At 42.4% G+C, this 121,030-nt stretch overlaps 1 protein-coding gene across 1 annotated transcript; it reads left to right on the plus strand.

The window, feature by feature from the left end:
- Nucleotides 1–8,700: 8,700 nt before the first annotated feature.
- On the plus strand, nucleotides 8,701–110,984 carry GRM2 (glutamate metabotropic receptor 2). Its single transcript, XM_061617915.1, has 6 exons — nucleotides 8,701–8,752; nucleotides 47,923–48,649; nucleotides 87,801–88,638; nucleotides 91,635–92,701; nucleotides 107,127–107,301; nucleotides 110,400–110,984. The coding sequence occupies exons 2-6, from the start codon at nucleotides 48,179–48,181 to the stop codon at nucleotides 110,471–110,473; spliced, it is 2,625 nt and encodes an 874-aa protein (XP_061473899.1). The 5' UTR covers nucleotides 8,701–8,752; nucleotides 47,923–48,178; the 3' UTR covers nucleotides 110,474–110,984.
- The last annotated feature ends 10,046 nt before the right edge of the window (nucleotides 110,985–121,030 follow it).

Below are 121,030 nucleotides of genomic sequence, written 5' to 3' on the forward strand. Positions count from 1 at the left end.
GTTGACTTTATTAAGCTGTAGTTACAAGGAGGGATCCAACAGCTGTTGGGCTTACTGTGGCGAGATAATGTGCTGAAGTGGGGGGATAATTACTGGGATTTTAACACCCTGAAGCTCTATCTCTAGTAGCTTTGTCATCTTAATACTGTTAAAGCATCACAGAGACGAAGCAATCCTGAAGTAAAGCCCTCTTTGCTGCGGCTGTTTGTTACTGTGGAATCCTTCTGACAGGCTGCTAAGAGTTTACCAAGCTTTTGGAGAAGCGGTTGGTGAATATTGGACCTGGGCTGTGAATCAGAGGCTGCTTAGGAAGAGCGGACCATATCTGCTTGGATATTTGTTACAGTTTAGGCTCAAGAGCCAATTATGACCCCCAGAATGATCTGGGGCTGCAGAGCAGTGGTCACCTTTGTACCTTGCTTGTGGGATTCCTGGATGGATCTGACTGGACACTGTTGAAAGTAGTGCTGGACTAAAGGGACCTTTGGTCCCAGAGCTTGGAAAAGTTACTTTTTTGAACTGCAACTCCCATCAGCCGCAGCACGGCCACTGGATTGGGCTGATGGGAGTTATAGTTCAAAAAAGGTAACTTTTCCAAGCTCTGGGTCTGACCTAGTAAAACTCTTTTTTGTTTTTGGTGTTACATTATGTTGGGATAGCCAGCCAGTTATTAAACTGACAGTAGCACACATACAAGGTGGTATTCAGCATAGCCATTATGGGAGCGGAGCAACTTCTGTTTGTGCAATAGAATTTTCCCTTCCTCTCCTTCCTCTCCTTCCCCTCCACCTCACTCCCCCTTGTGCCCCAACCCTCTCAAGCAGATGCGCAGGGGCATATTGTCTGGGGAAGGTACAACGTTCAGATGAGATGTGCACATTCCCCAAGGCCTGCTAGAGATTATGCATAATGGCTAGAAAATGTACAAAATTCAGTTGCCTGATACACATTCCCCAGGTTTGATGAAGAAATGTGCATGATTTCCTCTTCGTGGACAAATTATGTGCACATTTTCCTTGAGCCTGACCAGTGTGGACAATGGCCACTTGTTATTCACATTAACTGCTCACATCTCCCTGGCAGGTCTGTATACAAGCTGTCCAAGGGAAAAGAGGGGATCTGGAGGCTAAGCTGTAGTTAAGAGGCAAGTGCACAGCCAATTTGTAGCTAAATATCATGCAGGCTCCACATGCTATAGTACAAAATATGCATTATAAAAGATACATTACAAAATATAGGACTTTAGGTTAGCTAGGAAAAGGCAATTCAAGGTCACATAATTTGGTCACGTAAAGGAAGAAAACCCAGGTTTTAGAAATAGGTTGCTGAAAAATGTCAATTAGAATTTTCATAACTGTTCAATTTTTTCTGCACTTTATGGTTGTAGAAAACCATTGGGTTGTATCCTACTAAGTTATACTCACAATTGACCCATTGAAATGAATGGGCCTAAATTAGTTGTGTCCATTATTTTAAATGGGTCTACTTTGAATAGAACTGACATTGGATACAATCTGCTGGAAGTAAAACATAGAAATATTGGATTTGGGGGTGTTTCATAAGCAGTTGCAAACCTGAAACTGAGAGCTGGGATTCTGGTAAGGTTTCTGCTGTTAAGAAGCAAAGTACAACTTAGAAGAAGCAGCAGGGATCATGTAGCTGATCACTCTTTTTGTACAGGGCCTCTTCTTTCACATATGACCTTTTCAAGACAGACATATTGTTATGGGTTTGGGGGTTGAGATAGATGATTTCTATGAGTCTCCTTTAAGGTTGCCAGGTTCATGGCATGAGACTGATCCTGTATCTTTAAGAGAAGAGAAAGTCAGCCAAGTGCAGGTGTTCTTGCAACACTGTAATGGGAAAAACCACAAGGTGGAATTCTCCCTTCCCTCTGCACAACTTTTAAAGATACAGAAGACTGCTTGGAGGCTGGGCCTGGCAACCAGGAGGTCTTCTGTATCTTTAAAAGTTGTGGGGGGGGGAGAATTCCACCTTGTGGTTTTTCTCATTACAATGTTGCAAGAACACCTGCACTTGGCTGACTTTCTCTTCTCCTAAAGATACAGGATCAGTCTCAGGCCATGAACCTGACAACACTAGTCTCCTTCCAGCCTCTGATTTGGAACCCTGCCCCTGGAGGTGGGCTCTGCAGCTGGGAAACATGCGCCACTGGTCAGATGAGTCAATGGATCTATCAAGTGTCCATTAATTGGTGAATGGGCCAGGGAGATCATATTGTTATTGAAACTGTTCAGGGGCACACCCCCTCGCAGCCTCCTGAGGCCAAAAGAGAGGCTTGGGTTTTTAGTTTAGTTGGAGGAAAGGTTGGGAACTGAAGACACGCAGAGAGGCTGGCTCCCTGCACCATGGCTTTAGGATGCCTCTTATAAGCCTGATGTAAAAGCAAGATCTATTGGACTGCTGATGCCTTGAACCCCTCCATCTTAAGCTTAGGTTGGAATGTGTGTAAATAATAACCACATTTCCAGAAGACACCACTCTCCGCTGGCCTTCTTTCCAAGGAAACCAAACCCTGGATAAGTGTAGGAACCCCTGGAGATTTCTGACCGCTTGGAGACTGGGGTGGCACACAACAATATACTTGCAAGCCAACATATCATGCGACACACTTCAGGTAGCCAGCATTGAGTGTTGTTGAGTAACTCAGTGGCAAACCCCAATTTGGTACTCCGCAAAGTGTGAAATGGCTAATGTCTCCCATATGAACATCATTATGCAAAGCAGAGGATGTCTAGCAGAGTTGCTGGATAGTCAGAGTTCCAAATACACCCAATACAGCCACTTTTCTATTTTAAGATGTAGTATTATGGGCAGGGGTGTAATCATCCAGGGTCTTGGAAGTTCTTAGACCCCATACTTTTTTGGGAGCAGGATCCCAATGTCTCCAGCATCCTACAGGCGAATCAGCATGGACGGGGAGAGTGTTAGCCACTGAGAAGAGTCTTCTAACATGATCCCTTGTCTTTTCCTGCTGATTTGAGCCAATCAGAGTGAAAGGAGATGAGTCAGCCACTGAGAAGAATCTTCTCAGTAACTAACACTTCCCCCTTCCATGCATATTGGCCCTAGGGAAGTCTGTTGTCGTGGGAAAAGGCATTAACAAAGATCTCATTCTCAACCCAGCAGCAAAAAAGTGAGGAAGGGCATGGCTGTGACTATCATGAAGGGACCCAGCACTCCTGAATTTGCCACTAGACTATTGATTATGGGTATTAGAGTTTGCATTTTTATTTGTGGAAAACCTGGAAATAACGATCAAGAGAAATACTTGGTTATCTACACCCTCCTCAGACTGAGCACTGTTGTTGTTGTTTGTCATTAGCAGGGGCTTCTGGAATTTACTATGAGACACATAGCTAATAGCACCCCCTTAAGAAAGCAGCTCTTTGGGAAAATGTTCGCTACTGTTGATGCAAACATGGAGATTAGTGGATGTAATTAGTGTTCCTTCACACAGTTCATTCTGCAGGTCGGATGAGCCAAGAAGTGTTTGTCAACAGCCAGGGAGCTGCCTGTTTGCAAGTTGTATGCATTTATAATTCATACACGAAGCATAAGACGGTCTGTGCAAACTGTGAGCAGAGTGAGGATGGGTTGTGAAGCAGGGCAGGTGTTTCCCATGGAGAGGGCATATAAACAAGCAGCACAACAAATGTGGAAGTGTGAATCTTCAAGAAGGCAGATGCTCCAGTCCCATCTGAACAAGGGACCTCTCTCAGAAGCTTTCAATGAAGTTGGTATTCCAGACATACTTGTTTGTGGGTACACACACGTGAAACAAGTTATCACCGATTTGTCAATAGCTTGACATTTAAATATTGCATTTGGCCTATGTGGAATTCAACTAGGAGGAAGGGCGGGATATAAATCAAATAATAAATAAATAATAAATAAATAAATAAGACAGGCCAAAGGTCAGAAGGACCGAAAGGGATGTGTTTTTTTGTGAGATTGTGAAGCTAATGCTGTGCTAAATGTTTGCATTTGAGCATTTTCAGTGAGAAAGTAGCACTTTCAGGGAGGCAGAAATGTGCCTCTGCCCTTGCCACCCACCTCCAATGGACAAACACATACACCTTTTTTGTTGTCTAGTTAACAATGGCGTTGGCACATTTTTAAAATGTGTTTTCCTTCCTTGTTAAAGGGGTCAAATAGCCCATGTGATGATGTCGTGATGCCACGAAACTGACAGTCAGATATAGCTACATGACATCACAAAGTTAATTCGGAGTGCTTTCTGCCCTCAGTGTCAATGCATGAATGTTTGTATGCAGTTTGTATCTCCCACCTGGCCCCGCTCACTCAAAAAAAAAAAAAAAATCACTGCAAAGGCTGATGACAGTTTTTGCAAAAAATAAATAAATGCCCCACTGTTTCAGCTCAGCCCTGAATGACTCAATCTTGTCTAGTAGAGCCCCGAGTTCTGAACTGCTGCATCAGAGCACAGTGGGCTAATACAGTGTGAAGAAGTACATACAGTATTTAGCAAGAAGGAGAGAAAGACAGAGAATGAGGGAAGAGGCACACACTGCAAGAGAGTCTTGATGAATAATGCATTGGGCAAATTTAGCTTTTTTCCCGGCTCCGGGAATCCCCATGAGCAAATCAGCACTTCGTTGCATTTATTCATTACTGAGAATTATTCAATGCATTTGTAACCCAAAATCTTTCTCCAGCTGTGAATGCTGGATGGCAATTGTTCTCTGCCAGGGATTGCAAGGGAATTTCACCTCTGCTTAGAAAGGACTCGCCAAAGAGGTAATAGGTAACTGCTATGAGACCTAGAGGGTGGAATGATTCCTGTGCCTTGTTCATGCCTATCTGCCTTTGGTGATTTTTCTTTGAACTACTTTGAAGAGATGTACATTTCTTCTTTCACCTACCACATAGTAGTAAATCCAGTTGCAAAGGTAGTAGGCACAGAGCTGGAGTGCAGACATGTGGCTAGTTTCTTATTTATTAATTATTTGATTTATATCCCACCCTTCCTCCCAGCAGGAGGCTAGGGCTGCATCCATTTTGTTCCTGCACAGAGTAACAGCAACAGCACTCTGCCAAGGGCATCTAGAAAATGCCAGTGCTAGCCACAACTTTGCAAGCACAACTCATTCCAGCACACACACACAAATAAATGTGTTTCCCCCCCTGATGTTGGAAGCCCTGTACTTATAAACAGCAGTTCAGTGTCACTGATTAAATGCTTCCTTCACACATATTCCTGTACACACTTTGATAGCATTATCTTTTTATATTAAATATCCTGTGTGTAATGTGGTTGTGCAGTTGTCATGGGTACCTATTGGATAGTACCTGGAACATCTCTCATGACAAGAAACATACACACACCAGTCAGGCCTATACAAATCTGAGTATTATGTTCAAAGGTCTGTTTTGTGTATATTATTATTTTTTATACTTTCCATACTCAGCACTTCCATGCTATTCCACAGGAGTCATCATCTAGCCATTTGAAAGAAAAGTGGTAAATATAAAAAAAGATTGCTCTCAGTGGCCATTGCCATTTACTAAACATTCTCGTATCATTTTTATTTGAAGGGTATGTCCAATCCCCTCTCCAGCACTAACACACTTCCTGCCTGCCTGCCTTCCTGCCTGCCTTCCTGCTGCCTTCCTCCTTCCTGCCTTCTTTCTTTCTTTCTTTCTTTCTTTCTTTCTTTCTTTCTTTCTTTCTTTCTTTCTTTCTCTAACAAACCAAAGAGGAAATGGATTTTGATCCCAAGGCAAAACTGTTCCTTCTCCTGCAGCCAGGCTCTCCTCCATTACTTCCATCCTCCCCTCATGCTACTGATGCATGATCAGGATATATTACATGCCCTAATGAAATACAGATAGAAGATCTTTCTGATTATTGCTACCCAAATTATACCATCCTCAGGATAGCTCCAGCCTTGTATTAGCAGTAGATAATTGTGGCCAATTCCTGCTGGCAGCCTTCCAGAGAGCATTTAACACTAACTGCTGGATGTAAGGAATCAGCTTCAGGCCCTTTGAGGAGAAACAAAACCACTAAGGGCTTATCCAAACGGAGCGGGATAATCCACGGTTTCCATATTCGGTTTGTCATCTGATAGTCCTCACTTTGCCTTTTAGTTCGCTCTTTCCCAATTAAAAAAAACCACTTTTTTGCACCTGCACACGCAGCGGTAAGACCCCTACATTCTTTTTGCTTTTTCCAAGCTCCGCCTCTAAAACCTCCCACTATCAACCAATTGGTCAGCAAAAAAATTATGTATGCTCCTCTCCCCCTTTGCAACGAAGCACAATATGGCTGTAAAGGAGTTCTTGCCTCGGAAGGCAAGGCTGCTGGTCGGTTTCACGCCTGCCTTGTTTGTATTTGCGATATTATGCTTAAATGAATGTATGCTTTTCTGCCTTTATTGATATTTAAGGAGATACACACTCTGGCAGTTGCACTTATTTCTCCAAAAAAGCAAGAAACATGTCACACACACCCTTCTCCCTTTCCTTCCAACGAGAATGAAATTGACAAAGCTTTCTGGAGCAGGCTTGAAACCGACCACAAGCCCTTTTCTAAGTTTGTATTTGCGATATTACACTTAAACCAATGTGTGCTTTTCTGATTTGAAGCAAAACCCCCAGCAAGTACAATGAAATTGACAAAGCTTTCCAGAGGCAGGCTGAAACCGACCACCCCTGCTTTCTCTCCTGCTGTGCATTGCAGATCTCACCCAGAGCGGCCACCCAGTTTGCAGGCTGGCAAAAAATAAAATGCATCTGCGCAGTAGTTGCAGACCCCCCCCAAACACCCCACCATTGCGATGATTGGTTCAATTTTCCCGGGCTTATTCTCGCACATGCGCAAAAGTGCAGATACGTGATTGGCTGGAATGAGGAGAAGGGGCAAGGGGAAACGCCCAAGAACCGCCCATCAGCTATAAAGTCTGCGGTATTGCATCCTAACTCCTGAAGGCACAACGGATGATTCCCGATTTTAAACAGCAAATCGCATTTTTGCCGGTATTGCAAGGAGCGGATTTAACCCGCGAAAATGTGTAACAGCCCGAGATGTCATTTGGACGACCGAAAAATAATGAACACACATAGCGGACGTGTCACACATTTTGTAGTCATCTGGATGAGCCCTAAGTGATGGTGACTATCACCTTTCACCTCTTCCCCTCATCTATTTCTCTTCCAGTGAGTGACATTCTGTAATTTTGCTTTTCCCTTCGCATGTTCCTTGCAGCTTCCGTTGCATCCCTGATGTCTCGGTTACAGCATCCTGATGACGTTTTCTGCAGAGAGGATAGACATTTTACTAAATTAACAAAAAGAAAATGACTTTGCTCAGAGAAACGTGATCATCCTTGAAATTTGATTGGCAGCTAGCTTCTTCATGCAGCCTCTTACTTGCTCCAGTATATGGACAGGTCTGTAGGCCTTTTAACCATCCTTTTTCAAAAAAAAGAAAGAGAAACTGTATGAATAAATGCTGAACATATATCTATTACATTACATTTATATCCAAGGAGCTCAAGGTGGCATACCTGGTCCACCCCCTCCCCATTTGATTGTCTTCACAACCTTGTGAGATAGGTTAGGCAGAGAGTTGGTGACTGGCCCAAGGTCACCCAATGAACTTCATGACTAAGTGGGGTTTGAACCCTGATCTCCCAGGTCAGAGTCCAACACTCTAACCACTACACCACACTGGCTCTTTAATAGTGAAACTGTATTATAATCAATCATATGAACATAGGAAGCTCCCTTACACTGAATCAGACTGTGGTCCATCTGGCTCAATATTGTTTACACTGACTGGCAGTGGCTGTCAAGGGTTTCAGACAGGGTGTTTCTCTCAGCCCTACGTGGAGTTGCCGGGGATTAAACCTGGGATCTTCTGTATGCATAGCAGATGATCTACCACTAAGCTACAGCTATTTTTGCTGAATTTCTGTATTTTTCTTATTGTTGGAAGTTGCTTTGGGTTGCTGTGCAAGGAAAGAGACTAATAAATTATTACTATTACTATTACTAAGGGATCATTTGCTGTCTAAAGCAAAACATGATTACAGTGTAGTTAAAATAGTTCAGGGAGCAGTAATGTTCAATTTCATGTATGTGATTGAATCTTACCACCTTTGGATGAATGGTGTCAACACATTCGTAGGCTAAAAGGCATGAAAAAGGCATAATCATTATAGTGAGTATTTATATAGTGCTTTGGGGAAATCTTCAGATCAGTTGTGGTTTTGTAATTATTATTTACCCCACTCCAGCCAAAAAGGCTCCCAGAGGAGCTTACATACCTTGCTTGTGGATTTATAATCCAAAATACATGGTAGAAAAGGAAAAGGGGATGGGGAGGGAAGAGGAAAAAAGGAAACTCAGGCACCAACTCTTAATACTAAATAGCAGCTCTTATAATGACCAACTGGAATGGAAACAGTCCAAGGTGCACAGGAGCCAAAATCAGCTGGTTTCTCAGTTCAATAAAGAGAGAAAAGCCAGGAGGTGGGTGGTATTCTGATACAGACCACTTAGACACCTCTTACTTCATTTCAGACACACACACAAACATCCCTGAGTCTCTGGAGAACAAGCACTGCACAGCTCCACAATGTCCCTTTTATTGGGAAAATGTTGATCTGGCAACCCTATGCAACATGCTGTCGGAAGACAAGGAAAAGAAGCGTAGTTCTGCGTTATATACAACAACAAAACAGTGTAAACTAGGCCAAGAGCTGTAAGTTAACAAAAGCTTTTCACCATAAGATTGTGACAGTCAGAGAAGCACACTGGGAAGCTGTAATTGGGTAGCTTTGCCACAGAGAAGAAAGGTCAGAGTACCTTTGTACAGGAGTTTTTGTCTCCTTGTCTCCTATCCACTTCTTTATACATTAGTATGTTTCATAGGTAACAATAGAAGTCACAGAAATTCAGTAAAATTCAGAGGCTGAGGTCAGCTAGTCCTGTGACCTGGAAGTTAAGATTAGATCATTCTAATAATTTAAAGCCCCAAAGCCTGCAAAGGGGACTGTGTGATTGCTTTAATTACCTGTCTGATTCATCTACTGTAGTGTCACTGGCTGCCATTAAACCTAGTTGGAGAGTCTCCTACTAGGCAATCTGCCCTTCTTTACTCACTCTCATCAGCAACAGAACTGTATGCATTATTTTCTTTTCTGTTAAGATTAATGATACCAAGGCCATTCATGCAACCCTACCTCCACTCTTGGTTATGTTATTTAACATCATGAATTATGTTTAAATCCCACCTTTCCTCCAAAAAAGCTGAAGATCATAAGAAGAGCCCTGCTGGATCAGGCCAGTGGTCCATGTAGTCTGTCACCCTGTTCTCACAGTGGCCAAGATGCTCATGGGAAGCCCACAAGCAGAACCAGAGCACCAGAGCACTGTCCTCACTTGTGATTCCCAGCAACTGGGATCCAGAGGCATATTGTCTCTGACAGTGGAGGGGAAACATAGCCATACATGGTTCTACTCCCTCCCATGTTATCCTTTACAACAACCCTGTGAGGTAGATTAGGCTGACTGAGAATGACCAACCCAAAGCCGCCCAGTGAGTTTCATGGCTGAGTGTGGATTTGAACACTGGTCTCCCTGGTGGTAGGCCAACATTCAAACCACTGCACCACTCTGGCTGTCTCTGCTGTCTGTGACTCAGCCTTTAAAGAGGCGATGCTCAGGTCCTTGCTCTCATTGCTTCAGATGCTATTCCCAGTGTAAGTGTGGCAAGGAAGGGCTCTTCCTCTTTTTATTGGGCCTAGTAGTTCATGCATCACTTGATTACCCAAGACTTGATGAATATAGGCATGGGCTCTTTTGAAAAGCACTGTGCTTTAGGTTAGAGTCCACTGTCTGTCCAGCCCAGTGCTAAGGAGAGGGTGACACTATTGTCTTTTGTGTAATAAAACTAAACCTCTACCAAGACTTTTCAGGGGCTAGAACTCCCTTTCCTGTCTTCCGGTTGGACGCTGATCAGTCCTGCACATTATTTCTTGGCTCTGGGGTCAATCACTGAACCCATTGCAAATGTCTTCCCTTTCTCTAGTACCTGTCTCCATGGTTGGCAATAGGCTTTTGTCAATATCGTTTCAAGATAGCAGATCCTCTGTTGTTATCTCTGAGCAGGAAATACTGGGAGTTGGAAGGCAATAGGAGAGGCCAACTAGATTTCCCTGAAGTGTGCCTTAGAACAGGGGTGGGAAACCTCGGGCCTAGGGGCCAGATCTGGCCTTCCAGGCCTTTCTGTCTGGCCGTCAGGACTCTTCCTAGGGGTGGTGAACCTTTGGCACTTCAGATGTTGCTGAACTACAGTTCCCATCATCCCCAGCAAGCATGGCCCATGGGCAGGGATGATGGGAGTTGTGGTTCAGCAACATCTGGAATGCCAAAGGTTCACCACCCTATTCCCTTCCCAGGCCACATCCCTCATTATCCCTGCTTTGCATCCTCCTCCAATGCTTTTGCCTAGCTAGAATATGTCTGTGATCTCTACTAATGCCTCTTGCTTGCATGGGTGGAAGACAAGAGTAGGGTTACTAGACCTCTGTTTTTCAGCCAGAGACTCTGGTTTTTGGGGGGTCCTCTCCTGGTCTCCAGGTGACTCACCTTAATCTCCGGACTTTCAGCTTTCATTTTTAAAAAATTAAGTTTCTAGGTGGTCTGGTTCCAGACATATACACCAAAACATCAACTCCCCCCCCCGCAACTTATTAGTTGCTCTAAATTCTGCTCTAATCCCTGCCGTTTCAGTTTTTAGCCAATATGACATCAGGGTTGTGATTGACAAGGAATTATAGAGCCAAAAATGTAGAGTCAATTTGAATTGTCTGCCTTCAAGTCAATTCCGACTTATGGCGACCCTATGAACAGCGTTTTCATGGTAAGTGACATTGGCATCACTAGGGTTGGTGTCACCTGGTGCGGTAACTCATGGTGTCACCCCCATGGACCTCCTCCCGTACCAGACCATACAGAATCCTTAGTAATGTTTTTTGTACTAATGTTACTCATAAATCGTAATTCCCGTATATCACTGAATGTAATGGCAATAGTAGTGACATAAACAACTAGCAAAATTAAAATTACATCTTTAAATTACAATATCATACGCACACCCTAAATGTATTTACATTTATACATAGTTTCATGTGGTTAAAGTGAAAATTCGGTAAGAAAACAATAGAATTCGAAGTGACTGACCAAACACAGTGCAGAAACACAAAACTAAGCATGCACAAAGACTACAATAACACATAAGGGTAGAATATTAACGTGCAAATTAATGTATACATTGGGTCTGAATGGTTCTAATTGTAGCCATAATTTTACTATCATGCAGTGAAGAGTGACTAGCCATTAAGGTCTGCATCCTGCATCAGCAACCAGTCCACAATGCCACCATATCTCTACAATGATGGAACAGCATTAAATTTTGTGACACTGTGGTAGCTGCTAGCAAATCAACTACTATACTCCATCCCAAGTATTTCTCTGCAGATGCACTCAGTCCTCAGATAAGACCATCAGCATTTTTTGAAATATTGTTATTTGCTCTTAATGGAGACAATTCAATTCCAATAAAGTATGAATTACAGATTCCTGTTTCTAGAAGCAGAACTTCCAATATCATTTTTATATAACTTATCAAGAGTTGACGTGCATTATAACCTGTATCCATGGCATTTCCATGAAAAATAATGGCTACTCTGGGCTAGAAAAATTATTTGTAGGTGTAGGTGGAGTTGGGATTCAAAGAGCTATTTAGGCATGCACCAGGAATTTGTACTAACCCAGTGCAAGTTTTGACTCTCTCCTTTAAATAGCCAACTCTGTTGCCATATCATTAAATGCTTTTGAAACTCTTGCTTAGTGTGCCATTCAGCCTGAAGGCTGCTAATTCAGGAATATAAGCATAAAGCCTTTTTGGGCTCACAGACCTAGCTTTATGGTTCAATGAACAGGTGCCCAAGATTTTCTCAAATGTATTGATCCTTATTATCAGGGAATGCTCCTTAGCCATAGCACTATGAAGAATAGGAGTGCTCCATATTTTAGCGTGGCAACTGAACAGCGCAGAGTAAAACACATTTATCTGGAACTAATGCTGCAATCCCATACATGTTTACTTGAAGTAAGTCTTTTTCATCACAGTGGGACTAACTTCCAAGTACACGTGCAAAGAATTGCACTGCAAGTCTCCTTAATTTCCGTAAGACTTCCTTTTGAGTACGTGGATAGAATATAATTTTAGTTGATTTTAAAGAGCAGACCACCATGCCATATTACAAACTCGTTTTTGAAGCTCCTCTTGTGAAGCTTCTGTGAAAGAAAAACAAGCCCAGAGTCTTTTGGGACAAACAGGTGGCTGACTCACTTCCTTTCACTCTGATTGGCTCCAATCAGCAGGAAAAAATAAAGCACGTTAGAAGACTCTTCTCAGTGGCTAACACACTCCCCTTTCATGCTGATTGGCTTATAGCATGCTGGAGATATAAGGACTCTGCTGGGACCCTGCTCCTAAAAAGTAAAGGGTTTAAGACCCCCCCAAGCCCCCAGATGACTACACCCCTGGTCCTGCCCAGATATCATTTATGAGCACGCTCAAAGAATAATAAGGCTGTTGGAATGCACAGGATAATGTTGGTTGCACTGGAAACATGGTAACTCTGTTGCTTCAGTGCGTTTCTAATCAGTGAGGTGCCTGCTCTGGTTTGCAGATTGTCAGTGCTAGGAAACCCAATTTGGCAGTAAATCCATGTTACATTGTGGGTGGGTGGGGTCTTGAGGGTGAAGTGAACAAAATAACAAAGCTTCAAGAAATTGTTTATTAGGACAGAGAGAATGATCCAGGAAGCTGCCATAAATTACAGCATGAACAGCCCATAATTTATGTTTGAGGCTTGGCATCTGCACACTTGGACACAGCAGATTATGCCTGAGTCCCACCATTCAGTTTTCAACCATGACCAGACTGAGGACTCTGGGAAGCCCACAAGCAGCAGGCCACGAAGGCTACAGGCCTCCCCTGTCATTTATCACCCAGTCTGTGAATCTATCTGGACATGGGGCAGTCACTATCTCTCAGGCTAACGTACCTCACAGGGTTGTTGTGAAGGTAAAATGCAAGGGACAAATCATGTATACTGTCTTCAGTTCCTTGGAGGAAAGGTGGGACATAAATGTAGTATTTAAAATGAAAATCATAATAAATTATGAGAGAGGGAGAAACATTTCTCTCTCCACTTTTTGTAAACCATTTACAAGTTAATAATGCTCTCTCGTGTCCCTTGATCCTATTTAATTGTCTTTTTTTGTAAACTTAAAAAAAATCCCCACTTTAGCTTTTCCTTAGGAGATGGTGTTGTTTGGTTGCCTTTCCCCTCCTATACTTGGTTGGGGTACATTTTGCATGTATTAAGTGAAATTCCAAAGTTTGGTCTGGTATAGTCAAAGTCCAAGAACAAGGAATTCATGATACAAATCTATGCAGCAAGCAATGCTCAACTTTTTATTATTTTTAAATTTCATTTGAGGACTTGTGTGTTTTTCAAAGAAAGAAAAATAACATTTTATTAAACAAGGTTTCAGAAATTTATTTTTATAATGCTGCAGAGGAGCGCTTCCTTAATGCTTTTTTTGGTGGTGGATGGGGGAAGGACACATTGCGAGATTTTGTTGCAAGCTTGATTTGTCCACAGCTATTCTTCCCCCCTTCCCGTGATTTCCTACCTGGTACTCCTGGGAAGCCTCTTCCAGAGGAATCACCTCATGGCCTTTGTGCTCCTTAAATCCACACAGATGGGCGCTTCATCGTCCTTGCAGAAGAGTTTCAGAGGCTCCTGGTGCTTCTCACATACTCTTCCCTTTCCTTCTATCTCCTCTTGAAGACCAAGTTTCTTATTGGCTATAAGCAATTCTAAAACATTTGCCAGTGGGCGATTCGGGATGAGGTTCCTGTGCTGAGCTGTTTCCCTGCACTGAGGGCAAGAAGCCTCTGCCTCGGATTTCTCCTAGCACTGGCTCAGGCAGGCTCGGCAGAAATTGTGCCCGCACTCCGGGATGATCACTGGATCCCGGAAATACTCCAGGCAGATGGGACAAGTGGCTTCCTCGCAGAGATCCTGGACGGCACCCCCAGCTGCAGCCATACCTGCCTCACCAGGAAGAGAGTGCGTGTTAGTTCCATTTTCTCTCTTTCCCGCCAAAAGATGGGCGTTTCCTTTCAAGGAATTTCAGAGGAGGCGACTCATGATCAAGGTTGCCTTGGGATGTGGAATTAGCTGCAACAAAGAGCCTGGCGGTGCCTGGGGGGGCGGCTTGTGGTGTCACCCCTGTCTCGGGGTGTCACCCGGTGCGGCCCGCACCTGCCACACCGCGCTAGTGACGCCCCTGGTAAGCGATATTCAGAGGGGATTTACCATTGCCTCTTTCTGAGGCTGAGAGGCAGTGACTGGCTCAAGGCTCAGAAATGTGCTTTTCCCTGCTTTTCAGAACATCTCAAAGATTGAATAAGTAAGCTTTCAGTCTTTTTCTCTCTTGTGTTTAGGAGTCAGACAGGTTTAAATTTTGAAGAGGGCAGCGTTTTGCAAACTTCCCAAATTGAAGCTTTAATCCAGTACTTGCTTTTCCAGAGCAAACATACCCAGAGTAAACCCCATTGAATTCAATAGGACTTCCTTTTGAGTGGACATGGTTAGGATTGTGCTGTAAATTGATGGGACTTTTGACTGAACATAGGAAAGAATTTTGTTTGTTTTGTTTGAATTTTGTTTGAATTTTTGTTGTTGTAAATCTTTCTCTCCCCCTCCAATCTAGGGTTGCCAGGTTCAAGACCTCCAAGAGGTTTTTTGTATCTTTAAAAGTTGTGCAGGGGGGAGAATTCCACCTTGTGGTTTTTCCCATTACAGGGTTGCAAGAACACCTGCACTTGGCTGATTTTCTCTTCTCCTAAAGATACAGGATCAGTCTCAGGCCTTGAACCTGGCAACCCTACTCCAATCCTATTTTTCAGCAATTAGGCAGGACTTACATAGGTATTGTAATGTGAGTAGGAACTCAAGTGAATTAGATATAGTTGTACGGGGGAATCAGTTGGGAGAGGGACCGGTAGGAAAATGAAAGCAGAGTTCTTGGTTATGCTGCAACAGACTGTTAAGTAAAGTTTGTTCCTTCTAACGAGTATTTGTGATTTATTTCAACTCTTGCAAATATTACATGGTGTCAGAAGACTATCTAAAAACATAAGGCAGTGAGAAATGAACCAGTTCAAGCCTCCAGGAAAGTTGGTGTTTGAAGGAAATGCAGCAGAGAATTGGAGAAGATGGAAGCAAGGGTTTGAATTGTACTGCATTGCAAGTGGAGCAGATAAGAAAGATGAGAGACTCCAGTCAGCACTATTTCTGCATGTGGCAGGTGAAGAAGCAAGAGAGGTATTTAATATTTTCCAGTTTGATGATGATGCAGATAAATATAAAATTCAAGTTTTGATGAATAAATTTGAAGCTTATTGTGTGCCCAGAAGAAATGTTACTTATGAAAGGCACAGGTTCTTCACTAGAATACAGAGTGAAGGAGAAAGGATAGACCAATATGTGACTGAGTTGAAGCTTTTGGCTCAGACCTGTGAATTTGGGGAGCTGTGTGATTCTCTTATTAAGGATCACATAGTGTGTGGCATTCAGACAGACAGATTGAGAGCCACGTTACTGAGAGAGAGTGATTTAATCCTTGAGTGTGCAGTGAATATATGCAGGGCAGAAGAAGTGGCTGCAAAACAGATGAAAGATTTTGGGGCAACAAAAAAACAAATGGATGCCTTACAGGGCAAAAGTACCTTTGAAAAGCCAAAAGTAAGCCAACCTCAGAGCAAATGGAGCTTTGGCACTACTATCAGCCCCCAAGAAAAGGAAATGCCACAGAGGCCTGTAAAAGCAGCAAAGGCCTGCTACAAGTGTGGTATCAGTCATCATGACATAAATACTTGTCCTGCAAATGGGAAGGAATGCAGAAGATGTGGCAAACTTAATCATTTTGCTAAAATGTGTAAAACTAGAGATAGAAAACTTCAACGCAGAAAAATGTTCTCAGTAGCAGATACAGCTAAAAATGCTCATGATTTCTTCATTGGCACATTGAATTCTACAGCTCTGGAAGATGAATGGTGTGTGGATCTTCTCATAAATGATCACAAGTATGTGACCTTTAAGATTGACACAGGAGCACAGGTTAATGCAATATCTTTAAAAACATACAAAGCCTTGCAAGCTGAACCCCTTCAGCATTCAAATACTAGATTAATAACCTACTCTGGAGAAAGACTACATGTGTCTGGTAGATGTAACCTGGATTGTAAATATAAAGATCAAAGAGCTGAGATGGAATTTCACATAGTAGACTTTGATGCACAAGCTGTACTCGGTCTCCGGGCTGTGACTAATTTAAATTTGGTGCAAAGAGTTAATTTAATTAAAAGAGCTCCAGTAGATCAATGGGATGTTGCAGTTGAATACAAAGATGTATTTGAAGGCTTAGGTTGCTTACCAGAGAAATATGCCATCAAAATCAACCCACAGGTTCCACCTGTAATTCATGCACCTTGGAAGGTTCCAGTGGCACTAAGGGATAAAGTCCAAACGGAACTGACTCGTATGGAGCAATTAAAAGTCATAGTTAAGGTAGAAGAACCTACAGAGTACGTGAATTCAATTGTGGTTGTAGACAAGCCTGGCCGGGACCAGATAAGAATATGTTTAGATCCAAGAGATACGAACAAAGCAATTTTAAGAGAACATTTTCAATTGCCTACTGTAGAAGAAATTACCAGTAAGCAAAAAGAAGCAGAATTGTTTACGGTTCTTGATGCCAGTAGTGGATTCTGGCAAATTCAGCTAGATGACAACCGTTCCAGGCTATGCACATTTAATACACCTTTTGGCAGGTACCAATTTACAAGAATGCCATTTGGTATCTCTTCAGCTCCTGAGATCTATCAGAGGATGATCCAACAGACATTTGAGGGTATTGATGGGGTCACATGCTACATAGATGATATCCTGGTTTGAGGGAAGACCAAACAGGAACATGATGAGAGACTGAAGAGAGTTCTGGACAGGTGCCGAGAGAGGAATCTGAAACTGAACAAAGTGAAATGCAAATTTGTCATGACTGAAATAAAATATCTAGGACACATCTTAACCAATGAAGGACTAAAACCTAGTTCATCTAAAATAGAGGTCATCACTGATATGCCCAGTCCAAGTAACAAAGCTGATCTTCAAAGATTTCTAGGAATGGTGACTTACCTACCAAAGTTTATCCTAAATTTGTCAACAGTAACAACCCCTTTAAGACAGCTGTTGGCCCAAGATGTTGAATTTTGCAGGATGTCAGTTCATGAAACAGCATTCACACAGTTGAAAGAACTATTAACAAAAGCTCCTGTTTTGAAATATTATAATGTGGAAGAACCTGTAACTCTGTCAGTGGATGCTAGTTCTACAGGCTTAGGTGCTATACTGTTGCAAAGAGGTGCACCTGTTGCATATGCTTCTAAAGCAATGACTGCGGCCCAACAGAACTATGCTCAAATAGAAAAGGAAATGTTAGCAATAGTGTTTGGATGCACAAGATTCCATCAATTTCTCTATGACAAAAAGGTGACTGTGGAAGCAGACCACAAACCATTGGAGGTAATTTTCAGAAAATCTTTGCATACTGCACTTCCAAGAATTCAAAGATGGCAGTTAACACTGCAGAAATATCAATTACAAGTGCACTATAGACCAGGCAAAGAATTAATAATTGCTGATACCCTGTCCAGGGCATATCTTGAACAGGGTGAAGGAATAAGTTCTGAAGAAGCCAAGGTTGCTGTTAACCTCATGTTATCTTATTTACCAATCTCCGAATCAAAACTGAAAGAATTTCAGGTGGCTACTGAAAATGATAGCATTTGGCAAATCCTGAAAAATGCCATTTTGCAGGGGTGGCCAGATAGAAGAGTAGGTTCCAGAGTGTATACGTGTTTATTGGAATTACAGAGATGAATTAAGTGTTCATGATGGACTCATTTATAAAAGTGACAGAATCGTAGTACCACAAGATTTGAGGAAAGAGATATTGAATATTATACATGAGAGTCATCTGGGTGTTGAATTATGTAAAAAGTGGGCATGAGAAGCTGTATATTGGCCAGGTATGTGTGCCCAAATTGAAGAATTGGTACTGTCATGTACCACATGACACATCTTCAGAAATAAAAACCAAAAAGAACCAATGTTACCTCATGAAATTCCAAGAAGACCTTGGCAGAAGCTAGCAATGGACTTGTTTGAATTTGGAAGGAAGGACTATCTACTTTTGGTTGATTATTATTCAAAATATGTGGAAATATGTTTGCTTGAAGACACTACAAGTAGATCAGTAATTTTACACTGCAAATCTATATTTGCAAGACATGGTATACCTGAAGAATTGTCAGTGATAATGGCCCTCACTTTTGCTCTAGAGACTTTAAAATGTTTGCCAAAGATTGGGACTTTGTCCACATCCAGTCCACTATTTCCTCAATCAAATGGAATGGCAGAAAGAGCGATCCAAACAGTAAAGAGGATTCTTAAGAAATCTAGTCTGAATAACACAGATCCTTATCTTAGTTTATTGGATTGCAGAAATACGCATACAGTAGATACAGCCTCACCTGCACAACTTTTAATGGGGAGACGTTTAAGAACCAGGTTGCCTACCTCAGCACCATTGTTACTACCTCAGCAGGTAAAAGGTGACGTACAGACACATCTGAAGAAAACAGAAGCTTTACTTTGACAAAGGTTCAAAGCCTTTACCACTTTTGCAGGTTGGTGATTCTGTTAATGTTCAGCAAGATGGAGTGTGGAAACCAGCGAGAATGACTGGACAAAACATGACTCCGAGATCATATTTGGTTCAGACTGATGATTTAGCTGTCTACAGATGGAACAGAAGAGATCTTCAAAGCACTCCAAGTTGTGAACCAAAAATGGATGAGACTACTGAGACTGCAACTGCACCTCCATCAGAGGTAGACCTATCAGAGTCTCAAGACAACAAAAGTGGAACAGCTGTAGCACAAAGTGCCAGTGATATACCAGAAAAGATTTTGGACTCTGAGTTACCTGTTACTACATCAAGAGGCAGAGTGATCAGAAAACCAATTCGATATAGACAGTAGTTTTTATCATTTTCTTTTTTTTAAAAAAGGGAGATGTAATGTGAGTAGGAACTCAAGTGAATTAGATATAGTTAGATGGGGGAATCAGTTGGGAGAGGGACCGGTAGGAAAACAAAAGCAGAGCTCTTGGTTATGCTGCAACAGACTGTTAAGTAAAGTTTGTTCCTTGTAACGAGTATTTGTGATTCATTTCAACTCTTGCAAATATTACAGGTATCACTGTTTTTATTATGTAGGAAACGAATACTGATTTTATTTTTGAGGTAGGGTTGCAGTCTGGAAACCAAGGCAGCTCACAATAAGAAATAAACCCCTTTAAAATCCAGTAACCATAAAAACAAGTATAAACAGTTGCAAAACAGCTGAAGGTGGCATGATTCTGAATTTTGGGTTGCGTGAAGTTGCTTATCATTTGAGGTTGCAGTTCTGTCCCTGTTTGAGTAAGCCCCACTGAATATATTGGGACTTACTTCTGAATAAATAAACATAGGATTGCACTATAAATATATTTACAGGTTGTGTAAATAAATATATTTCATAGTCATGCTTATACAAATATTTCTTCATTTTTCATATTTTTGGTTAGGAATCCTGACTGGTTGTGAGTTGCTTAGTTTTCTGCCTTACTCGTAGGAATCTTGTTGTGGTTGGTATGGTATTGTATTTAAGAAATCATCACTGTCTTTTGTTCTTTTTCTATTTGCATTTCATTTACCCTTGTCCTCACTCCCTTTCATCCATAGAAGCAACAACAGTGGTTCCATGCGATCCGCTCAACCTTCTTAAACCCACTGATGATTCACCTTGTTGTTTGTTTCTTGTCCAATACTGGTAAAAGAGAATTCACATACTGGGCAGCATGGCTGCAATTGTTGTTGTTCCCAAGCTGTTGGCTATGAAGGTAGATCAAATCAAGTGTGCTTTCTCTCTGTCAGTTACATTCACTTGAACTGGGTTGGCTGATAAAGTGAGTTTATAGCAGCCCACAGGTGAGACAGAAAAAGGTAGAGAATCTTCTTACTCATTACTCAGACCTCTTTCTGAAGTGAAGGGTCAAATCTGTAAAGAAATTTGGATGTTAAAAGGTAGGGTCAGGGCATTCCAGGCATGGGGTTGCCAACCCTACTTGGATATGGATATCTTTGCAGGGGATCCCTAGTCAAGCTTTACCAACAACACAATCCAAACCATATCTACTGAGAAGTAAGTCCTATTGAGTGCTATTGGGCTTAGTCCCTTAGTAAGTGTGTTTAGAATTGCAGCCTTCAGGGGCATCCATCTTTACTCCTGAGTGCTCCCATCTAACATCTCCACAACACTAGGCTCCTTTCTTCCTACAATGGCCTTCTGGTGACTGGCCTGACCTGGCCTGAGGGCACTTGAACCCTTTTTGCAAGAAGTGAATTGACTAGATTAAATGTTCCCTACCCAGGCTCCATCTTTTAGCTAAGATTTCTATCTTACTTTCCAATCAGATAAATGTTTTTGTATGTGCCAAGCAACTGTGGTTGATGCTTAATGTATCATGCTTAATGATGTCACTTGGACCCACCCCGTGACGTCACTTGGACCCGCCCCATGACATCACTTGGGCACACTCTCAAAATCTCAGGGTTTGGGATGCTTCTGACCTGGCAACCCTAGACAAGAGGGGTGTGCAAGTTGTGCAGAGGACAGCGTACTGTACAAAGATAAAATTTACATTCAGTTCCCCACCCACTTTTGCCTGTAGCCCAGCCCACACTATGGCCTGTGCGTGCGCGCGTGCACTCTCTCTTGCTCTCACTGTTTTTGAAGGTTGCCCAGAAGAGAATGCTGCCTTCAGATTGAAAAAGGCTCCTTGCCCCTTTCTAAGAGGGAAATAAATTTCCTTGAGGATTCGAGGTTCTTACGACTCAAGCAGTCAGTCGTGTTTCTAGCCAGATGCCCAAATGACTGGAAAACAGATGTTTTTGCTTCCATTCCCTTCTAGAATAGATTGTGAGCCACTTTGTAGCATTGGATTGTAGGAACTGCTGCATTAAAGACTGCTCTGTCCTAGCTAGGGCATGATCCTCTAGGAAGTTTTCCTATGTAAGTTCCATTGTAATGAATGGGAGCAATGTAAAAGTTGTTCAAATAGGGTTTGTGAAGCCTTCCTTTAGTCTCCTTATAACAGAGGAAGGCCATTCTACTTATGAGGTCCAGAAGAAATAGAAGGTTGATTCTAGCAAAGCAGACCTTATGTTAATTATTCAGGGGCCAGCACCAGTCAAATCTGAAAAAGGTAAATTCAACCTTGCTCAGATACTATATTTTTGTGTGTGATTGTTCAAAAGGACAGAGTGGAATCTCTCCTCTTTTCACCCCCCTTCCCTGCAGCTGTCTATCTTTACTGCTTATGTTAATGAGGACTAGAAACCCTACATGTGACGATGTGCATTTGAAAATACTCATTGTGTTTATTCTCTAGCTAGAAAGAAAAACACAGTTTTTAAAAGGGAAATCTTTTGTTGTTAAACGAACAACAAAACATTTCCTTTGTTTGGAAAAGACAATTAATGTCTATGGAGACTTTACTGCAAAAAAGAAAAGAAAAGAAACAGAGCACTGTATCTTGAAAAAGACTCTGATTCCCCAGCCCCCATATTCATTTGTACAGAGAGAGCGTGCTGTATGTATAATTTGATATCATTTAATTTGGGAGAAAATTGTGTTTAAAATTTTGAAAGGGAATCAGTACATAATCTGGGGCCCCATGGGAAAGAAATGGCAAGGAACAAAACTATGCCTGATTGGCTATGAAAATAAAAACTGTTAAAAATAAATCACAAGAGATCTCCCTCCTACTTTTGTTATTCTGAAATAATTATGTTTGGAAAAAAGGGATTAATTAATTGGGTTGAATGCATAACTTGCCTAATGTAAAGAGCTCACAGTGATTTACTTGGCATTTGTCATTCTGCATTTGTATTCTGCCCAGAAATTGCATTGTTTGCGGGCTGTTTCACACATAATAATCGTAAAGGGAACAACAAAAAATGTAATGTGTGAATATGGAAAACGTGTTTACACAGGCACATTTGCTAAAGAGCCAGAACTGGCTATGGCTCCCTGTTGAATATATATTTAGTTGAGAATCTGGATTTGTTGCTGTGTAACATGGGAAATTACCCCAGGCTCTTTTCTCTATGGTGCTTTTAGCAGACGGTGCTACACTTCATAGGAGTCCCTGTGACGTCCCCACCCACCTATCCCTGCCTTCCTGCAGCAGATGAGGGGGCTGTCTGCCTCTGCACACAATAAACTCTACCCTTTACACATGTACAGAGGCAATTCAACACTTCCTGACCTTTGTGTGCAATAATATTTTCACTCACAGCCTGGGCACTCCACAGTATCCTATCCTTATCCCTGGGTGATCCTGGATACCCCAAACCCACTGTGGATATAGTTATTGCTAGGCTGCATGTGAGGCAAACCTTTCCTTCAAGTATGGTATAATGCTGCCGCCAGTTTCAGAATAAAACACCTTTATAGTATTTGCCAAGAGACATTGTAGAATGTAATAGATCTAGTACCATTTGTTTATTCACCACCTTCCTGACTGATATTTATTTATGATATCAAGTAACCAAGCACAGGCGTGTGTATAGAATAAAAAAAATACTTTATTTTTAGATAATTTTAAACCTTACAGATAGAGATAAGCTCTGACACAATACACTATACTACACTATCTAACTAAATCTTAATCCTACTCTTATCATAATGCTGGGAAAAACAGAAGGGAATAGAAAAAGAGGAAGGCCAAACAAGAGATGGATTGATTCCATAAAGGAAGCCACAGACCTGAACTTACAAGATCTGAACAGGGTGGTTCATGACAGATGCTCTTGGAGGTCACTGATTCATAGGGTCACCATAAGTCGTAATCAACTTGAAGACACATAACTTCAACATCCCTTACCAACCTCCGCTCTCTACCCTAATTCCTAATCTATCTAACCATCCAAGCCCCAGAATAAAACCAACTAACTCTCTGACAAAACCTCCAGTAATTTTAAATACAAACCCTCACTCATCGCCTCTATCCAACCAGAGAACCCAAAACCCAGAGACATTCACGCCAAACACTCACTCTGCAAAATTCCATTTTACGCCTCCCCTCTCTACTTACCAAATATGGACATATATTAACAAATAAACATCAGCAGAACCTGGATAACATATTTACATAGTCTTGGATTTGTTGCTGTGTAATATGTATTTATTTATTAAATTTATATTCCACCCTGCTTTTCAATAGGAGCCCAGGGCGGCAAAACCCCCTACTAAAAATACTCTAAAACATAAATGCAGACTTTAAAATATATTCAACAAAACATCTTTTAAAACATCTTTTTTTTAAAAAAAAAGCTTTACAAACATTTTAAAAAGCAATTCCAACACAGATGCAGACTGGGATAAGGTCTCTACATAAAAGGCTTTTGAAAGAGGAAGGTATTCAGTAGTCACCGAAAAGATAACAGAGATGGCGCCCGTCTAATATTTAAGGGGAGGGAATTCCACAGGGTAGGTGTCGCTACACTAAAGGTCCATTTCCTATATTGTGCAGAACGAACCTCCTGATAAGATGGTATCTGCAGGGGGCCCTCACCTGCATAGTGCAGTGATCGACTGGGTATATAAGGGATAAGACGGGCTTTCAGGTATTCTGATCCCAAGCTGTATAAGGCTTTGTATACCAAAACTAGAACCTTGAACTTAGCCCGATAGCTAATGTGTACCCAGTGCAATTCTTTGAGCAGCAGGATGACATCTTGGTGATACCCTGCCCCAGTGAGCAGTTGTGCCACTGCATTTTGCACCAGCTGCAGCCTCCAGACCAATCTCAAGGACATAGAACACATTACAGTAATCCAGCCTGGAGGTTACCAGTGCATGGATAACAGTGGTCAGGCTATCCCGGTCCAGAAAAGGCCACAGCTACCTTACCAGTGGAAGCTGGTAAAGTTACTCCTAGCCACTGAGGTCACCTGGGCCATTAGTGACAAAGATGGATCGAGGAGTACCATCAGACTATGAACCTGCTCTTTCAGAGTGAGTATGACCCCATCCAAAGCAGGCAACTGACCAATTACCTGAATCCAGGAACCACCAACCCACAGCGCCTCCATCTTGCTAGGATTCAGACTCAGTTTATTGGCCCTCATCCAGCCCACCACTGAGTCCAGGCACCAGTCCAGGGCTTGTACCGCCTCTCCCAATACAGATGTTACAGAGAAATAGAGCTGGGTATCACACCTCGCCCCAAATCTCCTGATGACTGCTCCCAAGGGCTTCATATAGATGTTAAACAGGATTGGGGACAAGATAGTACCCTGCGGCACCCCACAGCACAACTGCCAGGGGCCCAAAAGACAATTGCCCGATGCTGTTCTCTGAAAACGATCTTGGAGATAGGATCAGAACCACTGTAAAACAGTGCCTCCAATACCTATCTCACCAAATCAGCCCAAAAGGATACCATGGTTAATGGTATCAAAAGCTGTTGAGAGATGAAGTAAGAATAGCAGGGTTGCACTCCCCCATCCTTCTCCGAATAAAGGTCATCTATCAGAGTGACCAAGGCTGATGCAGTCCCATAACCAGGCCTGAACCCAAAATGGAATGGGTTAAGATAATCTATTTCATCTAATATGGGAAATTACCCCCCCCCCGGGCTCCTCTCTCTGTGGTGCTTTTAGCAAATGGTGCCACAGTTCATAGGAGTCCCCACCATGTGAGTGATGTTTTATGTGGCAACAAAATAGCTACCCAGATCCTTCCTTAACATTTGGCTTAACAACTGTTTTTACAAGGGACGCATTCTAAGTGCAAGCCAGTATGGTGTAGTGGTTGGAGTGTTGGATTAGGATTTCCAGGTTCAAATCCCCACTCAAACATGATGAAGCTCACTTGGTGACTTTGAGCCAGTCACTCCCTCAGCCTAACCTGTCTCACAGTGTTGTTGTAAGTGTAAAATAGCAGCAGGAGAACAATGTGTAGCACCTAGAGCTCCTTAGAGGAAAAAGGAAATATAAATGTAATAAATAAACACATACATAAATTCCTCTCCTACATTTGTCCACTTTCTTCTCCATCACTGACTGACAGTGTAATTTTGTACTTGTCTACTCAGAAATAATTCTCATTGAGTTTAGTGGGGCTTATTCCTAGGTAAATGGGTACAGGAATGCCACCTGAAGCACCCTTGTTCATATATGGAATTTGAATTCTCCATCTTCCCTTGAAGCCCACACTTAGTTTCACTTATATTCACAGAAGGAACCTCATCTGTCACAATTCAGATGGAACAGCAAGTCTCTCTATATAACACAAATGAAATTCATATGACTGCTCCTACATTCACTCTATATTCCATCTTAATCTAGCAACCCATTCATCTAATCTCAAAAGACTCCCTGTTCACATGGCACAAAAATATTAGAAAAGAAGTCAACAAAGAATGGGAGAATTAGCCTTCACTGAGGATGAGTTTGCACAGTTGATTTCTTTTCTGTAGTGGGATAGCTGGTTTGGGGAACAGGTATATGTTTAAAACATGAGTAGTTTCATATTTTTTCTTCTGCCTTGAATGCTATCTTGAATACTGTGGTGTAATGCTTGTAATGTTTATAAATTGTCACTAGGTGGCTCTATGCTGTTGTTTTCAGTAAAAGCATTGGTTCTGAAAGGGAGATCTCCCTTGAAAATTTCCTCTCACGCTTTCATTCTTTATCACAGAGTGGAAGAAAGCATTATTGGTCTGTGGTAGTAGTTTACTTTCTTTATACTGACATACAATCACTTAGAAAACCAAAACAGCTTTCTTATGTGTGAGAGAATTTAGGAAAGAAAGAACAGAAGGCATTTTCACTCCCATGGGCTCTAATAATAAACAATCAAAATGATACATGGAATACCAAGAAGGGAACTAAGTCCACAAGGTTCTTTAATCATGTTTAGAGTAGACTAATGTCTTTCTACTAAACACTAAGCATAAGGTAGTGAACACTGATGTATTTTGCCAATGCTGATGTAAGTTCATTGCTGCCTATGGTGTTTTTATGCATTCATTTGCTGTTGGTTTTCTAAACTGCTTGCACACAATAGAATTACGGAAGAGGATGTATTTCCCCCCATGTTGTACGTGTATGTGTGGGGTGGAATGATTCATTTCTTTGTCTGAGGGCCATGTCATACAGTAAATGGAAGACACAAATGCTGGCCTTAAGTGGGTTGGTTCTATAGGTCTGGAACAGGTGCACAGAGTGGTTTTTGCATGTAGTACAGCTTGTGTTCTAAAAAGGAGGACATTAGGAAGGGAACACATCCATTCTGTATCATTGCCACCTTTCAGCTGAAATTCAATTTTGAACCAGCGACAAACATATTTCACACACGTAGGGTTGCACTAGTGTAGTTGGTGCTGGGGTGGTCAAAGAAAAGGGCATAAAAACATAAGAGCCTACTGGATCAGGCCATCAGCCCATCAAGGCCAGCATCCTGTTCTCACAGTGGCCAACCAGGTGCCTATGGGAAGCCAACAAACACGGCCTGAATGCAACAGGGGTCTCCCCACTTGTGACAGTTAAGAGTACCGTATGTTAATATAAGCCACTGTGAGTTGTGCCTTCACCCTGTTCCTACCATACCTGGTCTCCGCTTGCATTTCAGCTATATGAAGTCTCTGTAGAAGGCTTATGCGTAGCAACACTAACACACACACACACCACAAGTATGACATCATGTACAAGCATCTTTGGGGTTATAGCTATGCGGCAGAGTACATACGTTGCATGCATTCGGTTCTTGGTTGAATCCCTGACATTTGCAGGTAGAATAACCTCAGGCACCAATGGGGCTGGGAACAAGCCCCTGGCTGAGACTGCTGCCGGTCAGGGTAAGCACGTGGCTAGATGGATGATGGCATAGAAGCACGTGGCTAGATGGCATGACTCATTTCCCTCTGTTCTTGTGTAGCATGCCTTGCTGCTTGGTCAATGGGTACTTCGTCTTCTGTCTACAGAACAGCCTACCAAGAGAGGCATTTTTTTTCTCAGCACCTGAGGCATTTCTGTGAAACATTAAGATTTAGTCTTTAAGCTTTGCCGGCAGGCCTGGTGGTGATGCCACTCCACATTTTCATGTGTTTTCAGATCTGTTCCAAGTAGAAGCTGCTGAGCCTGGATTCCATTCCAAGTTGGAGGAAGTATACTTTGTTCATTGACCTGCATCACCCAAGAGCTACTACGTGGTGCCTTGGTGTGAAATTGTCTAGAAGACACAGTAAGAAAAGAGACGCTGCAGCTGCAGCAGCAAGCATATGCACCCCCTGCTTTAAGTGTCTCTTCCCGTTTAGCCTCCTTTACATTTCTCCCTTTAGGCCTGGCTGCTTCTTTGTTCGTATTTCTGCCAAAGGGTCAGGCAAACTGATGCTGATCGTTATTATAATCATTCCACTGCTATAAACAGAACTACTTTCCTCTTAATGGTGATTTAATTATAGAATTAAACAATTATTATATCACTTTCTTCTACTGATCCCATTAGCAACGAAGAGACAAAACACTTCAGTCTCATCGGCAGTAAGAAACGCACAAGCCTACGGATCTTGTTCAGGCAAAGCCATGAGAATACATCCGCCCCGCCCTCTCAACCCACAAAGGCACAGAAGTCTGAAGACGCAGCCTTCCCACATACAGATGTAGTGCATCAGTGGGTCTATCCACACCCATACAAATCCATGTCTGCATAAAAACAACTTGGAATCCATATGCTGCACACTTTGTAAGCAATTAATCCACTGTGGGATTAATTATGAAGCACATATTACATTAATTACAAACTAAGTACAAAAATGAGCCAAACCGCATAATTTCATTTCATTCTTTTTTTTTTTACCTGAGAACACAGAAAGGGATATGAGCATAGAAAAAGATACAATCCCATAAAATATTCTTAATGAAAATCTCCAGTATTATCTTTGCCTTGACTACAATACTAGCATCACAAAGAAAAGCCTCAACATTGCTCCCACAACTGGATCATCATCATCATTGCATAGGGCTAAATCCACTGCTGCATATGCATGTACAGAACAAACTTCTGCTCATGCAATGGGATTTCACCTTCATCTTTCCCTGAAACCCCACCCCCTCAAAATCTGCTCCGGAGGATTGGGGGGGGGCTGGAGCAGAATAGAATAGTTTATTATTACAGTCAAAGACCCAAATGTGAAAACAAACAAACATAAAGAAGATTATAGCAGAATAGAGGGAATTGACATATAATACAAAACAAAACAGAATTCATAATACAAACTTTAGGGGGAAGCACGTATTGATTGGGCGGCAAATACAAATTTGGCTACTTGTATAGTGATGTCTTTATCAGAACCTGAGAGGAGCAAAACAATTGTTTCATCGGGGGGAGAATTTTAAAATTTCTGGTCCATCAGAATGGGTTTAAGGAATTTAATCCGGATTTGTGAATAAAGCGGGCAGTCCAAAATGGAATGGCAGAGGGTTTCAATCTGTTCATATCCACAAGGGCATAAACGATGTTCATAGGGGACTCGTCGAAATCTCCCTTCCATTATCGCTGAATTTAAAACATTGAATCTGGCTTTTGTAAAAGCTAAACGTAATTTGGGGAAAGTAAGAAAATATAGATAGGGGACGAGTTTACCAGATTCAAAAGATAAATTTAGAGACAATGGGGAACATATTTTTGAAGCGTTGGAAATTGAATTTTGATAATCAATATCTATGAGCCGAGAACGAATCTGTGAAAGTGCATCATTAGGGGACTGAGTGGCCAGGTGGTCTTTGGAAAGGCCAATCTTCAGCAGTTTGTTTTCTATATTTATGAGCCAAGAAGAGGGATAGAAATCATTCCAGAATAAAGCTAGAAGGCCTTGGGGAGGATTAAATGAAATTTTCGCCCAGAAGTTAAGAGTCATGATCCATGCTCGGCAGTCCAAAGAGGTCAGCCCACACTCGAGTCTTAAGGCCGCTGAGGGGACACATCGAGGCACAGCTAAAAGGCAGCGAAGGAAAATGGAAAGTGTGGTTTCAACAGAGGAACCTAGAGAATGGATCCAAATGGGGGCGCCGTATAAAAGTTGGGGGATAATCTTATACGAGAATAGCTTAATAAGGGCTGGGACAAAGCGGCCACCTTTATGGTGAAAGAAACGAAGTAAATTATTTATGGAGTACCTTGCTTTCATTACTGCCGCTCGTATGTGGGTAGACCAACTCAGGGAGGCATGGAAAATTATGCCTAAATATCTATAGTGGGCAACTTGTGCAATTTGGTGTCCATTTATAGACCAAACAGGAAGAGATTTGCTATTGGAAAAGACTAAAAGTTTAGTCTTTTCAAAATTAATGACTAGTTGGTTGTCATTACAATAGGACATAAACGCCTTTATCATGCGAGTAAGGCCAATCTTCGTGAAAGACAGAAGCACAGCGTCGTCTGCATATAATAGTAATGGACAGCATGCAGAGGCAATTTTGGGAATATGGAAGTCGTTGGAAAAACACTGTTCTGCCAGGTCGTTTAAGTATAAATTAAAAAGGAGAGGAGCTAAAATGCAGCCTTGTCTCACCCCTGTAAACATATGTATGGGGTTTGACAGGCCACCATCTTTGCCACAGCAGACTCAGAGGGAAGTATTTTGATGTAATTTGTAAATCAAGAAAAGAAGTCTTTTATCAATAGTGGTTTTTATTAATTTAAGCCAAAGTTTATCATGTGGTATGGAGTCAAATGCGGCCTTTAAGTCTATAAAGAGGCCTGGAGCATATTTCATAGGGGGGCGCAGAAGGGGCTACAAGGAGAGGAAAGGCAACAGAAGTCCCATTGAGTGAGCAAACATCTGCTTGTGTAGTGTCAGATGCAACCCACAGAATCTGTTATGTTATAGAGATTTTCGAATGCGAAAGAGAAAAGGTTTCCCAAATTAGGAGTGTCACTTCTTATGCTGAGTTATTGTTGTCGTTATCGTTATGTGCCTTCAAGCCGATTATGACTTATGGCGACCCTATGAATCAGCAACCTCCAGTAGCATCTGTCATGAACCACCCTGTTCAGATCTTGTATGTTCAGGTCTGTGGCTTCCTTTCTGGAATCAATCCATCTCGTTTGGCCTTCCTCTTTTTCTACTCCCTTCTGTTTTTCCCAGCTTTATTGTCTTTTCTAGTGAATCCTGTCTTCTCATTATGTGTCCAAAGTATGATAACCTCAGTTTCATCATTTTAGCTTCTAATGACAGTTCTGGTTTAATTTGTTCAAACACCCAGTTATTACCCCTCTTTTTAACTAGAGGTATTGTCTTTTTGCATTCTTCCCTGATAATGTCTCTGACTTCACTCCATAGTTCTTCTGGTTCTCTGTCAACAAAGTTTAAAGCCTGTTCTTTATTTGATCTTTATATTCTTCTGGGATGTTATTTAAATTGTATTTTGGCATTATGAGTGCTTTGTTCTTCTTCTTTAGCTTTACTCTGATTTTCGATATTATCTGTTCATGATCTGTACTGCAGTCTGCTCCTGGTCTTGTTTTTGCAGAAAATATGGAACTTCTCCATCTTCTACTACCAATTATATAATCAATTTGATTCCTATATTGACCATTTGGTGATGTCCATGTGTACAGCCTTCTTTTCAGTTGCTCAAAAATGTGTTTGCAAGAAACAAATTATTGGCTTCACAGAATTCAATAAGTCTTTCTCCTGCTTCATTTCTGTCTCCTAAGCCCCATTTCCCAACAATTCCTAGTTCTTCTCTGTTCCCTACTTTTGCATTCCAGTCCCCCATGATTATCAGCTCATCTTGTTTTGGTGTGTGATCAATTTCTTCCTGTACTTTTGCGTAAAATCTCTCCAAGTCCTCTTTTTCTGTGTTTGCCGTTAGAGCATAGACTTGGATGATGGTTATGTTAATAGGTTTCCCGTTTAATCTCACTGATATCACTCGCTCAGACCTTGCATTGTAGCTCCTAATTGCTTTTGCTACATCACTTCTCACTGTTAAAGCAACCCCATTTCTTCTTAATTTCTCATTTCCTGCATAAAATATTTTGTAGTTGCCTGATTGAAAATGTCCCATTCTTGTCCATTTTAATTCACTCATGCCAAGTATTGTAATGTTGATACGTTCCATTTTTTGGTTGACAATTTCTAACTTTCCCTGGTTCATGCTTCTCACATTCCATGTTCCTACTGTGTGCATCGTACAACTCCGGACTCTCCTTTTGCATCTGTGTGCATCAGCCTCTGGGCTTCCATTCGGCTTTGAATTTCTAAATAGTCTGGTTCCCGAGATATACACCAAAACAAAAAATCTCAGCTGTTAAATCTGTGTAACAGATCTGTTATAGCAGCTAACTCTAACCCCGCCTTTTCAAGATTGTAGCCAATAAGTGAAGCCAGGGTTGTGATTTGTTGATCTCACTGCAACTCCAGAAAGTGGTGGTTTTTTCCCGGTTTATCTGAAAATCTTATAAATTTGGTAAATGTATAGCTTTCAGTTTTTCTCTCTCTTGTGTGTAAGAGTCAAACCCTGGGCTGTTGAAGAGGACAGTGCTTTGAAAACCTTCCCAATATGAAAGCTTTAATCCAATACTTGCTTTTCTGGGAGTAAAGCAATGCTAATCCCACGTACCTGGAGTAAACCCCATTGAATTCAGTAGGACTTCCTTTTGAGTAGACATGGCTAGGATTATGCTGTAAATTAATGGGACTTTTAAGTGAACATAGCAAAGAATTCTGTTTGTGTTGTAAATCTTTCTCTCTCCCTCCAATCCTATTTTAAAGCAATTAGGCAGGGCTTACTTAGGTATCACAGTTTTTATTATGTAGGAAATGAATACTGATTTTTTAAAAAAATGTTCTGCAATGACCAACTGGTTTGACAAGGCAGCTCACAATAAGAAATAAATCCCTTTAAAATCCAATAACCATAAAACAAGTATAAACAGTTGCAAAACAGCTTAAAGTGGCATGATTCTGAATTTTGGGTTGGGTGAATGAAGTTTATTTATTTATTATTTGATTTATACAGTATCCCGCCCTTCCTCGCAGTAGGGGCCCAGGGCAAAAAACAAAAGCACTAAAAACACTTTAAGACATCATAAAAACAGACTTTAAAAAGAAAAGGTTTAAAAACATATTAAAAATCAATTCCAACACAGACGCAGACTGGAATAAGGTCTCAACTTAAAAGGTTTGTTAAAAGAACAATTCCTTATCAGTTCTCTGGACTCTTCCCTGTTTGAGTAAGCCCCATTGAATACATTGGGACTTGCTTCTGAGTAAACAAACATAGAATTGCACTATAAATATTTTGACAGGTTGTGTAAATAATAAACATATTTGATAGTCATGCTTATATAAATATTTCTTCATACTATGTCCCAATAAGTATTTGATTTCACACTATGGTTGTAGATTATTTTGTCCTCTACATATAAATGTGCCCTTCTTCCATGGGTTGTTCGTGGTTCTCTGTTGTTTTCATCCTGAGGGGCAGATAGGCTGAGAGATGGTGAGTAGCCCATGATCATCCACTACACTTTATAGCTCATTTCCTTTTTGAAAAATTAATGAAAACAATTTACATGCAGGCAAAATTTATTAAGTAGATCGACTCAATACATTTAAAGCACATCGACCTCACATTTAACTTGGGCATGACTTCCCCTAAAGAATCCTGGGAAATGTAGTTTCCCCCTCACAGTTATAGTTCCCACCACCCTTAACAAACTACAGTTCCCATGATTCTGTGGTGGGATTCATGTGTTTCAAACGTGAGTTGAATGTGCTTTAAATAAATGGTGTGGACCTTCCCTACGTATGCTGTGATTCATTAGTGAATTGAAAAGAATAATTTTAAAAGATACTCTTTTAAACAGTGCTGTAGCTCACTAGTAGGGCACATTCAAAGGTCCAAAATTCAATATCTGGTAGAGACTATTGCCTGGAATCTTGGACAGCCAATGCTAGTCCATGTCATTGGTACTGAGCTAGATGGTACCAAATAGGCTGAGTCGGTATAAGGCAGATTCTTTTGTGCCTAAAAAATGAAAGAGACCCAAGGGTCACAGTGACTCCAAAATTTATTTCTGTATTTTATTTACAACATTTATATACTGCTTTATTGTAAAAAAACCTCAAACCAGTTTATAGAAGGAATTAAAACAAAATTATTGGAAAAACCGTTAAAGACAGGTATTTAAAAACACTTAAATAGTAAAACCAACAATGAGTTAACAACAGATAAAAACATAATAGGTTCTACATGCCTGGGTAGGCTTGCCTAAACAAAAATGTTTTTAGCAGGTGCCAAAATGGGTACAATGAAGGTGCCTGCCTAATGTAAATAGGCAAGGGGTTCCAAAGTATACGTGCTGCCACGTGAAAGGATTGATTTCTTACCAGAACAAGTACTATGTGGCACCCGTAACATGGAAAGCACACCTTGAACTTGGCCTTGTAGCAAATCGGCAACCAGTGCAGATTTCAGAGCAGAGATATTATGTACTGAAAGGGTCTTACTCATGTCAGCAATCATGCCATAGCATTCTGCACTAACTGCAGCCCCTGAGTCAGATTGTGCTTCATGGGGATTTGTGTGACCTTGGTTGACTGGCTGCCAGAATATTTTTTAGTTTTGGTTATGAACCCTGATTGGTTGTGGGATCCTAAGTTTTCTGCCTTACAAGAATCTTGTGGTTGGTATGGTACTGCATTTAGGAATCATCGCTGTCTTTTGTTTTTGTTCTTCGATTTGCATTTCATTCTGACCTTACTCCCTTACATCAATAGAAGCAACAACAGCGATTCCATGTGGTCAGCTCAACCCCCTTAAACCCACTGATGATGCACCTTGTTATTTGCATGATGGTTTTTTTCTTGCCCAATAGTGGTAAAAGAGAATTCACATACTGGAAAGTGTGGCTTCAATTGCTGTTGTTCCCAATCTACTTCCTGTGAAGATAGATCAAGCCATGTGTGTTTTCTCTCTGTCAGTTATTACTCACTGGATTTGGGTTGGCTGTCAAAGTGAGTTTATAGCAGCCCACAGACTTGGTAGGAAGCAGTAGAGAATCTTCTTAACTCTTACTCATTTCTCAAACCTTTCTCTGCAGTGAAGGGTCAACTCTGTAAAGAAGTTTGGAGCATCCATGTTAAAAGGCAGGCAGGGCATTCCAGACAGGGGGTTGCCAACCCTGCTTTGATATGGATATCGTTGCAGAGGATCCCTAGTCAAGCTTTACCACAGCACATTCCTAACAATATCTACTCAGAAGTAAGTCCTGTTGAGTTCTGTGGGGCTTAGTAAGTGTGTTTAGAATTGCAGCCTTCAGGGGCATCCATCTTTACTCCTGAGTGCTCCCATCTAATATCTCCACAACACTAGGCCTTCTTCCTACAACAGTCTTCTGGTGACTGGTCTGGCCTGAGGGCACTTAAATCCTTCTTGCCAGAAGCAAGTAGGCTAGATTAAATATTCCTTACCCAGGCTCTCTAAGCAAGTGAGAAGGAATGATCCCATCACTGTATCTGGACCTGGAAACACCCTCATTTAGCTAAGATTTCTATCTTAATTTCCAATCAGAATTTTTTTGGTTTGAGTGGTATGCTGCAAGCAACTGTGGTTGATGCTTAATGTATAATGCTTAATGACATCACTAGGGCTCGCCCCATGACATCACTAGGGCTCACCCCCATGACATCACTAGAGCCCGCTCCTGAAATCTCAGGGTTTGGGATGCTTCTGACCTGGCAACCCTAGCGGGAGCCAATCTGTCCATGAGGCCTTGGTGAGGCAGTCAACAAGTGAAGGATGCCATGTGTCAAGGGCCTGATAGACTTATTGTGACATTCGTAACCAAGCAGAGTAGGAAAAACTGTGGACATACCAATAAAGAGGGCAGAGAAGAGGATGCATATAATTCTTCTCTTCCTATTTCTACCACTAGTTCTTTTATACATATATTTCTTTTTATTTATTTCAATAGCATTTAATTCAATTCAATAACATATAGGAAATAAGGAAATAAAGGAGAAAAATGCAATTAAATTGAAATTAAATATGTACACACATAAAGATAGAAATTTAGGTTGTTGCATTCACAATCCCTAGGAAGAATATTCATTATTGATATTGGATGGTGCTTACATGTCCTTTGTAAACATTTGTTTATTTGTAAGTATCAGGTTGTTGTCTTATGATACTCTCCCTTGAAGCTGAAGCGTTTCTAAGAATTCCAAATAGTGAAATATTTCATTGGAGACATTTGAACATTGTTTTCATCATTTATTTATATATAAAATAATTTTTTACCAGGCAGTTGAAAACTAATCATTTTTTGCTTGTCCTCTACTATGCCTTACTTTTTGAGTTAATTTTTCAGCAATAGCTATAGACCAGATTTGGCTGGGCCATAAATACTTGTTCCTTACTTCTCTTCTTTGCTGAGTGTTTCAATGTGCAGTTGGTTCCCCACATTACATTTCTGGTTCACTGGAATGTTTCCACAAAACACATTTTGTAGGACACTTTAGAAATGTTTCTAGTGTTTAATAGGCAGTAGACTCTGATAGGTCAGGCCTGCCTGGATGGCTCAAGCAACACTGTTTATAGCAGGGATGAGGAACCTCTGCCCCTCTATATGTTGTTGGATCACAGCTCCCATTCTCCTTCTCCAATAGTCATGCTGGCTGGAGCTGATGGGAATTGGAGTCCAACAACATCTGCAGGGCCACTCATCCCTTATCCCTGGCTTAGACTGAGGCATGCTGAAGTAGTGGTCTTGTGCACTCCAAACTATCCCTATTTATCAGGGACCATCTTTGTTTTCTGGTACCTGTCCCTGGTAAAACACTGCTCCTATTTTGCCATTCAAGGAAGTGCTGGGGAAATCTTTAAAAGCCAACTGTTTGTATGCACACATGTGCTAGCAATCTTCAGGTTTCACACACATCCCATGTCTCTAGGCAATGGCTGCAAGCAGTAGTGGTCGGTAGGGTGGCCAAGGCAGGGTGATGTTGGGCCCCTGGCTTCCAGATGGAAAGTGTCACTGCTGCTTACTGAGGGGGGGAGGCACAGGGAGCACAGTGCGGTGCGGGCGCAACGGTGGTGCAGCAGCAGGAGCATTGGATTGGCACTGCCGCTGCTCCCACACCAAGCTATGATTCCTGCACCCTTCTCTCTCAGTATGAGGCAGCAGCTCTTGCCTTCCAGAAGCATAGTGCACAACACTGCAATGCCTCCATTGCCCACCAGCTGCCTTGGGTTTGCACCCACACCCCTTTCTCCTTCTCCAGCACAGCAACAAAGAGAAGTTTGGCAGCTTCTGCTTTCATTTTTTTTAATTAACAGCAGCTTGGGTTATTTTGTAGTAAGCCAACTTCAAACCATGAGTTATGAAGCTGGTTTGTTTGGACAAACCATCATAGTTTAGGGTTCTGATGTAATGGTACACTGTGGTTAAGTGAAATCGGAAGCAAAAGCTTCTGCTCTCCTTGAGGGCGTGCCAGAGGAAGAGAGAGGAGAGCACATGAGCCCAAGGCTCGCCTAGGCTCGTTTCCATCATGACAGATAACTCTGATGTCCAAACATAGCCATTAAATATCTGAGGGAGGGCAGATGTTTCTTTAATGTATATGAAATGCATATTTGTAAATGCATGTGCGCACGCACACACACAATGTTTCTGCACTGCTTCCTTCTCCTCCCCCAAGTTCAGGAAAGTGGAAGCACTGTGGAACTTTATAGAATGACCATCGCTCAGTGGCAGAGGACATGCTTTGCATACAGGTTCAATTCCTGGCATCTTCAGAAAGTGAAAGACCTCTGTCTGAAGTCTGGAAAAGCTGCTGCCAGTGAGTGTGAACACTACTGAGATGGGTCAATGATCTGACTCCGTATAAGGCAGCTTCTTCCGTTTGTCAGGCCCCTTAGAGGTCCTCAACATGGTCTACAATATTCCTCTCCTCTGCTTCCTACTCTTGGGCACACCCTGGTCTCCGAGCAGTGAGAGACTCCAGGAGTTTCAGCACCTACCCAGGGTTCGGTTTCCTGGGAATATAGGTCATTGGAGACTGTGGCGTCTTTAGGACACAGTATTTTATTTCTGCACATATACAGCCTGAACGTAAGATAGAAAGGCTCACTGAATTAACACTCCAATGACCTTGCCTGCCCATGAGGTTTCCGGGGTGGGGTGGGGGCAAAGCCATAGCCTTGGATTCAGCATAGAAAGCAAGTCATGCCTCTGTGTCTTCCCAGCTACAGAAGAGATTAGACAAGGCTAGTCCCTGGCCAGTTTTTCTCCCACCCCTAAGAAGAAGTGATATCCAGCCAGGTGAGGGGGGAAAGGTCCACCCCCGCCTTCAGGAATCATCCAAACAAGCCACCCAATCCTAAAACAATACAAATGGGTCCATCTTCAAGGTTAAGAAGCCATTGACCTTAGTAAAGTAAAAGGATGAATTGTTCTCTGTTATTATTATGTTTGTTTGTGCTAAAAGTTTAAGAACAGATATATCCCCATACCTGCAGAAACCATTTCCAATCCTTCTGTTTTAATATCTGAGGTGAAATTTATGGTTTGGTGTTGAATTCAGATGAAATTGACATTTTTCAGTGGAAACATATATAGCATGCCTGGCTCCTCAACATATACTTGGTAAGGAATTTGGTCCTCCAAGTCCAACCCATTTCAGTTTGACATGCCTGGCTTAAGAAGTGTTCCTTCCAAGGCGCAAGGAACCTTTCCTTTGCTATGCACACAAATCAGGCAAGGAGATGCACAAGTAGATGGTGACTTATGTAGTAGGTTGGACTGTGTTATTTTTACACAGTGCAATTTTACTTTCCAGTAGCTGGAAACTGCAATTGTGGAAACATTAACACTGATTTGGTTCAAGGTGGGAATTGTTCCACAAGGCTTGTAACATATAAATTGACATTTTTAATTGCAGGCTATCAGCTGGTGCTTTGAGAAGACGGTGACAGCAGTTATTTAAATTTCTCAGCGCACACCTGGTATGCTATAGTTAAACAGGTGCTTTGGTGCTTTTTAGCTTAAAGTCTAAGGATAAATGTTTTGTGTTTGCACTTTCAAAAATGTTCATTGCATTTAAAGTTTAGTACAGGGACACAAAGGGCAGCTGTGGGTTTGCTTGATTGTGCTTTTAACTACTATAGGTCTGAAACAATTATGTATCATAGAATTCCCTAAAAACATATTTTCCTTATTTAATTTTTGGTAAGAAAAAAAATGCCCATGTGCCATTTGGGCTCTTAGATTTTGATGGTATAGTCTCATGGCTCAATCTGAGGTAGGACTCAGCCTTGGGCCCTTGTTTTCAGTGCTATGGTGCAAGCTCTGGCACATGGGAAGCAATCATGGGCTTGGCTCCATCTAGGTCATTGCACAAGAAGAATGACTTCCACTCATACAGTGGAACTTTCCCCTCCCCCTCCCCCATGCCTCCTTCACTGCCTTCAAATCTGCTCCATGGGGTTGAGGGGAAATCCAGGACAGGTTGGTGGGGATGGAGGGGTTAGTGTTAGGGATGTACAGGGAGAGGAGGGGGGTATGTTCCGTTGCACCAGTGGAAGTTGTTCTGCTTGTGTAATGACTGAGTTGAATACAACCCACTAAGAAAAGCACGCCTAAGGATGTGCAGAATTGCTCATGAGTGAGTGAGCATTGCCTGCCCTCACACATTGAGTGTGAGCCCATTAGTGATGGCTGCTCACTTAGACGGCTGTAAGAAAAATCCAGAAATTTTCATGGAGTACTGGTTTAGCAAAAGCTATTAGGCATGGCAACTAAATGGAATCTTTATATACAGAGTCAGAATACCTGTGGACATCATATATTGGGGATAAATAACTGGCAAAGGCAAACTATCACCTTCATCACCATCTTGTTAGTTCCAACTTATTGGCAACCGAATGGACTAGACGGCCTCTGCCCTGACCCAGCAAGGCAGTGTTGCTCAGAGGTCTGACTAGGACTGGGGAGTCCCAGGCTTGAATCCTCCTGACCCACCCATTAAGTTCACTGAGTGATCACAGGCCAGTTGCTATCTCTCACCCTAACCTACTTCACAGAGTTGTTGTGTAGCTGGTGGGGAGAACCACGTTTGCTGCTTTGAGCTCATTGGAGGAAAGGCAGAATCTGAATGTAATACAGAAGTTATTATTTGTCATGAGAGGGTTAGGACTGCTTCAGCACCTCTCACCTTACAAATTAGCGCTCCTGTACTACTTGCTGACATAGGAAGCCTTTCAAAAGAGGCCGGCAGTGGTAGGATTAATTGTCTGAATGTGGTTTTGGTGGTGGCACTTTTTGTCCTGCAGCCATGTCCAGGCAGACCAAAGGGAGAGGTCAGGGCCTTTATTCCCCTTTACCCTATATAATAATAATAATAAAATTTTATTTTTAGGTCGCCTATCTGGCTGAGTGAACAGCCACTCTAGGCGGCGTACATAATTAATTTTAAAATACAGTTATAAAATACACATATAAATACAATTATAACATATTCAGTTTACCCCCATCTGTACACTATAAAACTAAAATTAACTAGGGGTTCTATATGCCCGCTGAAATAGCCATGTTTTTAGTCCTTTATGGAAACCTACCAAGGAAGGGACATGGCGTAGATCGTATGGCAGAGAGTTCCAGAGGGTGGGGGCCACAACCGAGAATGCCCTCTCTCTGGTCCGCACCAGTCTAGCTGTTTTCACTGGTGGGACCGAGAGAAGGTCTTGGGAAGCTGATCTCGTCAGGCGGCATACTTGGTGATGCTGGAGGCACTCCTTTAGATACACTGGACCGAAACTGTGTAGGGCTTTAAAGGTTAGTACCAACACCTTGAATTGGGTTCGGTAAACAACTGGTAACCAGTGTAGATCTTCAAGTACCAGGGTGATGTGATCCCGCCGGCGGCTATTCGTAATCAACCGTGCCACCGTGTTCTGTACCAGCTGTAATTTCCGGACCGTCTTCAAGGGTAGCCCCACGTAGAGCGCATTACAGTAGTCTAAGCGAGAGGAGACCAGTGCATGCACTACCCGCGGGGCAGATGAGCCGGAAGATAGGGTCGCAACCTCTGTATCAGATGCAATTGATACCAAGCTGCCCGGCTCACTGCTGATACCTGAGCCTCCATGGACAGCTGGGAGTCAAGAATGACCCCGAGGCTGCGAACCTGGTCCTTCAGGGGCAAACTAACCCCATTCAGCACCAGGTCAATATCTTCTCCTGGGACAACTGCTCTCTCCCTTTAAATGCAGTTGGTGCAACCTGGCACAGTACAATGGCACCTGTTGAATTTCTGCCTGTCAGGCAGCTGTTAAAGACATAGACTCTGTGTCAGGAAAAAAGGTTGCTATCGTAGGTACCTTTGCAGTGTGACTGCTGGAAGGGCTTGTGGGCTTCCCAGACGCAACTGGTTAGCCACTGCAGGAAACATGGCAAGGGACTAGATGGGGTTTTGGTCTGATCCAGCAGGACTCTTCTTATGCGGAACACAAACAAAAATCAAGCCATGGTGAAAATAAGTTGCTGATCCATCACCTTCAGCCACTGTCAACCAATTCTACCAAAAACAAAAGTCACTTCAACTGCTTTGGCTGCTCAAGCTGCAATGAGGGGGAGTTTGGTGCCTTGATTTCCCTGCCTCTTCTGGCCCAATGAAGTACAGTGGGCTGGTTCAAGCATGTCACACTTTCTCTAGCAAGAAAGAGAATGGTCAGGGTAAGAAATATTGGGGTGGATACTTCTGATCTATTGCATCTCTTCTGATGCAATGCAGGCAGGTGAGGCAAGCAAGCACCCACTCTGCTGTCCAGATGTCTACTTCTCTCACATAGCTAAATTAGCAGCATTTTAAATGGGCTCCTATTGGGAGGAAGGGTGGGAGATATATATATATATATAAACAAAGTCTTACAAAGAGGAACCCAGTACTAGAAGCAGAATGGGCACATCATCCAGGCTGGAAAACAGCAGGTTAGTTAGGTCAGCCCTAGAACTTGTTGGGACTGAGCAGGCTCAGCTAACAGTACATGTGAAGTAATAATGAGGAGAGTGCCTCTGAACATCAGCAAAGTGTATTTCAGTCATCGATGAGTAAACACAGTCTACGCCCCCGCCCCCACATGCACACACAGGATTAGGGAATACATCATCTATCTTGTTTACAGGCTGGGTTTTTTTTTACATATTTGGTTTTTTCGGAAGGATAATTACTGGGAAATCTGCAAGTAAATATGCAACAAGAGAATCCCCAATTTGACTGTGGCTCAATAATCTAGGCTTTATATGTTAAGAAAGAAATGTCAACAACAACACTACAAACATCAAGAATCCACTGAACAAGAAACCAAAAAATAAATTAAAACACACTCACCTCAAACTTTGCACGATTGTCTCCACCATCTCTCTTAAGCCCATAATGATTCCCATAATTATATGTTATCATAAGTCTTTGATTGCATGAAACAGTTAAATGGCCATAAGTCTTTAATGGTAATAAACAAATAAATTGTCATAGGCAGATCAATTTTCACAAGTAGGGTCCTAATGGCCCTTTTTATACACAGTTATATATACACAGAGAGAGCTGGATGTGGCCTGTACAATTTATCACAACCCTTGCATAGCCTCGCTAGGGAGCCAAGAGGGTATTTAGCAGTAATTGTTTATCCAGTCGAATTAGGGAGGCCTAGATCATGCTTTGATGATCATTTTGCTAAACAATGACTATTTTTCAAAAGAGCTTTCTACCAGCTCTGATCCACAATTTTTGAACATGTTATTATCTGTTTAAAAATAATTGTTGGGGTGACAGCGTTGTACAACTAATTGTAGCTGAATTGGCTTTTGAATATCTGAGAGTCTGATTGACTAATGATTACAGCAAGAATGAAAACATACAGAAACATTCCACGCTATTTACAACTCATGCAGTGAGCTGTAAGGTTGAAACCAAACCTCCTTAACAACAGGAAGGAAAATATTTGAAATTCTTCTTTGGTCCTGAAATGTCTTCAGATTGAACTTTATTGTTAAATTCATCCCCACAGAAGCCAGGGACAAGTTCTTGCCCCCTGTGAGTTTCTGCTATAAATGTTTAATTGACTGCAATTATGATAAACACATTTGTGCTGCAAGAGAAAAAGTGTTAATACTTTTGAAGTGCTATAAGTGGGCTGATAGCAGTGACTGATCTTGTGCAGCCTTATAAACTAATTCCTGATGAAGACTATTGGACTTCCAAGCATATTATTTGATGCTGGCTTGCAGCTATAACATGAGTTGATTATCACTGTTACATAGGCAACAATTAAACATGAAGCATCTGTAAATCTGTACATTTGGGTTGTCAGCAGACAACTCTTCAAGTTTCAGCAGTGGATAGGCAGAGGCAAAAACATTCAGTCTGTGGGGGATTCATAGCCAGCTTCCAAGGCCTGCTCTTAGATGTATTGAAGATTAAGGGGAAATTCTGAAGATATACCACCTAAGGGCTATAGAATTTGGGGGAAGCCATTCTATGCTGGCAGAATGTAAGGTACACCACTGCCACAAAAATTACACATGTGGTGAAACACACCAGACATGCTGGTAGAACTTCCAGACACACTGAATGATAGGGAGGGAAGGATCTGTCAATTTCCATTTCCATTTCTCAGTTTTCCAAACTTAAGTTCCTTTCACATTTCTGCATCAGTTTGCAATTTTGTTAAGTCCTCATTAAAAGTTGCCAGTATTCTTGTGGACATTTCTTCTAATATATTTTATTTATTTATTTATTGCACTTGTATACCGCCCCATAGCCGAAGCTCTTTGGGCGGTTTACAGCAATCAAAAACCTTAAAACAAATATACAATTTAAAACACATATTTTAAAAACAATTTAAAACACAATTTTAAAATTTAAAACAATATAAAAACAATTTAAAACACATGCTAAAATGCCTGGGAGAAGAGGAAAGTCTTGACCTGGCGCCGAAAAGATAACAGTGTTGGCGCCATGCGCACCTCGTCACAAACATCATTCCATAATTTGGGGACCACCACTGAGAAGGACCTCTCCCTTGTTGCCACCCTCCGAGCTTCCCTTGGAGTAGGCACCCGGAGGAGGGCCTTTGATCTTGAACGTAGTATACGGGTGGGTTCGTATCGGGAGAGGTGTTCCATCAGTTATTGTGGTCCCAAGCCGTGTAAGGCTTTATAGGTCAAAACCAGCACCTTGAATTGAGCTCGGAAACATAAAGGCAGCCAATGCAAGCAGGCCAGAATTAGTTTTATATGTTCGGACCATCTGGCCCCTGTTACCAGTCTGGCTGCTGCATTTTGCACAAGCTGCAGTTTCTGAACCGTCTTCAAAGGCAGCCCCACATAGAGTGCATTGCAGTAATCTAATTTGGAGGTTACCAGAGCATGGACAACTGAAGCCAGGTTATCCCTGTCCTCAAGCGACAGAGATGATTCTAGGAGAACCCCTAAGCTACGAACCTGCTCCTTCAGGGGGAGTGCAACCCCATCCAGAACAGGTTGGACATCCACCATCTAGATATACAGTACACACTTTTGCAAACAATTTCCCATAAATAATGTATTTTTGTATGTTATTGTCACTAATATATGTGTTTTTATGCACACTCTCCCCTAATATCTGCATGTTTGTACACAAATGTTGGGTGGAGAACTGCATTGCAAAATTTGGAGATGTGTGAATTCTTGTCTTGGTCAGGTCTGGTGAAGGAGCCCATGGGGTCTCATAAATAATCACAATAAATAATATGTGCCCCTTCCTGCTGGTGGGGCTCAAACTCCCATCTCCTGTTTTCCAACCTTGTGCCCAATGGAGTGAGCCACTGGAGGTCAGTACTCTCAGTGTATGTGTGTGCCTGCCCTTGTCCACATCTTAGACCAGGTATGGGGACCTTTGGTCCTTCAGATGTTGCTGAACTACAGCTCCCATCGTCCCTGGCCATTGTCCACACACCCTGGGGCTGATGGGAGTTCAGCAACATCTGGAGAGCCCAAGGTTCCCTATATCTATCCTAGCCCCTCCCTTTGGCTGCATGTCAAATGAGCTGTTTCCTCCTTGGGTAGGTCTTGAACCTTCGCAAACACGATTGGTGGGGACACAAGATAGGGCCTTCTCGGTGGCTGCCCCCAGGTTCTGGAACTCTCTTCCTAGGGAAGCACGAATGGCCCCTTCCTTGCTATCCTTCCGTCGGCAGGCAAAGACTTTTTTATTCCGACAGGCTTTTGGACTAGAAGATGTTTAAGATAGGACCTCATAAGGTCTGTTGTATTGTTCTGTGGTCCTATTCTTAATGTTTTAAATTGTTTTAGTATCTTAAGTGTATGTTTCATGATTTTAATGTTATGAATAGTTTAATTCTATTTTAATTGTATATTTTTGTATGTTTTTTACCTATGTGTAGTTTTTATTTGTAAGCTGCCCTGAGTTCCAGTTTTGGAAAAAGGGCGGGGTAAAAATAAAGACTCATTCATTCATTGAACACTTGTCCCGAGAAGACAATGTATACTCTCTGTAGGCACCCTGCCCAAGGAGCAATGTCAGTGCTGCACTGTGTGTATCTGTGAATTCCTCCCCTTTGTCTGTGTTGTGCTAATAAAAGAGTGATTGGGAGGAACATTTGAACCTGCCTGGAGGAATGCCTGGAGACTGGCAGTAGTGGGGTCATTTCTAGCTGTGCTACTGGGGCTGATCAACTGTGGTGTTGATGTGTGTTCTGTGTCTGATGAAGCAAGGGGCGTATTGGAGGCATGTTCCCATCGTTGTGAGTTCATTGCTGCCTTCTTGGGTGGTGATCATATAGGTGACATTGTTGGGACAGTCTCTGTTGGGTGGGTTGTGGTGGTGTTTCCAGGGATGCTGGGGATCTGCTTGTGTTTTTTATGCCTTATTTAATTTACTGGCTGTGTGTTTTTCCCATCCTGAGTTGAGCATGCATTGATTATGGCAGATATCCTACCGGTGTAGCAGCTGGATATCTCAAGTCTGGGTGTAATATGAGCATCGGATTGCTTTGCCCAATGCCATAAAAATGTATTTTAACAGCATTTGTTGTGATTACTTTTACACCTCTTCTTAACCAGAGTTATGGGCATGCTGATGGATAATCACATGTAATCTGAAATGCTGGGGGCAACTTTCCCTGCCACCTTTATGGCACCTTTTTCATCGTTTTTCTCTCTCTCCTTCTTACACCACTCTTAACACAAGCATCAGAGCACCAAAAGGTAAACCAAAACCAAGCATAGCTTTATTATGATTCACTGGGCAGGATGATGTTTATCCTGTCAGCATTTACAGCACAGGCTACTCTTCTGGGTAGTGATGGGAGAGAAATTCAGTTTGGTTCTCATTTTAATTCCATTTTAGTTCAATTTAGTTCACTATCTAATTCACAACATGCAAACCAAAATACAGATATCCTTTGAAATGCACACTTAGAATTTTGTGATTCAGTTTTCTACGTACAAAAATGTTACATTATGGAAAAGTGTACATAGAAATCCACATATTAGGAAAAGTAACAGATCAAAACACGTTAGGGGAAATTGCTTGGAAAATGGCATTAAAAATGGGCATATCAGGAGAAATATGCACTAAAATGCTGTCAAATTTTTGTGGGGACTTTTTAAAAAAAATATCAGAAACTGATTAAGAATGGTGAGAAACTGAACGCTGAACCAGGAAAAATGAGAAACTGAGAGAAACCAAAATTCACAGATCCCATCTATCCATCCTTACGTTTGGGCATCTCATAGTTATAGCTTCAGTTTATTCCTTGCTGTTTCTGTCTAGGCGTTTGTCTCTTTGAAATATTCTGTGATCTGATCCTCAAAGCCAGATTTCCCACTGTGCTGGGGAAGAAACGTGAAAGAAAGAGAAGAACAGAGGCCATAGGAAAGGAGCTACACTTTTTGTGTTTCAAATCCTGGCTAGTGTGTCCTTCCTGTCAGTCTGCCCTCATCTGTAGGATGTGGTGTGAATTTAACAGGCTTTTAAAAAACATAAAAATAGAAACCCTTGTTCCCTCCAGCAGCAGGATCATGCACAGCAACAGGCAGGCTTATTTGCAGCGGGCAAGCGAGATAAATTCCATCCAGCATGGCTTGGACTTCAAACCCCGAGAGATACTATGAGGCACTAAGGCCCAATAAGCTTGGCAACTTTGACACAGCTAACAGCACAAAGTGCAAGACAGGAGATGGACAGATTAAAAGGCAGACTGACTTTTCACTGTGGGGATTCTAAGTTTTGAGCACACGCCATTGGCCTTAGATGTTTGGCAGTGGGCACCCTAGGTGGAAAGTTAAAATGACATCTTCCCTCACAGCCTCTCTTCATGCACACATTTCAACCATCTGCTCATAAAGAGTGTAACATAATTCAAGAGGGCTGGTGGGATGGTTTGTCGATCGCTTATGCCTTCCTTTGTCGCCAGCAAAGTGGATTTGTTACTTGCAGATTTTGCAGAGGAAACAGTACCCACTGAACAGTGTCGCCCTAGGAAGGCACCTACAGTTACTAAATGGTAAATCTGGCCCTGCACACATGTACGCACCCAGCCTATCTATCTCCTGGTTACTATGGTAACAAGGCATCCTGGGAAGTTCCACACCAGAAGTTTCCTCGTTTTACATGGGGGTGCAGGGAAGAGATCAACAGTCTTAGCATATGGAACAGTACAAGCTGTGTTACTCATTCTATGGATTTCTGAAATAATGGACATTCTAAAGCAAAAGTATACTCTGCAGAGTTGCAGACTTTAAAAAAGCAAGACATGCTTTACAATAAGAGGCTAGGATTGTCACCTGGACAATTTCCCCCCTGACCTCTTTGTTTAATATTATAATCAGTGGGAGAAAATGGGCAATTTTTCAGTTGCCGGCAAATGCGGGTCAGCTAATTTCTCTCTCTACCCCCCACCCTGCCTCTCTAGGAAAGATGGGAGACCTCCAAGCAACAGTTGCCAAACCTATGTTAAGTCATCACAAAATAAAATAGTTTCTCTTTTTTATAAAGCAAATGTATATTATGTTGATTTATTCTATTTAATTCTTTAAAAAATAACTCTTACAAGATGTCAAGAAATAATACATACTTAAATACTTTAAAGGCCATTCACCTGCAGTCCTTCCCTCTCTTTGGCTTTGTAAATCTTGAGAAATTGTAAATAATGAATGAATGAAGGGACATATGGTGACCATTTTTTACTAGTAGCTAGCCTGTGAGGACAATGAATAAAAACCAGACATTCATGGCCTAGAATCCTAGTTGTGACAGAGGAACATATTCCCCAAGGCTATCCTGTGCTCGCTGGAAAAGCTGATGTTAGTCCACCCTAAGCAAATACCATTTTCTTAGTAGGGATGGGAGCTACATTGAGTATGAGCTGTGACGCGATTAGTCAAGGGATTCCCCAGTATAACATATACTATTTATAGTATCCAGTAGTATCATATTTGTAGTGCCATAAAGCTAAAGATCCAGAAAAAAAGGATTTATCCTCCAGGCCTTTCATGTTCTAATTATCTCCTCTCCTCTCTTTCTCTGTCTCCCACAGGTGTTGTGTATTTCTTTCTCCAAAGGGGCTGATAAAAGTACAACTCCCACCAAGGATTGTTTCTCTTTGGACTCACCTAAGGCTGAAGATTCCTCAGGGGAGGGGGTAGAACTGAACACTGCTGTTGAACCAGAGGTGAACTATCTGTCTCTAGCACAACTGCTCACAGCAAATGGTAGGCCATCCAACACCTTCACTCTGACCTGGGCCTCCTGGTGGCTTGGAGAGGCTTTTACTGCCTTCTTAAGGCGGCACAATGGCATCCTCTGCCACCCTATGGATTCTGTTGGTCTATCCTGTCACATGTCACTCCAACAGTCAGAATCCCGGACACAATGTTGCAGCCAAGAAGGAGATAAGCTTGGAAGGTGATCTGGTTATTGGGGGCCTGTTCCCAGTTCATGAGAAAGGTGGCCCTGCAGAAGAGTGTGGCAAGATCAATGAACATCGTGGCATCCAGCGCCTTGAGGCCATGCTGTTTGCCCTAGATGAGATCAACAAGAACCAGCGTATTCTGCCAGGCATCATCCTGGGGACCCACATCCTAGACACCTGTTCCAAGGACACTTATGCCCTAGAGCAATCACTGGATTTCGTCCGTGCCTCCCTCACCAGAGTGGATGGCTCTGAGCACATCTGCCCTGATGGGTCCTATGCCATCCATGATGATGTACCTACAGCTATCACAGGAGTTATTGGAGGCTCCTACAGTGACGTCTCCATTCAGGTACCATTAACAAAAAGGAGAGAGCTGGTGGGAATGCAGAGTGTGGTGCTTGGAATCATGGGACGTTATATCTGGGGGCTTGTAATAGGATATTAGGGATAAAAATGGAGTGCGAAGTAGGGATGAGAGAGAAATTTGATTTGTTAATTAGGTAGGTTCATTTAAAGGTAAACCTATCTAATCCACACTTTACGAAACAATATGTGAACTGAAACACAGTCATTCTTAAAACTTGCTCCTCTCTGAGTTTTTCAGTATAGCTCTCCAGTCAAGTAATAAATAAATAAATAATAACAATAACAATAATAATAATGTGCGATGCTAGTGTAAAGTATGCATATATTTGTGAAAATGACATACAAAAAAGTTTTGTTTGGGAAAATCGCTTGAATAATATGTATATTAGGCAAAACTGCATACAAGAATGTGTATGTTAGGGGAAATTAGCACTAAGATGCTAACAATTTTTGTGAGTTTTTTTTTAATGCAAATTGATGTGGAAACTTTGAGAACTGGGAGGAGTTCCCTGGAAAGAGGGATTGATTATTAACCACCCTGGGAATTGTAGCTCTGTGAGGAGAATACGGATCTCCTAACAACTCTCAGCACCCTTACCAAGCTACAGCTCCCAGCATTCTTTGGGAGAAGCCATGACAGTTAAATTGGTATAACAGTGCTTGAAATGTATGGTGCAGATGTGGCCATAGTTATGTGAGTGAGCCTTTGCATACCTAAGATTTGTGGGTGTTTCTAAATGTCCTCAGTTTGTTTTATTGTGATGCTTCCTGAGGTGCAGTGAAAATGATAATCACAGCCTGACTCACGTACCTGTACAAGGAGCAGAAAGGCCTTTTTATAGCCCACCCTGACCACCACCTCTGCCTTCAGGTTCATCCCTCTTGACAAAAGCTGGGTCTGATTTTAGGCTTGCTAACACAGGGACCGTATCCCAGAGCATTCATATGACAGAGTAATTAGCTGCTGCTCCTGAGAAGCCCAAAGGATGTATTAATGCTATAATTAATGCAAATTAATATATCATTATCACGTACAGAGCCCATTGCAGAGGAGAGAGAGAGTTGAGCATTGCTAACTATCTCCTTTGCAGAGAGGACAAGCCTATTGCCAGGGCTTTGCTATTGTATCTCTCTGGCCCACTTTCCCAAATGCAGAGCATGATGGAAGGAAGAGGTGCCTCTTCATGCCAGGCCTATAGCCTTCCAAGGGAAATTCATGTAATCAGCAGAGTTGCTGTTGAGGAGGGCCTTGCCATGGCAATGCCAGTGCAAATTAGTTTTGCCTTCTGTCTCCATTTGGTCCCCTTCTGCTCCCATATCCCACAGCTCCTGATGTTGAGCTCTGCTGCTTCATGCTATGCTTGCCTCAGTCTCAGATTTGACCCTAATTCCTGTGGGTAAGAAGACCACAGGATCCCTCTGAAGTAGGGTTGCCAGGTTCATGGCCTGAGACTGATCCTGTATCTTTAGGAGAAGAGAAAGTCAGCCAAGTGCAGGTGTTCTTGCAACACTGTAATGGGAAAAACCACAAGGTGGAATTCTCCCTTCCCCCTGCACAACTTTTAAAGATACAGAAGACCTCTTGGTTGCCAGGCCCAGCCCCCTAAAGATACAGGATCAGTCTCAGGCCATGAACCTGGCAACCCTGCTCTGAAGACACCTGAGACCGTGACCATCTGTCACTTAATTTCCGGAGGTTTCTGCAGATATGCCAGGCTAAACACCTCCTCCTCTCCCCCAAGTCTAATGCCACTAGAATGCACTGCTGGAGCTGTGCTTTTGGTAGATGGCACTCAAGCACAAGAAACACTTGAAGGGTCTCTATTTTACAGGCCAACAGGAGTGCTTGGCATCTCCCAGGGCCCCAGAACCTTAGCTCTGCTGAAGTATCCTTTAATTGTTTTTCTGTCCTGGCACTCCAAGCAGTGCCAGGTAGCTAGACCCAACTAGCCATTTAATTTCCTACAATGCCCCCTATCTAACATTATTGTTGTTGTTGTTGTTGTTACTGAACTTATTAATCACTTGTTACACATGCAAAAGCTTCCAGGTGACTAACCACATTTTAAGGACATATATATATATATATGTAAATATAATGTTTAAGCCATGACTGTTAAAGTGGTATAATATATATATATATATATATATATATATATATATATATATATATATATATATATATATATCAGCAGCACAATTTATAGCATAACAAATCATCATAGTCCATCAAAAACCTGAGAAGGTAAATTTTTGCCTGGGACTGAAAATATGCCAGTGAAGGCGCCAGATGGATCTCAATAGGAAGAACATTCCATGAGCGGGGAGCCACAACATCACTCCTGGGCTCACTGTCAGAAGAGGAAGCCCACTGGAGGACATTTTGACCACTAAAACCTGGAGCCTGTCCTGATATCTAGAGGAGGTGGCAGGTGAATCCAAAGCAAGTTCCTCCTCCCCCCTTTTTTTTATGGTTTTTCACTGGCTTTCCACCATATAACTGCCCCATGAGTCAAAGGAGGAGATTCTATGACTTGATAGCTGTTCTGGTTGCCTTGCTGGGCTATGCAGTTGCATTGAGTTCTGCAATTGCTAAGCTATGAGATGTCAACAGCACCTGCACAGTGTCCTTCCATCTCTCTGTTTCCAAGGTCAAAGTATCATATGACTTCTCTCTCTTCTTGCTACTTAGGTGTGGCAACAGTGCAAGATGAAAATGCAGACTAAAGCTCCATTTGCACTATATATTTAAAGCAGTATTAAACCACTTTAACAGTCATGGTTTCCCCCCAAAATCCTGGGAGCTGTAGTTTGTGAAGGGCCTAAGAGTTGTTAGGAGAGCCCTATTCGCTTTACAGAGCTATAGTTTCCAGAAAAGAGGGGTAGATTGTTGAACCACTCTTGAGAACTGGACCTCTGTGAGGGGAATAAGGGTCTCCTAGCAACTCTCAGCACCTTAACAAACTACAGTTCCCAGGATTATTTGGGAGAAGCCATGACTGTTTAAAGTGGTATAATACTGTTTTAAGTATGTAGAGCAGAGGGGGCCTCAGACATGCTTCTTTGTTGTCTTCATGTGACTCAAATCTCCAGGCTACCCAGTAATTTTTTTACTTTCTATCATTCCTCCCCAATACAGACTCTTTGCTCCGCTCTGAATGTAGACTGCTGACACTCTGACCCCTCCCCCCCTTTTTTCCTTTCAAAAGTTTTAAATGAAGTCTCTTTGAATCAGTAATGAAGTGGCAAATTCAGAAGTGCAGGGTCCCTTCATGATAGTCACAGCCACACACCCCTCCCCCCTTTTTGCTGCTGGCTTGAGAATGAGATCCTTGTTAATGCCTTCCCTCACAACAACAGATGTCCGTTGGAGCCAATCAGCATGAAAGGGAGACTGTTAGCTACTGAAAAGAGTTTTCTCTGTGACTGAGTCACCTCCTTTCACTCTGATTGACTCCAATCAGCAGGAAAGGACACAGAAGCAAGTTTGAAGATTCTTCTCAGTGGCTAACATACTCCCCTTCATGCTGATTGGCTCATAGGGCACTGGAGACATAAGGACCCTGCTGGGACCCTGCTTCCAAAAAAATTAAGGGTCTAAGACCCCCTAAGACCCTGGATGACTACACACCTGCTTTGAACCAGTCATTTGCCAAATTGGGGAAAATGACAGAAACCACACAGCCCTTTTTTTAGGGGGTGGGTTTTACAGGGTAGGGAGGAGAAAGTCTGAGATAAGTGAAATAAGAAAGATTTGTGGGTGGGAAACAAAGAAGAGGGGTGGATAAGCCGTGGGAAGAAGGTAATGTGGGGCAAAAGGGGAGTGAATGGAGTAAGCTTAAAACAAATGGAACAGGAGCAGCAAATAAAAAGGAAAGAATGGAAGACAGAGGAGGCAGAGCAGAGAAGCAGAGAGTGGCAATGGAGCTGAGGATCAGCAGTTAGATCTGATTAAGGGGGGCAGGAAGGAAATAAAAGGGGTCATCTCCCTCCCCCTGCTTCTGATGGCCGTGGGTAGTCAAAGAAAGCCGGGCACAAACATACAGAAAGCTAAATATCTAGGCAGGCATTTTATAAAGTAATCATTAGCTAAATTGACAGCCCCAAAGGTGGGTAAATAACAAACGGGGCAAGGAGTGATATAAACTGAGTGGGGGAAGAGATAATGAGGCAGCTTATTAAAAAGATAAGCAGATAATTTGGCTACAGTGGTGGTCCTCTCTGTCGAGTTCTGCAGCGGTGATGATAACACAAAGGCATATTATTAATAATTCTGGGCTGTTCTCCCTGGCTGCTGTCCCCTGTGCTTTGTGTCCCCTCCAGGCTGGCAGAAACCGGAGTGCTCTGTGTGTCTTTGACTTTTCTCCCATGAAGTCCCCTGGGATTGGCACAGAAAGCTACAGATTTGATCCAGCCAAGACACTGTGTGTGTCTAACACAAGCAGTGGATTAACACCTTCCCTGCTTCCCTCCATCCCTCTCTGCTTCCCAATAATGGTTTGGAAAAGGATGTTTGAAAAGAGAAGGCTGACTGGCAACAGTGATGTGCAGATGTGTAGTTGGCCATACTTACACACACGCTCTTTTGCCTGCCTCATGTCATGATGGTGCTAATTAAACTGACCCCCAGCCTGTTCTTCAAGCAAGCAGCCATTCCTCCTTTCACATTGTCACAATGATCAAAGGAAAGATCACCAATGCAGCATAAGGATCACAGTTCAGGGTCAAGAAGGACAAGTGGTCAGCTTCATAGTAGAATGTTGCATCTGTGGCATGGCTTCTGTATGATTCCTCCCTATACAGCAGGAATTAGAAACCTGTAGCCTTCCAGATGTTGTTGGCCTTCAACTTCCATCAGCCGTGGCAGCCAGTATGAGCAATGGCCATGGATGATGGGAGCTGTGGTCCAACAACATCTGGAGGGTCACAGGTTCCCCATCCCTGCTGTAGAGGAGGGATGCTAGCTCTGGCGAGGGACCATTGCTCAGTTGTTGAGCACATGTTTTCATGCAGAAGACCCCAAGTTCAGTTCCCAGCATGTGATATGAGAGCTTAAAAATTCAGTTACAGACTGTGTAAACACACTAGTCACCAGATCAAAGTGTTTCCATTAACCACACCTGGAGGCGGAGGGGGAAGAGGTTGATCTGCCAATCGGTTGCAAAATCTCTTTGAAGCAGAAATTTTTATTTAAAAAAGACACTCAAGCTTCTCTTGCCAGGTTTTATAGTAAAAAGGGACAGGGTTTGACTAGCATTGTTAACTGCGTTTTCAGAATAGAGAGGTGGAGATGCAGTGGAACCGGTAGAACAGTGAGTATGTTTCTACTCCCAGACTTACAATGAGGAAACTGATAAAATTGTCTGACCTAGTATAAGTCAGCTTATGTTCCCAGAGGCTTGCATGCGAAAATATTTTGTCAGAATGGTTCATCCATGTAGCATTCTGAGTGATAAATTTTCAAGACTGAGCTACCTTTGGTAGGACAACTGAAGTGATGAAGTGATGAGAAATCGGTATCTGCAGCTGACCTTTTCTTCACTGGGAAGGACATGGCAAAATCATCTTTGTTGGATATGTTCCATATCTAAAATGTGTGATTGTTTTAGTTTATGTCCAGAATCTTGTTTTTTCTCATCCTTCTTAAGGAATCTTTATCTTGGCATTGGGGTCTTTGGTGAAAAAGCTGAGATATGGCTTTACCACACACCCAGAGGAGAAAAATACTGATCTGATGAGCCTACATCTAACAGCCTCAAGATGGCTATATATATGAATCAGTCCTTTGTGATGCTCAAGTCTCAGTTAAATTAGAGCAACCTTAATTGCTCAGAAATGGGAATAAACAGTTGCATTGGTACTGGTTTCTCCTTGTAGTTGCTGATTTTGCCCACCAGTTTGAGCTCTGGCCTTGATTTCCCCTTGTTAATTGAGGGCTAAGTTAGAGCAGGAGTTGGCAACCTGTGTCCTGACAGATGCTCTTAGACTCCAGTTCCCATCAGCCCCAGCCCTCATGGCCAATCACCAGAGATAATGGGAGCTGAAATCTAGCCACATCTGAAGGGTCACAGATTCTCCACCCTTGAGTTGGATAAAAGATATTGTTATGCATTCTCTACTTCCCCAAACAGTGAGAGGTTCCACTGGCAGTGCTATCAGAGTTGGGGGTTCTTTTGTATGAGAGATCACTATAGACTTTGGGCATTTTTGTAATATTTGGTTTCTTTACAAATTTACAAGTAGAACATAAGTGGAGGCAGGCTGCGTACATGCTTCTGCCAAGCGGCAGATCTATTATCTCACATCAGATCTTTAGAAGGAAGCACCCTGCATCTAATACGTTTCCAGCCTTTAGCTTGCAGCTCACTCTGTATCCCTGTCTCTTTTGTCTGTCTGTATCTCCCTGTCTCAAAGTGCTGTTTGCTCTCTCTCTCTCTCTCTCTCTCTCTCTCTCTCTCTCCAAACATTGATGACCTTTCTATTTCAAGTAGGGTTGCCAAGGTGTCCGGTTTTTGCCTGGAGACTCCGGATTATTGGGGTCCTCTCTGGGTCTCCTGGTGAGTCACCTTAATCTCCAGACTCTCAGCTTTCATTTTTTAACAGAATTAAGTTTCTAAGTGTTCTGGTTCATCAGATATGCACCATAACGTCAGCCACCGCCTCCCACAACTTCTGTGAAATGATCTCTTAGCTGGCTGCTCTAACCATACCCTTTCAGGTTTGTAGCCAACATGTGAAGTCAGGATTGTGATTGACAAGGGATTTCTTGGCCTCCAGGCAGTACCTAGACCCCATTGCAAAGGTAGAAACTGTTGGTTTTCCCCTTGTTTATCTGAAAACCTCATAAATTGAGTAAGTATATAGCTTTCAGCAGTACCAAAAGTTGTTTTTTCTCTTGTGTGCAGGAGTCAAGTTTAACTTTTCCTGGGCTGTTGAAGAGGGCACTGTTTTGAAAACCTTCCCAATATGAAGTTTTAATACAATACTTTTCTGGGAGTAAAGCTGCAATGCTAATACCATGTACCTGGAGTAAACCCCATTGAATTCAATAGGACTTCCTTTTGAGTAGACATGGTTAGGATTGTGGTGTAAATTAATGGGACTTTTGAGTGAACATAGCAAAGAATTGTGTTTGTGTTGTAAATCTTTCTATTTCCCTCCAATCCTATTTTTAAAGCAATTAGGCAGGGCTTACATTGGTATCACTTAGGGTTGCCAGGTTCAGGGCCTGAGACTGATCCTGTATCTTTAGGAGAAAGGAAAGTCAGTCAAGTGCAGGTGTTTTTGCAACACTGTAATGGCAAAAACCACAAGGTGGAATTCTCCCTCCCCCCTGCACAACTTTTAAAGATACAGAATACCCCTTGGAGGCTGGGCCTGGCAACCAAGGTCTTCTGTATCTTTAAAAGTTGTGCAGGGGGAAGGGAGAATTCCACCTTGTGGTTTTTCCCATTACAGAGTTGCAAGAACACCTGCACTTGGCTGATTTTCTCTTCTCCTAAAGATACAGGATCAGTCTCAGGCCCTGAATCTGGCAACCCTAGTATCACTGCTTTTTATTATGTAGGAAACTAATACTGATTTTATTTTATTTTTTAAATGTTCTGCAATGACCAACTGGTTTTGACAATCAACTATGGAATGGGGTGTATGTATTTTTACATCTCCAGCGTTTGTGCATATGGAGTATTCCCAACAACCCTGTGAGGTAGGGTTGGTGACTGGAAACTAAGGCAGTTCACAAGAAATAAATCCCTGTAAAATCCAATAACCATAAAAACAAGTATAAACAGTTGCAAAACAGCTTAAAGTGGCATGATTCTGAATTTTGGTTTGGGTAAATGAAGTTCCTTATCACTTGAGGCTGCAGTTCTATGCACGCTTCCCTGTTTGAGTAAGCCCCATTGAATACATTGGGACTTCTGAGTAAACAAACATAGGATTGCACTACAAATATCTTTACAGGTTGTGTAAATAATAAGCGTCTTTGACAGTCATGCTTATATAAATATTTTTTCATACTATGTCCCGATAAATATCTGGTTTCACACTTTGGTTGTACAGTATTACTTCCTCTACAGTTTAAATGTGCCTTTCTTCCTTGGGGTGGTCATGGTTCCTCTCTGTTGTTTTCATCCTGAGGGGCAGATTAGGCTGAGAGATGGTGAGTAGCCCATGGTCACCCAGTAAACTTTATAGCTCATATCCATTTTAAAAAATTAATTAAAATGATTTACATGCAGGCAAAATTTATGAAGTAGATCCACACAATACATTTAAAGCACATCCACCTCACATTTAAAGTATATGACTTCCCCTAAAGAATCCTGGAAAATGTAGTTTCCCCCTCACAGTTATTGTTCCCACCACCTTAACAAACTACAGTTCCCATGATTCTGTGGTAGGATTCATGTGCTTCAAATGGGTGTTGAATGTGCTTTAAATGAATGGTGTGGATATGCCCTAGGTATGCTGTGGTTCATTAGTGAATTGAAAAGAACAATTTTAAAAGATACTTTTTTTAAATAGGGGAAAGGCTGTAGCTCAGTGGCAGGGCATATGCTTTGCATGCAAAGGTCCAAAATTCAATTTCCAGGAAAAACCTATTGACTGGAATCTTGGAGAGCCAATGCTAGTCCAAGTGATCAATACTGAGCTAGATGGTATCAAATGGCTTGAGTCTCGTCCAAAATTTATTTCTGTATTTTATTTACAACATTTATATACTGCTTTATTGTAAAAAATCTCAAAGCCGTTTCCAGAAGGAATTGAAACAATAAAATCATTGGCAAAAACAGTTAAAGACAGGCATTTGAAAACATTCAAAATAATAAAACCAACAGTGAGTTAAAAACATTAAAAACACAATAGCTTCTACCTGCCTGGGTAAAATCTGTTTTTAGCAGGTGCCAAATGAGAACAATGAAGGTGTCTGCCTAATTTCAATAGGCAAGGAGTTCCAAAGTGTAAGTGCTGCCACACTAAAGGTATGATTTCTTACAAGAGCAGAACAAGTACTATGTGGCACCTGTAACATAGAAAGCACACCTTGAACTTGGCTTTGTAGCAAATTGGCAACCAGTGCAGATTTCAGAGCAGTTATTATGTGCTGATAGGATCTCACACATGTCAGCAATCGTGCCGCTGCATTCTGCACTAACTGCAGCCCTCGAGTCAGATTGTGCTTCATGGGGATTTCTGTGACCTTGGCTGACTAGCTTCTAGGATTTTTTTAGTTTTGGTTTTTGATTAGGAATCCTGACTGGTTGTGGGATGCTGAGTTTCCTGCCTTTCTCATAGGAATTTCATTGTGGTTGGTACGGTATTGCATATGGCAGGGGTGGTGAACCTTTGGCACTCCAGATGTTGCTGAACCACAACTCCCATTATCCCTGCCCATGGGCCATGCTTGCTGGGGATGATGGGAATTGTAGTTCAACAACATCTGGAATGCCAAAGGTTCGGCACCCCGGCATATGGTATAGGAAATCATCACTGTCTTTTCTTTTTCTTTTTCTATTTGCATTTCACTTACCTTTAACCTCATTCCCTTTCATCCATAGAAGCAACAACAGTGGTTCCATGCGCTCAGCTCAACTCCCTTAAACCCACTGATGATGCACCTTGTTGGTTGCATGATGGTTTGTTTCTTGCCCAATAGTATACTGGGAAGTGTGGCTTCAATTGCTGTTCCCAAGCTACTGCCTGTGAAGGTAGACCAAACCATGTGTGTTTTCTCTCTGTCAATTATTACTCACTGGAATTGGGTTGGCTGTCAAAATGAATTTATAGCAGCCCACAGGGTAGACAGAAAAGGGTAGAGAATCTTTTTACTCTTACTCATTTCTGAAACCTCTTTCTGAAGTGAAGGGTCAAATCCATAAAGAAGTTCAGAGCAGCCATGTTAAAAGGTAGGGGCAGGGCATTCCAGGCAGAGTGTTGCCAACCCTGCTTGAATATGGATATCTTTGCAGAGGATCCCTAGTTAAGCTTTACCAACAGCACAAACCAAACCATATCTACTCAGAAGTAAGTCCTATGGGGCTTAGTAAGTGTGTTTAGAATTGCAACCTTCAGGGGCACCCATCTTTACTCCTGAGTGCTCCCATCTAACATCTCCACAATACTAGGCTCCTTTCTTCCTACAGTAGCCTTCTGGTGACTAGCTTGGCCTGAGGGCACTTAAATCCTTCTTGTCAGAAGCAAGTAGGTTAGATTAAATGTTCCCTACCCAGGCTCCATCTTGTAGCTAAGATTTCTATCTTAATTTCCAATCAGAGAACTGTTTTCGTTTGAATTGTTTGCTCCAAGCATCTGTGGTTGATGCTTAATGTATCATGCTTAATGACATCACTAGGGCCTGCCCCTGTGACATCACTAAGGCTCACCCCATGACATCACTCTGGCCTGCCCAATGACATCACTACGGCCCACCCCATGGCATCACTATGACCTGCCCCTGTGATGTCACTAGGGCCCGCCCCTGTGATGTCACTAGGGCCCACCCCTGAAATCTCAGGGTTTGGGATGCTTCTGACCTGGCAACCCTAATTTCCAAGTATTGTAGAGACTCTGCAAAACTATGTAACTATTAACCATCTAACAATCAGCTCCCATAATGAGACAATTCCTGCCAATCCTGGCCTATTCAGGAAAATCAACATTCTTTCTGTCAGATCCTAGACTGCGATCAGGCTTTGTTTTAGTCAAATCCATGATGATAGTCCACCCACAATAAGCAGGCACCAGTCTTATATAACTGTATTATAAAACGTGTTTATTTTAACCACTGTTGTGTGTCTTTGGGAACAGTCTTTTCTCCTTGCTCCACAGAGACTCTTTACTCAACAATAATCTCGATGTTCAAATCTATGCCGTCATGAACCAGGCTATTGAGAGAACAGGCATTGGAATCCTTCCGAAATCTGTAGTGCCTCCAGCTATTTTGAATGATCTGGGCCGCTGTTAGATACTTCCTGTACCGTGTTTTCATAAGCCACATCCTAAACATTGACTGCAAGAGGACAATAGCCTTCTCAGACCAAATGTACATTGCCAGTGCCTGTATCCTTTTCTCGTCCTGTGCCCGGATGCGGACAGTGCGCCACCACCTCTGGATCACCAATGCATAGATGGTGGCTTGTAGCAGAGTACGGCGGACTAGCATTCCACGCCACCATTTCTGGATGGTGACAGCAGCCTGAAAATAGGAAACAATGAAACAGATGTCACTACAATATAAGCAGAAGCGGGGGGGATTTCCCTGTTAAATTTTTTAAAAAACAGTAATGTGTCAGACATTCTCTTTCAGTGGTTTATATCAGCCAAACAAGACACAAGAATGAAAAAACACAAAATAGACATTAAGAATGGGTTTGTTCTAGCCTTTCGCCATCTGAGTTTAGCGACTAGGCGACATCCTTATAGTTGTGAAAATTTGTGAAAGCAGGAATGGTGGCAGTGCAGGAAAAGTGTTCCCAAGCAAGTCTTGCCAATGTTCCTGAGAGTGGCTCATTCTGAGGATGGATTCATTCTGGAACAAAAAGCCATTCCAGGAATTTCCCTGATGCCATCCTATAGCTGTTCCAGACAACCTGTTTTTTGAGCATTTGTCCTGATTTGCTTGCCAAAGTCTTACATGGATTATGTAGAGCATTCATTTGTTTACAAGGTGGTTATATGACAATAAACCTTCATCTTGATTTGTTTGATAGGGTGTTTATATGTCTTCCGGTTAGTGATTCGTTCATTCCATACTTTTTGATACATTTCCCCATTGCTTTCCAAACCACAAAAAGCCTGGTTCTTTTTTTAAAGAGGATTTGATATGCTAGTAGACAACAGTGCTCTTTAATCCATTTTGATTGTGCAAACTTAAAGTTCAGGCATGTGCTTGAATCTCTTCCAGAAAATAGAGACAATCTGGAAGCACCCTAAGACAAGGAGGAAGTTGCTCACTAAATTTGCTACATCCATACAGGAGAAACATAATCACATCAGTTTTCATATATTGTTATTTGTGTGTATGAAACTGTAAAACCGAGGGTGATAGATAGACAGACAGACAGATAGCAGAATAGAATTGACTTAGATCAATTTAAAATTCCCTATATGAAAAGTATGCACCTTAGCTTCAGTTTCTGTACTTGGAGCATCCAAAAGTGGGGGTGAGTCTGGTGAGTCTGGTGATGGTGGCGGCTTTCGGCGGACCTTATCCTGAAAAGATGACCAAAATAAAAGTAAGTATAGGGAAAGGCCAAAGCAATCAGAAAGACTCTGCTGAGAATTATAGTGCCCCCGGCACAAGAGCATTCAAGTTCTCAGCAACTATGAAGGCTTTTGCTGCCCTCCTGTTTATGTAATTTTGCATTTGTTGGGTGCAAAAGACCAGTGCAAAAGGCTAATGAGCAAAGGGCAGTGAAGCAACTGACTACACCACACCTTGCTTTTATTATACTCAGTGCTTACTTCCTGGAAAGAGAGATGCAGTTCAGGCCTGCCTAGAAGCCACCCCATCACTTATTTCCTCCTATTTCCAGATGTGTGTGGGTTCCAGTTGTATATGGCTGTGGTTACGTAACAGTGAGTGATTTCCGCCCATGCTCAGAAATCCTCATTTTATTATTACTTTATGTGCTGCGAACTGAACTCTGGCATTCAGCATTGATTCTGGGAGTGGACTCTTGAGAGCTCTTCACTCAAATTAAGCAATAGTGGGTATACGCAGAAAAGCCAACAAGATCAACACAGAGGAAGGGTCATTTCTTATTTCCATATCATCTGATACAGAGGTGATGGCAGCAACAGATAAAGCAGGGGTGGGGAACCTATGGCCAGATGTTATTGGACTACAACATTATCTCTGACAATTCATTGGCCTTGCTGATTGGGGCTCATGGGAGTTGTAGTTGAACAACATCTGGAGGGCCACATGTTCACCATTACTAAAATAAAGGGTGTCTAGGCTGATACACATAGCTCTGTCCTTCTACACCAGCGATTCCCAACGTGGGTGGTAGCGCCCCCCTGGGGGGCATTACAGCCTTTCAGGAGGGCGTCACTACAAACTTTAGGGGGTGTTTGGGTTCATTAGGGGGGCGTTGACATTTGGCGGTCTGAAGTTGAAGCATTTAAGTAGAAAGGGTAGAAAGAAAGGCGGAAGCACAGCATCATTCTTTGCCCCACACTAACCTACCACAGCTAAAGTACTGAAACATAAGGAGGATGTAGCCAAGCCAAGCCAGGTTTACTTAACTGTACCTGAAGTCACATGTATGCTACGTCAGAGTAAAGCGGGTTATTTTGCCAGTAACATCAATGGTGGCTATAGATATGTTTGGGGGAATGGAGGCAAGGGTTGCCTGCAGGAGTTCTTGAGCTGTAGGGGAAAGGCCCCACGATCTGCTTATATCCCCAGAGACAAAAGAAGGGAAACTGTAGGCTCGGTCTCAGCAGAGATTTCATGCTGAGATTTCTTTGGGCAGGGTGGAAAAAATGAGGGGGTTCTATTATTACCTTACAGTGTTGATTTTGCCCTGTTCTTTGAGGTGGGTTTCTCTCCTACGTTCTGATTCGCCCTAATTTAAATATCCTCATACCTTCACCCCTTCTATGATGATTTAATGAGAAGCCAGGATAAGAAGGCATTTCAAAGCTGAGAAAGCTGTGTTCTTTTGGAGGGTCGAGGTGAGGAGAAGTATCTGCTTTGCAGCTGTTCTCAAAATGTCTCGCCTTCTCAAGACATGTAAGCTGGAGGCTAGAACTACAGAGCTGTGAACTCATCGACATATGAGGGGGTCTGAGTCAGATGGCAAGACCCTGCAGGAGCGGCATGCGCCTTTGCAGTAGGAAGTTTTTGCGGTATGCAGTCTCTTGCCGCTGCAGACGCTTGCAAATCTTGCAACTCGCGCACCTCCCTCTGCCTTCCTCCCAGGCTTGGTAGCACTAAGTCTAAGAAGTCATTACTGTATCTGATTGACAAGGCGTTATTTGCCCAGGCTGTTGTAATTCTGTCTGCGTCATTGTGCCCTGTTTGTGGCAGTGAAGAGACACGGCGCTTGCTTTGCTTGTGTTAGCAGGTCTTTCCTTGCCCCCGCGTGGATTTTTCTTCCCGGTAAAGGCCTTATATGTGTTCAGGTGTCTCTAGGTCAGCGATTCCCAATGCTGAATAGCGGCCAGTGTCATAAGTGTGGACTTAATTAGTGTAATCTAAGTGCAATAAAAAGGCATGATAAAAACGATCAGTAATAATAACTGAAAATATCTTTTATGCATTACTCATATTTTAAGGGAAGAATAGGAAGCATTGGCATATACTTAATCTGAGGGAGGCGTTGGGCACAAAAAGATTTGGCAAAGGGGCGTTGGATCAAAAAAGGTTGGGTAACGCTGTTCTACACCATGCTGTCACTCGCCCCGCAGCCTCAACCACCGCTTTCCTGAGGCAGCCACCTTGCTTTGCCAAATGCTGGCCCTGAAGAACATCCTACTTTTGGAGCAACTGATGCTTCTAGCAGTGCTCGAAAGCTAAGTTGGACCTTTTGGTGTTAGTTATGTATGAATGATACATATCTAAATCTTTTACATTTTTTTCAAAAAACTGATATGAAGTGATATACTTTTAAAGGAACAACTTGCCTCTGCAATGCTCCTTGTATTCCCAATAGTCATGTAAACATAAATGGCCAATGTGAGTGGGGGAAGGAGGTGAAGCTGGATATAAGGAGGGGAGTTTAACCCTTTCACCCTGTTGTGGTTCCAATTGGAGTGAGTGAGTGAGTGAGTGAGTGAGTGAGTGAGTGTGTGTGTGTGTGTGAGAGAGAGAGAGAGAGAGAGTAAATATTGTTTGATGGACAACAGTATTGCAAAATTTTGATAAGCATGAATTTTGAAGGAAATTGTTTTGGAAAGTGTGAATTTGATAGATTAGCTTTAAATGGGAACAGAATCAAGGTTCTCCCCCATCCCTATCTGTTAGTAAGATTAATACATGATACTTAGGGCTCATCTACACAGTGGTTTACTATGGGTTCCGTGCTACTCGCATCTCCTTTTAATTGCATGGTTCACATGAAATTACTGGCAAATAAAAGCTTTCACAGTTTCCCCCCTGTAAATCCATACTAACCCAATCCTCTGATAATACGAAAAGGAAAGAAAAAAAGCCTTCACTCTGTATCTCTACAAGCGTCTTGGAGACGCTTTGCTCTGATGCTTTTAGGAGGGTGTGTCTATTGTTCCCCTCTCCATGCCCACTATCTCCTCCCCCCTTCTTTCATTTCCTATAGGCTGACAAGCAACTTACAGCTGCTCTCTATTCTGCTGGCCTTTTTTATGTTGCTGCAAATGGTGCCTTATTTTCTTTTCACCCTAACTTGTGCACAAAAGCATAACACTGCTCAAACAAAGATTTGTATTTTTATTTATTTATTTATTTATTATTTTATTTATATCCCGCCCTTCCTCCCCGCAGGAGCCCAGGGCAGCAAACAAAAGCACTAAAAACACTATAAAACATCTTAAAAACAGCATATATTAAAACAAAACGTCTTTAAAAACATATTTAAAAAAAGGTTTAAAAACATATTTTAAAAAAGGTTTAAAAACATTTTTTTTAAAAAAAAGGTTTAAAGAGATATTAAAAAGCAATTCCAGTACAGATAAGGTCTCAACTTTAAAAGCTTGTTGAAAGAGGAAGGTCTTCCATAGCCACCGAAAAGATAAAAGAGATTGCAACTTTCTAATATTTAAGGGGAAGGAATTCCAAAGGATAGGTACCACCACAATAAAGGTCTGTTTCCTATGTTGTGCAGAACAGACCTCCTGATAAGATGGTATCTGCAGGAGGCCCTGTGATTGACAGAGTATATAAGGGATAAGATGGTCTTTCACGTATCCTGGTCCCAAGCTATATAGGGCTTTGTGTACCAAAACTAGAACCTTGAACTTGGCTTGGTAGCTAATGGGCAGACAGTGCAATTCTTTCAGCAGTGGGGTGACATGTTGGTGATACCCTGCCTCCGTGAGCAGTCTTGCTGCTGCATTTTGCACCAGCTGCAACTTCCAGACCAATCTCAAGGGCAGCTCCACATGGACACCATTACAATAATCCAGCCTGGAGGTTACCAGTGCATGGACAACAGTGGTCAGGCCATCTCGGTCCAGAAATGGCCACAGCTGTCTCACCAGCCAAAGCTGGTAAAAGGCACTCCTAGCCACTGAGGTAACTTGGGCCTCTAGTGACAAAGATGGATCCAGGAGCACCTCCAGAGTACGGACCTGTTCTTTCAGAGTGAGTATGACTCCATCCAAAGCAGGCAACTGACCAATTATTTGAACTCAGGAACCACCAACCCACAGTACCTCTGTCTTGCTAGGATTCAGACTCAGTTTATTGGCCCTCATCCAGTCCAGGGTTTGCACCACCTCTCCCAATTCAGATGTTACAGAGAAATAGAGCTGGGCATCATCAGCATACTGCTGACACCTTGCCGACAAGATAATCTGTTTCATCCAAGAGTACTTGCAATTGCTGTGCCACAACCCTCTCAATCACTTTCCCTAAGAAGGGGGTATTTGCGACCGGTCGGTAATTGTCGCAAACCAATGGGTCCAGAGTGGGCTTTTTCAGGAGCGGTCAGATCACTGCCTCTTTCAGGGCAGCTGGAACCACTCCCGCCCTCAGTGATGCATTGACCACACCCTGGATCCACTTGGTCACACCCCCTCGGCAAGCTTTAATAAGCCAAGAAGGGCAAGGGTTGAGAGGACACATTGCTGGCCACACTATCGCAAGCACCTTGTCTACATCATCAGGCCGCATCAACTGAAACCGTTCCCAAGCAGTTGCAGCAGACGTTGCACTGGACACCTCACTGGGGACTACAATAGATGTGGATGGGGCATCAAGATTGCTATTTCAGCTGTATTGTACCAGTGAAAATACAAATAATCGCACTTCCGGGTTGTTGTTTTTTAAATGAAACCTATTGCAGCTGGTAGAACAAACAGAGCATGCTTAGTTGCCAAGTAACCAGAGGGAGTGGAAATGTTAAATTAGAGGGTATGGTCATTAGGAAACTGCATGATTGATCCTTCTCCCCAGTGTGAACAGAAAACATTGTGTTTGCAGCTGGCATTGAGCCCTTACTGTGAATGGTGCAAATAGAAAATGGAGGTAAAAACATAATCTTTAGTACAAAGTAATGTCCCCATATGGATAAGCCCTAAATATGTGGATTTCACTTACGCGAAGTTTATTCAAGGCAGCAAGCATTTCTTTCAGAGAAAAAACATGTCTTAAAGGGAGAATAAGTTCCTCTTCTAGCAGCTGAAGATCTCTTAGAATCAGAGCATTGAGCTGAGTTGTGAACGCTGATGTCATAATGAACAGGCTGACATTTCTGCTCTGATTCTCACTGACGCTGAACTTGTTAAGAGTATGTCAAGTTATGATTTGGTGTTGCTAACCAGCTGGACTAAAGAAGGATCACTTCTGTGTGTGCAAGCACCATGGAAACAGGAGGAGGTTTTTCTGCTGACGCCAGTTTTTAAAATTTGCAATAAAGGCAGAGCTTAGACAAGGGATGTCCACACAAGCAAGCAAATACATTTGCCAACAGATGGCACGTCAACCATCCCTTTTGTCTATATGGCTATGGCACACATGGCTTAAAGTTGATTTCTCTTTCACATCCACAGCCAAAGTCTTTTGCGATTTACATCATCATTCCCTTGATTTCTGATGTTCAGATGCAGTAGCACTGTTAAGAGTTGGACTTCTGGGCCAGGGCCAGCTCCAGCAATATGCAAGGTGGGGCACACGCCAAGGGCCCAGATGCTCAGAGGGGGCCATCACTGACCCCAACTCAAGTCAGTCAATCCAGTTTATAAATGTTGCTGTAATCTATATACATATAATAAAAATGTAAGAATCACACTGAGCAGTTTGCAGTGTTGCAGACAGGCAGCACTGCAAATTGCAGTGTGAACACTTCTTCTCCCACTTGCCTGCACACTGCTCACTCCTCCTGCGGCCTGATGACGTAGACAAGGTGCTTGCGATAGTGTGGCCAGCAATGTGTCCTCTTGACCCTTGCCCTTCTTGGCTTATTAAAGCTTCCCGAGGGGGTCTGATCGAGTGGATCCAGGGTGTGGTCAACGCATCATTGCGAGAGGGAGTAGTTCCAGCCATCTTGAAAGAGGCGGTGATTCGACCACTCCTGAAAAAGCCCACCTTCTTAGTGAAGGTGATTGAGAGGGTTGTGGCACAGCAACTGCAAGTGCTCTTGGATGAAACAGATTATCTTGACCCATCCCAGTCTGGGTTCAGGCCTGGTTATGGGACTGAATCGGCCTTGGTAGCCCTGATGGATGACCTTTATTGGGAGAAGGACAGGGGGAGTGTGTCCCTGTTGTTCTTACTTGATCTCTCAGCAGCTTTTGATACCATTGACCATGGTATCCTTCTGGGCCGACTTGGTGAGATGGGTATTGGAGGCACTGTTTTACAGTGGTTCCAATCCTATCTCCAGGGTTGTTTTCAGAGAATAGCATTGGGTGATTGTCTTTCGGCCCCCTGGCAGCTGTGCTGTGGGGTGCCGCAGGGTACCATCTTGTCCCCCATGCTGTTTAACATCTGTATGAAGCCCTTGGGAGCAGTCATCGGGAGCTTTGGGGTGAGGTGTCAGCAGTATGCTGATGATACCCAGCTCTATTTCGCTGTAACATCTGAATCGGGAGAGGCCGTGCAAGCCCTAGACCGCTGCCTGGACTCAGTGGTAGGCTGGTTGAGGGCCAGTAAACTGAGTCTGAATCCTAGCAAGATGGAGGTGCTGTGGGTTGGTGGTTCCCGAGTTCGGATAATTGGCCAGTTGCTTGCTTTGGATGGGGTCATACTCCCTCTGAAAGAGCAGGTCTGTAGCCTGGGGGTGCTCCTGGGTCCATCTTTGTCTCTAGAGACCCAGGTGACTTCAGTGGCTAGGAGTGCCTTTTACCAGCTTTGGCTGGTGAGACAGCTGTGGCCGTTTCTGGACCGGGATAGCCTGACCACTGTTGTCCATGCACTGGTAACCTCTAGGCTGGATTATTGTAATGCGCTCTATGTGGGGCTGCGCTTGAGGTTGGTCCAGAAGCTGCAGCTGGTGCAAAATGCCGTGGCGAGACTGCTCACCAACATGTCACCCCACTGCTGAAAGAATTGCACTGGCTGCCCATTTGCTACCAGGCCAAGTTCAAGGTTCTAGTTTTGGCATACAAAGCCCTATACAAGCTCAGGACCAGGATACTTGAAAGACTGTCTTACCCCTTATATACCCAGTCTATCACTGCACTCTGTAGGTGAGGGCCTCCTGCAGATACCATCTTATCAGAAGGTTCGTTCTGCACAATATAGGAGACGGACCTTTAGTGTGGCGGCACCTACCCTGTGGAATTCCCTCCCTTTGAATATTAGGCAGGCGCCATCTCTGCTATCTTTTCAGTGCATTTTGAAGACTTTCTTCTTTCAACAGGTCTTTTAAGTTGAGGCCTATCCCAGTCTGCATCTGTGTCAGAATTGTTTAATATGTTTTTTTGAATAATGTTTTTAACCCCTTTTTAAGGTTTTTTTTTTTAAAATGTTTTTAATGCTGTTTTGTTTTAATGTATTTTAAGATTTGTTTTTATGATGTTTAAAGTTTTTTAGTGCTTTGTTTGCCGCCCTGGTCTCCTGCTGGGAGGAAGGGCGGGATACAAATTAATTAATTAAATAATAATAATAATAGTTTTGTTGGGGGCATTTTCCTTCTTTTTAGTAGGGGTGGGGGAACCTTTTTCAGCACGAGGACAAGTATCCCCCTTCTGGGGGCTGCATGCCAGTGGTCGGAAGGGCCAAAGGCAGACGCTCATCTGTCCATCCATCCCATTCACATTCATCTATACTGTACCCACACACACACCTCCCTCTACACGCATGTGTGTGCGCACACACACACACACATCATTCATACAAAATGTAGCAAGCTGTCCTTGGAGGAAAAGATCACTCTCTTCCTCTATGGCTGGCTTGTTTTGCTTCCATGCCGCACACTGAGCAAGGAGAGCCCCACAATCCTCTGTGGGAAGCTTGTCAGTGGGATGCTCAGCAGCCATACCACCACTTCCCCAGGGATCAGCTGTTTCCTGCCAATTGGCTGAGTGGGGGGGATGTGGGGGAAGCTTGAAAGTTCACCTGCACCGCAGTCTACCCCCCACCCCACCCCTGTGCTGCTCATCTAATCTGCAGGAAATAGTTGAGTGGTGGGGGGCAGAGTAGGGGCTGTGGGGGGAGTGGGCAAGGCCTGGGAGAAGAGTCCGGTGGGCCAGATGGGGAGGACTCATGGGCTGGACATTCCCTACCCATGCTATAAATGCCCACTTGCCATCAACATCCAGTAAGCCCCAAGACCTCACTGGTGATTACTGGGCCATGAAAAAAAACTTTCAATTTTAAACTTATTTATTTCTGTCTACCTGAAGGTGTCCCTTGGAATCACTCAGTGCAGAAACCACTCTCTTACTTTTGAGTGGCTTTGTTTCACTTATAGACTGGTAGATGCTCAAGGACCTATTAGAATTTGGAGGGAATGATTATAGCTTAATGCAATATGGAAATGGATTTACCTGATCTGTGCTTTCTCCTGGGCAATAGCTCTAATGACAGGTTGATGACAAGAGATAAATAGTCCTCACTAAACTCTAACTGGTAACTAGCATTACTTTTACAGATTATTTCTACATTTGAGCAAAGGTTCCCCCCAGCTGTTATGGAGACAATCTACCTCAGTTATGTTCATAGCTGTTAAATAAACAAGGGTCCATTAGCAAGACAGAAATGGCTGCATTATTGCAGAGGTATTACATGCCTGGAATTTTACACAGTCTTGCAGAAGTCCCATTTTGCAAGTGTTATGAAATTACAACATCATACTAATAATTCTAAAATCAAGCCTGACAGGTGTGAAAGATTGTTCCCATTTCCCACTGTGTATACAGTGAAACATAAGGCTTAGGGTCAACTGCCCTTGACATTGCCTGTGAGGAGTCCTTGAAGGGCAATTTGCAGTCTTGGGTGTCTTCTTGCTGCTATGGAATGTAATTTTCTGCTTAAAATTTATTTGTGCATGTTAATTATGCAGGAAGGTTTTGACACGTTCAGAGCTGTGAAGTATATTCTGGTTCCCTACTCCAAAGAGCCTATCAGACGGCAAGGTTTTTTCCTCTAGCCTGCCTCTTTTGTAGTCTATATTTTTAACAACCTCATTAGTGAGGATTTTTCCCGTTTGAAGATAATGAGCATCTGGTGGAGAGTCTGAGTTGCGGATTTCAGCAGCACCCTCCGCAGCACTAGTGCACATTTTACTGCTGGTAGATTGTTTGACTCTTCTTCATTTTTTCCTCTTCTGGCAGGGCTGTTTTGCCAGGCAGAACTGCAAAAAATTACCTCTCTCCCATCACTTCCTCTGCTTATACATCACTGTGTGATCTGCATCACTCTTAAAATTGTGGCCTATGTTGCAGCTGTTAAAGGAACAGACCTGCAACAACAACAACAAAACCTCCGTTCTGTTGCCTTTTGCATCAACTACATTATAACATCCATAGTAACTGTGAACATAATCGCTTCATCTGCTTTAGTTCTGTTTCAAACTATAATAGGCCATTGTCATTTTTCTAGTAACAAATGGGCAGATTTTACCCTATCCAACCACTTTAAATTCTGTGATTTTTCACATTCACACTATATGCTAGACCAGCCTTTCCCAACCAGTGTGCCTCCAGATGTTGTTGGACCACAACTCCCATCTTTCCTGACCATTGGCGATGCTGGCTGAGGCTGATGGGAGTTGTGATCCAACAACATCTGGAGGCACACTGGTTGGGAAAGGCTGTGCTAGACCTATCTGCAAAATTCATTCAGACTGTTTCTCCTTATTTTTCCAGTGTTTAGTTTTGTCATTAAAATAGTAATACCTCACAAATTCCCTACTAATTCTAACATGACCTTCTATCATGCCTTCTATCTAATATGCTGTATGTCATAATGTCCAGCCTTGGTGATCCATCTGGCAACCTCCAGGTTTATTGTAATGTGGTATACATGGGACTGCCTCGGAGGACAGTTCAGAAAATGCAGTTAGTTTAGAACAGGAGTGAGGTACTGGATTCGGCCAGTGGACCAGATCCTTACCTCCCCCATCCCCCATGGGCCAACTTTGACAGACAGATAGGGCCACCCACCTATTGATCACCCGACATCGCAATGATGTTAGGTGACACATTTTCCTTTGCCTGCGTGCTTGAAATCAAAATGCATGGGCAAAGGCACAGCACTTTGCAGACACTGATGGCCAGCTGATTGTCAGTACTTACAAAGCCCTGTGCCTTTACAAGTGCTGACAATCAACTGATTGTCAGTGCTGCAAACACTGCTTTCAGCAGGGAGCCGCATCTTTACCTACCTCACTCCTGACATCATATATTTATTTATTTATTAAATTTATATCCCAGAAGGAGCCCAGGGTGGCAAACAAATTATAAAACACTAAAAACGTATTTAAAACATCTTTAAGACATCTTTAAATACTTCTTAAAAACAGTTTCAGCACAGATGCAGACTGGGATAAAGTCTCTACTTAAAAGTCTTGTTGAAAGAGGAAGGTCTTCAGCAGGTGCTGAAAAGACAACAGAGATGGTTCCTGTCTAATATTTAAGGGGAGTGAATTCCAAAGTGCAGGTGCCACAACACTAAAGGTCCACTTCCTATATTGCGCAGAATGGATGTTGTAATGAGGTGGTATCTGCAGGAGGCCCTCACCTGCAGAGTGCAATGACTGACTGGGTATGTAAGGCATAAGATGATCTTTCAGGTATTCTGGTCCGAAGCTGTATAGGGTTTTTTCCACCAAAAACCAGCACCTTGAACTTAGCCTGATAGCTAATGGGCAGCCAGTACACTTCTTTCAGCAGCAGGGTAACATGTTGGTCATGTCTTGCTTCAGTGAGCAATTACGCTGCCACATTTTGCACTGTAGAACAGTGCCTCTGATATCCGTCTCACTAAGTCAGTTCCGAAGGATACCATGGTCAATTGCATCAAAAGCCACTGAGAGATCAAGTAAGAACAACAGGGTTGTCCCTGTCCTTCTTTCAATAAAGGTCATCCATCAGGGCAACTGACAAGTCCCATAACCAGGCCTGAAACCAGACTGGAATGGGTGAAGATAATCTGTTTCATCCAATAGCAATTGCTGTGTCGCAACCCACTCATTCACTTTCCCTAAGAAGGGGATATTTGCAACTGGGTGATAGTGGTCACAATTGCTGTGCCACAACCATCTCAGTCACTTTCCCTTAAAAGGAAAGGCAGCCAGGCAATAGTTGTCACAAGCCAAGGGGTCCAGGATGGGCTTTTTCAGGTGCAGCCTGATTGCCGCCTCTTTCAGGGTGACTAGGACCACCCCTTCCACAAAGATACATTGACCACACCCTGGATCCACTCGGTCATACCCTCTCGACAAGCTTTAATAAAACAAGAAGGGCAAGGGTCAAGAAGATGCATTGCTGGCTGCATCATCACAAGCACCATCTGCATCATCAGGCCGCATCAACTGAAACTGATCCCAAGAAATTGCAGATGTTGCACTGGACACCTCACTGGGGAGACTACAGTAAACATGGATGGGGCATCAAGATTGCTATGGAGGCTAACCATCAAGTGCCTTGCAAACAATGCACAGTAGGCTTCTGAAGGATCTAAAACTCCATTTCCTGGAGTAGATGTTAACAGACCCGGACAATGCGAAAAAGCTACACTGGATGGAAACTTGGGGATGCAATGGATGCAGAGAAGAGGGACATCTTCACTGTCCTCACCACTACACAGTAGGCACAGTTATGTTGTTTCACTCATGTCCGGTCAGCCTCACAGCATGTCTTTTAGAACTTGCGCCCTAGCCGTTGTTGAGCCTGTTTCATTACCCTTAGTGGACTGGTGTAACAAGGTGCTAAAGAGAGCACTCAGGGGCAACTGTGTCAAGACCCTGACGCATCTCATTGTTCCACAGCATGACAGGGGCTTCAACATCGGGTGTAGGAGAGGTGGGTGTTGCTTGGCCAAAACAGCCTCATGGACCAAATGAGATGTCCCTGGCCTCATTAGGCCCATAGTCCAGAAGTTCCTTATCACATGGGAGAATTAAGTTGTCTTGGAAGTTTCTCTTTTTTTTTTTTTTTTTCAATAATTTTTATTCAGATTTTCATAAAACATACAAGACAAAATCATAAAACATTCAAAGACAAAAAACAAAATCAAAAATAGTTAAACAAAAAGAAAAAAAGAAAAGAAAAAAAAAAAACAAAAATAAAAAATAAAGAGTAAAATATTGACTTCCCATTTGTCAAAGATCAAATCAGTTATAAGTCTATAATATATAACAATCCTGTCTCTTAAGTCATATTATAAAATCACTTTCCTCCAGTAGTTATCTTACTTAATCATCAAATCTCATAAACATTACTTTATTCTTTCCACAAAAAGTCAAAGAGAGGTTTCAATTCTTTAAGAAATATATCTATCAATTTTTTTTTCCAGATAAGCATATCGATTAATCCATCTCATTACTAATTATGATAATCTTGTTGTCATAACCATAGTCAAAATAAACATTTCAATTAATCCATCACATCAGAATCTGTTAGGTTCAGTAATTTCAGTAGCCATTGTTCTATTATCCCTATTAGTTCCATTTTCCATCTTCCATCTTCAGTAGTCTTGTTAAGTCCAGTAATTTCAGTATCCAATCTTCCATTATCAGTATTCCATAATAATCTTGCTGTCAAAGCCATAGTCATATAGTAAGAGTCTGATGGGAATTACCTCTATCCCAAATATTTTCTTGCCATCCATTCTGAATAGGTTGCTGAAATACTGCTGTAAAATCATATCTCTGTTCTTTTTTTCAAAATACACTGGGTCATCTCTTGAAAGTTTTTCCATTGTCACATGGCTGCAGTTAATTCCATAGATTTTCTCTATATTGGGCTCCATCACATCATTCCAGTCCAGAAGATTATCCATGCCATTGATAACTTTATCTCTAGAATCTTCATTAATTTCTTCAGAGATAACATTGAGTTCCAAACAATAGATTTTATTTCTAAAGTCCATAGACTCCAAATCTTGTTCCTGTTCCACGTTTGTTCCAATCTCCGGGATCTCCTCTCTCACAGGGACCCCTGTTCCAGTCTCCAGGGTCTCCTCTCTCACAGGGACCCCTGTTCCAGTCTCCAGGGTCTCCTCTCTCACAAGGACCCCTATGTCTTTAATCTCCTGTGTCTCCAAACAATAAATTTTGTTTCTAAAGTCCATAGACTCCAAATCTTTTTCCTGTTCCACGTTTGTTCCAATCTCCGGGGTCTCCTCTCTCACAGGGACCCCTTCCAGGGTCACCTCTCTCACAGGGACCCCTATATCTTTAATCTCCTGCTTCATTTTACTCAATTCAATTTTCAGCTCCTTACAACCCTGTCGCAGGTTTTGTTTCGTTATCTCAATCTCATCCATTATTTTCTGAAACATAGTTATTTCCAGCTTCTCAGCCACTTTCTTAATTGCCATTTTAAAAGAAAAATATAGGAAAACCACTTCTTATTTCAGCAACAATTGGGTTAATACTCCAAACTTGGTGACATCACAGTATAAACAGAGCAGACAGCCTTATCTCTCCATGCTAAAGTAAACAAAATGCAGTTCCCAGGATCGAAACAATTAATGGCGGTCGTCAGAAAACAGATTCGTCAAAATAAAATAGACCAAAAAGAGAGTAGTCTCAGACAATATAATATTCTTCAAAATAAAAATCTGGAATAGAAATCCCTCTTCTGTGTATATCTTTAGAATGCAAATCCAGGACAGCTTTTTGCAACAAAAACAGAGATAAGCTATTAATTAGTGAGTAGCAGAGAGAAGTTATGGCTCCCCAGTGAGATGTCAAAAACCGATCAATCTGGCAAATCTCTTTTAAACAGCAACAATTTAAGTCAAGTAAAAGAAAAATATAGAAAGAAGGGTGCTTGCCTGTTAGTGCGTTCTCTCTTAAAAGATAAGATGAACGTTCGCTTTTCCAGATAGAGCTTGTTGTTAAAAATCCGTCCCACCTTCGTCGGCTGGACCTCGTCCCATAAATTAATGAGATCTGGTCGTCCCAACAAAAATAGGCTTTGAGGTTAATCTCTTCGTTTCTCCCTACCCGGGAGAAGTTTAATCAGTCAAAAAAAGAAAAAATCTGACTGATATATCTGAATAAGCTTCTTTTGAGGCAGGAGCCCGTCTCAAAAGCAGGCACAGGCTAAGTCACCCTTCCCGGAAGTCTGGAGAATTAAGTTGTCTTGGAAGTTTCTCAAAAGTTCAGAGTAGAATCATTTTATTCAGTTATTGATAAGTTAACTGCTTGCAAAAATTAATCTCTTAATGCCTACAAACTGCACTGGACAAGTTTGAATTCCTCAGCAATTGTATTAAACTGTCGAGTGAAAACATCCTTAGCGCTGTTGAAAATTTACAAGAATGTTACCCCAAAGATCTTGATAAATATTTTCCTGCCGAATGTTTTCAGTTTACAAGCTTTGTGAAACAGTCATGTTTTCCACTACAATCCTTGAAACTTAAATAACAAAATGGAGAGTGTTTTCCCAAATGAAATGTTGCCCTCAGAATTTACTAGTGCCTGCCCATCATGGTGAGTGATTGTTTTAAAAAATGGCATGCATAAAAAAATGAACTGAGGCCAAGCATGCTGAATGCAAGACTGAATGCTTTTGTGCTAATGAGTGCAGAAACAAGTCTTCTGCACAGTGTAGATTTTGGGGACATAATCAATGACTTTAAAGAAGCAAAGGCAAGAAAAGGTCAATTGCAAGAAAAGGCTCCCACTTTGAAGAACTCATTGTAATTTCTGTTATTAGACACATACCCACAGTTTTAAGTTTTAGGCACCTACTTTCTTTCTATTCTGGCCTTTTCTAGTGTATAATCTGTGGTTATGTGCCTTCAAGTCGATTATGATTTATGGCGACCCTATGAATCAGCGACCTCCAAGAGCATCTGTCATGGACTACCCTGTTCAGATCTTGTAAGTTGAGGTCTGTGGTTTCCTTTATGGAATCAGCCCATCTCTTGTTTGGCCTTCCTCTTTTTCTACTCCCTTCTGTTTTTCCAAGCATTATGACCTTTTCTAGTGAATCATGTCTTCTCATGATGTGTCCAAAGTATGATAACCTCAGTTTCATCATTTTAGCTTCTAGTGACAGTTCCGGTTTAATTTGTTCTGACACCCAATTATTTGTCTTTTTCGCAGTCCATGGTATCCGTAAAGCTCTCCTCCAACACCACATTTCAAATGAGTGGATTTTTCTCTTATCTGCTTTTTTCACTGTCCAACTTTCATATCCATACACAGAGATCGAGAATACCATGGTCTGGATGATCTTGACTTTGGTGTTCAGTGATGCCTCTTTGCATTTGAGGACCTTCTCTTGTTCTCTCATAGCTGCCCTCCCCAGTCCTAGCCTTCTTCTGATTTCTTGACTATTGTCTCCATTTTGGTTAATGAGTGTGCTGAGGTATTGATAATCCTTGACAAGTTCATTGTCCTCATTGTCAACTTTAAAGTTACATAAATCTTCTGTTGTCATTACTTTAGTCTTTTTGACATTCAGCTGTAGTCCTGCTTTTGTGCTTTCCTCTTTAACTTTCATCAGCATTCGTTTCAAATCATTACTGGTTTCTGCTAGTAGTATAGTATCGTCTAAATATCTTGTATTATTGATATTTCTCCCTCCAGTTTTCACACCTTCTTCATCTTGGTGCAATCCTGCTTTTTGTATGATATGTTCTGCATATAGATTAAACAAATAGGGTGATAAAATACACCCCTGTCTCACACCTTTTGATTGGGAACCAATTGGTTTCTCCATATTCTATCCTTACAGTAGCCTCTTGTCCAGAATATAGGTTGCACATCAGGACAATCAGATGCTGTGGTACCCCCATTTCTTTTAAAGCATTCCATAGTTTTTCATGATCTACGCGGTCAAAGGCTTTGCTGTAATCTATAAAGCACAGGGTGATTTTCTTCTGAAATTCCTTGGTCTGTTCCATTATCCAACATATGTTTGCGATATGATCTCTGTTACCTCTTCCCTTTCTAAATACAGCTTGGACATCTGGCATTTCTCGCTCCATATACGGTAAGAGCCTTTGTTGTAGAACCTTGAGCATTACTTTACTTGCATGGGATATTAAGGCAATAGTTCGATAATTACTGCATTCCCTGGGATCCCCTTTCTTTGGAATTGAGATATATATTGAACGCTTCCATTCTGTGGGCCATTGTTTAGTTTTCCATATTTCTTGATAGATTCAGTCTCAGTAGCTTGTAGCAACTCTATTGGTATGCCATCTGTTCCTGGTGATTTGTTTCTTCCAAGTATTTTCAGAGCAGTTTTTGCCTCACATTCTAAAATGTCTGGTTCTTCATCATATGGTTCCTCCATGAATGAATCTGTCATCCTGGCTTCTCTTTTATAGAGATCTTCAGTGTATTGCTTCGATCTTCCTTTTATTTCATCTCGATCAGTCAGTGTGTTCCCCTGTTGATTATTCAACATCCCTACTCTTGGTTTAAATTTCCCTTTCATTTCTCTAATCTTTTGGAATAGGGCTCTTATTCTTCCCTTTTTGTTGTCCTCTTCTATTTCTATACAATAATTATTGTAATAGTTCTCTTTGTCCCTACGTATTAGTTGCTGTACTGTTGCATTTAGGGTTCTGACCATGTTTCTATCTCCTTTTGCTTTTGCTTTCCTTCTCTCTTTAACTATTTTAAGAGTTTCGTCAGTCATCCATTGAGGTCATTCTCTCTTTTTAACTAGATGTATTGTCTTTTTGCATTCTTCTCCAATAATGTCTCTGACTTCACTCCATAGTTCTTCTGGTTCTCTGTCAACTAAGTTTAAAGCCTCAAAGCTGTTCCTTATTTGATCTTTATATTCTTCTGGGATGTTATTTAAATTGTATTTTGGCATTATGATTGCTTTGTTGTTGTTCTTTAGCTTTACTCTGATTTTTGATACGGTAAGAGGTGGTTTACCATTGCCTTCCTCTGAGTTTGGATGCGTCCTAGTCTGGTGTCTCAGCTTTGACCATTCCACCTTGGGTGCCCCTGCTAGGAGTTTAGCTTCTTGGTCTAGACTCCTGACGGCATTGCTCATAGCTTCTTCAACACTCTCAAACCCCCTCACCACATTAAGGTTTGCATCCTAAAGGGGGGTGTATAATCTACCATAGTTTTATTAGTGTTTTCCCCCCCCAGAATTGTACAGCATTCAGATATGAGTGCGAATGTATTACAGCATACAAATACATCCAATTAAATAAATAAATACACACTAATTCAATACTTTTTTTGTTAAGTCATGCATTCTGTTCTGGGGGAGGGCAGCTCCTTTTGGGGAACTGCATCAGGGCCTCCAGTCACCTTAATCCAGCCTTGCCAGAGATGCTTTTCCAGATTCCTCCACCATCTGTGTTGCTGCAGGTGGCTACCAGGAAGAGACTAGAGAGCCCTTTCAGTGATGGTGCCCTGGGTCTGACATGTGCTCCTCCTAAAGAGGCTCAGCTAGCACCAACTCTAGTGTCTTTCCAGCACCATTAAAGAACTTTTTATTTGCTTGGGCATTTTAGCTTTTAACTTTTGCTGATCTATTTTGTTTGGATGCTGCTTTTATATAGTTTTTAGCTTATTTTAATCTATCAGTTGTTTCATGGTGTTTTCAGTATTTTATTGTAAGCCACTCTGATAGTGTATTTGAAGGGCATGCTATAAATCTAAATTATAAACAATTACATTCAACAGTATAAAGGGTGGGATAGATGGAAGCTCTGTGCCCATTACCTCTTTGATACATAGGCTACATACGCACCATACAATTAAAGAACATTCAAAGCACAAGAGTTCCCCCAAAGAATCCTGGGAACTATAGTTTGTTAAGGGTGCTAGGAATTACAGCTCTGTGAGGAGTAAACTACAGTTCCTGGGGGGGGATGTGCTTTGAATGTGCTGTAAACGTATGGTGTATAGACAGCCATAGAGGAAGCTGAGTCTTGAGAAATTTTGTGATAAGTAGCATGAGTCTTTCTCTCTAACATGGGCAGGTAATTGTTGAGTAAGAGAGCCAGATAGACATATATAAAAAAAGAGCTGAAGGGGCCGTAGCTCAGTGGTGGAGCATCTGCCTTGTATGCAGAAGGTCCCAGGTTCAATGCCCGTCATCTCTAGGTAGGGCTGGAGGAGACTCCTGTCTGAAATCCTGGAAAATTGCTGCCAGTCAGTGGAGACAATACTAAGCTGGATGGACCAAGGGTCTGATTTGGTATAAGCAGCTTCCTGCGATCCTGTGAAAACAAGGGAGCCAAAACCTGCAATCCATGCATACCTACAGTATCTGAGAATCAGTCATGCTGAACTCACTGTGATTTAGTTCTGAATATATGTGCATACCATCAACTGTTTACCCTATAGTAACATAAGAAGCTGCCTTATATGGAGTCAGCCTTTTGGTCTATTGTCTACTCTGACTAGGAGAGGCAACCAAGATCTCAGGCAAGAGTCCTTCCTATCAGTACCTGGAGAGACTGGGAATTCAGCCTGTGCCTTTTGCATCCAAAGCTTGTGCCTTTCCACTGAGCTACAGCCCCCCCCCATCTAAATGCTTGGGTGACGTATATATGGCTTATATTGTGCATAGACCTGTTCTATGCAGAGAATATATCAGATCAGTTGCCCCTAGAGGATTTTTCTCCACTAGCATATGACTCCTTCAACCTATATATCCTTGGCCACTGTTCTTCAATTTTGGGTCCCTAGATGTGATCAAACTACAACTCCCATCAACCCCAGCCAGCTTAGCCAATGGCCAAGGATGATGGGAGTTGTAGTCCAACAACATCTGGGGACCCAAGGTTGAAGAACAGCATCCTAGGCTGCATATATACCACACATTTAGAGTACATCGAAATCACCCTCCAAAAAAGAATCTTGGGAAATGTAGTTTGTTAAGAGTGCTGAGAATTCTGGGGGGGGGGTGCTTTCAATGTGCTTTCCATATATAGTGTGTGTACACGGCTTTAGTTGCTCATAGTAGCGTGTTTACCCAACAAGAGCCTTCTGTAAATCGGAGACAGTCAACCTTTCAGCTAAGAGTATTGGAAGGATCTCAGACATAACAAAGAAGGTACAGAGGCTTATCCTGAAAATCTGACAAACTATCTTGTTGTTTTAAAGCTCTCCCAGAAGTCTTGCAGGATCAGGCTCCTGGCTGTTTCTGTGACTGTAGCAGTGTACAGCTCGGCTCTACACAGTGAGTGCTTCATGCTATGCCATGTCAGAGCTTGGAAAAGTTACTTTTTTCGAACTACAACTCCCATCAGCCCCAGCCAGCATGACCACTGGATTGGGCTGATGGGAGTTGTAGTTCAAAAAAGTAACTTTTCCAAGCTCTATTTTAAGAGAGCCGGCAGCCGCTCCCGTCCCTCAGCATTGAGCGCAGTAGAGCAGAAGGACATTGCCCAGCATTCCTGTGAGGCAGGGGTTTATTTTGGGATGGCTTCCGAAGAATAAAAGCACACCTTTAATCTGTAAAATATAGCTTCATAACGACTTGGAGAATGGCTTCAGACCATGAGGGAAATAATGACAGTGAAAACAATGATCAAGAGTAAACTGTTTTGCCCATTGGTCATGAATACTCTGGAGAGACTCAGACCTCGTCATAACAGCTTGTTTTCAGCAACCTTTACCACATTAGAGCTAACAGCTTTGGATTTCTTTGTGCCAAGTTGTCAGAGAAACATGACGGGATAAATATCCTCAGGGTTTGGGAGTTCAACAGGTGAAGATTTCTATGTCATTGCATCTCCATGCATAACCTGTATTAGATTTCTGCCTGCCACATCCCTCAAAGACCCAGGAGTTTTGCAAGAAAATGTGTATTTGTTCAGAACCATCTTGGACAATTTAAACTGAAAGACAGAAAAAAATAATTGAACTAAGTAAAGAGATGTGTTTTAGATTTGGTACAGTTTCTTATTTTGGAATATATAATTCTGTGTCATGTGCATAATCCTGGGTATTAATTAATAATAAAAAATCTACTGCTTTACATTTCCAGGAAGATTATTCCCAGGATTGCCAATTTTATAGGCCCCTGTGTATTTAACAGCAGCTTTATCAACAGATGTTACTATAACAGATGATAATGTTTATCTCCATGGCTCAAAAAGCTTCATCTGCTGATTCCTTCAGATCTCTGCAGTTGTATGCAGAGGAGCAGACCATATACCTTTTTTCTGAGTCAGTTGGCAATTCTAGTCATTCCTTTCTGTTTAGACCCCTTAGATATGCTCATAACTTTGTATCCACCTGTCAAAATCGCTTGTGGGGTTGGAGGACCTAAGCATCTGGCCCACCGGCTGGAAAAGCCTCCTCACCCTGTTTTAAAGGTGAACTGAGGTTGCTATACTCCAGGCATCAGGTATAGGTTTGCCATCTTTTGAAATAAACAGTTCCAGTCCTTGAGAAACAGTTGGGGTGTATGGTTAGCATTAGCATGTGGACTGGCACTAGGGATGGAGGAGAAATTTGTCTTGGTTTCCATTTTACCTTGTGTGCAGAGCAAAATACAGTTATCCTTCAACATCCACATGTATTCAAGATTAAACTGCAGAAAAATGATGTATTTTAAGAGTATTTGATGTAATTATTTCATATTAATATGATAGATACGTACTCCTGAAGAATAACTGCATATGAACATGGGGGAGGCAGGCTGCCCCCACGCTCTCCATAAGTTATACTACTGCCATAGTAAAAATTCAAAATGATTTTAGAGTTGGCATTCCAAGATGGTTGTCCTTGAACAAGCTCTGTATTAAGAGGCAGATTTCTATTAATGTTCATCCTGTTGCAAAGTATGGTCTTTGAGCAATATCCTGCAAATGTGATGGACGTTTGTATCAATTAAGTGTGCAGATAGCTAGGGAGATAGCAAATAGGAATAGGATGCTTTATGCATACATTTATTATTACTGCATGTGCCCCTGTGTGTGACAATCAATGCCAAGACTCTTCCGCTTGCCAGGAAAAAGGATTTTACAAATTGAGACTAGATGCTGACAATCTAGAGAGGCTTGTTATTTTGCTGTCTCCAATTATGAAGAGTCTGCAACTTGAAAATAATGGGTGAAGTGGCTCATTGAATATTACACATAACAGATTCTGCTTTATTTTTCCAGTAGCTTGGTGTGATTTTGCCTAGTTACATATAAAGGCTAACTATGCAGTTGAAGGGTCAGTCATATGTAGATCAGAACATATGGTGGGTACCATGTATCAGATTTATATAAAAATAAGAACATAAGAACATAAGAAGAGCCTGCTGGATCAGGCCAGTGGCCCATCTAGTCCAGCATCCTGTTCTCACAGTGGCCAACCAGGTGCCTGGGGGAAGCCCGCAAGCAGGACCCGAGCGCAAGAACACTCTCCCCTCCTGAGGCTTCCGGCAACTGGTTTTCAGAAGCATGCTGCCTCTGACTAGGGTGGCAGAGCACAGCCATCATGGCTAGTAGCCATTGATAGCCCTGTCCTCCATGAATTTGTCTAATCTTCTTTTAAAGCCATCCAAGCTAGTGGCCATTACTGCATCTTGTGGGAGCAAATTCCATAGTTTAACTGTGTGCTGAGTAAAGAAGTACTTCCTTTTGTCTGTCCTGAATCTTCCAACATTCAGCTTCTTTGAATGTCCACGAGTTCTAGTATTATGAGAGAGGGAGAAAAACTTTTCTCTATCCACTTTCTCAATGCCATGCATAATTTTATACACTTCTACCATGTCTCCTCTGACCCGTCTTTTCTCTAAACTAAAAAGCCCCAAATGCTGCAACCTTTCCTCATAAGGGAGTCGCTCCATCCCCTTGATCATTCTGGTTGCCCTCTTCTGAAACTTTTCCAACTCTATAATATCCTTTTTGAGATGAGGCGACCAGAACTGTACACAGTATTCCAAATGCGGCCGCACCATAGATTTATACAACGGCATTATGATATCGGCTGTTTTATTTTCAATACCTTTCCTAATTATTGCTAGCATGGAATTTGCCTTTTTCACAGCTGCCGCACACTGGGTCGACATTTTCATCATGCTGTCCTCTACAACCCCGAGGTCTCTCTCCTGGTCGGTCACCGCCAGTTCAGACCCCATGAGCGTATATGTGAAATTCAGATTTTTTGCTCCAATATGCATAATTTTACACTTGTTTATATTGAATTGCATTTGCCATTTTTCCGCCCATTCACTCAGTTTGGAGAGGTCTTTTTGGAGCTCTTCGCAATCCCTTTTTGTTTTAACAACCCTGAACAATTTAGTGTCGTCAGGAAACTTGGCCACTTCACTGCTCACTCCTAATTCTAGGTCATTAATGAACAAGTTGAAAAGTACAGGTCCCAATACCGATCCTTCAGGGACTCCACTTTCTACAGCCCTCCATTGGGAGAACTGTCCGTTTATTCCTACTCTCTGCTTTCTGCTTCTTAACCAATAACTTATCCACAAGAGGACCTCTCCTCTTATTCCGTGACTGCTAAGCTTCCTCAGAAGTCTTTGGTGAGGTACCTTGTCAAACGCTTTTTGAAAGTCTAAGTACACTGTGTCCACTGGATCACCTCTCTCTATATGCTTGTTGACACTCTCAAAGAATTCTAATAGGTTATTGAGACAGGACTTTCCCTTGCAGAAGCCATGCTGGCTCTGCTTCACCAGGGCTTGTTCTTCTATGTGCTTAGTTAATCTAGCTTTAATAATACTTTCTACCAGTTTTCCAGGGACAGAAGTTAAGCTAACTGGCCGGTAATTTCCGGGATCACCCCTGGATCCCGTTTTGAAGATTGGCGTTACATTTGCCACTTTCCAGTCCACAGGCATGGAGGAGGACCCGAGGGACAAGTTACATATTTTAGTTAGCAGATCAGCAATTTCACATCTGAGTTCTTTGAGAACTCTCGGGTGGATGACATCCAGGCCTGGTGATTTGTCAGTTTTTATATTGTCCATTAAGCCTAGAACTTCCTCTCTCGTTACCACTATTTGTCTCAGTTCCTCAGAATCCCTTCCTGCAAATGTTAGTTCAGGTTCAGGGATCTGCCCTATATCTTCCACTGTGAAGACAGAGGCAAAGAACTCATTTAGCTTCTCTGCAATCTCCTTATCGTTCTTTAGTACGCCTTTGACTCCCTTATCATCCAAGGGTCCAATCGCCTCCCTAGATGGTCTCCTGCTTTGAATGTATTTATAGAATTTGTTGTTGTTGGTTTTTATGTTCTTAGCAATGTGCTCCTCAAATTCTTTTTTAGCATCCCTTATTGTCTTCTTGCATTTCTTTTGCCAGAGTTTGTGTTCTTTTTTATTTTCTTCATTCGGACAAGACTTCCATTTTCTGAAGGAAGACTTTTTGCCTGTAAGAGCTTCCTTGACTTTGCTCGTTAACCATGCTGGCATCTTCTTGGCCCTGGCGGTACCTTTTCTGATCTGCGGTATGCACTCCAGTTGAGCTTCTAATATAGTGTTTTTAAACAACTTCCAAGCATTTTTGAGTGATGTGACCCTCTGGACTTTGTTTTTCAGCTTTCTTTTTACCAATGCCCTCATTTTTGTGAAGTTTCCTCTTTTGAAGTCAAATGTGACCGTGTTGGATTTTCTTGGCAATTGGCCATTTACATGTATGTTTAATTTAATAGCACTGTGGTCACTGCTCCCAATCGGTTCAACAACACTTATATCTCGCACCAGGTCCCGGTCCCCACTGAGGATTAAGTCCAGGGTTGCTGTCCCTCTGGTCGGTTCCATGACCAACTGGTCTAGGGAATAGTCATTTAGAATATCTAGAAATTTTGCTTCTTTGTCATGACTGGAACACATATGCGGCCAGTCTATGTCCGGGTAGTTGAAGTCACCCATTACTACCACATTTCCTAGTTTGGATGCTTCCTCAATTTCATATCTCATCTCAAGGTCTCCCTGAGCATTTTGATCAGGGGGACGATAGATCGTTCCCAGTATTAAATTCCTCCTGGGGCATGGTATCACCACCCACAACGATTCTGTGGAGGAGTCTGCCTCTTTTGGGGTTTCGAGCTTGCTGGATTCAATGCCTTCTTTCACGTATAGAGCGACTCCGCCACCAATACGTCCTTCCCTGTCCTTCCGATATAGTTTATATCCAGGGATAACCGTATCCCACTGGTTTTCTCCATTCCACCAGGTCTCCGTTATGCTCACTATATCAATGCTCTCCTCTAAGACCAAACACTCCAGTTCTCCCATCTTGGTTCGGAGGCTCCTAGCATTAGCGTACAGGTACTTGTAAGCAGTGTCTCTCTTCAAGTGTCTTTGGCACTTGTGGTTTGGCCTGTGGTAATTCTGCCCTTCTGAATTTATATCCTGTGCCCCTGCTCTCACAATGCCTACTTCTAGGCCTACCCCTTTTAAAATTTCATCATTTCTTTGGTCTTTATCCCAGGGGGGAGGTTTATTACGAACCGGACCTTCCTCATCTCCTGTCGGGTTTCCCCCCTCAGTCAGTTTAAAAGCTGCTCTGCCACCTTTTTAATTTTAAGTGCCAGCAGTCTGGTTCCATTCTGGTTCAAGTGGAGCCCGTCCCTTTTGTACAGGCCCGGCTTGTCCCAAAATGTTCCCCAGTGCCTAACAAATCCAAACCCTTCCACCCGACACCATTGTCTCATCCATGCATTGAGACTGCAAAACTGTGCCTGTCTGGCAGGACCTGCGCGTGGAACTGGTAGCATTTCAGAGAAAGCCACCTTGGAGGTCCTGGCTTTCAGCATCCTACCTAGCAACCTAAATTTTGCTCCAGGACCTCACGGCTCCATTTCCCCATGTTGTTGGTGCCAACGTGCACCATGACCACTGACTCCTCCCCAGCACTGTCTACCAAACTATCTAAACAACGGGCGATATCCGCAACCTTTGCACCAGGCAGGCAAATCACCTTGCGGTCTGCACGCCCATCACACACCCCACTGTCTATGTTCCTAATGATCAAATCACCCACTACAAGGATCCCTCCATCCCCTGGAGATATATCCTCGGCACAAGAGGATAGCTGCTCATCCCCCAAGGAATGGGTCCCTTCTAAGGGATTGTTTCCCTCTTCCTCGGCTGGATGCTCTCCTTCCCTGAGACCATCGTTCTCCATGATAGCAGAAGAGCTATCATCGTTGGAGTGGGACACAGCTATAACGTCCCTGAAGGCCTCCTCCACACACCTCTCTGCCTCTCTCAGCTTTTCCAGGTCAGCCACTTTGGCCTCAAGGAAATGTAGTCGTTCCCGGAGAGCCAGGAGCACATTGCACCAAGAGCACACCCACGACTTCTGTCCAACAGGCAGATAGTCGTACATGCTGCAGGCGGTGCAAAACACTGGAAAGCCCCCACACCCCTGCTGGCTTCTTACCTGCATAGTTTTGTTTAAGGTTTGTTTAAGATGCTACTTGAGTCACCATCATTTTATCTTGCCATATTTTTTAAAGTGCAATCCATCTCCCATTGAGGTCAGTAGCACATACCAGTTGATTTGATTTAGATTAAACCCCAGGATTTTAGTTGTTGCAGCTGCAGAGAAAATATGTCCAAAATGCCATCCAAAAATATGAGTTCACATCTGTCTGTACGGAGCTGCAAGAAGCTTATAATAATAGTCTCCATTAAATGCCCTATTTATCTCAGTGAAGAGCTAATTTCAATGGTCCAGGAAGATAATTTAGGCCATTTCTGCACCACAGGATATCCTGCTTGTATTTTGTGCAGCTCAGATTTAAGGTGCCTACAGAACATGTGTCTGTGTCATGTGCTCTTTGTGTGTTCCAACATCAAACATAAATTTCTACAATTTTCACAGCTTATGATACAGTTCAAATGCATAGTACAGAAATTTTCATATGATACATTTGAAATGCACAGTACAGAAATTTTAGTAAAGCATTGATGTGTCATCAACAATTAGCTCAAGCAAGGCCAATTAATATCAGCATTGTTAACCTAATGCTTTATAAGAAATAGGTTATAAAATTAAGAATATGGTTTCAACAGCAAATACCTCAGATATGTTTTAAATATTAGATAACCAGAACCTCCCTCTACTTGAGCAAAAACATCATAGAGTGGCGTATAATTTGGTTTCCTCTGAATCTGAACTGTAATGTGTAAAGAACAATTTTCTAGTCCCCATGATCACACAGATGAGCTTGAAAGTCTGTATGTATGCAGTGCCTGCTAAAGGCTCAGATGCCAACTCAGGCAATGCTATCAGGGTCTTCATGCCTTGCAGATCTTGCTTTTCCTTCCTCATCTTATTAAACCAGACATATTTACAGATTATGATCAAGTGAACATAAAACCAAGCCATGGGTTGCACTAACTACAGTTTAGAATTCAAACTATTGTTTGAGAATGGTATAGAAGGCAAACCATGCTTTCATTTTCTATCCTTTCTGCACTCAGCTTCTTATGTGCATGTTGTTCACTCCCTTCACAGCAACCTCTGAAAGCAGAGTGATGGTCATAGCTATACCATGTCAAGCCAGATATCATGCCAAACCACTAGGAGCAGAAATTATGGTTTGCAAACCCACGTCAAAGAGTTATTTCTGTTTGTTGGTTGATTGCAAACCATTGTTTTGTCAGTTCAGACACCATGGCCAAATTTCCTTAACCATAGTGTGATATCTAAACTGAACCTTAAGGGTAGAATTGCTCAAATTAGGATCTAGAGAGCATAACATTTCTGAATGAGACATAGCCACCTCCTCTTTCAAGTCAACAGGAGAGTCTTCTGGGGCATTGGATTTAAATTCTAGCATTTTCTTCTATGAATAGGCAGAATAGTCTCAGTCTCCACTGCTGTTGTATGGCGATGCCGTTTCTCCCATTGTCATTTTCCTGTTGCTCATCAAGTTGCTTTCCTTCCCTCCTCCTTTTCTCTTCAGGTGGCGAACCTACTGCGACTGTTCCAGATTCCCCAGATCAGCTATGCCTCCACCAGCGCCAAGCTCAGCGATAAGTCTCGCTATGATTACTTCGCTCGCACTGTCCCGCCAGACTTCTACCAGGCTAAGGCTATGTCTGAGATCCTACGTTTCTTCAACTGGACCTACGTCTCCACAGTGGCCTCAGAAGGTGACTATGGAGAAACAGGCATCGAAGCTTTTGAGCAGCAAGCCCGGGCTCGCAACATCTGCATTGCCACCTCTGAGAAAGTGGGACGTTCCATGAACAAGAAGACTTTTGACGGGGTGATCAAGGCACTACTGCAGAAGCCCAGTGCGAGGGTTGTAGTGCTGTTCACCCGAAGTGAAGATGCTCGGGAGCTTTTGGCAGCTGCACAGAGGATCAATGTGTCCTTCACATGGGTGGCCAGTGATGGCTGGGGTGCCCTTGAGAGCGTAGTGGCTGGCAGTCAGTCAGTAGCTGACGGAGCTATCACAATTGAATTGGCGTCCTACCCAATACAGGAATTTGGGGTATACTTCCGAAACCTTGACCCCTACAACAACAGCCGAAACCCATGGTTCCGGGAGTTCTGGGAACACAAGTTCCAGTGCAGCTTCCACAACCAGAACTGTAGCCGCTTCTCCCTGAAGACAGGCAAGTTTGAACAGGAATCCAAGATCATGTTTGTAGTCAATGCAGTCTACGCAATGGCTCATGCCCTTCACAACATGTACCAAGCGCTGTGTCCCAATGCTACCAAGCTCTGTGATTCCATGAAGCCTGTGAATGGCAAGAGGTTCTACAAAGATTTCATGCTGAATGTGACATTTGATGGTAAGCTAAGGCCATGGTTTGGGGTAAGGATAACAAAGACTTGGGCTGTGGTGGAGAAGAAGGGTGGGAGGGGCAGGATTTGGGCTGCAGCCTCAGAATGAGATCTCAGGGTTAGTTCTCTTACATGGGGGCAATGTGTGCTTTTCTGTACAGGCACATGCCACATGAAGCTTTCCTGTTTCATTGAAGAGAAAACAGTTGAATTCCTTCTGGTGACATCTCAGGATTATTCCCACCCCCAGTCAGTTCTTCTACTATTTTAGAGTTGATTTTACAAATAGAGTAAACTGTAGTTCTGCTAGGCCAAGTGTGCCTGGAGATTTGATTTAACTATAATTTGCCTTTCCATATGTTCCTTTTTCGTATCAGGACAAAAAACGGGCAGATCAACCCCCATTCAAAATGGTGTAGGAATTCATTTTATTTTATTTTTGTGATCAGGCTACACAACCCCACATATGTACACATCTAATTCACATCTATTCTTGTTTCTGCATGTAATATTCTAGCCAATGAGGGCAATGGCTCTGGGATGACTAACAAGCACCATGCTTTTATTTTAAAATGTTTATAAAATTAAATGTTACAAACATGTAATACAATTATATAGCTTTAGACGTAATGAACTAGATGTCATTATTATGTTCTGGCTGTTCTGCAATATGCCATGTGGAACAGCATCTCACCATCAGCATCTCACAGAGGGGCATTGTCCTCTCTCAATAAGCCAAAATTCCAAGTTCCAAGTCCATAATTACAAGCATATTGCAGGGGGAAGGTCTGAGCCTGGGTTATGCCAGACTTGCAACGTTGCCCAGTATTATCACTGGTTTTGCTGTTGCAGGTGAGTTAGAGTAGTGTAGGACAGCAACACTCCGGTGTAATTTATGTATTTATTTATTTATTTATTTATTTTAAAATATTTCTAGCCCGCTCTATTTTAACCAGAAACTCAGAGCGGCGGACAGCAGCAATAGAATAAAAACTATACAATACACCCAATACATACAATCAACAAGTTAAAAAACATACAAAAAATTTATGCTACTATCGTAATTTGTTAAAATTCCTATTCTGCATTTAGTTTAAACGCCGTCCGGAAAAGGAGTGTCTTAACCTGGCGGCGGAATGCCAAAAGCGAAGGGGCCAACCGTACCTCTACTGGTAAAGCATTCCAGAGTCTGGGAGCGATGACAGAGAACGCCCTATCTCTAGTTCTTGATAAATGCGCTTGTGAGGCTGAAGGAATCACAAGAAGCATATCCTCAGAGGACCTCAATGCACGGGAGGGTTCATAACAAGACAACTGGTCGGACAAATAGGCAGGGCCCAAGCCGTGTAGGGCTTTAAAGGTTAACACCAGCACTTTGAATTGAGTCCGGAAACACAGCGGCAGCCAGTGGAGTTGCTGTAACAGGGGGGTAGTATGTGTTCGAAGGCCGGCCCCGGTCAGCATTCTCACTGCTGCTCGTTGAACCAGTTTAAGTTTCCGAACTGTCTTCAATGGCAGCCCCACGTAGAGTGCGTTGCAGTAATCAAGCCGGGATGTAACTAGGGCATGCGTTACCCTCGTCAGATCGGACGTCTCTAGAATTCAATGCTGTTGTCCAACCTCCTGGTAGGTTGGAGGGTTTTTTTAGTGGGGGAGGGAAGGCATGGGGGCAGGGCTGAAAAGTTTACTATAGCAACAGTGCAATTGATTAAGAGGGCTAGGGGTGGGGAAGTGAAAGGAGCAGGGAGTTCAGATGCAGGTAGAAAGACAGGCATCGAGTTTATCCACTGAAAAACAGCAGAGCACTAGATCTGGTATAAAAGTTTTTCAGAGGGCAGATCTGCCCAGCTCAGTGGACCAGGTGCCCAGACCTTGCCACTGTTCAATCACCAGGCCTACCAAAAATGGCACACATGTTCTCTGACACTAATCATGATATTCTTTGCCCTTCCCTAGAAAAATACTGGCTATGGGCCTGCTTGCAACCCCAATCTGCTGTTGAGTGGAATGAAGACTTAGTCCAAGTTCCCTTTCCCCATCTCCACCATCCTGACTAACAAGTGTTCACTGTGGTGAGAAGCCTCAGTATCAAGGCTTTTATAGCACAACCTGCTAGGGAGGGGAAGGAATTGGGGGAAAGGTTCTCACAATATTCCAGTTTCACTGGATTTGATGTCCCTCAGGTGACTGGTCCTTTTGTGCTTGTATTTTTCCCCCTCTTCTAAACAGCAGCCCTGAAGAGCCCTAATCCAAATTGAAACTGCAGTGTGGATGAAGGGGGGCTTTAACCACTTGGTCCTGCTGAAGTGCCAGTCTGGATCAAGGCCCTTGAGGCTGCTATACAATAAAGGAAAAACAAGCATGCAAAGCCAGTTATGTGCATAACGTCACGTCTAGTTTGGCCCTTAGAGCTACTCCACCCTTTACGTGGCAATCATGTTTGCTGAGGATACACAAGTGCAGTGGGGATGACAGACACACGTCTTTGAACATCTCTGTACAAATGTCTGGGATTAATTAAGATCCTGTGTTGAAACAACAAAAATGAAAAGAAAAACAACTAACCAGAAAACGTGAGCACATTCAGCATGCTAAAACCAGTGATTATGACACTTGCAATTGAAACTGTAAGGTCAAAAAGACAAAACATCCCATCAGGCTTTGGTTCTTTTTTAAAATGTTGATTTGAATAGCAGTTTTGAATTTTGTGATTAAAAATAACCAAATAATATGTTTTTAAAAATGGCATTCTAACAAAACAGCATTTTCTGCCCAAATGTGTTTTTTTTTCTTAGTGAAACATTTTTCCGCTCAGTGCTACTAGACAAAGGCAGATTCATTTCAAAGTATGATAACCTTTTGTAAATAATTCTCTGTAGATCTGCCCTGGAAAGGATAGTGACAGGTACGTGCAGAGCCAGATCCAATTAAATATGGACATCTGATCTTGTAATCATTTAGTTTTTCTATAATTTAAATTAGACTTTGCTATTTCACTTCATAGCTCCATTTCGACCATCATTAGACACCAAAAGCACAGTTCGATTTGACCACTGCGGGGATGGAATTGGCCGTTACAATATCTTCAACTACCACAGAGCCAATGGGAGGTATCGCTATCAGAAGGTGGGCTATTGGGCAGAAGGGCTCATCCTAAACACAAGCCTCATTCCATGGGTGAAGACCTCAATTCCTGTTTCCCAGTGCAGTGATCCCTGCAAGAAGAATGAAATGAAGAGCATGCAACCAGGAGACATGTGCTGCTGGATATGCATTCCGTGCCAACCTTATGAATATCTGCTGGATGAATTCACTTGCCGGGATTGTGGTCCTGGCTATTGGCCCAACGAGATACTGAATGAATGCTATGAGCTACCCCAAGAGTATATCCGCTGGAAGGATGTGTGGGCTATCGGACCAGTCACTATTTCTTGCCTTGGCTTCATCTCCACTCTGTTTGTTTTTGGAGTCTTTGCTAAGAATAATGACACTCCCATTGTGAAGGCCTCTGGCCGTGAACTGTGTTACATCCTGCTCACTGGGGTCTTGATGTGCTACAGCATGACGTTCATCTTCATTGCTAAGCCCTCCACTGTGGTCTGTACCTTGCGGCGACTGGGGCTGGGCACTTCCTTTGCTGTCTGCTACTCTGCCCTCTTGACCAAGACAAACCGTATTGCTCGGATCTTCAGTGGGGTAAAGGAGGGTGTGCAGCGCCCACGATTCATCAGCCCCACCTCACAAGTGGTCATCTGCATGGCTCTGATTTCTTGTCAGCTAATTATTGTTGTCATCTGGCTCATGGTGGAGACTCCTGGCACCAGAAAGGAAACAGAGTCTGACAAAAGGTACATTGTCACCCTCAAGTGCAACAACCGAGACTCGAGTATGCTCATTTCACTCACCTACAATGTCCTCTTGATAGTCCTGTGTACAGTCTATGCCTTCAAGACCAGGAAATGTCCCGAAAACTTCAATGAGGCCAAGTTCATTGGATTCACCATGTATACCACATGCATCATTTGGCTGGCCTTCCTGCCCATCTTCTATGTCACCTCCAGTGATTACCGGGTAAGTCATCTGTTGTTGTGAGAGAGGCCTAAACGTAGCCTGTGGCAGACAACACTGGATAACTTATCTTTATTCTGTTGTGTGAGGGAGAAAAAAGGGAAGGGCTAAATTCACTAGAAGAGCAGCATCTCAATGCTTCAGGCTGTTGTATTCTGTAGAGATGTGAGGGCCTCGGGAAAAAACTGTAGGAAAATATAATAGGTCTCCCCTCCTTTTTTTTCCAATTGGGGAAAAGCCCTTGGGGCAAAGCAAAACTATATATTTCCCCAGTTTTTCTGGTTTTCCTTTCTTTGCTCAGAGCTTGTCCAGAGCTGCTGGAATCTCTGGACAGCTGCCTTGTGTAGTGAACACTACTGAACAGTGGCTGGTAGCTTCTTAGTGAAGTACCCTCAGGTCCTGGACTGACTCCATCCACTAATACTGGCCATTAGATCCTCCTGGAGAGGAAATGGAATAATACAGCTTCCAGTTGCTTGAGCAACTGGTGGGTTCCTGTATTCTCAGTTGTTCTTTGGTCTTGATGTACTCTTCAGTCCTGGTTTCTCATACAGCTTCTGCCTCACCTTGGTGTGCTGCCTGCCAGCCAGCCCTGTCATAGATTCATGAAGTGTAGCTATTGTGAATCTGTGAAGTTTAAGGTCAGCTTTAAGTCCTGCTTTGGAAATTAAGAAGTGTCTATTGAGGCTTGCAGTAGGGAATGAAAGAAATATATAAAAAAAATAGGCAGACAGAAAAATAATGTAGGCAAGTGCTCAGTTCCTCAGCTCTGGTATCACTTAGCTCCAGCAACAATTATTTCTTTGTGATCAACAGCTGCACCCTACTATCCCTGATCATTCCAAATAAAAGCCATAACCCTATGCACAGCTGTCTGAGAGTTAAGTCCCATTGACCGCAGTGTGGTTTACATCCCAGTAAATGTGCATACAGTGGTCTGCATGTTCTTTAAAGAGTCTCATGCTATTCTATAGCCCAGGGACTACCAATCTTTTTGGGCCACTAGGCACATATAGAATTTTGAAAAAGAGCTGTGGGCACCAGTCACAAAAAGGACTGCTGGGGGGGGGGGCATGACATAACACAAAATCACTGCTATGGGGCATATCATAGCACAAAATAGCTGCTCTGGGGTGTGGCATAACACAAAATGTCACATCTAAAAGAGCAGAAAAAGAGACAGGACTAGAAAATGGTGTGGGCATGCATCTTCCAACCCATCATCTGGTCCATCAATGGGGGAAAGGCATATACATCAGCCACAGCTGCACTCACTCTCAGAGAGAAGCTCTTTGCACCTCCCCTCTGTTCAGAATAGATGGGAATGTGGGTGTCCAGTCATGGAATCCAATGAATGGGGGGGGGTAATGTAGGAGCGGCTGAGCTATTGCAAACAGGAACTGAGCAGTAAGAGCAAACAGGATCTTGTGCATTGTGGATTTTTGAGGGAGTATTTACTGAGACATTTTCTATGTGCCATAAGAGGTACTGGATGGCACATTGGTGCCCACGGGTGCCATGTTGATGATCCCTGTAGCCCAATGAACTATTTATGTGTTTTGCTTCATGCAGGAAATTCTGTTCATGGCTGCTGACCTAATATGCTGATCACTACTATTCCAAAACTAGGTTCTCCCCATTCATTTTGGTCTGTAAATGCTATTCCATTTGCCCTTTTAAGTTCTCACACTATTAGGCAATTTCTACTGCACCTCAAATCTTAGCTGAAGTTACCTTTTCAACAAAATATTGCTAGAAGCTTTGGCTTATCTACTAGTCATTCCAGTCCTGGAACCATAACCCACTTCAGCCATATATAGTCCAGTTGCTCTTTTCTCATTTTCTTTGCTCAGTTAGGATTTATGAAGCATCCAGGCAATGCACCTGTCAAATTGTTGCAGTCCAGTATTTCTCTGTTGTCTTCCTGTTGTTGTTTTTTCCAGGCTGGATTTGTTGCATTTTAAAAATATATATCTAGTTGAAGTACCAGCCTGTCCATTGTGGGCATGCAATGCACTAGAGGTTTTTCAGGGGTCCTGTGCCATTGTTCAAACACTTCATGTTTACAGGTATAGCTCATTTTGTTGATGTCCCAGTTGAAGTATTAATAAAGAGTTGCCTGTAAATTGTTCCTTGAATAGCATTTCTTAATTGCTCCATGTCAGTTGGTGCCCCTATCAGTGAGGGGCGGTGGAAAAGTACTATTTTGCTGATAGGAAAAAAAGAAAAAATTATGAAAAATCAATATAACCTCTTACCCCTCCCCTTGCAGGAACAGGAACTGATACTGGGACATTTTAGAGATTTAATCAAGGATCACTTAACAGGCTAGTTGCTACTAATCCCATAGCTGAGATCAACAGGAAGAAATAAAACACGCAGAACCCCCTGAAGCAGCTTTTTGTAGGGCACAGGAATCAGTGAAAATTATTTCCCTTGTTTCATTCAGTATGCAAGTCCCATAGGCAGAGTTTCACCTATAGCTAGTCAGAATCCAAAACAGAAGCACAAACTTGAGGGACAATTTCTTGATCCTGTACAAAACTGAGCAACTCTTTGATTTGTTATGTTATAGATGGAGGATCTGGAAAGGACCGTGGAGAATCAGTTCACATCATTAGTCTTTTATGAGGGGAAGTTACCTTATTCAGTGATCTGGATGTGCTGAGTTGGTCTTCTGAATATTCTATTCCATGACCTGATCCCAACTCATCATATCCTGAAAAATATCTGAAAATTAGATCAGCAAAGATGGAAGGAAATTGCGATCTGAACATATGTTGAAGAATTTCCAGGGATTTGTCAAATGCATTAGAGTGCATTAGAGGTGATTCGTATCTAAAAGAATCAATTTTTTGTAAGCATATTACCATTGTAATGAAGATATGGCAACTCAGCTATGTTGGGAGCTGTGGGCCCACTTTTTTTCTAGCTGTGCAGCAGTTTAGACAAAACTCACAGATTTTGTCAAAAATAGCAAAGCCTCAGAATCATAGGAGAATGTGCTTTGCTAGCAATGAACATAAATGATTATCTGTAACTGAGTACTTAGAAGCTAGGAAATAAATACTTTCTGGACCTTCTAGTAACCTTCAAGCATTTCTAGATCTCACTTCATACTGCATAACTCTCTGGGCCTTACTGCTGCCATGCCTTTGGTGTTTCTTTCATTAGAGAAACAGCAACCCCCAGTGGCCATCAGAGAGTTATGCTGGCATTACAGGTTTGTATCCCCCCCCCCCAATATCTGTGCGTTCTGAAGCAGAAAATAGTTGTTAATACTGCAAGAATGTGTAGTAATGATAACATAATTCTAATTTTTGTTCTTCTGGATGTGAAAGCTAAGGAATCTCTTAACTGATTTTGGGGGACATTCCCTTGTATGAAGAGAGCCAGTGTGGTGTAGTGGTTAAGGTGTTGGACTACGACTTGGGAGACTGGGGTTCGAATCCCCACACAGCCATGAAGCTCACTGGGTGACCTTGGGCCAGTCACTGCCTCTCAGCCTCAGAGAAAGGCAATGGTAATACAGCTTACCATGAAAACCCTATTCATAGGGTTGCCATAAGTCGGAATCGACTTGAAGGCAGTCCATTTCATTTTCCCTTATATTAAATAGGGTTTGTGACATTTGAACTACTTGTTGGACTTGGAGCTAGGTTGCACTTACTTAAAATGCTTCCTTGCAGCTCCCCCCAGCTGGTTTCATGCTGGAGCAATATAACTGGAAAAGATGAAGTAGCTGAAAAATAGCGCAGGAGATTGTTGTGACACTCCTTTGGAGTATGCCACCAGGATGGATCTTGCTAGTCTGTTTGGCTTGGGAGTATTGAGCACACTGAATTAATGTGCCCAACATTCATATAAGCCTCCATCTGGAAGCTCCCTCAAAGGTGTTGGTAGTTTAACCCAGGGATGGGCAGGCAGACTTCTAGTTTCTAGAGCCTCAAGGTTCACTAACTGAGTCACCAACCAAATAGACTCAAGGTGTTAGAAACAGACCTATAATTAAGGAAACAGGGTGCTCTGAACACATGGCTTATGCTGCAATCCAATACATGTCTACTCAGAAGAAAGCTCCATCAGGTTCAATGGGACTTACTCCCAGGTAAGTGTGTATTGGATTGCAGCCCTAGACAATGAATTGGTTTTCAGTGTCAGAATGGAGCTCACAGTCCTTTCACATAAAAAATCCATCTAGGTCCCCAGCTTTCTTTATTTCAGTAGGCTAACTTAGAGGGGGGAAAGGCCTTTCCGTTGTTGTTAAACAATTGGGAGCCAGAAACCCTTGCAGATCTGCAAATCACCCAGAGATCCATCAGTAGGTCCCATGTGCCCACCCCCTGGTTTAACCCATCCTATGGCAACATCCCCATTTAGGCAGGGTTCAGTCTGCTCTAAAGATGGGTCCCTGATATATGGATAGACACTAAGATCTGGAACTGGTAGCAGACACCTCTCCCATAAAGCCTTCGGTTAAATGCACTTGGCATTTTTTGGATGATCAGAGTGTCTTTGGGGAGCTTGTTAATACGGTGTTGTGAGAAACTTTGGAAAGATGGCTGTGAGAAACGTGGCCCAAGAAGAGCCTTATTAGTCCTTTCTGATTTCTGTAAAGTCTATGTGTGTGCTATTTGGGGTTCCTGAATAGCAAAGCTCTGTTGAAGGTGCCTGGAAGCAGGGACCTTACCCGCATGAAATGTGGGAACTTGTTTTTAATTTGATTTGACTAATGCAAAAATCCTGCTATGCAGTTACCTTCTGAAGTGCTGAGTGACAGGGTCTTCTGTGCCCTCAGCTCCCAGAATTACTTTAGAAATCCATACAAAATAAACTACAAAAGCTGTTATAAAACATTGTGTGTCCCCCTCTCCCTAACTCTTTGTTAGAGCTCAGTCTAGGACCCAAGCATGCTCAGGGCTGGTGCAAGACATTTTGCTGCCTGAGGAAGAGCAGCAAATGCCCTTTACCCCATAAAAGTCAATGTGCAGAGTACCCAAGGCTGGTTATTTGGCACTGAGGCAGTAAATCCCAGAAGTCCTTTGTCTTCCTCCATGTAAGAATACAGCAATAAATTAAATAAGTAACAATCTGCTGTGCTTTCATGACACCCAAAATCATCTGCCTGAGACTGACCCAGTAACAGCCTGGATGTGTTTTCTGGGACTGCTATAGGCTGCTGCATCGTGAACGTCTGCCTGTAGTGCTGCACATATTGTTTTGGCCCTCTTTGATGATGTAGGCCCCTTGTTTCATGAACTTGGCTTGTACTGCCTTCAAGTCGATTCCGATTTATGGCGACTCTATGAATAGGGTTTTCATGAGGCTGAGGCAGTGACTGGCGCAAGGTCACCAAGTGCGCTTCATGGCTGTGTGGGGATTCGAACCCTGGTCTCCCAGGTCGTAGTCCAACACCTTATGGACACTGAATAGTGCACTATGGCCAATATCCATCCAAGCTCTGGAAGTGGAATAACACAAGGGGGAAGTTTCAAAATCCAAAGGTATTTATAAAACAAGGCAGCAAAGGGAATATTTTAAAAACAGGTTTATTACATGCATGTCCTATCTTTCCTCCAAGGAACTCAAGAGGCATCCATGGTTCTCCCCCTCCCCATTTTGTCCTCCCAACAATCCTGTAGGTTAGGCTGGGTGAAAGTGACTATCATAAGCTATCCAATGAGTATAGTCATTATCAGAGCTTGGAAGTAACTAGTTACAAGTAACGAATTACTTGTAATTCATTACTTTTTTGAGTAACGAGTGGGTAATTCCTTTACATTTTGATTGCAATAGAACTAGGAGTAATTTTACTACTTTTGTGGAGTAATTGTAACGTTTCCAGAATTACTTTTGGGCATTACTTGGGGGGAGCAGGGGAAGTCTTCTGCTCCTCTGATTTGTGGATGAAAATCATGTTCCTCAAACTAGGCTTCTGTGCAGTGTCGCTCTTTCCTCATGCTCTGTGGATGGGTAGGAGGAGACGAAGGAGGAGGCGGAGATTGAGACGGGGTGGAGTGGAGAAAACAATTATTTAAAAAAATGGATAGTGGTGGTGAAGAATGGAGTGGAGGGGAAAAGGATCCAGAGGTCAAGAACATAGATAAAGGAGGAGGAGGCAGCAGCAGAATGGAGATAAAGAACCATGGAGGTGAAAGATGACAATGTGTGTGTTTGTTTGTGTGTGTGTGTGAATACTGTGTTTGCACTTGGCACACAAAGTGGCCTCCATCACCCTCTCTGGCTACTGTGCTGCATTTGCAGTATTTTAACTTTTTTGCATCTCAGGGGATCCCTCCCCACCACCATTGCTATCTTATGAATTAAAATAATTATTCTACTACCTCTGTATGTGTTTATTTTTAATGTTGTTTTAGGCTACTTAGATGTGCAGCAGCCAAGGCCAGCACCTTGTAGGCTATTTTTTTAAGTAAGTGAAATGTAATTGTAGTGATTACTTTGGAGCAAAAGTAAAGTAATCAGTTACTTTCAGAGCAATTGTAATTGTAACGGTAATTACTACTTTTTTGGGGCCATGTAACTGTAACTGTAATTTATTACTTTTTAAAAGTAATCTTCCAAGCTCTGGTCATTATGAGGTGAGTCACAAGCCAACAGGCAAAAGGGTCAGGCTATATTACATATTAAACTGAGCATATTACAGATAAACTGAGCATAGGATAAAATAGGAATGCAACAGCTGTTTGCAAGGTTTGAGCCTGAAATTAAATCTTGCACTTTCGCAACCCTGGAGTCTTGTTGTAGAGTTCTACTCTACTGATCCAGGAAACTCTGCTGAGACCTGGTCCTAGTCAGGGGTGCAGCCTTCTGGGGTCTCAGGGAGTCTTAGACACCTTACTTTTTTGGGAACAGGGTCCCAGCAGGGTCTCTATGCCTCCAGCATCCTACGAGCCAATCACATGAAAGGGGAGTGTGTTAGCCACTGAGAAGAGTCTTCTAACATGCTTCGTCCTTTCCTGCTGATTGGAGCTAATCAAAGTGAAAGGTGATTCATCCACTGAGAAGACCCTTCTCATTAGCTAACACTCCCTTGCCATGCTCATTGGCTCCTAGGGATGTCTGTTGTTGACGGAGAGTAAGCAAGGAAGGGGATATAATTGTGAGGGTGTGTGGCATGACTATCATGAAGGGACCCTGTGTTGCAGAGTAGCGAAATTGGGAATGGAGCATCTGAGTGAGCCTTTGTGTGTTTGAATCTTTGCTAAAGATTACACCTTCCCTGGAATTAGTCAGACTGAGACTTTAAGCTTTAAAATAAGAAATAACTACTTTATTCTGGAAGTACGTAGTTGATAGGAAAGAGTTCTACATCTAGCTAACTAGCTAAGTTGGAGATGCAAACACCGAGCCCAGTGTTCGCCCTCATGCTTGGAGGAGAGGGAGAGACAAAGAGAAGATGTCTGCTCTCCCTCTCAAGAGAAAGAAGAAGGAAGGAAGGAGACTGGGAAAATGTGGTCAACATGCTCTGCATATCAGTCTAGTAGGAAGGGAGACACAGCAGGAGATCAAAGGACAGGTATTAGCCTAGCAATCAGGAGGTCTCCTCTCTAGCTACCCTTTTTAACCCCATGCAGCCTCAACCCACAAGTTAGAGTTGAACCACATATTCCAGCACCCTGCATTTCTGAATTTGCTACTACACTACTGGTCCTAGTAGCGGTAAGAGGCCTTCATTTCTGATATTGCATTGCAGAGTCTCCACTTATTAAGCTTGTGATGGGGACAGCAGAAAACAGAGCATCGCTCCTGCCTTCCATTCTTCTCTTCTCGTGTGACTTTCCCCAGGCAGGAAATAAGAATGTAGGTTTCTTTGAGCCTGCCCACTTACCTGGTCTCAGAAGACTAAAGTGAGAGGAAAGGTTTCACCAGAGTTTTGCTAGAAGGCCAGATCAATGACTTTTCAAGCCCTGTTTTACTAAACCAGACTCAGATTTTTTTTAAAAAAAGAAGAATTATTTATTAATTTGTAAAGATCCCTGCTGTCCTGGCCTACCCCACTGAATTCAGACTCACTGGTGCATTTTTCCCTTCTATGTTTAACGTAAAATCTCAGCTTAGAGCATTTTCATAGATCAGCTTACAAATTATACAGAACTCTGTGTCTCTAACAGCATACTATGGCATAACCACTCAAGCTAAGATGCTGTTGCAGCAATTAGACATGCCCCTTGAGACCCTTTAAATAGGCTTGTGGTGGGTGTTCTGTTTGCACAGGGAGGTTTTCTCTGAATGGGACTGGGCTAGCAATATGGCAGTCCTAGGAACAGGTTGAAAAGCTGGCACCTTCTGTGACAGCCTGTGCATCCTTGGCAGCAGCAGTACTCATTGAGATCCTCCTCAGACACTGCCTCTGCTTGAGCCTCGGATCCCTTCTGGAAGGGCCTGGCTCATTGTCAGAGTTTCTTCAGTTGTAACTGGAACTATAGGGGCAGAGCTGTCTGTCAAAAGTGCTGAAACCTTCTGTTTTCAAGCCCTGTCCCACTGCAACCCAGACTTCCTCCTCTTCCTCTGGATCACCCCAGGAATACTCCACAGGGTCCATGAAACCTGCAGGATAGTACATGTTATCTCTAGAGCACTCTTCTCCTCCTCTGCCAGCTAACCAGCTAACCTAACCAGTCTCAGCTATGTTCTCTTTAGTTATCAACAACATACACTCAACAAGTCTTAAAGAAGCAATGTACTTAGCCCACAGCTCCTTTTTTTTGGGGGGGGAAGCAGGGTACACAGAAGATGGGATGCTTTCTCAGTTGCCACATCTATTTGTTTTGCTAGGGAGATGACTCCTTCATATGCGCTGTTCTCGTGAAGTATGCACGTCAGCTCTGAAAATATATTTTGCTGCAGCACTTTCCCTGCAGGGCCAATGGAAGCTGAAACTGTGAATCTGTTCTGTGGAGTTGAGTATCATTGGACTTGGCAGGATTATTGCAGTGTAAAGGTTTCAGTTTACTACGTTTTGCAGGCGTGAGGAAAAATCCAGCGCAAGAAGTGATAAGAGGACTGGATTCAGACTTTCCCTTACACAAATATAAGAGCTCCCTTTGCAAATGGAAGGGCTCAAGATTCAGCAGAGCTTCCTGCTCGAGGAAAAGGGAGGAGACCTTTGCTAATCCCCCAGCATCTCCCATTGCTACCTCCCATGTCGTTTGGAAGGGTCTCCCAACCCTGGAGAGCAGATTGGAGGGAAGTGCTGCAGAGGGACTTGGGGAAAATTGCCTTCCCTCCATCCCTTCAGCGGGATGGTCCTCTGAGCAGAACTCCATTGATGGGAAGCCTGGATTCAGCCTATGTTTGTTATAAAGGAATACAGGAAACTGCCAATTAGATCATTGGTCCATGTAGTTCAGTATTGTCTACACTTAGGGCCAGCACCAGGCATGACTGGGCCCTTGGGCACTAGCATGCCCCAGGCCAGTGCGTCCCATCTACTACTCACGTGGCTTATTGAAGCCCATGTGCTGTCTGTATTGGGGGGGTGCCTGGGAGCTCCTTCTCCACAATCCACGGCAAGCAAGCATACCTGTCATCAACCAAAATGGCAATGGGGGCTTCCCTGCTGCTATCTTGGTTGATGGCAGACATGTACACACACGGCAGATCATGGAGAGGGAGCTCCGAGGCACCCCCCCCAATACAGACAGTGTTCAGGCTTCAATAAGCCCGCATGCACGTCCCACCTTCCTCTCCCATCACTGTGAATGCTGTGCATGCTGTGTACACATGCCTGCCATCAACCAAGATGGTGGCAGGGACATCAGTCCCTTAGGGAAGCCCCTGTTGCCATCTTGGTTGATGCACATGCAGCGTGCACAGTATTCACAGTGATGGGAGAGGAAGGTGGGGCGTGCATGCAGACTTATTGAAGTCTGTGCACTGTTTGTATGGGGGGGCTGGGAGCTCCTCTGTGATCTGTGGCAGGGTCAGGAGCTGACACTGCCATGGCTCATGGAACAGGAACACTACCCTCCCACCCTAAGGAGGGCCCTTTCCGGGGTCCTCGGCTAGGGCCTGACCTGGCCACCCTCTGGCGCCAGCCCTGTCTACACTGAGCAGGCTTCAAGATACATTCCTAACCCTACCTGGTGACACCAGGGACTGAAGCATTTTGAGTTACACAGAACAATTCCTCAGATGCATATGTTAAAAAATGAATAGTGATTGCTTGATGTGAACTCAGCAGTTGAGTATTCCTCAGTGAGGCTAGAGATCAAAGCAGAAACTCTGTTGATTAAATTATTGACTCTGCTGGACAAATCATCCTGGTGCAGAAGCCCTAGGGACAAAGTAACAAGACATTTTCAAGAAGAGTTTTTAAAAAGTTGTTCAGGCCCATGGCATGACATCCGTAACCCATGATTAGTATAAGAACTAATAATAGTTATGATTATGAATGTTCTATAACAGCTGTCCCCTACCTGACTCTCCACAAGTTTTGGATCACAACTCCCATAATCTCTGACCATTGGCCATGCTGGCTGGGGCTGATAAGAGTAGTAGTCCAAAACATCTGGACCACTCCAAGTTGTGAAAGGCAACAATCAAAGGAATAAAAAAGACATTGAAGAGCTGCTATTGCTGGAAGCATCAGGGCATAATGACAGGTGTCATCTTGTGATTGGAAAATCATGTGCTACTGTGAGTCTAGAGAGTGTGTTGAAGTGTCTCACAAGATGAGCCAACTGGTAACTGACTTTATTAGCTTTTTGTCGTTGAGACTTGCTTTCTCTTTCCACCCACTAATCCTTGGTAGAGATATTATGAAAATATATTAATTTCTTAGTCCATAGAAGGATTTTTTTTAACAAAAAGAAATCTGTATATTCATGAAGTCTGCTGAATCTCTTGACAGTTCCTGAGTCTTTCTTGTAATAATTTTCACTCCATTTTTCTCACCTGTTATATTAAATCCATTTATATGCTGTGGGACTTGACTTCTATCAGAATGGAAAATGTATTGATTGGGTGAGAAAACTGCAAAAGGAAGTATTGATGATAACGGGTTTGTTTTCTTAGTAATCCAAAGGCAAGGACTTCCAATTCTTTCCACCCATTATGGAGGACACTATGTTAATGAGGAAAACTCCCCTCCTTCCTATTTGCTTATTGAGGGGTCTTGCACTTTATTTTCTTTCCTAAACTATAACCTATTACTGGATTTATCTTAACTGTTTGATACCACACAATTTATTTCTTGCTCAATTCACCCACCAGTGGCTATGGTTAAGCATACTGTAGAATAAAACAGGTATTGTCTCATGTTCTGCCGACATTTGGCTATAGAATTCTCCTGAAGGCTGTCTGTAGAATCAGAAGCTCTTACCACAAACTTTCTCCTCAGTTCTAGTCCAGTTATATCAGCTCTTGGCTTCTCTCAAGCTTCCCAAGCCTCTCTGAACCACTTCTTAAGTCCCTCAATGTCCATTGCCTGACTCTATGTCTTCCTTCAGCTGACCAACAGCCTAGCAGCAACTACCCTCCTTTGACTGGAGCCTGGTCTTTTTATTCTCTCTAGCCAGGGCTCCCCCAGCCAATCATTTCAATTTGGGTGGAATACTGCCACCTTATTGGCCTTTAATCATGACCCAATAAGATGAAGCAGAATGTCCACCAACTGACCCAACAGAAACTACCAGCTTGTGATGCCTACAATTCGGCATATGAAGGCAGACATCTCTCTCCCAGAACTGTCCCTGGTTTGACCCATTTTAAACAATGACAAGTTAACTGTCACTCAGGTCATCTGTTCATGCATTATATCTTCATAGCTCCTAACAGAAAGTCATAACAGCTTACAAACAATCATTTACGTTCAACTATGTATAAATCCCTTTATACATATTTAAAATAAAACTTTACCTCAGAAGCAAGATGTTCTCTCCAGTTAGTCTATCTTTTGTTCTAACCATCCCTCTCTCTCTCTCTCTCTCTCTCTCTCTCTCTTTTTTGTTTAACTAATTATTATCTTTAAAATATGCATTAAGCCACATGTTCCCTTATACTTTAATTTTTCAATGCTTTGTGTTGATTCTTGATTATTGAATTTGGGCTCCACTCACGTCTTGGTAAGTTAACTTTATTTGTAAGGTTCTGTTCAAAGTTTCTGGCAGAGCTCCTCTCACCCAGGCCTGCTGTGTAAAAGTGCCACAGGCTTTCCCTCCTCAGATATTCACACCCAACACATGTAGCCAAAGTGTAGAGCATCCAGAGTAACCCTTCTGTCCCTTTAAATGAATGGAGTTCCTTCACAGAGTAACTTGTGAAAGGGGCTATAATCAGCTTAGCATTTAAGAACGTAAGGCGAGCCCAGAGGATCAAACCAAAGGTCCATCTAGTCCCTTCTGTTCTCACATTGGCAAACACATACCAAGGGGAAGCCAACAAACAAGACATATGTTGCACAGTGCCCCCCAGCATGCTGCCGCCAGCTTATCTCTGATACTGGAGGTAATGCAGCCATCATGACTAGTAGCCATTGATAACCTTACGAATGCGTCTAACCCCCTTTTGAAACCATCCAAGCTGGTGGCCATTACTACATCCTATGGGAGTGAATTACATAGTTTAACTATGCAATGTAAAGAATTACTTCCTGATTCTTTCACTATTCAACTTCATTGAATAACCCCAGATGCAGGTGTTATGAGAGAGGAAGAAATCTCTGAATCACTTTCTCTGCATCATACATAAATTTATATTCACTAACAGGCAAAAAAAACTTGTGGTTTAAGAATGTACCTATAGCCAACAGATATTTCTATCAAACTTTTAAACGCAGGGAAATTGGGCAGCTATAGTGAATGCATCAGGGGAGCAGGGATCTGACCTCCTCTCTGAGATACTGGACTGCCCTACAAATTTGTCAAAATGCAAACACAATTTGGGTTGGTCTTTCACAGTCCAATCCACTTCCTGTGTAGTTTGGAAGAATTTGGTAAAATGTGCCTCTGAGTATATGGTGAGCGGTGGCAACACCTGCCATCTCCAAAGATGGAGAATTACATTTTTGTATGTTTGTTGATGTTCTTCTTACTTTGCTTCTTTTCTGTGTTACTACTATTTCTACAGAGAATCTAACCTAGAAAACTATATTTCTCTCATTATTCATCCTAGAAATCTGTGTCAAAATTTATTGTTATTAATTTCAAAGCCTTTTTATTGGTCAGTGTCATATGATAGTGAAGACAGCCTTTTATGTTTCAAACTGGACGTTATGCTCTGTTTCTACTTCTGGTGCATTAACAGTTGAATTTGAAACTGCAGTTTGATGTAAATTCAGACTGTTACAAGATGTTGCTACTTCAGCAATGACTCTAGTGGTTGGAAAAAACAAACCTGGCCTGCCCAAGATGCATGTTTTCAGCCTGCTATGCTTAAACTACTCCACTTAAGGAAATGTGGGCATGGTCAATTAGAGCACACCTAGAATTTTGCTAGAATATATTTCACCTCCCACTGTTTTACCTTGTGCAAAATGAGACACTCCTTATGCCCATTGGAAACTATTCTGCAGAACAGTCAGTGTCGTTATTCCAAAATTGTTTTTGGAGCTTTTTTTTTTAGTGTTGCAAAGTGTTGCTGTACTTCACATATTCACAGAAACAGAAGCAAAAGAGGATGATTTACTATAGGGAACTAAGTAAATCAAACATATTTAAAGCGATTATCTACTGTTTTAATATTGTTGCTTCCTCCCTGCTAACACAAGATCAGCACATGTCTTTTCTGAGTTTCTGAGTTCAGGACTATAGGTTTTTTAAGGTTTTGTTTTGAAATGAGCTTCTGGGAAGAATCAGAATGGCATGGGAGGTATTTTCAATCTTACATTGTGGAATGTGAAAAATCCATGCTGACTATAGTATACAGCCACTCTTGTGGCTGTATAATGTAACTCTATTATGTCGTCCCTTACTTTCCTTTTTTCTAAATCTAAGGTAAACAGCCCCAAAGGGGAGTTACTCCAGCTCCTTGATCATTTTGGTTGCCCTTTTCTTGAACCTTTTCTAGCTCTACAACATCCTCTTTGAAGTTAGGCAACCAGAGTTATACATACGTTGGATTAATAATGTATGACTTGTTCTCACAAGCCATTGAAAGAAGTCTTTGGAAACATACCTACCCCCCCCCATGGAAACAAGAAACGGATGGCTTTTGAGGCAGTTGGTGGGAGAGAACTAAGAACTTTTCAGAGTGCGTAGCATAGGCTTGATTTTGGAAGATTTGTTGATAGAAGATCGTGCTGCTTCAAGTCTGGAATCCAATGGTACTTGGTTATTCCTCTGACAATTAGAAGTGTGACCTGCACTTGAATAGTTAGAGTATGTGTATATGTATGTTTCACTTTCTTTCTCTACCTAATAGATACCTCTGCCTGAAAGCATCAGTGTTTTTCTTTTTCTCTGCACAGGTCCAGACCACCACTATGTGTATCTCGGTTAGCCTGAGTGGTACAGTAGTCCTTGGTTGCCTCTTTACGCCCAAGTTACATGTCATCCTCTTCCAGCCCCAGAAGAATGTAGCCAGCCTTCGTGTTTCCACCAATCGCTTTAGTGTGACGGCTGCAGGATCCAGCCATTCGCATGGTGAGTGACAGAGAATCCCTCTTAGCACTGCTCCCTGAATTATATCCATTCTCAGGGCCTAATATTCACTGATGGAGCTATTATTCATGAATTTGTTTTATCCTAATTTATAAACAAACATCTGAACTACTTTCCATCACCACACAGAATGATTAATTGCATAATCTAACTTTGTATTGGGAAATTAAATATTTCATTGTGTCTGTTCCAAATCTACTATGTTCAGCAGCTGATTCCTTATTCTTGGTTCTTCTGCAAATACACCATCCTCCATGAGGTTTTAAAACAGCAATTCCTCTATGAAGGTAGGTGCTTCCAGATGGGTATTTATTGTAGGATCGGGGCTCCTCATGCATACGTTTTTGCCCACACAACATTGTTGGCATGAAAACACCAGTCTGTATTGTCCCCCATTTAATTTAGATTTACGCTTGCCTGGGAAACTCTGATAAAGACAAAACACAAACAAACCAAAAAATGTCCGGTGACCCATCTGCAAATGAAGCCTCTGTCTGGAAGCACCTGGTGACAGACAGACAAAAGAATTTGGGGAAGAAAAACATGCAGCTAAGGGATACCCACTTTGGCACAGGCATAGACTTGTGTGTTGATGAATGATCAAGTGCACAAATATAAAGAGAGCATAACTTTACCAACCAGTAATGTACACATTGTACTTTGTAGTAAACAAAGAGTATAGACACACCAATGTGTATTTCTTTTAATGATAAACAACATTTATTTCCCTGCCTCATCTACTGCATCCTCTTTTCCCCATAAAGGTACATTTCTGTAGAACAGTTCTGGGGCTTGCAGTTACAAGTCAGGTTCAGAGCAAGGAGACACATACTGGCTCGGTTTGGTCTTGGCTTATTTTCCTGGTTCAGATGTAATCGGGAACTCTGGTTTAATACAAGCCAAGATCTTCACATTGAAGTTAGTGTGTGAGAGTTGGGGAGGAGTGCTTGATCCTGACACCTATTTCTAGCTTTCTAAAGCATGAAGAAGCATGGAATGATCATAGAAACCAGGCCATAGAGTGTGAACAAACTTGTTCTCTCGGAAGAATAAATACTCCTAAGAATACATTTTCTTAGCTGTATCCAAGTCCTAACAAAGGATATGACGTTGCAGTCATAGCTAGGTTTGCTATTTTTCAGTGGAGGTGCGTTAAGGGAAAATGTAACAAACAGCATCTTGCTTGCCTTTTCCATTGCTACTTATATACATTTTGACAGGAGCAACAAGGAATCAGGTTTTTAACATAAGCGATTTGCTGGATCAGACCAAATGTGTGTCTTGGGGGTCACCAACCTGGTGCCCATGTAGGCCTTCATTGGCGCCCCCAGGGAGAAGCCCCAGATTCTAAGCTTCTTTCTCTCTTTCTTTTTAAGTAAGTCTCTAGAAATAAATGATGAAACGGAGGTTAGCATACTTTGGACACATCATGAGAAGACATGATTCACTAGAAAAGACAATAACGCTGGGAAAAACAGAAGGGAGTAGAAAAAGAGGAAGACCAAATAAGAGATGGATTGATTCCATAAAGGAAGCCGCAGACCTGAACTTACAAGATCTGAACAGGATGGTTCATGACAGAGGCTGTTGGCGATTGCTCATTCATAGGGTCGCCATAAGTCGTAGTCGACTTGAAGGCACATAACAACAACAACTAGAAATAAAGTTATGTGCAGGTATCTTTCTAAGTGATTTCTGTGAAATGAGCCAGACTGACTGATCCCGCTTGTCAGTGTTTTTAGCCAGTGAGTGAAGTTAGAGCTGTGATTGATCCGTGAGTTGTTTGGACACTAAGCAATAGGAATTTTGGGGGTCCAAGGAGCTTCTGTTTTTCGCTCCCCTTTAGTGCACTTTTCTTGCTTATTTTCTAGTAGTGCTTGGAATCCCTGCAGTTTGTACTTCCTATTTACCTAGCAACCAGGACACATCTTTCCTGTGCTGGGTTTATCTGAGATGAGATATTCCCTACAAGTTATTTTCTGCAAATAGTACCACAAAATAAGTGTGGGTGGATGTTAAAGAATCCCTCCCCAAATAGCAAATACAAAATGTGAAAACTTTGTGAAGAGGTTTAGGTATGTCTCCTGCTGTACAGGAGCTGATGTCCAGGCAGGCACTCATTAAGAATTCAGCACATAGTTAACTTACAGTACAATGGTATACATATCTACCTCAGAAGTAAGTCTCTTTGTGTTTCATGGGCTTACTCCCAGGTAAGTGGTTACAGGATGGCAGCCTAGACTTTGGTTTAGGACTGGCACTGGGGAAAACAAGGTTCTTGTGCCTTTAACTGCTTTATCTCTACAATCAGGACTAGAAGCGCATAGCTGACTTCCCATGGTAAACATGAAGTTGTCGGGGTGAGGTGGGAGGATAGTAGCAACGACTGCGCTTTCTCTAATTGTGTGTTATGCCATGCTCCCCAAGGCAGCCAAGTTGTGTTATGCCACACTTCCATGTCTACCATTTGGTGACTGTTCCTCAGCACTCTCTCAAAATTCAAAATGTGTCCTTGGTCCAAAAAGGTTGGCGACCCCTGGTCTGTTTGGTCCAGGGATGTTGCTGGTCTATTATCCCTTACCATTGGCCATGCTGGCGGGGGCTGATGGGATTTAGTGTCCAACATCTGGTGGGTTACAGGTTCCCCATTCCTTATTTAGTCCAACTTCCTTTCTCCAACAGTGCCCTGAGAAACCCACTTGCAGCATGTGATATTAGGCTTCCCATAAGGATGAAGGCAGAGCTGTATTGTGTGATTAAAAATAAAGAACTCTGAACAAAGGCAACTCATTTTTTTAAATCAAGAAAATATATTAGTTGTGTGAGAGTTCTAGATATTTGGTATGGTTGTGTGAAAGTTCTAGATATTTGGGGATTGACCAAGTTGATATCTGCAGAATCTTACACTAGAGCTTGAGACAACTGAAAATATGAGATGGTTGGCAGCCCAGATGAATGGTAACTCAGCTCAACCAGGTGGGATGGGGTGGTGGTTTGCTGATGGCAGTGTCTGGGACATGGCAAGTATGGGATTCTTAACTACTGCTCTTTGAAACCTCCTTCCATTCTCTGCCCCACAGGGTCATCTTCTCAATATGTCCCAACAGTGTGTAATGGCCGCGAAGTGGTGGATTCCACAACATCATCCTTGTGAACACCCTTGTGTTCTTTGTCAGTGACCATATGTTGCCTCTGTGCTCACTCCCTATGAACACATGCCTTTCTCTCCCCACTGGGCCTTTTGTTTCCAAACAAAACAAAACAGACAAAAAACCCTGTTTCCCAAGCCCACTCATTGGACAAGCTTTTCCATGAAAAGGAAACTGGAGCATGAGAACTGAGGCCATCTTTTCCTCTCCAGCTCAGAGATGCAGGGAAACGTTGGCACAGTTGAGAATGTATCTGTAAAGAGGCCAATGAAATGGACACAGGACTGATTCACTATCAGGTCACTTGGACAGCAAGACAATATTCCTTAAAGAAACTATACATGTATTCATCCTCCTCTCTCTTCCACACTTGAAAAGGGATGGTGAAGCTTTTTTTAATTTTAATATTCTGTATCCTCTCAAACATTTCCTCAATACACACTACAGTACTTCTGCTGTTAAAGAAAAAGGGAGGATCAGTATTCACAAACTCTGAAAGAATACTGTACCAAGGAATCCACGGTGCTATGGATTGACAAGATGGGATAGAATCTCCTCATATTGTAAAAACCTGGTGGTACGCACTGATACTTGCAGTGACTTCAAACCTACAAATATTTTCTGTAATATGTCTGCCTGTTGTTTTGCAAGCACAGTCTTGGATAGAAGCTTCCTGAAATGATTCGACAAAATGTTCCGATGATAACATCTGAGAAGAAAAATAGAACCACATCTGGTTGTTAACCTCACAGAATGATTAGATATATATACTGCTCGGCTGAACAAAGCATGTGAGGCAAGGAAAGCACATAGATACCCATGCTAGAAGACTCCAGTATTAGCCCTAAAACAGCAGTAATGCAGAATGAGCTGGACACTGAAAAGTCTTCTGTTAGTTAGCAATAACAGCGGAACAAGTAAAGAACTAATTGTATGGCCAGCAAGCAGATGCCTGAATGCCTCCATGATAGTACAAGAATTTGGAGCTAACTTCCCAAATGTTTCTATACCCGCAGACAGAGCTTGGAAAAGTTACTTTTTTGAACTACATCTCCCATGAGCCCCAGCCAGCGCCATGCTGGCTGGGGCTCATGGGAGTTGTAGTTCAAAAAGTAACTTTTCCAAGCTCTGCCCCCAGACCATCTAGGATGTAGAGAGAGGAGGAAGACCTCCTGTAACTAGAAAGTAATCTGGAATGAGAACCCATGAAAAAGCAGCATGTGATAAAACAAAAGTAAGTGTAGGAAGGTGATTTTATATGAGGAGTCTAAATGGAGAGAGACAAGGTCAGAGCTTGGAAAAGTTACTTTTGTGAACTACAACTCCCATCAACCCAATCCAGTGGCCATGCTGGCTGAGCCTGATGGGAGTTGTAGTTCAAAAAAGTAACTTTTCCAAGCTCTGGACAAGATATATTGCTAACATGCACCCAGAGCTGGTGTTTCTTCCTTGTCCATTGGAAGAATATTAGGGCCTTGTTCTAGAGCAGTGACTCCCAACATGATGTCTTCCAGATGTTTTGGACTGCAATGTCCATCAGCCCCATGTCCAATGGCCCAAAAGATCTGGTGGGCAACAGGTTGGTAGAAGGCTGCTCTTGAGCTGGGAAGAGAAGTTGATCTATAGATACATACTTCAAGCCTAGGCCACTGGAGTAGCCAAGTTTCTCAGTGGTGTGAGTGGACAGGATGTTACTATACTTGAAAAGAATTAAGGGACTGGAAGGAAAATGCCCGTCCTGACAAGGATGGTGGGTCTGGCGCTTGCCTTTTACACATCTCTTTCATGTCTGCATTCTGCTACAGCTATCTGCCATTTCTAAACCTGCTTCTTTGCCCTATGAAACAGAGGATAACTCTCTTTAAATAATAAAAAGGCCCATTCCCTAACAGAGAGGCGCATGCTTGACTCCTAAGGAAGAAGCAGCTAGATAGCTAGGTATCTAGATAATAAGAACCTTGGTGATTAATTTGGGCCAAGAAAGAATCCAGCAGGGAGCTACCTGCATTTCTCTGAAGACACTTTAGCTCTTATTTATGTATAGCCTGGGCTTCCCCCAGAGAATCTTGGGAAGGATAGTTTGTGAAGGGTGCTGAGAGTTGTTAGGAGACTTCTATTCTCCTCACAGAGCTACAATTCCCTGAGTGATTTAACAGCCAGTTCCTCTTCCAAGAAAGGAATTGTAGCTCTATGAGGGGAATAGGTCTCCTAACAACCCTCAGCACCCTTCACAGACTACACTTCTCAGGATTCTTTGAGGAAGCCATAAGGCAGAATACATGTATGGTGTGAATGTGGTCTCTTAGCAGCTCCATTATTGTTGCCATTTATTCTTCCAAGCTCCTTGTATACCCTGTAAGTTAAAGCTATCTGTATCACACTTCACTTCATTTAGGGAGGGGGGACTGTTTATTTAAAAGAATTTATAAACTCCTTCATATTTCAAAAATTTCTGAATATATATATAGAGAGAGGGACAGAGAGAGCGCCTGCTCTACATTCCTATGCTTGTTCCACTTCCCCTCCCCCTGGATTTAAAGTAGTCTTTTTAAGCCTGCCACATACAGGTGCATGCACAGAGGGCACTGCTGACTGTGTGTATAACTAACTAGTGAGAAGCATGGCAATATTAGCAGTGATGGGAAACCCACAGCCCTCCAGATGTTGTTGGACTCCAGGTCCCATAACCCCTGAAGACTGGCTATGATGCCTGGAGCTAATGGGAGTCCAACATTATCTGGAGAACTATTGTTCTATGTCATTTCTGTGGTCCTAGTATCTGGGACCTCTTTCAACCTCATTCCTACCAGAATCTATGAGGCCTTCCTAGAGTTGTGTACAGGGCTTGAAGATGTAGGTTTGACAAACAAAAGCTAAAGAAGGGATGTCCTGGCAAACACTTTCTTATTGTAAAGGATGGAAGGTTTTACTCTGGAAGAGTCCATTTGTCAACACCAGTCATGCAGTCCTAGGCTGTAAACACACTATTCGCCAGAACAAACCGTTTCCATTAGCCAAACCAGGAGGGGGAACAGGTTGATCTGCTGATCAGTTGAGAAATTTCTTTGAAGCTGAATTTAAAAAAACAAAACACTCAAGCTGCTCCTGCCAGGTTTTACAGTAAAAAGGGGTAGGGTTGACTAGCATTGTGTGTCCCTGTTTTCAGAAAAGCGGAGACACACTGGAACCGGCAGAACAGTGAGTGTGTTTCTACCGTTAGACTCTTGCTTCATAAATAGTGCTGGAGGATTTCAGTAGGCTTAAGTATATATATGGTGCTGAACATTTTGGTGCAAACTCACATCGTCAGTTACTAGCTGTCATCTGTTACAGTCAGTTACAATAAATGGTACAATCTATATAGGTAGGTTACAAAATACAACCAGGGCACTAAACCATTTACTGTGGCTCCTGAAACCTTTCTAAACCTCATTACCATGAACAGAAAGATCTTCTACGTATTCTAAACTATGCTGGGTTGAGGCAAAAACTCTCCAGCAGGCAATATCACAAGGGAAACAGCAAGTTGTTGGTAAAATGTGACCTTGAGTCAAAAACCAAGAAAGACATCCCTCAGATGATTACTTACAAGAAGCAAATCCCAACAGTGAAGAAAGGGGGGATTGCTCCCCTCACAAATATAGATTTCTTTTTTCTATTGACTCAGCAAAGTTGCAATATAAACTATTATCTTCCCTACATAGTTAGCATGAAAGCATGCTGCTACGCTTGACCTCAAGCAAAGGAGATCATAAAACTAAAAGGGCGGGGGGGGGGGGTTCACCTGAAGACTGGCTCCAGGTTATGGGGAACCTTTGGCCTGGAAGGGATCCTTAAGCCTGTCACAGTGAAAAGTGGAGGAAGAGTAAAATGTGGGGGCATGATTTAAGTATTTCCGGCATAATCTCAGATTATCTCAGCCAGCACGGTTTTGTTTGTGAAAGGTTTGGCAAGATTGGATACCATACTTGACTGCTCTGAGCTGGCAAGGACTTCTGCTCAATCAAAAGTCAAGATGGCAGCATTCAATCCTGAGGTGGTGGTGGTGGTCCTTAATGGCCAGAGGCCCCTACAATTGCCTGACGGTAGCTATTTTGGATGACAGCTTTGGAACCCATCTTCTGCTTCTTCAGAATAAAGATGCCCAGTTTTGCATACCACTGTTTCCTCTGCTGAGTAAGAACAGTGAGTCCTCATGTCCATCTACTTTTATTAGCAAATAATGCAAATGATTTTTTTTTCGCTATTAAATGGGTTTTTTTTTTTAGAATATAACAAACAGTAACACCCATCTCCCCTATACTTCTTCCATCTCCACTCACATGGGATTGTAGACTGGAATCTGGAGGGACATTTAAAATGTATTAATACGGAAAATAATTTACAAAATTGTTCCCAACTCTGTACTATACTCATTATCCCAATATAAATTACTTCTTTTCCTTTACATTTTATTCCATGTACAAATCCAAAAACAAATACCATATGCAATGGAATGTAACCTGTTTCTGAAATCTGGAGCTTGAAAATACACTGCATGTGTGATTAGGACCAGCAGATCTCACACCCCAAGTCCAGCACTGGTTCAGGCCTTCCAGCTTTGCAAAATGATACATTTCATCACCATTACAGCGCCACTGAACTGTGGCTTCTCCCTGTCTGCCAGTTCTCCCTTTTGGGGAATGGTCCTTTTCAAGCTGTTTCACATCTTTGTGGTGTTTTTCTTATACATCGTTATTTAACTTGGATGCTCGACAATCACTTGGGACAATGTTTCTGTCTGTGAGTGGTTTAAACACTTGTTTCTTAGCAGCTGAGGAAAATGAAATTGCCCGTGTAATTCTGTCCTAAGAATGGACACAAAGTGGTTGCTACTGGAGCAGCACTTAGCTATACAAGTTGTTCAGGAAAAGAAAAAAAAAGGCGAAGGACAGGAATGGCATAGGGAGAACACTTCAAGGCCTTAGTTATTCATCATAAAGGGAAGCTAAAATAAAAAGTCAGAAGCACAAGTTTACTTCTCTAAAGCAATTCAGTTTATAACAAAACTATACAGAATTCTTCTATACGGCTTCTAAAACCAGAACAAATCATGAAGCTTGGAGGACAGTGTTTTTCCTTGTATGCAGGCAGCTGTCTTCCCTCTTGCCTCTGGAATGAACAATTCTCCCTACAGCGTTGGGGGAAGGTGGAGCTACCTCAGAATCCCAGGAAGACCAATATTTCAAATGACAGGATTATTTTTATATATATAATGTTTGGAGTCCAAGTTCATAGCTGTGAAACTGACTCAGCAGCTGAGCTATAAAGTTCACCTCTCTCATGTTACCTGCTTGAACTCCTGCTGGGACCTGTCAGCAGAATGGCAACTACGTTATTCAAACCTCTGAAGACCCTGAAAAGAGGAACTTGGGTGTCTAAGCGGTATTTGCAAATTGCAGTATTTCCTATGTATTCATGTAAGTGTTTGAACCAGGCAATGTATTATGATGAGTTGCAGTAGAAGTGTTGTTGTTGTTTTTTAATTATAGACAAGACTTAATGAATACCATTAAAATGTTGTGTCAGTGCCACTATTTTCTTAAAACAGCAGTAGACCTATGGCATGTCTCTACTAGATTTCTTCCACAAGTTGTGATGATTTGTGGCACCTACATTGTAACATGAATCTGCCTCACCTGTGTCATCCATGTTGACAACAGATGTGAAGTGCTGTAGGTGCTACTACATGTCATGGCTCTGTATGTTGTAGTAAGATAATGACAGGTAAATCTTTCCCCACCCTGCAAAACAGGAAGTTGCATGAATATCTCATGAAAAGATCAGGGCTGCTTTTTAACATGTCTTTATAGTAACTTTCTGGTGCTGCATTTGCGTGCAACATTTTGATCCACAAAAAGGATGGCCCAGAAATTATCCTAAACAAATAGGAAATTAGGAATCTGTCTTACACAGAATCAGACCATTGGTTCATTTAGCTCAACATTGTCTACACTGACTGGCAGTGGCTCGTCAGGATTTCAGGTAGGCATTTTTCCCAGCCCTACCTAGAGAGCCTGAGGGCTTAACTTGGGACCTGCAGCAAACAGTGAGCAGATACTCTACCAATGAGCTGTGGCCCTTCCCCTGAATTTAGGAGGGAGAGCTTTTCCCATACTCACCATGCAATGAAAAACAGTTCCTACATTTTTGGACATTAGACAGCTGTTAATCTTCATGAGGGGCCTGTAAAAACAAGCAACCCCCCCCAAAAGGAAACCACTACTGAAATGCTGTAACCAGCCTTCCAGCTGTTATTGGACTCCGGGTCCCATCAGGCCCAACCAGCATGGCCAGTGGTCAGGGATAATGGGAGTTGGAATCCAAAACATCTAGAGGGCACCATGTTGTGGAAGACTGCCTGTCTGAAGTACTAGGTTTAGAGCAATCAATGTATTGGGGAGTATTTGTCTCAAGTACAGAAGTATAAGTGCTCAGTCCCAGGTGGAAGGAACCATTATGGCTGATAATATTAGTAGACCAGCGCAATCCAGTTAAACAGGTGAGGCCCATGTCCTATTTAGTCTGTGACTTTAACAAAGAGAACAACTGTAATTTTGTATAGAAATTCTACAATATTTGAAGAGTCCAAAATACATACATAGGATTCTTCCTCCCACCTATTCTTCACTTTTTAGATTACTGCTCTAAGCCACCTTGGAAAAAGGGAGCGGTAGTTCTAGTCTGCTCTCCAACAGTGGCCAGTGCATTATAAGATTATAATCTTTATTATTAATTAATATGTAAGATTGCACTCCATGGCAAAGAACTGTAGTAGAATCAAAGAACAGTCATGCATACAAGATTGCTAGAACACAAGCTGCTTTTGGGACAAAGCATGCTACACACACACCATTTGCTTCTGTAGTTTTATTTAATTATCCCATCTTTCCCTAAGCAGCATCAGGTGGTACACAGGCTTCCTTCTCCATTTTTATCACAATCACCCTGTGAAGCAGGTTATGCTGAGATATTGGCTGGTCTAGGGTCACTCAGTGAACTCCATGGCTGAATGGAGAATTGAACCTGGTTCTCCCTGCTCCTAGTTCAGCAATCTGTCCAAACAGCAAAGTGACTACAAGCTCTTTTGGCAAGCACATTCCTGCCAGACTGAGCTCTTTAACTGACCACATATCATTCTTCATATAAGAATTTCAGTCACCGTTCAAAATCTATTTTCATACCATTGCTTTTTTTTTTTTTGCCACCCCAGGAATAAACATTAGATGAAAGGGAAGCTTTTTGAGCAAAATGACAGAAAGGTAAACTCTGGGGGATTTATAGCAGAGGTTGCCAAGATGATGCACATGTGCCCCCATGGGCCTTCTCTGGCACACACAGGGTGCCCTGCCCTGCTTAAGTTAGGGTTGGAAGAAGCATTCTGTTGTAGCTAGGAGTCTACATTATGGTATGCATGGTGCCCACCAGTTTCTCCAGTTTGTAAATGTGCCCATTGATGTGAAAAGATTAGTGACCCTTTGGTATTGGAATATGGGAAAGAGGGAGGCGGTAAGGGGAAGGAGGCAGTGCAGTTACACAGAAGGGTTGGGGGAGGGAGAATGTGAATTTTATCTGAAGACAAAAGTTATTGTGATATAGTTTTTAATAAATGAAGTTTAAAGTAGACATTTTTGTGAACAAGTTTGTGATTTTTTTGTAATTTATGTAAATAAAGTGCTTTTTTATTATTGAAGCCTAAATGGCAAGACCTTCTCATTTGTACATGGGGGAAGGCAGCCAACTTTGACTCAGCCATCATTGAAGCCTGAAGTATTTAATTGCACTCATATTGTAGCTACATGACCACATTATGCCTGTGGTGATTATCTTGTCACTCACAAATGTTCTGCTTTAATGGACATATAAACAAAGTTACTGTCCAGAGCGAGGTGGCTCTACTGCTTTACCAAACACGGCTATTACAAGCATGCTTCTAACAGCAAATTCATCCTTATTAGGCTTTCACAGCTGAAGCTACAGGTGGAGAATGAACGGTTTGTAAAGCAACAACTGTTAGTCCTCAGTTGATAGGTAGCTGATCACCCTTGGAGGAACATATAGTCAATTCCCCTCTCAGACAATTCTTACAGCAGCTTTAAGGAACTTTATAAAGGCATCTCTCTCTCGTTATCATCCTTCCTGTAGAGATGTACAGGCTTAAGTGCCATTATTAATAAAAGGTCAACTAATTAGTGCTCACAACTCTGAATGAGAACTCACACAAAGCCAAAACAGACTAGACAGTCAAATATATTAGCTAGAACCACAGAAGACAGTGAAAGCCAAATGAAGCAGCAGGTGGAATACGTACACTTTTAGATACTAGTTGCTAGGTGTAAGGTGCAATCATATACACACTTACCTGGTAGTAAGCCCACTGAACTTAGGGGGCTTACTTCTGAATAGAAATGTCTAGATTCACACTATCAGTCTCCGATTAAAGAACTGTGAGCAGGAAGGCTTGCTGCCTGAAATCTCAGAAGAGTTTCCGGTCTGAAATAGACAGAAGGCTATATAGTCTGACTCCTGCCTTTCCTGAATAAAGGTCATAGTAGTATACACAGACACAGATGGACCTTTTGGTATACTTTCTCCAAGCAGCATCCAGCTTCTCCCTAGATGGCTGAATGCCTGAACCAAACACCACCAACTCATTAAGAATATTCACAAGAATTAGCCTCCTGAAATATCTCTTTACCTGGGGTTCTCAAAGTGTGGTCCATGAGCTCCATTCAGGTCCATTCTACAGCATGTCTGTATTAAATATTCATGTTGACTTTTAACTGTATTTTATTGGTTCTTTTATTGTATTATAATTTGAATTCTATGAAATGCATATTGAAATACAACATAAGAAAAAACAAAGATACAATTAAATGTCACCCGGCATCAAGCATAGCACATTGCAATTGCTACAACAGGCAGAAAAATCATAAAGTGATCCACCAGGAACTTTCAAGTGGTCTACGGGGGAGAAATATTTGGGAACCACTGCCAAGCTTGGAAAAGTTACTTTTTTTGAACTACAACTCTCATCAGCCCCAGCCAGCATGGCCACTGGATTGGGCTGATGGGAGTTGTAGTTCAAAAAAGTAACTTTTCCAAGCTCTGCTCTATACAATATGGGAACTGAAGGGAGGTAATCAAGGGCAAAGTGGGATTATTACAGCACCAGCTGTAATAGGCTTTTTAATACAGTAGGGCCCCACTCATACGGCGGATTACATTCCGGACCCCCACTGAAAAGCAAAAACTGCTGAAAAGCAGAACTCATTGAATAGAATGGTGCGTGATGCCCCAAAACCGCCATAAAAGCGGAACAAGTGCCGTACGAGTGGGGCTTTAGTCTAATTGCGTCTAATTGAGACCGCCGCATTAGCGAAGCGCCGTAAAGCGGGCCCTACTGTAATATATTTTTTAAAGGATCATATATTGTCTTTTTTCATATTGAAGCCTTCATTCCCAAAGGATAACTATTTTACTATATACTGCTAAGAAAAACATGGTGTCCCAAGGCATCTTGATTCTGGAATAAGAGCAAACAGATCGGTCTGAACACAAGAGAATAAAAATAGATGCAAGTATGACATTACAAAAGGCAACATTCAGAAACCAAAGAAGTTTAAAGTCAGCTCAGTCACCACACTTCAACAAAAAGATCTCAAGAAGATGCTCCAGTGTGAGCTCAACTGTATTCCATTCAAATTGAGAGTGGGACTCTCAAAAAGATATCAGTGAATAGTGACTGGTATTTTCAATGGGTCACTTCATTCTATATCCACCCTTGCTCCCACCAAATAGATTTTCTCTTTACCAACAGCACAATCCAAAAAAATTCTAACTCAGAAGTAAGCTCCATTGGATTCAATGGGACTTACTCTCAGATAAGTGTGTATTAGATTGCAGCCTAAGCCTGCAATCCTGTGCAAGCTCACTTGGGTGTAAGCTGCACTTGAACAGAGTAAGACTTACTTCCAAGTAAACATGAATAAGATTGCAATGTTAATTCGCAAGTGGAGGGTGAATGAGGAAAGATGAAGCAGCATGGTTTGATGTGTTACCCAAGATTCAAATATCATAAACAAGCATCTGTCTGACCTATTCAAGGCTGAGCAGTCACTCTACCCGGCAGCCTTCTCCAACCAGGTGCCCTCCACGTGCTATAGGATTACTGCCATAATCCTTGACTATTGGCAATTCTGGTTGGGCCTGGGTCCAAAAGTATCTGGAGGCTACCTGGTTGGAAAAGGCAAACTCTGCAGCTTGGTTTTTCCATGGTTGGCATACAGGCTTCTTGAAGACAATGGGTTAACTCTTCACCCCACCCTGCCCAGACAGACAAGGACAGCTGACTCAAGACTTATACAGCCAGTTCTCTCATGCCTCCCCTACTTCCTTCCCTGCTTCACCTAGGACAGAATGCTCCTTCTGTCTTCTCACTTCTTAGTTCTCATTTCCAAAATTATGTATGATTAATGGAGATTTTATTATGTTTTGCTATAGAACTGATTGTCCCTGTTTTG

The sequence above is a fragment of the Rhineura floridana genome, chromosome 3, assembly GCF_030035675.1.
Source record: "Rhineura floridana isolate rRhiFlo1 chromosome 3, rRhiFlo1.hap2, whole genome shotgun sequence".
Taxonomy (NCBI): Eukaryota; Metazoa; Chordata; class Lepidosauria; order Squamata; family Rhineuridae; genus Rhineura; species Rhineura floridana.

What these genes read in the sequence shown, in the direction of transcription:
- GRM2 (XM_061617915.1), top strand. Translation starts at nt 48,179, where the DNA reads ATGGCATCCTCTGCCACCCTATGGATTCTGTTGGTCTATCCTGTCACA. An exon ending in TCACCTCCAGTGATTACCGG is followed by an intron (nt 92,702 to 107,126) that starts GTAAGTCATCTG and finishes TTCTCTGCACAG; the next exon opens with GTCCAGACCACCACTATGTG. An exon ending in AGGATCCAGCCATTCGCATG is followed by an intron (nt 107,302 to 110,399) that starts GTGAGTGACAGA and finishes TCTGCCCCACAG; the next exon opens with GGTCATCTTCTCAATATGTC.